Raw genomic sequence first — 144179 nt, 5'->3', positions numbered from 1 at the left:
CTCCTCTAATCTCTAGCATCAACAAGGCATTTTCGTCCACAGGACTGCCGCATACTGGATGTTTTTCCCTTTTCACACCATTCTTTGTAAACCCTAGAAATGGTTGTGCGTGAAAATCCCAGTAACTGAGCAGATTGTGAAATACTCAGACCGGCCCGTCTGGCACCAACAACCATGCCACCTTCAAAATTGCTTAAATCACCTTTCTTTCCCATTCTGACATTCAGTTTGGAGTTCAGGAGATTGTCTTGACCAGGACCACACCCCTAAATGCATTGAAGCAACTGCCATGCGATTGGTTGATTAGATAATTGCATTAATGAGAAATTGAACAGGTGTTCCTAATAATACTTTAGGTGAGTGTATATATTGCATTTTTAGGAGGGAATATCATAAAGACTTGCAATTCTAATCAACCATCCAGTACATTCTAGAAACCATCTTGCAACTGGCTAGAAACCACACACACACACACACGCACGCACGCATGCACCCACACACACACACACACACACACACACACACACACACACACACACACACACACACACACACACACACACACACACACACACACACACACACACACACACACACACACACACACACAGAAACACACACACACACACACACACACACACACACACACACACACACACACACACACACACACACACACACACACACACACACACACACACACACACACACACACACACACACACACACACACACACACACACACACACACACACACACAGATATACATTTATACACTTTGTGGTTTTTAAACATATTCCTATGAGGTTGCTAGGTTCTGGATGGTTTCTAGCGAATTGCAAGATGGTTTCTAAAATTTACTGGATGGTTGATTAGAGTTGCAAGTCTTTATGATATTCCCTCCTAAAAATGCTATAAGTCTATACCATTAATTTTTGTCTACTTCGTGAAAATTTGAAGTCTTATTGATTCTGATTTAGTTGAATTTCTGTATGAATTTTGAACGAGTGGTTTTCTACAGCTTGGTCTACCACTTAACCTAACTATCCTGAATGAATGACCTGGTTTCAAGAACCTCTCTAGCATCTGGACTTTTCTAAAGGACACAGGACTGCATTGGTCTGGAGGTGGTAGTGCTTTATCTGGTATTCTGGAGACATGTCAGACTTCTGTCCTCAGCAGCTCCTTAGCAGCACTCATACTATTTTTACTGTGTTTAACTGGCTAATTTTAAGAAGTTCAAGAAGTTTTTGTAGAAAGGAACAAAAATGTATGAATGAAGTTTATTCTGACCCTAGTGAAAAAAAGTATTCTTTATTGTATTTCAAATATATTCTCTTTTCCGATAGTATATTAGAAATATACTTACAAAAAATGTACCATTTCTAAATATATAAAAAATATATTAGCATCATATTTCACAATACAACTTTTAACACACTTTAAAATAATTGTATTTTAGTATATTTTCTAAAAATATATTTTAGAAAAATATACTTTAAATGAAAGTTCAGTGTACTTTTGTAAAGTGTACTTATTTGAACATTACTTTAAAATGTATTTTTTATATATTTTAAACTTATGCTCAAAATTGTCATTGTTAACAATGCACTAAAAGCACATTTTAAAAATACATAATTAATATCATTAAGCCGTATAAAAAGTTATAAATACTGTTTAAGGTTATTTATTCATGCTTAACTGTTCAAGCTTAAGCATTAATACATAAGTGATACTAAATTATTATTATTATATAAATAAATTATTATATGGACTAAAAGCCCATTTTTAAATATATGCAGTGTATGCTATAAGCCCTACTTTAGTTGTGATTTAAGTGTAAATATGTTTAATAAGTTTACACTGGCAAAGAAGAATCCAACAGCACACTTAAAATACAACGCAAGAAAATATGAGTTAAATAGTTGTTTCTTCTCGGAATTCAAATGTCTCTTCATTGATCTGTGACCAATCAGATTGTGTTGCTCAATGCCTGCAGCCAACCAGAGGCAGAGCTGCTGACAGTACTCGTCTGTATGACGCTCACTCGCGGGAGGTTTGCAGCCTTGCAGGTGAAGTACAATGTTGCGTTACATTAATTATTTAATAAAACACTAAGAGCGGAAAGCACATTGCTCATTCTTCGGACCAGTTCAATTACGTCACATCGCTGCCTGACCTTGATGGTGACGATAAACTGTTTTGGAATAAAATGGCCAAACGTTACGTGATTCCGAAAAGCACCGGAAAAAGTCCTTCTGTTTGGAGGTAAGTAATAGGCCTATGTAATGTCACTAAACGTGAATAAAAAGTTGAATGAACATGCACCTGACCTTATCTCGTATATTCTGTTAACAGATTGCGTTCTTCACGAGTGTTTGCTGTCAACTGTCAACTGTCCCTGTGTAAGTCATCAGACGCAAGTGTAATGAGCAGCTCACCAGAAAATTGAATATACTGTGTAATTTATATGTATAGAGATGGTCAGTGGAATTAGTTCAATTATATGTTTTCCAACATCTTCCAGTGTTAATTTAATGAAAAACATAGTACGTTAATTTTGTTTAGCTTTGCTGAAACCATGTGAAACCATTTATAAAAATCGTTGGGCTTGTTTAATGAAATGTCTCTTCATTATTTATGTGTTAGATTTGATTAATTTATTGTAATGTCCTTGAAAACAAATGCATTCAACATTGGGAAAGTAAGTCAGTAAGTAATTCATTAAAACGTAAGGTAGCACATTAAAATACTGTATTGTGTGACATTATGTAATTCAAAGTATATTGTACAATGTATAGCTAAGTAATAACACATTGTATTGTTTTTGACTACGAATTGTATATTTTTAGTCATTTGAATGAGTCAAGGTAAATAAAATATATATTATATTCATAGTATATTGTTTGTGTGTTCTGAATATACTAGTAATTAATTTGTAATTCATTAAAACACAAATAAAGTATGCTATAACACAAAGTGTACTTATAATACAAATAAAGTGTACTATAACATGAATAAAGTATACTTATAATACAAATAAAATATACTTAACACAAATAAAATAAACTTATAATACAAATAAAGCACATTTAATATCACTAAAGCATGTAATTAGTCATTATACTTAAAGTGTACTAAGTATACTTAAAGTTGTTCCAATTTAGCACACAAAAGTATACTAAATACACTTAAAGTTGTGCTTTAACACAATTTAATTACAACTTAAATATACTTAGTACAAAATTAGTTGTGTCAAAATAGCACACTTTAAGTTAACTAGTCATTAACACACTTCAAGTATACTGAAAATGAGTCTGGCCGCAAGTATACTTAGTATACTTTTTTTTCACTAGGGGATGCCTACACGAGATTCCACAGACTACTTTGTCAGACAGTGAGTCAGCACTTCCCATCCAATTGAAGTAAACCAGAGAGATAGTTTTCTCATTGATTTACTGGCATGTGTGCACACACATGCAGACAGCCATTATTGTTCCAACTGTGTTTTCTTGAAATGCTCAAACACGGTTGATAAAAGTAACTAAACTGGCAGATTAAGCTTTCCAGCATTCAATCTAAAATATAGATAATTAAAATTTAAAAACTTTTTTCCAGTTAACTGAAGGCCTGATGATCATCTGTAATGATTAAGTTGTTTCTTCATTAATTTGGAGAGATACTGAAATTATTAATATATAAAAATATTACAAACTCCAATATTTTTAATCATGATTAATCAGAAAAATAAAAAAGTGATTAATTATTTTTTAATCGATAACAGCATTAATTCATAGTAAACTTTTTTTAAATAAGTGAATGAGAGCAACATCTCGGTTACGTATCTAACCCTCATTCCCTGAAAGAGATGCCATGTTGGGAGACACGTTTGCATGCAATAATCGCACCAGCTGCTCATGCCACGCAGCGCGGGTATAAATGAGCTGCAGGTGATTGCATCAAACCAGTTTTTTTTTGCTGAGGAGCTGAGTAGGTGAAGTGGCACCCTAGCGGGGCACAGAGGACATGGTGATTGGATGTGGCGTCTCCATTGCCTCCTTCAGGAAATGATGGTTAAATATGTAACTGAGACATTCCCATTCATTCAGTCATTCTCAACACCATTTTGGAGGACAAATAGGAATCTCTACCAAAGTGCCATGGCCTCTGCCCTGTGTGAGCCTCCTGAGCTCTCTTACTTGATGAGACAGGGCTTACCTGATGAGTCCATTACTGCTGTTCCACCTGACCCAATCATTGACTATTGGTTAAGACTGGAAAAGTGTGTCTTCTAGTAGGAAGGAATACTGGCGGAATCCACATCGTACCCCGAAGAAGTCAAGTGGGTTATAACTGCTGAGCCATTTGCTCACAATATAAAATGGTGGCTCTGGCCCTACTGAAAGACGGGTTCTCCAAGGAAAAGACACAGGCTTCCATTTAGGAGCAACCGTAGAAGAATTTATGGGATCCCGGCAGGGTCACTTATACATACCCTGCCTAATACTGATTCTCAATGATTCAGTAGGAATAGGCCTGACGCCAGAAGCTCCGCCACATCCGGCACCAAGGGGGACTGTAATTTCTACCCGTTTGAGGTGAGAACACATGAGGATACCGGCTCTACACAAAGGCTATAAAATCTAGCAAATGTTTTGGGTGTCGCCCAGCCCGCAGCACCCAGGAGGATGCAACACTTCTAGTCTAGTGGCTTCCAGCAAACTTACCTTCCATGGGGTCTTGATAAGCAGATATTGCTGCAGCATAAACTTTGAGGGGGGAGGGAGACAGCCTTTGCTCCTGCCCCTTCTGCAAGAAGGAAAGCACAGATGCAATCAAACATCTTCGGGGGACTTCTTGGTGAAAAGAACACCACTCAATTCCACTTCAAGGCATTTGCCTGTCTCATAGATGATGCTTGTGGCAAAATAATGGTGTTAACTACCTCTTGGGCTAAGTCATATAGAACCTCTGCCTCCCGTCCAGGGACACATGGAGTTTCCAGAGGCCTGGATGCCATAGGGTGCCCCGTCTCTGAGTAAGAAGGTCCTTCTTCAGAGGAATCTGTCAGGGAGGGGCTGTCATGAGGAACATCAGTTCTGGGAACTAGGTCTGTTTGGGCCAGTACAGTGGGTAACACTTTATTTTGATAGTCCATTTGTTGAGACTCTACTAATTATTAGGAGCCATTCAGTATCTTGTCAACAGTACAGGGCAACTAGCAAGACAAGTTCCTTGTCCTCCATGACTTTGCATTTGGTCTTTGAAGTAAGCTCAGTGGGAAACACATATTTGTGCAGGTCCAGGGGACAGCTGTGTGCCAGTGCAACCATGCTGAGTGTCCCCTCGGGCAGCAAATAAAACAACTTACAGTGGGAAGTTTCTGGAAAGAAAAGTGACCTCAGATGCTTCTGACTCCAGAGAAGGAGATGGCGGGCGAGTTGTGACATGCAACAGAAGCGCAGACCACCTTGCCGGTTGATGTACGCAACGGTCACAGTGTTGTCCATGCAGACCAATACATCTTTGCCCTGAAGCGGCTTTTTGAGACCCAACTGGCTGAGGTGTCTGAGCACCAGGTCCCTGTGTTCGCAGAACTGATCTCTGCACTGTGCTAAATTAAGTCTTTGAGATAGTTGAGGATGTGAACACCCTGTTCCCTCATGGGAACAAGGTGCCCCTCTCTGACCTTTGAAAAGACATGGGGAGACAGGGACAGCCCGAAGGCTAGGACTTTGTACTGAAATACTTGTCCCTCAAACACAAAGTTTAGAATGGCCTGCGTCGAGGGAGAATAAGACATGGACATATGTGTCCTTCAAGTCAATCGCTGCAAACCAATCTTAGAGATGGATGCATTTGAAAATGCATTGCTGCATGAGCATCTTGAACGGTAGCTTGTGAAGGCTCAGATTCAAAACTCGCAGGTCCAAGATTGGTCATAACCCACCATTTTTTGGGAGTACAATGAAGTATGGGCTGTAAAACCACGTCTTCAAATCACCTGGACGTTTCATCCTTCGTCACTAGGAATGATTGAGACAGACTGGGGAGCGCTAGCCAGGCTTGTAGAGACTGTAAAAGCAGGGTCAAAGGTACCACAGGGTTTACCCACAATAGTCCCACAGGTGTGCAGAGGGTACGTGAGAAGGGTTGATTGCATCCTCGAACCATCCACTGCTGTGTGGTCCGGCGTTAGACACAGAGATAGAGTAAGTCAACTTTGATCATGGTTAGTCAACATGCACAGCTTAACCCTGGCTCAGAACAGCCACTGGTCTGCACACAGCCACCCCACACGTTTTATGCAGTTTTGGCCCCTTTGGCGTTCCATTATTTTACCAACAAAGTAGTTCTATAAAATTGGCACCAAGTTTTCCATGCACATTCGGGAAAGATCCCGGGAAAGCATGGCTGTGTCATCTGCTAATTGAGAAAATTTTAACTCTATCTCTAAAAGTCTAATACCACGAAATGTATCTCTTTAATATCATATGTGTGGCCATGGTTTGTGTTACAAATAAAAAACAGTGAAATGGGATAGCATTGTCGTATACCTCTACTGATTTTAAACCTGGATGGCGTTCCATAACATAACAGCTGTTACAGTCGTTGTATTGTGTTTAAAAAAAATCAACAAATAAAATAAAACTATTATCTGTAATAAAAGTGTTGTAGTTGTCTGGCTATCACCAGACCAAGCTCAGACTTTGAGTTTGTTAATACAGTAAAATACTTTATTTAAAGAAATCTTTTGGTCATTCTCTTGGTTAAATGTTGTTTCTTTCTTGAATGTTGTTTCTCTCTCTCTCTCTCTCTCTCTCTCTCTCTCTCTCTCTCTCTCTCTCTCTCTCTCTCTCTCTCTCTCTCTCTCTCTCTCTCTCTCTCTCTCTCTCTCTCTCTCTCTCTCTCTCTCTCTCTCTCTCTATGTTTTTGAAATTATTTAGAAAAGCCCAACCAGGGACAGGAGTTGAGAATAAGCAGCTGCAAACTCTATATGCTGTACATCATTTGCAGTACTTGTATTGTAGCTATATCTGTATGCATTGTCCATGTTAAATAAATAAATAAAAATAAACACATTTTAATAGAACACTGTCATATTTAATATAATCTAAGAATGACTGTGCAGTACTTAATTTGTTATCATAGGAATACTCTTTCTCATAAAATTCAGCCACATAGCCACAATCTCAGATTCCATCTTCTTTTGTACCGTTCTACCTTGTTAAACCTGGAATCATGATGTTTGTATTAATCTTTGCATATGCGCTGTGTAAACATGGCTTTTACCTCCTACATGGCTTTTATACCTACATATAGCATGACCTTTCGGACTTTATTACATAATTGGTGGCGCACCACAGAACAGCTAAAGACTAAAGATCAGCAATTCAGGTTAAAAAGTATATACTTTGTTTGTTTTTTTGTGTGTGTGAAAAATGGCAGATTGTTTCACTATAAGACCCTATTCCTTGTCTGGGGTCATGCAGAGCCCTTTGAAACTACATTGATTTGGACCTTCAACCCGCTGGTTGCCATAGAGAAGAAAAATCCTGAAATGTTTCCTCAAAAAACGTAATTTCTTTTTGACTGAAGACAAAAAGACATCTTAGATGAGATGGGGGTGAGTAAATTATCAGCAAATTTTCATTGTGAAGTGAACAAATCTTTTAATGGTGCAAACCCCACGCACAGTTCCATCATTGCTCTCAACTTTCCGTCACTGGATAATTCCTTTCAGTTTTCCCACTGGTAAGCCACTTTGGCTTATAAATCATTTAGATACAATATTTTCATGCACGCTGAGAGATATACGATTAAAAAAAGAATGTTACATGTCATTATCTCTTGGAATGGCGACACTGACTTGAGTTGCTGCCAGATCAGAATAATTTCTCTCCTCATTTCCAGCGATGTCCTGTGACATAACATCTTGAATCCTTCATGATTGTTAGTGGCTTCAACATGTTTCACATATGTGAAACATTTTGAAGCCACTGACAATCATATATTGTCATATGATTTAAGATGTTATTTTGTCATTGAGCCATCATTTTAAAGAACTTATTCTCAGTTGTTATGCTTGTGGAGCTCAACTGATCAGTTTTATCACTATAATAATAATTATTATTACACTCTAGAAAAGTGCTGGGTTGGGTTGTTTTTAACAACTTTTTAGAGTGTAATAATAATTATAATTATAGTGATAAGTTCTGTATATAAGTTCTATATAGTGATAAGTTCTATATAAGTTCTGGGGTTGTCCATTTTCAACCCAAGCACTTTAAGAGTGTATTATTATTATTATTATTATTATTATTATTATTATTATTATTATTATTATTATTATTATTATTATTATTATTATTATTATTATTATTGTTATTATTATTATTATTATTATTACTGCAGCAAGATAGTATTATATTATTAGGATATCTTAAGAACGTTTAACTTTAGACAGGGCCATTAAATTACATCTTATATTTAATATGTCATTCAAATGCAAGTTTAGGTTTTCAAATACATTTTTATTATTTAAAGAATGGGAGTGGATTTTCAAGAAAAGGTTCTATCGGCGCTACGTATTTGGAACCCCTTAAAAGGTTCTATATAAAAGTATAGTTGAGTATACTCCAAAGACCCTTTTTTGCTAAAAAGCTTCTATAATGACAAGAAAGAACCCTTTTGGCACTTAAAAGGGGTTCTATAGAACACTGCAAAAAAAAAAAAAAATGCATCTCTTATCAAAGAAAAAAAAAATCATTTCTTATCTTAGCAAAAACCCTTAATTTTGAGTTCTTTTTTCCCAAAATAAGACAATTACTTTTGCATGTCTAGTAAATACTTCTTGTTTTAAGAATGGTTAGATGTTTGGACTAGAAACAAGACAAAACTACTAAGTAAGAAAAGCATTTTTTGCAGTGAACCTTTTAGGGGTTCCAACTACGTAGCGCCGATAGAACCTTTTAAGGTTCTATATAGAGCCTTTTCTTCTAAGAGTGGACCTTACTTGTCATAGTATTTGCAGGGACCACCTTTTCAGTGTTTTTGTGTGTTTTAAATGATTTTCGATAAATAAACTGTCCCTAAACACTATTTCAGTGACATTACAATCAACAGTAAGTAAATCAATTTGTTAGCTTCTAAATGCGAATCAGATTATGGACATCTAAACTTGCAAAAAATTATAAAGTATGCCAATTTGCTCTGTTGGTACTTAATGTGGTTTAGACTTATACTATTAAAATCATTAGCGGAGCTTCTAATAGGCTTTCTCTTAAGCTCCCCCTTTTGTCAAACTACAGCTTCACTTGAGTGGAACATGTTGAGAATGAGAATGTCGAGAGTTAATTACACCATTGACTAGCTGCTCATGTGTGGTGACCGTGTTCTGTATCATTAAGCAGCTATTCATCAGAGAAACACCTTGAATTAGTGACTGACATGATGTTTAACCTGATCAGTGTTCTCACCTTCATAAATCACTCTCACAGGACGAGCCCTCAGCAGACCTCTTGCTCTGGAGTCAGCATCTGTTAAAGCTTTAACTTGGGAACATCAGAGTTTATTGACAGTTTTATTGCCCATGTATGGTAGTCTTTGGTTTATTGAATATTTTCCATGGGCTGATGTGAATATTTTTTAAATGAGCAAAAGCATTGCAACTTCTGATATGAACTGGAAGCTCTCATTCCAATATATCTTTCTGATCAAACTGCCATTTGATAGAACACAAGTTGCAAAAAGTCCTACTGGGGTATGAAGTCTGTCTTTGTGCTCTTTTGGATGTGGGATAGTTCAACTTGTAAAAAAACACCTCCTAATGCGGCCAAGGCACTTTATTTATTCATGGATATAACATTTTTAAAACATAAACATAGATCCGTACACCAACATGTTGTGGCTAATACACTTTCATTAGGGAATAACACATAACACACTCAGTCTTTTTACACTGCAATTCATCACATACCGACCTGATTAGTTGATAGATATTTTTAAAAGGGGGGAAATGTAAATCTTTTAACAATATCATGAGAATCTATAAATTCAAAACACATTTAACCCTTAAATGCATGAATGTTTAACCAATCATTATTACATATCCAGGTCGCCAGGTCTTTAGCGACCTGTATAGTATCTATATAACACAGATGGATCCCTACCTGTCGTGATAATATACAACTCTCCTGATATTATGGTAACAATTATAGAAAAATAAAATAAAGCATATTTTGCTTCCTTTTGGAGCTTGGAAGGGTTTGTTTTGAGATTTGAAAGAAAAAAGTCCTCACAAGGTCAAAAATGACTGGTATTACAAAATATTTCTATGTTTACCAGAAACACGCACGGATGTGTGCGTGCATGCACGCACGCACACGCACACGCACACGCACACGCACACGCACACGCACATGCACGCACACACCCACGCACACACCCACACAGACACAAAGTGTATTTTCTATCCCCTTACACTGTCCTCCTAAACCTACCCATCACGGGAAACATTCTGCCTTTTTACTTTCCCAAAAAACTCACCCTGTAGGATTTATAAGCCTTTTGAAACGTGGGAATATGGGTAATGTCCCCATATTTTACCCTCTCCTTGTTATACCGATGTCATATCCATGTCATTATACACATTTGTGCCCTGATATTTCACAAAAACATGCGCGTGCACACTGCTAATGCCTGGATACTACAATGCACACAAATGTATCAAATCAAACATGAGGTGGCACAAATCTTTTTTTCTTCTCATTCCCCCCCCCGTTTCCCTCACCCTCATTTCTACATTGAAGAAGCGCAGATATCAAGTGGGTAATTTATTTTGCTCAGTGGGGAAAAACGTTCTGACAGGGCCAAATGCTGTCCAAAAATTACTAAACCCTCTGAAATTAAGCAAGAATGAGATGCTGGGTGGTGCAGGATAAAAGTAGTTAAAGTGACATTTATCTTATGAGACTGGCCTGGGAAAGTCTATTACTCTTTTAGTGCCTTTAACATAAGTGGTCATTTGACCAAAATCATACACTTTGGTTTAAAACTGGCTAGAAGCAAAAGTGGGAGGAAACATCCCATTAGTGAAAACCATTTACAAACAGAGGCTTGAGAGCATTACACCAAAGGCGCAGTGCTGAATCCCTGTAGCTCAATGTTTTAAATGCTTGAAATGAGGTTCAGTTATACTGACAATTAACTATGATAAAGGTTTATTGGCATATGGTTCCATGAAGAACCTTAACATCAGTGGAAACTTGTAGAGTACATTTTCTCACACTTATAAGAACCTTTTCAGAACTGTTTACTGAAAGGATCTTTAGGGAAAACAAAATGTCCAATATGTGTGGCACATTCAGGCCTGGCTATGACATTTAGTTCAAAATCATCAATTTTCATAATTGGTCCCTGATAAGGGACTTAATCACTGAGAGCTGATTGCGTTAATTTGACAGCACTTACTGATATGTTCCTCCCAAAGTTAATGTAAGCGCCAGATCCATGACACTTGATTTTTTTGTTCTTTGTTCACACTTGTACTTGGACGTGACCAATAGGCCTTTCTCAATGCTGAAAGTCACTGAGGTCCCCTGCTATTCTAATGGTAGAGTACGTTTGGATGATTAATAGCCTCTTTATTTGAGCTGTAATGTTGTCTGAGATGCTGCACTATTTGCTTTGAAAAACTATATGATCCCTCATTCCATGGTGGCAGCACATTATTTCTTTAATTTGTCTACGTGTCTGTCATTATGACAGGGTCATCTTACCTGGTGCAGATGTTACTGTTACTAATGAGTAGCCAGGTTCATTTTATGAGGTTAAAGTTGAAAATGCTGGGTCAGGTTTAATCTAGAGAAGGAGAGAATCATCTGTTCTGCTGCCTCAATGTCACCTTGTCTTGTAGGGAGAAAGGTGCTCTCACTTTAAAAGAAACATTACCGACCATTCATGACCAAAAATGCCTGCTGTCAATGTTCCTGTCACACATACCTGCAACTCTCCATTTAACTCTTCACATGTGCACTATAATAAGGATAATATAATATTCTGTGGAGCACCCAAAGCCATAGTTTTCATAGACTGATGTTTGACCATGTCTTGGTCTTTTGATTTATTATTATGCATTGCTTGGGATCTGCAGGCATAATTTAGGATTTCTTAATTGTACGCATAATTTGATTGGTGTTTGTTGTCAAGGTCCTACATTTAGATACAAAGTTTTGAGCAGCTGCACTCAATGCAACACAATTTGGGATGAAAAAATTGTATTCAAAATAATCTGTTATGCAGTACACACACATTTAGCACTTTCATATTAAACAGCAGTTTACAGAATCACAAGTGTGAATATAATGCTTTAGGCCAGGGTGCAATCAACAACACAAATTGTTGAGACTACTAAATACTATTTTGCCACAGGTCTGTTTGTGTGTGTGTGTGTGTGTGTGTGTGTGTGTGTGTGTGTGTTCATTTTTCTACCTGAATGCACACAGAAACAAGCTTATAAATCATACAGAAGATGTACAAATGTAAAAATGCAGAACGTTTTGTTTGATGGGTAGGTTTTGTGGTAGGGTTAGTGTAAGGGATATAATATACAGTTTGTACAGTATATAACACAGATGTGACCCGGCAGCAAATGAATAGACACAGACGACCTACATACAAACAAGGCTAATTATTTAAATACACATACCTAAACTAAATGAGAACTAATCCGAAAACATGACAACTAACAATTAGGACTGTGTGTATGAGTTCTTTCAAATTTATTTATTATTTTTAAATGGATATAGATAATAAGATCATGAACCTCCCAGCAGGTCTACAGTTCTGCATTGTATCCTAGATAATAATTACAATACAATGATTTTCTCATGGCAGAGATTTGACAAATAAGAAGGAAAGTAAAGTATTATTTTAGTTTTATTTATACTTTTTTATTAATTTTAATTATGCATAGAATATATATATATATATACACCGATCAGGCATAATATTATGACAGGTGAAGTGAATATTACTGATTATAGCGGGTGGGATATATTAGGCTGCAAGTGAACATTTTGTCCTCAAAGCTTATGTGTTAGAAGCAGAAAAAATGGGCTAGCAAATTGTGTTGGTTAGACAACTGGGTCAGAGCATCTCCAAAACTGCAGCTCTGTGGGGAGTTCCCGGTCTGCAGTGGTCAGTATCTATCAAAAGTGCTCCAAGGAAGGAACAGTGGTGAACCATCAACATGGTCATGGGCGGCCAAGGCTCAATGTTGCACGTGTGGAGCGAAGGTTGGCTTGTGTGGTCCAATCAAACAGACGAGCTACTGTAGATCAGAATGCTCAAGAATAGAAAGACCGTTCAGGGTTCCCATGCTGACCCCTGTCCACCTCCGAAAGCGCAAATAGTGGGCATGTGAACATCAGAACTGGACCATGTTACCGACCATGTACACCCTTTCATGGAAACGGTATTCTCTGGTGGCAGTGGCCTCTTTCAGCAGGATAATGCACCTGCCACAATGCAAAAAATGTCAGTAATGGTTTGAGGAGCACAACAACGAGATTGAGGTAGTGATTTGGTCTCCAAATTCCCCAGATCTCAATCCAATCGAGCATCTGTGGGAGTATTTCTTCCTCATTAACTAGAAACGTACTAAACTGCACTTCTCTGAATATGCAACAGACCCTTTCCCAGACCAGCAGAAGAATTACTTAAACTTTACAACTAACAACTTATTGTTTTCCCAACATTTGGATTGTCAGAAATTATAGTTGCTCAACTGAGGATAAGTTAGAACATCTGTTGTTACAGATAGTGTAAATATATTCACGTAGGATCCCATGCAGAGAGGGATTTGGTTGCGTTCCAAAATCTTTGTTCTTTGAGAGCTGTTTAATTTCATTTACTGGTGGTCACTGATTTTTCCAAAAAGGGCGAGCCTCCTTATTGGCTTTTGCACACTATTCTTGATTATAAACTCCAACAACCTCACACACAGATGTGAACAAAAAGGCAAACACTCTGCCATACTTTCTGATTATGTTAATTAACCAAGTATTACTATAACACACAAGAAATCATGCAATTGTATGGCTTGAGAGAGAGAGAGAGAGAGAGAGAGAGAGAGAGAGAGAGAGAGAGAGAGAGAGAGAGAGGAAGGAAGGAGAACTGAACAGCTGGCCTTGGAATGGACACCTGGGCTCTCTGTAGCTCTGCTCTGATTGGCCAGATGAAAGATAGCGCAGGTTTAGTGACAGATCTGCCCACGTGCAGATGTTGTAGATCTTGTGTACTGCGACTCTTTGTGAACAGCTGGGAGCTGTCTGATGCCCACCTCAGAAACTTTCATCAGCGTGCTCCCGGAGACAGGTCTTCACAATTAAGGAGTTGAATGATGCGAGTACAACTCAAGACTGTATGTGTGCAATTTTAAATTGACACAACCTGAATACATCATATTTTACTCACAAATGACTGAACTTAAATTGCCCAATAGTTTAAAACCAGCTACTGTTGATGATACAGACATTTAGTGCAGGACATCTTTGTCATAGGGTGTTGTATTTAAATTGGATTGGTCCAAGGAGTACTTCCTTAGGATTTGGACCATACTGAGCACATCTTACATATACAAGTGAAATGGTTGTACATCTCTTAAACAAAATTGATAACATGTATTGCCTATTTATATTATTACTAAAGATAACCATTTTCCATGCAGAGGTCAGAATAAATGACAGGCTAAAGAATGATTCTTCAAAGAGTGAAAATCAAGCGAATTGAGTGAATAAATCAAACCACATGTGACTAATAATACTGGAAGTGGTATGAAACTCATGAGTTCCTATATAGTTTATGTCTGTTTTAGCTGTCTTCTTGATCTATGGGAAAATTATTAGAAAAGTATTAGATCAGGATTAGATCAAGCATCAGGATGTAAAGATTATTAAAAGGACATTAAAGGGAGTTCATGCATAAGTCATGCATAAATTAAATCATGAAGTCATGATAATTCATGTGCACTTACCGTAAAGTGTTACCAAAATATCTGTTGTAAATCGTATTGTCACCCGCATGTCACTTCACAGCTGTAGAACTTTCTTCCATAGAGTGTACGGACGCACGCACACTGTAAAAAAAAAAGGCAAATTTTGAACTTTTGCAGTACAATCGACTTGGATCTTTAAGTTATTTCAACTTAAAATATGTTAAACTGGCTTTAAAAAATGAGTTACATCTTGTATAACTAATAAAAACAAGTTTAACATTTCTTAACTTATTTTGATGAGTTAAAACAATGTAAAAACATATGTTGTCATAACTTATTGAACATATCATTTTTTACAGTGCACACACAAAAACATATTATGTGTTTTAATATAGTAAAAATACAGTGAATGTAGTGATAGTCAATGCTGTTTCACTCTGACAATTCAAAACACTTAAACATTTATTTTGCGTTCTGCAGACTAAGGAGTCATGCAGGTTTGAACAACATATCATATAGTCACTCTCATGTCATGTAAAACCTGTACAACTTCCTTTCATCATAACACACATGCACGCACACACGCACACACACACACACACGTTTGTTTATTCCACAGGCGTAATGGTTTTTATACCGTACAAACTGTATTTTCTATCCACCTACACTGCCCCTGCCTCTAAACCTACCCATCACAGGAAACATTCTGCATTTTTACTTTCTCAAAAAAACTCATCCTGTATGATTTATAAGCCCTTAGAAAAGTGGGGACATGGGGAAATGTCCTCATAAGTTACCCTCTCCTGTAATACCTGTGTCATACCCATGTCATTATACACATCTGTGTCCTGATATGTCCCAAAAACAAGCACGCACGCACACACATAGTTCCCTTTGTCAGAAAAGAGAAAAGAAGACAACAAAACAGGTGGTGAACTTAACCTCACATTAATATTTTATGCATATGCCCTTTGAAGTTGATATATGTAATGTGCGGTTCGCGGTTTTCTCACAGGTGTTTAAAATGACTTTTCTACACATGAAAGAAACCTCCAAAAAGTCTCTTTGCTCGCTTCCCCTTGAGAAACTTAAAGTCCAAATAAGGTAATCCAGTCAGGTAAACACTGTTAAAGGCATTCGTTTTAAATGTTTGACTTAATATCCTCTTTGTGTTGCATGGCATCTAATTCAGTGCTCGTCCTGGTATGTGTGCGTCCATGGGTTTGTTCGTGTGGGCCTGTGTGTTTATAAGAGTTTGTAATGTGCATGTTTCAGAATGACTGAACCTCCTCACCTGGCCTAATCACACACACGCACAGCACTGGCTAATGTTCTCTGACAACATCAACAGTAAGAGATCTGTGTGTGGACTCACCAGGTGTTACAACCCAAGAGGAAGAGGATGAAGAAGTCTGTCCACCTGGCTGAGAGGAACAGTGTCTCAAACACCTGTGTTGGATCTTTCAGTAATAGTTTAATGGCTTCATTTGTACAGCTGATAATTGCTGCACTACATCACATAGTTGTTGGACAGGGGTCCAATAACTTTTAAACTCAAGAGACAATCCAGCCCCTTTGTGTCCTGTCCATTCTTTAACATGTGCACCTGGTGCACAGTGGCTGTTACACTGATATAAAAAGGGTATTTCCTTTAGACAAGGTTTGTTATCTCTGCTAAGTGAAGGCCTTTAAGCAAGATGCTGTACTTCAGCTTGACAAAGGCTGACATAAAAATAGCCTGTTTATAAGCTCGTTGCTGATAGGGTTAAGTTTGTGTCTGAGAGTGTGTGTGGCATAGAGGGAAAATGTGTGAGTGTGACTGTGTGAGTGAATGGTGACTGCACTGACAGGGCCACCCATTTAGTCTCAGCAAGTGGCCCACCAGAGGAGGGGGAAACAAAAATACAACCCCCATGTGCACCTTTGCCTTTTGTGATCTGCCCTTACCCAACCCCAATCATGAAATTACACTACGCAGTCTAATTATTACTCTGTTACACTGACACAGTTCCCAGAATATATGAGAACACAGCAGTTCTTGGTATCAGCTATCAAGTGGTGCAGAAATTGGCAATTATGTTTCAATCAAGTAAAATAAAAAAAAAAAAAAAAAATAATAAAAAATAATATATATATATATATATATATATATATATATATATATATATATATATATATATATATATATATATATATATATATATATATATATATATATATATATATATATATATATATATATATATAATATATTATCCATATGTAGGCCTTTTGTACACAAATGTTTATTAGCTCTTATAACTTCCTTCGAGTTAGCAAAATTAATGATTCCATTGCTTGGACACATTTTATTAAACTTTATTTTGATGGCCTCCTCACTGTAAAAAAAAAAAAAATTGTTGGTTTAACTTAAAAAAGTAAGTAACCTGGTTGCCTTAAAATTTTGAGTTTAATTTTGAAATTATAAATTTGAGTTGATACAATGAAGGAAATTTGTTTAATAAATAGAAACTCAAAATATTTTTGAATCTGAACCACATAAAAAATGTGATAAATCATGAAAATAGCACTATTTGGGACGTTTCACTGCGTCATCAGAAATAAAACACACACACAATTACCCAATATGCTTACAAAATCTTTTAATAATATTTTAATAAAGGTTGTCTCAAAAAATGTTCATTGTATTAACTCAAAATTGTAATTTCAATTAACTCAAAGTTTTAAGGCAACCAGGTAACTTTTTTTCTAAATAATTTTTTACAGTGTACATGTCAACTAACTATCAAATATATTACATGTCAGTAACAGTATTTATTTATTTATTTATTTATTTATTTATTTATTTATTTATTTATTTATTTATTTATTTATTTATTTATTTATTTATTTATTTATTTATTTATTTATTTATTTATTTATTGAAAATGGAATTATTTCTGAATAAGAAATACGTTCTAAATAAGAGCTGCTTCTTGATTCCCAGCTAAGCTCCTGATCAAGTGACTACAGTAAGAAAGACCACCCTTAGTGTGACACCAACAATTTGTGTGGGTGTGAGAGAAAGGCGGAGAGATGGAAAGAGAAAACAATGAAGTCTGAGAGAAAAATACAGGTTGTATGGTTCTGCATATTTGTCTACAGTTGATGTTGTATCATACCCTTAAGATGTAAATGATGAACAACTGATATACTGTAAGCTGCTAAATAAAACATTTTGGCTTGAATAAACAAAACACTTGTGAATACATTTATCTGATATGTCAGTGCAAAGTCTTGTATTTTCTTCACTAATCACCCTTGATAGCCTGTAGACGTGTGCTAAATTTTCCCAGCATTAATTACGCCCATGCATGGTCAGAGTCAGAAAGTAAGAAAACACTAGAAAGGATTTAAAGGATTTCATCTGAAGTTTGTCCTTAATTTACAAAGAAAACACAAAGTGGTCTTGAATGGGACTTTGAGGATGTTTGTTTAAAGGCTGTCTCTCCTACTGTTGTTCTGAAGGGTGAGTAAACAGCCAATCATGTGGCCAGTGACAGAAGCCTCTGCTGTATCAACAGCGTCACTGTGAGCAGCAGCTGATGGAGGACAACACCAACAATGAATGTTGAATGAATGACGGTTGTAGCACTGCAGAAGCTCTGAATGGTCTTTCTCACATGTCTAAGATGCACAAGCTCTGACTGAGACTGAGAATGGATAGTGTCAGTGCTATAAGGTTCATTTGAGTGCTTGTCAAAGTGACTTAAAGGGTTAGTTCACCCAAAAATTAACATTCTATCATTAATTACTTACCCTTATGTCGTTCGACACCCATAGGACCTTTGTTCATCTTCAGAGCATTTTTGTTGAAATCCGATGGCTCAGAAAGGCCTTCATTGACACCAATGCCATTTCCTCTCTCAAGACCCATAAAGGCACTAAAGACGTTGTTACAAAGCCCATCTCACTACAGTGATTCTACAATCCTTTTATGAAACAACAAGTATAGTTTCGAACCATTATGAATCAGTGTATCAATTCATGATTTGGATCGCCAAAGTCACATGATTTCAGCAGTTTGGCGGTCGGACATGCAATCCGAATCATGAATCAATACTTTGATTTATAACCGTTTGAAGCTTTGTTTTGAAATCGGCCCATCACTATATAAGTCATTATTTTTATTTTTTTTGCACACAAAAACGTTTCTTGTCGCTTCATAAAATGATTGTAGAACCACTGTAGTGAGATAGACTTTGTAATGACGTCTTTTGTGCCTTTTAAGGGTCTTGAGAGAGGAAATGTGAATGTTGTCAATGAGACCTTACCTCTGAGCATAAACCGTAAAGTCTGAGCCATCGGATTTGAACAGAAATATCTTCATTTGTGTTCCGAAGATGAACAGAGTTCTTACGGGTGTCGAACGGGATGAGGGTGAGTAATTAATTACAGAATTTTCATTTTTGGGTGATCTAACACTTTAAGTGTGCAAAGGTGTTGTGCAAAACAAAAATCCCATGTTTAATATTTTCAGCATTTAATAATTCTCTCATCATGGCTAGAAGCAATGGCTTATAATTTAATATAGAATGCATACATGATGTAAATAACAAGGTAAATAAACACAGTTGCACACAGACACAATTAAACACACACATTCAATGTTTTTTCATTTTAAGGGGACTTTCCACAGACAAAATGATTTTTATACTGTACAAACTGTATATTCTATCCCCCTAAACTTACCCATCACATAAAACATTTAGCAGTTTTACATTTTCAAAAAAACATCACTTGGTATGATTTATAAGCAGTTTTCCTCAATGGGCCCTACCAAATGTCTCCATAACGTAACAATTTTTACATTTTAGTATCTTTTGGGGTACATTTGGTCCTCTCAGTGTTGGTTAAACAAACACACACACACTCATCTCCTTCTTCACAGACCTTTTTGGTCCCGGAAGCCATGAGACGCTAGTGAGAGATAGTGTTCTCCTGGCGGATCGGGACATTTTCCACTCTTTATCTGCCTGACGCCTCTGCAAGGTGGGTTCCTGAGGGGGCACACTTTCCTTTTGATACTCTTCTTCTGGTAAAAACACCCCCACCCTCCCATCCACCCACTCCACACATACATTAAAATCTGTTTGTTTATCTCAGGCAGATATCGCTCTATTTTCAGAATGGGGAGCAAGCTCCGTGCTTCCTTTGCAGATTTGGGACGCCAGTTTCGTACTTTGTGCAACTGCGTCATATTCTTTGACAATGTTTTTCTTTCTCTGTGTGAACATTAGACATTTCCCATTGTGAGATTTACTTTATATTGGCTATTTAAGGATTGTGTAATATATATATATCTGCCAACACACTAACATCAGTGACCTACAATCTCCCATCTGTGCTGGGGAGTGGGTATTTTAAAATCATGAATCAATGACTGTGATAATGACACATTGTCCCTCTCTGCTTGCAAAGGAGACTCTTGGACGCGGTAACAATCGGAAACTGTTGATGAGGCATGCCATTTTTCTCTTGCACCCACTGTGTGTTATGGTAACATTTTTCCTGTTCTGAATTTCTTTTCTTTCACACCTACAGTTGAGCAGTCCTTTCTCAGCCGGTCTAAAGGCCACGGGCCTCCCCAAACTGCACTCTGATAAAGACTGATTTATGCCACTGCTTGAAGGGGAGCAGCGTGGGCAAACATCCTGAGCTATAGCTCAGAACTCTTCTCTTTCCCACTCCAATAGACTAAATTGAGAAAGAAGTTTTCAGTATTACTAAACAGTGAGGATTTTAAAATGATAATTATTATTGAATTGAAATTAAAGGAAGTGTAAGATTGTGGACAAAACTGGTACTGCATTCACTTTCAAATGACTATAGAGCAGTGTATCTCCCCCCCCCCCCCCGACTCGAGGTTGCCAGATTGGCTGCAGGATCCAGTAGTATCTGCAGCTGTGGTAACTAAAGCAGAGCTGGCAACCCAGATGCTGAAATACTACTGACTTTGTGATTGGTAGATAGATGGAGGGCGGAGCTTCAGGCCAAAACATCAACATGACAACATCAAAATCAGTTGAGGGCTGCAACAACAGCTTTTAAATGACAATATCCTGACCAGACTACTGTTGTCAACGATATAAGTATTTGAAATGAACATGATTTATTAATGTCTAGTGACATATCAGGGCCATTTTATGATTAATTGAAATACATTTCTTACAGTTCCTTTAAATTATTGGGACCAAAGTCATGTTCAAAAGTAGGTTGTACGTATAATTCGCCATAAAGTGCGTATCATACGTACTTGAAAAACCGTGTACCATATGCACGCCAAAACTCATTTTGGCATATACATTCCACGAGATTGCACACTAGTACTATTCAGGCTTGATAGAACCTTATAATTCCATTATCGTCATGTAGTCATTAAGATTTTTCTTTTGAAAGAAATTAGCCTAACACTTTTTTTCAGCAAGGATGCATTAAAATGATCAAAAGTGACATTTAGCTAACACTTTAGATTGGGTACACATATTCACTATTAACTAGTTGCTTATTAGCATGCATATCACCAGTATATTAGTTGTTTATTACTTCTTATAAAACACATAGTAATGTCTATTTTTTGCATGACAATATTCTAGATCCCTTAACCCTACCTCATATCCAAACATAGCCACTATAACTACCTTATCAATAAGCAGTTATTTAGGTGTTTTTTGAGGGCAAACTGCTTGGTAATAGTGAATATGTGTGCCATATAGAATGACCGACATTTATAACATTGCAAAATATTTAAATTTCAAATAAATGCTGTTTTGATATTTTTTTCATCAAAGAATCCTGAAAAAAAGTCACATTTTTCATGAAAATACTTGTTTTAAGCAGCAGTCAGTCACCTTTATTTACATAGAGATTTGTACAGTACAGATTGAAGGAGAAGGAGCTTTACAGTGATAAGAGAAAAAATAATGAGCAACTCTAAAAAGAAGGAAAAGCTGAAGTCAATCTGGATATAAAACAGCTGATAATAATAGGAATGCAGCCTTGCTGAGCATAAGACACTACCTCCAAGAATATTAATAAATCTTACATTTTTAATGTGGTCTCAGACTTTGGGAAGTCGAGATCATATAACTTTGCATTCGCTTTTATGTTTGTAATGCACAATGTCAGTTATTGTTCAGTTCTTAATACTTGTTTTATATGGCTCTTTAGAACAACCCCTTACAGATGAATTATCTCTGGTTGATAAATCCAGCACATTTTCTATATGGTGTGTAGAGCAGATATGTATACAGTAGCTTTTTGTAATTCATCACAGGTATGTATTTGCTGTAAATAATTAATTAGAGTCATTTACAAATCTTCAAGCTACATAATCAAAACATAAAAAAAAAAAAATCATGAGCTCATCGGTTTGGGAGTTTCCTCACCCTCTAACAGCTCAGAGAATGAATTGTCTTTCCATCTACCCACAACCAGCTGGCCTGGCAATTTTCTTTGATTATGACCTTTAACTGATGTGTGTCGCATCCCAGAAATTCAAAAGATTTAAAATGGGATTAAAGCTGGAAGTTTAAGGTTAGGGGAAAAATACATAATACTTGTATTACCATCTGAGATTTGGCTTTTAGCTAAACCAAATTACACCTATCAGGCAGACATTCCTAATATTGTGTTGGTTCAGCTGGATCTCACGAAAATGCGTATACATAGTATGAGTGTGCAATGTCGTGGAATGTATATGCCAAAACTCATTTTGGCGTGTCTATTCCACGCTGTTTTTCGCATGCATTTGATAAGCACTTTATGGCGTATTATATGTATGAACCCCCCACCCAACCACCCTAATCCTACCCAAGAGCGTGTCATATACATGCATAAAGTGTGTATCATATGCACGCAAAAAAAAGCGTATCATATGCACGCAAAAATGAGTTTTGGCGTATATATTCCACGACATTGCACACTCGTACTATTTATACTTATTTACATGTGATCGGGTTGGTTGGTTCCACTTTTGCTGCCAAAACAGGCCTGACCCATCGAGGCATTGACCCCAGAAGGTGTGTTGTGGTGTCTGGCACCAATATGTTAGCAGCAGATCTTTTAAGTCCAGTAAGTCACGAGGTGGGGCCTCCATGGATCTGACTTGTTTGTTCAGCACATCCCAAGATGCTCGATTGAATAAAGATCTGGGGAATTTGGGTGCCAGATTAGCACCTCAAACTTGTTGTTGTGCTCCTCAAACCATTCCTGAACCATTTTTGCTTTGTGGCAGAGCACGTTATCCTGCTGAAAGAGGCCACAGCCACATGGTCTGCAACAATGCTTAGGTAGGTGGTATGTGTCAAAGTTACATCCACATGGATGGCAGGACCCAAGTTTTCCCAGCAGAACATTGCCCAAAGCTTCACACTGCCTCCGCCGACTTGCCTTCCCGTAGTGCATCCTGTTGCCATGAGTTCCCCAGCTAAGCAACATACATGCACCTAGCCATCCACGTGATGTAAAAGACCCTGACTGGTCCCCATACGCAACAAACTGTGATGCACTGTGTATTCTGACACCGTTCTATCAGAAATGAAAGCTTTAGCATAAGTTCTGCTGGGAAGACTCAATTACTACGTCACTTAATGCCTTCACTCTAATCCAATGATATTCTCATGCTCACGGTATAAAGGCTCTGTACTTACACATGTTTGAGTTTGCAGATACTGAAGTGACGATTACCCCCATCCTCCCCACCACCACCAGGATTGCCCTGTCCATACCCTGCCGGGGGGTCGGCTGCGCCCCTGCCCTCGTCTTCAGGCAGGAATTGCAGATCCGAGACCCTCGGATTATGCTCTTCGGACGGGGCCTACGCCAAAATGACTCTGTACACTATCAGCTTGCTGAGCTGTTAATAAATGCACTATTGTTAATATATTTCTCCACGAGTCTTTCTGGTAGAACCAGCATTAACTTCTTGAGCAATTTGATCTACAGTAGCTCGTCTGTTTGATTGGAGCACAAGGGCCAGCCTTCGCTCCACACGTGCATCAATGAGCCTTGTTCGTCCATGACTCTGTCCCCGGGTTCACCACTGTTCCTTTCTTGAACCACATTTGATGGATACTTACCACTTCAGACTGGGAACTCCCCACAAGAGCTGCAGCTTTGGAGATTTTTTGACCCATCACAATTTGATTGCCCATATTTCCTGCTTCTAACACATCAACTTTGAGGACAAAAGGTTCACTTGCTGCCTAATGCATCCCACCCACTAACAGGTTCCGGGATGAAGAGATAATCAGTGTTATTTATTTCACCTATCAGTGCTCATAATATTATATCTGATTGGTGTATGTACTGTACATGCATACTGAGACAGAGATACAAACACAAACACACGTCATGCAAACACAAACTAATAACACCCTTGTGACTATAAGCTGTTGGATAACAATGACAGTTTATACATTTGATTATCATACACTTGTCCCCTTAACATGCTGCAGAAATGGTGCAATGTTGATAACAGAGTAAGGTCAAAAACTATGACATAAGCTTGCACGTAATGAGTACGCTTGTTATTGCAAATTGAAAAATCAAAAACAGTTGGAACCTAGTAATGTCTGTGTTTGAAGGTGCAACACTAGCCAGTTTTAATTAATGATGTTGCTAACTGCAGGCTACTTTAGCAAACCTAAAATAGAATATTTTGAGAAGAGATTTAAAAGTTACTAATGTATTTGCTTCCCTGATGTCAGACAAGAGAGTATTCCAAAGCTTAGGAGCATAGGAAGAAAATGTTCTATCACACCTAGATCAAAGCCATTTCTTGGTTACTGCTGCTATCTTCATCATCGTTGAGGGAGAGGAGGTTCTCCACTTCATTCACCATTCTCAATTCATCCAGCCCTTCGCCGAGCCCGCGGATATTGAGCCAGAGCCTGCAGCCTTGTCCATCCCAGAGACAAAGCCTTCTGGCCAGTCTGATCAAGTGTTTGAGCCAGTTCCTACATCTGTACCAGTGGGAGTTTCATGAAGGTGGTCACCACCATCCTCCAGCATTGGAACTCAGTTAACCTCATTTTGGAGTGATTGATTTTCTGATGATTTCCTGTGCCCAAGCCTTTCCTCTTCCATTGGCTCTGCACAGCTTCAAGTTTTCTTCACCTTTTCCTTTATCTCCAGCTGCCCCACCCAGTTTAAAATTTTCTTTGTTGCTGCTGGTTCTTCCCAGCCTCAAGTCTTCTTCATCTTGTGTCCACCGGTCTTCTTCTTCATTGCTTCTTCTTCATTGTCCAGTGGCAATTCTACTTGATAACTGATGGTTCTGCCCAGCCACTCACTCCCTATTCTTCCAAGCAGAGCCGAACAGCCCCATACGCTCACTACGCAAGCCGAGTAGGGCCCCCGCAATTTACTCAAGGCCCAGCCTCCCCCTCGTGTCAAAGCGCATCAATCAATGTTAAACACTTGATGATAAAATTAAGCAGAATTATCCTTCTGGCCATGAAAAGAGGGAAAAAACACCATGAGAGTGAATTGCAGGAACAGCAATCAGTTAAACTTGTGTTCTCTCCTCTCCAAGTTTGATGTCAGCATAACAGTACCCTAAAGTTAAGTTGATGTGCATCTCTTCTGTTGTCTTGCTAGGCAGGCTATGTATCTCTTGGTCTGTCTAGCTAGCTAATGCCAGCCGCTTTCAGGGCTGTGTTCTGTGTCTTTGTGCCTGAAAATTAAAAATAGGCCTATTTTTTTATTTTTTTATTTTTTTTGATAAACGGCAACAGTGTTTGTTTACTTGCAGCTCGGAAAAGATCAGCATCGCGCATGAACATGCATTCATATTCACGTGCACGAAACGAAACGTGTATTTTTCAGCAGAAATATCTGTGTGGATACCAGACCGACAGAACAATATATGGGCAGGATGGTCATCCTCCTCATCATAAGTGCACATAGGCTACATTCTTTTAAAACAAGACAATGGTTATAGTCAATGTTTAGTTAAAACTCTTAACTACTGCACAAATTATGCAAGTTGGAAAGCAATGTATTGACAATTTGACATTGATTGACTATTGCTTTATAAGCTATATGGAATTTAAAATGTTGATATTAATTAGCTGGACATAACAACAACAATAACAACAATAAATCAAATATTGCTTTAACATGCATAATATAAAACACAGTAGCATCCTATGGCAAGCCATTTTAGCTTTTATTTATTCAAAATTTATGCATTTTTTATGTCAATAAATAAATGTTCACTGTTTACATTGTGAATTCTTGATATAAGGTATGGATTTTTTACTAGTAACAATGTCTTTTTGATATCAGGGATTACATGTTCACTTGTACAAAAAGTGAATTCTTGACATCAACAATGTGAATATCAACAATGATGTCCTCACTCACAGAGATTCTTGATATCTAAATCACTAGTTTGTTAAACATTACAAGAGCCAAGCCATACTATAAATAGTATTTTATTTTTGTAAATGTATAAAAGGAAATCTGGGGGAGACAGTTTGAATGGGTCTGATGCTGCTTATAAATTGTTTTATCTATAATTTGCAGGTGCTATGCTTAAGTTTGTACATAGAGTCAGTACCCAGATGATCCACATCCAGCCTCAGCCAGTACTAGCACAGACCCAGTACAGCCAGATTCACCAACAGTAAAGTCGTCTTCTTCAGCAAGTACTATCTTAAGTTTATATAGAAAATATTTTTTAATAAATATTGTTCGTTGAACCTCATTCTTTGACTGTTTTGTTCAAAGGAGGAAGGATTGTATTGGGAGCACTGAGGTGTCAGGTGTAACTGCATGGCAATTGCAAATGGTTTAAATAGCTTACGGGTCAGGTAGGAGGGCTCCTTAGCAGAATTTTGCTTAGGGCCCCAGGGAGTTCAGGAATGGCTCTGCTTCCAAGTAAGCTTTTTATCGGTTACACCACCGCTAGTCCCATCCCTCTCCTCCGCTCCTTCTTTTACACCTCCCAAACTTATGTTCTATAGGCAATAGGGCTGCTAACTGCTTCATTAAATCAGCAATGACTTAAATACACCCAGACGGAAATGTAGTATATGTACATGTCCCTATATCCAAATAGTGATGTTATATATGTTTACATTATTATACATTATTAGCACATATATACATCCTCATGATATAAGATGATATAGATTTATACCATGAATGAAATACCCACCGAAGAAATATTATATATATACAGTACATATTTTAAAATGATTTACATGATTACTTTTTATATGGTATTGTATGTTAATACCATATATGTAAATTTAAGTTTATTTAAACAACATATCTGCACATATTCGGTATGCTTTTACATTGATTTATATAGTTGTTGTACTACGTTGTAGTACGTATGTAAAAGTATAATATATTAAAGATATTTTTATATAATGAATTTCCATATGTTACTTGTCAGTATGTTAAGATCATATATATATATATATATATATATATATATATATATATATATATATATATATATATATATATATATATATATATATATATATATATATATATATATAGTATCTATTTTTAATACTTTATATTTGTAAAAAGTTTATTTAAACATATGCAAACATGTTGTATGCTCATAGAATTCTCTTATTCATTTTGGACGGTCTTCACTGTCAAATTGTTTTTAATTTAGTTTGAAATTGGATCACACGAGGAACTGCAATATGGTTGACGGCAAATGTTCATAACTTGTATTAAAATATGTGTAGGCTAACAAATATATGAAGGCATGTTTAATAAAGTATATTTGTATAATTTGTATAATATACATAATGCAAAAGAATATGAGACAGATATTATGGACATGTATTTTACACAAGTAGCATAAAAAATATTTCATTTTTTAAAATTTAATTTGTTTTATACATAAAATCTATACTAAGACTCTATGACATTTATCAGTGGCATGTCAGTAATTTGTCACATATATAATTTGAACATGTATAATATATGGAATAGAGTCAATATATGGAATTGTTCTCATTTCAGATTTTTCTTATAGCTGTGCATAAATGTACATTTATGTTTTTACTCTATATGAACACATTAGGATATTTCATATACTGTATGAGACATATACTGTATGTCAAAGTATTATACATACATAAACATATATCATGTATGGGATAAATTTACAGATAAATATCTAAATATACAGCATTGTTCCAGTTTTTAAAAGGTTTGAATATGCTTTTACTTTATTTGAGCATATATTGCATATATTAATATTTCATATCTGCACATATGTTACATTTCTGTATGGGCATTTAAGGCAACACACAGACACGTCTGTTTTATCATGAATTAACATTAACTGAAATGTTTATTTTATTTTAAAAGGTTGCTATAAGACTGCACAGACTTCATCAAAATGTGACTGCCATTTGTCTAAGAGATCACTGTAGTTTCTGCCAACATGTTGAGCAATGGTCAAACAAGAGTCTAATTTGTTACCATGGTGATCAAAGCAAAATTCAAGGTGGTGCATCTGTTTTGAATAAGTCAGTTCAAGAGTTTGAGTATGGGAGAGCTTGAGATGGCTTATAATCTAAATCAACTTTGAGAACAAAGTTAACATGAGGCTGTATTATACGAGAATGCATATTGATTTGTAGAAAGAACAGTTTTGTAATATGAAATGTTTTTATTGGCTCACAGCTTTGTGACACGACTTAATGAAGACCCTTGGGATACAAGGGAAGGGTTTGGGATTCATGTCCAGCAGGGAACTCTGACACTGCCAGCCCTGTTTCCAAACACATTGAGCTTGCTTGTGGTTTCTTGTGCAGTTCTTGCGACCTGCTTGACAGTGGTTTTAATCTTTTGCTGTCATCTTCATCTTCAAGTGTTGACAGTTTTATTCATGTTATGGTGTTAGGCGTTCTTGTAGCTCCATTAGTAGAGGGTGGCACCGAGCAATACTTCAGCAGAAAGTGTTTACTGTGGATGCACTTTAATGCATTTTGGACAAAGGCATGGACAGTTACATCATGATAACAGCTTTTCACTACTATTGCGTTTGCATACTGTATACAGTATGGGTTAGGGTAAGCAAATTCGTGTATGTGTCAACATGCATATGTGTTGGCGCTAGTTATTCTCTTGAGAAGCAATGTTAGGTCAGTGCATCCTCCCAGGCCAGCCTTGTTTGAGGAGAGTAGGCAGGGAGTCATAAACACATCTCACTCTGTTTAAACAAGATGACTTAGAGTCTCCTATTACTCGGATGAGTGCTCTCTCTCTCTCTCTCTCTCTCTCTCTCTCTCTCTCTCTCTCTCTCTCTCTCTCTCTCTCTCTCTCTCTCTCTCTCTCTCTCTCTCTCTCTCTCTCTCTCTCTCTCTCTCTCTCTCCCTCTCTCTCTCTTTCGCCTGTTGTTACTGCTTCAGAACAAAGAATGATTCACGAATAAAGCTTTGAAACTATAATTTGGGAACATTTAAGCAGAATATAATTGATAACAATGCCCATCACAGTCTAGAGGGTGTGTGAGTCATACCTAAACCTTGTCCTGACGGAAACATACCTTGTAAAAGAACATTAGTTCCTCTGATGTTCTGTAGTGGATCCTTTGGGGACATCTTGATACATCCTTTTTATGAGATTCTGCATTTGTTATTTAGAGAACTGAGAACAGGGTCCTGGACTAAAGTGACTTAAAGACACATATTTATATAGCTGGGTGGTCTCCCCTTCCAGGAGAAGATTGTTAAAATAATGGTTTATTGTGTCTTGATGTATTTGTAAGGAGCACACTGTAATGTGTGCGCTTTTGTTGCTTACAAGTATTGGGTGTCACTCGCATACTCCATTGTCTTATGTATCTGGGGTGAGGTTTCGGATTATTTTTCTGATTCTGCTTATTCTTTGGTACGTCGTGGCCTAATGATTAGAGTCAGACTGGTAACCTGAAGGTTGCGAGTTCGATTCTCAGTACCAGCAGGAAATGAATGAGGTGCCCTTGAGCAAGTCATCTAACCCCAATTAAGCCATCGTGCAAATCAGCTGTCCACTGCTCTTGGTGTGTGTGTGTGTCCACAGATTGCAGTGTGTGTGTATTCACTACTAACTACTCTTAATGTGTGTGAACTTATTTATGTTAAAGGTAGTGTATGTAAGATTGTGGCCACAGCTGGTACTGCAAACACTTTCAAATGACTGTAGAGCGGTGTATACCCCCTCCCCCTCTCACCTGACTCGAGGTTGCCAGATATGCTGCAGGATCCAGCAGGAACGTTTGTAGATCTGCAGCTGTGGTAACTAAAGCAGATCTGGCAACCCAGATTCCGAAATACTACTGACTTTGTGATTGGTAGATAGGTGGAGGGCGGAGCTTCAGGCCAAAACATCAACATGACAACATCAACATCAGTTGAGGGCCTCAACAACAGCTTTTAAATGACAATATCCTGGCCGGTTCTGTTGTCTGTGATATAAGTGTTTGAAATTAACAAGATGTCTTAATGTCTAGTGACATATGAGGGCCATTTTATGATTAATTGAAATACATTTCATACATACAGTTCCTTTAAATGCAGAGGATAAATTCAGAGTATGGGTTACCATACTTGGCCTTCACATGTCACTTACACTTTATTGGGAGTATTTCAGCACAATTTCCAATTTGCAGTTGCCTACAATACCTTTCAAAAGTTTGGGGTCAGTAAAATTTTTGTTTGTTTTAGAAAGTGTCATATGCTGGCAAAGGCTGCATTTTATTTAATCAAAAATAAAGTAAAAACCATATGATTGTAAAATAATATTACAATGGGAAATAGCTGTTTTTAGCAGTCATTACTTCAGAATTCAGTGTCACGCGATCCTTCAGAAATCATTCTAATATGCTGTTTTGGTGCTCAAGAAACATTTCCTATTATCAATGAAGAAAACAGCTACTTCATATTTATTTTGTGGTTTTCTTTTTCATAATTATTTGATGAAAAGAAAGTTCAAAAGAACAGCATTTGAATCAGAATCAATGTTATGCATCCTTGCTGAATAAATATATTAAAAAAAGAAAAAAAAAGAAATCTCACTGGCTCTAAACATTTGAACTGTGGTGTATATGTTGTACCATTATAAATCACTTTAAAAGCGCCTTTTCCAAACATCACAGAACTCTTTCTTTTTTAGCCGACTGTTGCACACCTGATCACTACCCACTAATGTACTATAGTCAGTATATCAGGCTAATGTCATAGCACATTAGAATCACACAGCTGTGAATGAGTGGAGAGAAGAGAGAAACAAGGAAGAGCCAAGCAGAAGAAGAACTCAGCTGTTAAGTCTGTTTGGCCATTTTGACCATGGGCCAAAAAATGAGAAGTATTTAATGATGATGTGAAGCAGGGATGTGTTAATGGACCTATGCTTTCAGAAGATTTAGGATTTCACCATCTCACACTTAGAGTAAAGGGTGGCTTCAAAAGTGATGAAGAATATTGCTGAGTGGCATTCCATTGTAAAAAAAGTAGTTAAATTAACATAATCTTAATTAAAATGCTATAACATTACAACGATTAAATTGACATCATATTTAGTCTATTTTTATCACACCAGAAGTACCAGAGCAACATATCAGCTTAAAATGGAGGGTCTTCAAATATTCTCTCTCTATATATAACTAATCTTCAAAGACTTCAAAGAGTATGTCTTCAGTCCTTACTGTGATGAATCTCTTCTGTATGTGTTGAAATGAGACAGTGAAGTGACTAAGAAATGTCTCCCACCCTGTGCTTACATGCTGACTTCATTTCCCATAAGCAGCCTTAGACCATGAGGTAGCCTATTTTTTAGAGGCCCCGGTTCTCTCGCCTAATGTCACTTGCAGCACCCATCATGAAATGACAGAAACCAACATATTGTCAACTCACTCCTAACTCAGAAAATTCTAGTTTTACATTTTTGATCAACCATACTGAACCTCTACAGCATCTGGCTTGAGAATGGTGTTTGCGCATGTGTCTGAGGCTGCATGGGGTCTTCTGTTTACATGGCGAGGGAATGGAAATATGTTTCTAAGCTGTCACATTTTAAAGGACAGGATTACATGGATCAGTGAGAGAGACAAACAAACAGAGAAAACTAAGCTTGATTTAATGGAGTCAATCATCTCAGAACAAGGTTCATTTGTCTATTGTGGGTGTGTGAGGGAGTGAGGAATAAGACATGATATTAGCTTATTTTCCCACAACTTTTTTTTACCATTGAATCATGATGCATTTTATGGCAGCATGTTTGAGTTTCTAAACACTTCAGATTTAGTTTGTAGTCATGTTTTGTTTGTTTTGAAAAAAAAATTGTATTTGCCCAATGTTTGATTCAATTGTTGCATATTGTAAGGTACTGTTTCATTAAAATAATTACACACTATTTTTATGGTCCACTTCAGACATTCTACTATCTGTGCAACTACCTGTTATCTAACTATTCATTAGAATATTAGTATACTGTAGACTGTATTAGACTGTTAGGTTAGGAGTTAGAGTTTGGGTTAGTAGAATAAGTTAAAACTTAGTTGCGCACATATTTATTTACAGTGGTGTAAAGCATTTGAGTAAATGTAATTAGTTAATGTACTTAAGGGGGGGGGGGGGAATGCTGTTTCATGCATACTGAGCTTTTTACACTGTTAAAGACTTGAATTCCCATCCTAAACATAGACAAAGTTTCAAAAACTAATGTTGGACGTTTGATGGAGTATTTCTGTGTGAAAAATACTCCTTCCGGTTTCTCACAAGTTTCGGAGAGTTTTTTTCGAGTATGGCTTGACTTGACGTTAATAGAGCGGAAGGTCCTTGTATGGGCCGTACGGGCTCTTCTCCCGGTAGGGTGCGCGCGCACGTGACTAGAGCGAGAGAGGAAATGCACGCCCATAAACACTCGCTCAGGTGCAGATCCAGTCGTCCGTGAACACTTCTGTCGTTATAGTCCTCGCCGCGCTCCACTTTATTCCTATGGGTGACATCAAGCGACTTCAACGCTACAGCACAGCATTCTGGGAAGGCAGCACTGCATTTGAACCGATTTGAACGCAGAAATGACGGGAAGCTTCACAACATCGCTTCAGTCGCGTCGCAAAGTGGATTTCCACGGTCACTGCTGTCACAGGACTCCACCAAATCATACCAAAGAAGTGTGTTTTTGACGGAGCGGTCCCAGCGATAAAGGTTCGGTCCTGCTTTGGAAGCAGTCGGTGAGTAAAACTGCTTCAAATGTCTGTGCTGTTGGGTCGTCGCGTGAGTAAACATCAGTAAAGGACATGATCGCGTGCTTCGTCATTCAAATGCGCTAACGGTTACTCCATTGTTATTCTATGTATAACGTTACACTAGTCTGACGTGCAAAACCGTTTTGCTTGCTACTGCTAATGTTTAGTCGCATACAATAGTCCATAAACCGAATCATGTCCTCATAAACTGCGAGTAAACACACACAAATGTTGACAGGCCACTAAATACAGTACATACCACAGAGACGGACGTCCTGCTGTTGCTGTTTCTCCTGTTCAATTTATTTCAGCCTCTGAATTTGATTCTGGATCATATATTATGATCTATTAGCTGAGATCGATAGCCATGGGTTTCTCCACGCTTGAGGACGTCACCGCTTTGCGCATTCGTCATTCTTTAGCTCCGCCCACACGATACGCCTCCAGGCGCTCGTTTTTTTCCGGAAAGACTCGGTACAGCCTATATTTCTTTTATAAATATAATAAAACTAAAGACTTTTCGGAGATATGAAGGATGCAATACTACTCTATAGGTACTCAAGATTGACATGAGATTGACTGAAACTGAGTGTTTCACCCCCCCCTTTAAGTATCTTTTTGGTTACTTTGTAGTTGTACTAAGTATTAAATATATTAGCAACTTTTACTCTTGACTTGACTACATTTATGAAAAGTAAATTTACTTTTTACTCCAATATATTTATGGTGAATAATCCAATTACACATTACATTTTGCATAGCACCTAACTTTTTCTGCAGCAGTTGGTTTCTGCTATAAAGAAGTGATATCTCCATCTAAGGGCATTGCAGGTACTTTATCTTGTGTGTTTTGCCTTTACTCACCCGAACGTGTCAACAAGGCTACCTTATGCGACTGAGAGTAGACAGTTGAGAATTGCAAGTTGTTTGATTTATGAGATGAGGTCATGACTGCAGCTGGTGAAGAGGCTGAAACCAGCACATCCACATCCATTAACATAAATATTATTTTATGTATCTGCTATATAAGACTAGCATGACATGGTCATACTCAATTCTAGTCAGAATATGAGTCTGAAACTGCTCCATTGGGCTGTGATTATGGGGCATGTTTCAACCGAACCAGGAAAGACGTCAATTGGATAGACCTACAACCAATCAGAGCAACGAAGCGACGCATTACGCTAGTTGTCAAATGTCTGCAGGTTGAAGCGACTATTATGTGATATATAGACCCATGAGTGCGAATTTTAGCAGGCAACCTTGCCATTTTACCCCCAAAACACATTTTTTTTTTCGCGGAGAATCCCCCGAGAAGCTGTTGTTTTGGGCTAGTAGTTGACGGATTTTGTTGTAAAAACTTGGCAACCCTATCTGCATGCACGCTGGAATAAACTATCTTTGCCGGTGTTGTACATTTTTTTAAATAATTTAATGATACACAGTACATACCCAACATCATTTCAGAGAGAAATAGTGAAGGTGAATGCATATACAAACAAGCTCTCCGTTTAGGATTTGAACAAATATAATCCAAGCCCCTTCGATGATGTGCATGATTATGTTATTGTTGATCATCTGTCCGTCGTCGTCTAAAGCCCGCCCTGATGATTTCATTGGTCCGAACAGTTTCTGTTCAGGGATAATTACTCCTCTATGGAGCAAGGCCAGACCGAACCACCTGACCTAAAAATATTGTGGGCGGGGCTAAATTCGGCTGGCATCCAGGCTAATATAAGACCTTTTTGAAAGATATTGGTTTACCTATGGCCTTTTTTTGTGAATTTGAGCTTAACAGAGACTTATGAGTTTGTAGATGCTTACTTTTTGGGTTGTATATGCTGTTGTGTCGAGCTGTTCAGTTTTTTTTTATATTTTTATTTTAGAAAATAAACATGATTTCTAATCCTACTAATCAATAGTTTCTTATTTTGACTGGCATGTTTCTAGGTGTTGAGGACTAGTGCATTTTGTGCCTACATTCAGTACGAGTGAAATACTTATAAATCAACACATTCTCACACCCAACTCGTCACATATGGACGCTTGACCCGGACCCCTTGTCGTCACTTTTCAACGAACTGGGCGTACCTTTATCGTAAATTTTCGATATAATTAAGTATTCATTTCAATGAGAAACCTTTGGCGTCATACACAGACGCACTGGGAATGGGATTATCGTCATTGTGAAATTTATTTTTTGATTTATTTATTGAAATTATTTATTGGTTTATAATTTTGCCATTATGACATGTTGGAGTGTGCTTCTCAATTAAATCAGCAAGCATAATTTCATTTACATTTATTTTATTTACGCTATTTAGACACTTTTAACATGATTTCATTTACATTTTTTTTATTTACGCTATTTAGACACATTTTAACAGCATGTAAACCAACCCCACCCCATCCCTAAACCTTCCCATTTTGTGTAAACATGATATAAAGCACAGGATATAACATACGACTGCATCCACGAGTTATTCAAAAAAGTTAAATAATCCAAGTTTTCCGAGGCCAAACGATTAATTTGCATGAAGAAAATCCCCAAAAGCGACCAGCATCTCCATCCGTCGAAGATCACGAACTCATCAAATTTCAAATATTGCCGCCCGTACTTCAGATTTCATAGTAAAATTGCATTGGCTCTCATATGTCTTGTGACCAATTGCGTCATTACGTCAGCATTGATAGTAAAATGTCATTGGCTCTCGTGTGTCTTGTGACCGATCGCTTCATGCTCAGGAGTCTTTTGAATTATTTGAATGAGATATAATGAGTTCGTTCACGGGGCAGCGGGATGCCGGGATGCCCCATCTTAACAATATAAAATGTGTTTTATATTGTTAAGATGGGGTAGGTTTAGGGTAGAAGTTGGGTTAGTTGCTCCAAAATATAAAAGTAGCCTTTAAATATTAATAAAATCATGTCTGCTTTTACAAACGTAAAGAATTAAATGCGTCTGTGTATGACGCCAAAGGTTTCTCATTGAAATGAATGGAGCACCCAGCACGTCGAAAATTGACGATAAAGGTACGCCCAGTTCGTTGAAAAGTGACGACAAGGGGTCCTGGTCAAGCGTCCATATGTGACGAGTTGTATAAATAGTACGAGTGTGCAATGTCGTGGAATGTATACGCCAAAACTCATTTTGGCTTGCATATGCTACGCTGTTTTTCGCGTGCATATGATACGCACTTTATGGTGTATTATACGTATGAACCCCCCACCCAACCACCCCACCACCCTAATCCTACCCAAGAGCGTGTCATATACACGCCATAAAGTGCGTATCACCACTGCATCACACCAAAATGAGTTTTGGCGTATACATTCCACAACATTGCAGACTCTCACTATTTATACTCATTTACATGTGATCGGGTTGTTTCGCTGCAAGATATCGGTACTTTTACTCAAGTACGGTTTTAAGGTACTTTTTACACCTGCCTAAAGTGTTAACATATTTCTTTTGTCTTCTGATTTGCAAACTTTCTCTGGAAACTTTTACTCAGATGTACAGTATTTATTTCACTCTGAGAGTAAAGTCTGTTGACTAGTCAATATCTATAGAGCATGTTTTTGGATTTTTCAAATCTTAATCAGAATACAGCCTCTCTGAAAACACACTCTGAGGAAAAACCTTTCATAGTAGGGTAAAAGATGGACCCCTCCTATTGTTGTTTCTGATGACTTCTTGGAAATAACACATTAAATTGGCCACTGAGTCTTCAATAAATCAGCAACGAGGACACATGATTTTAATTACATTCAAAAGGCAACATGTCTTATTTTGGGAGGGGTGCTGTTAAATGATCATTGTCTAATTTTAATTGTCTTTCCTATGGACTGTGGTGGTTGCTTTAGGACTGCATGGGTATCCCCGGATATTTCCAAATATCAAAAAGTGCGCTAATGTCAATGACGCATATTTAGTGTATTTTGCATTGAGCTGAAATAGTGATGTTCATTGTGGACAGCACTTGTAATTTAAAAGCACCACTGTAATGCTTGGATATAGGCAAACAATTAATGTCTTTTGTGGTTTGTAAGGCATTTGAGCTTGGTCAGTTATTGTTATAGAAGCAGCTGTGGCGCAATAGGCCTACTGCAGACATGCGTATAAAACATAAAATAGAAACAAACTCATATTTTACCATAATAAGTGACAAGCACACTCATTGCTTACCCACAAAATCACTTTTCGTGGAGAATCACCATTTGTTAATGCAAATATCCAAGCAGCCAATCATATGGCAGCAACTCAATTTAGAAATGGATGCAATGCAATGTTGTCACGTCACAGACAAGGGAAAATGGTGCGAGGACTCAAGTGCAGAAAATAATATATTTATTTATAACAAATAAAACAAACTCAAAACAAAACCCACGAGGGGGAAAAACACATAATAGAATAATAACATATAAACTTAAACAAACCAACAGAATCACGGGGAGGACGGAGGACGGAAGACGCAGACATTACACAAGGATCCAACACAGACTGACAAACACAAGGAGCTTAAAAAGGGAAGAAATCAAGAGGGAACAGGTGGGAGAAATCAACACTAATCAGATAACAAGGGGGAGGGATCAGACAATGACAGGAGCACATGCAAGACATGACAAAACCCACATGTGCACACAAGACAGGACAGGCATGTGACATTACCCCCTCCTTAAGGAGCGGCTACCAGACGCTCCACTAGGGACGGGCGGGACAGACCAGGGCGGGACGGGAGGGACAGACCAGGGCGGGACGGGAGGGACAGACCAGGGGGGCACGGGAGGGACAGACCAGGGGGGCACGGGAGGGACAGACCAGGGGGGCACGGGAGGGACAGACCAGGGGGGCACGGGAGGGACAGACCAGGGCGGCACGGGAGGGACAGACCAGGGCGGCACGGGAGGGACAGACCAGGGCGGCACGGGAGGGACAGACCAGGGCGGGACAGGGGAAACAAACAAGGAAGGAACAGACAAGGGAGGGGTCAACAAGGGAAACATGGGGAAAACAAAAAGTTCAGGAGGCCATGGTGGCACACAAAGTTCGAATGACCAGGGCGGCCCGCCGAAGTCGGGAGGCCCACAGAGTTCAGGTGGCCGGGGCGGCCCGCAGAGTTCAGGCGGCCAGGGCGGCATGGGTAGAGCAGGGCGCCAGGGAGGCGCGGTGAGAGCAGGACTCCTGGGTGGTGCGGTCAGTGCAGGGAGCGCCAGGGAGGTGCGGTGAGAGCAGGACGCCTCAGAGTCGCACGGAGAGCAGGACGCCTCAGCGGCGCACGGAGAGCAGGACGCCTCAGCGGCGCACGGAGAGCAGGACGCCTCAGCGGCGCACGGAGAGCAGGACGCCTCAGCGGCGCACGGAGAGCAGGACGCCTCAGCGGCGCACGGAGAGCAGGACGCCTCAGCGGCGCACGGAGAGCAGGACGCCTCAGCGGCGCACGGAGAGCAGGACGCCTCAGCGGCGCACGGAGAGCAGGACGCCTCAGCGGCGAACGGAGAGCAGGACGCCTCAGCGGCGCACGGAGAGCAGGACGCCTCAGGGGCGCACGGAGAGCAGGACGCCTCAGCGGCGCACGGAGAGCAGGACGCCTCAGCGGCGCACGGAGAGCAGGACGCCTCAGCGGCGCACGGAGAGCAGGACGCCTCAGCGGCGCACGGAGAGCAGGACGCCTCAGCGGCGCACGGAGAGCAGGACGCCTCAGCGGCGCACGGAGAGCAGGACGCCTCAGCGGCGGACGGAGAGCAGGACGCCTCAGCGGCGCACGGAGAGCAGGACTGCTCAGGGGCGCAGGGAGAGCAGGACTGCTCAGGGGCGCAGGGAGAGCAGGACTGCTCAGGGGCGCAGGGAGAGCAGGACTGCTCAGGGGCGCAGGGAGAGCAGGGCGCCTCAGCGGCGCAGGCAGGGCGTTGGGGAAACTTCTCCAGTCCAGCAGTATCCACCGGCACTGGGACCACCGGAATACGATCTGCTGGCATTGGGACCACCGGAACATGATCTGCCGGAACTGGGACCACCGGAACACGATCCACCGGCACAGGGACCACCGGAACACGATCCACCGGAACTGAGACCACCGGCACACGATCCACCGGAACTGGGACCACCGGAACTGCCTCCGGGGCTTCGGATAAAGCCCTGTGCTCCTTCCACGCATGCAGGACTGCCACCACAAAGCATCCCATCACAGCCCTCCAGGCCGTTTCCGGACTCGGGACCACCGGAACGGAGTCCACCGGCACAGGGACCACCGGAACACGATCCACCAGCACAGGGACCACCGGAACACGATCCACCGGCACAGGGACCACCGGAACACGATCCACCGGCACAGGGACCACCGGAACACGATCCACCGGCACAGGGACCACCGGAACACGATCCACCGGCACAGGGACCACCGGAACACGATCCACCGGCACAGGGACCACCGGAACACGATCCACCGGCACAGGGACCACCGGAGCACGATCCACCGGCACAGGGACCACCGGAGCACGATCCACCGGCACAGGGACCACCGGAACATGATCCACCGGCACAGGGACCACCGGCGCACGATCCACCGGAACTGGGACCACCGGAGTGGTGGATGACACCCTGTGCTTTTCCCAAGCATGCAGGACTGCCACCACAAACCCTCCCATTACGGCCCTCCAGGCCATGTCTGGACTCGGGATTCCCGGACTCGGGACCCCCGGAACTGGCACCGAGGGAGAACTTCTCTGCTGAGTCCTCATAGTATGGTTGGATCCTTCTGTCACGTCACAGACAAGGGAAAATGGTGCGAGGACTCAAGTGCAGAAAATAATATATTTATTTATAACAAATAAAACAAACTCAAAACAAAACCCACGAGGGGGAAAAACACATAATAGAATAATAACATATAAACTTAAACAAACCAACAGAATCACGGGGAGGACGGAGGACGGAAGACGCAGACATTACACAAGGATCCAACACAGACTGACAAACACAAGGAGCTTAAAAAGGGAAGAAATCAAGAGGGAACAGGTGGGAGAAATCAACACTAATCAGATAACAAGGGGGAGGGATCAGACAATGACAGGAGCACATGCAAGACATGACAAAACCCACATGTGCACACAAGACAGGACAGGCATGTGACAAATGTAGAGACTGCTGCGGGAATCTCTTGAGTGAGAACAAGAGAAGTTTAAAGCTTTACACACTGTGTAACTTTTTTTAGTTTAATCTTATTATTCTCTCATTAATGTATATTTACTTCTTTCAAGTAATAAAGTATTCTCGTAAGTTTATAATATGCCATTGAAAATACATACGGGTGAGGGGTTCGGATGCTGGTCGCCATGTTGCTCCTCCATCTTGAAAGTACATTAGCCAAAGAGGGACATACCCATAAATTCAAGCTTCGCCTTTTGCGTTTTTAACACTCGATGGCACAGAAGAGGGGAATTGCCATGTTAATCTTGGACTAAATCGGCTACCGCAGGAGTTAAAACGAAATCAGAATTGAGAGGAACAGAAACTATTATTCACTAGATGGTCGTGTACCTTTACACCGCTAGATGGGGGAAAATATCACACAGTGTAGCTTTAACGTTTTGATTCTCTTGATAAGAGAATTTATTAATTTGATTCTTAATTTGATTAAGAATTGATTCTTTGATAAGCCTGCACTCGATGCATCCTCAATATCAAGAACACATCTGAGTACTTTATGCATTCTCTGTACATTCGATCTTGACTATTGGAACTGGACTTTGATATTTGATGATGACGTAGTACGAGAACACAGCGAAGCAAGATCGCTTAAGAATGCATATTGAGAAATGGCCATGGTCAGGACGGTCTCCTGGAGTTCAAACTGAGCATCAGAATGGGGAAGATTCTTTGGGATTCTAGTGGGATTTTCACCCATAACCATCTCTAGGGTTTACAGAGAATACAGAAAGTTATGTGGGTGGAAATGTCTTGTTGATGCCAGAGGTCAGAGTAGACTGGCCAGACTGGTTCAATCTGATAGAAAGGCAACTGTAAGAAAAGAAAAAAAACACACACACATTCAGATAGGGTCCAAATTTGCTTAAACATAAGCATGGACCTATCCTGTCTTGTATTGATGGTATAGGCTGTAATGGCGGATATTTTCTTAGCACACTGTGGCGTTAATGATGCTCAATTGGTGCTAGGGGGCCTAGCACCAATTGAGCATTATTAACGTCACAGTATTGTTGCTGACCATGTCTATCCCTTTACGACCATATGTACCTATCTTCTGATGGGTACTTCCAGCAGGATAACACACCACACCACAAAGCTCAAGTCATCTCAAACTGGTTTCTTGAACATGACACTGAGTTACTACTCAGATGGCCTCCACATTCACCAGACCTCAATCCAATAGAGTGACCTTGGGATATGGAGGAACAGGAGATTCACATAATCGATGGCCAACAAATCTGCCGAAACTCATGTAAATATGGAACAAAATCTCTGAGGAATATTTCTGGCATTTCTATGCCATGAAGAATTAAGGCAGTTCTGAAGGCAAAAGGGGGGCAAACCTGGTACTAGCAAGGTACTAGCAAGGTGAAATTCATATACTATTCAACTATTATTACTTTAATATTTTATTTAGCCTGGTTTCTCCCAAGGTTTATTTTTCTTGGTTCCTTGCCACTGTCGCCTTTGGCTTGGCTTGCTCAGTTGGGGACACTAAAATTATGATCCAAATTATTCAACTAAATATACAAATAAAATTAATCAATTAGGTCTTAATTCTGTAAATTATAATACTGATCAGGCAACATTGTCGCTATATGATAAATTAAAATAAGCTGATAACATCACTGTTTTCTCTAGAACGACTGTACAGCCAAATCAAATTTTGTTGCAATATTGCCCTGTTTAACACTGTGAAGCTGCTTTGAAACAATTCTCATTGTAAAAACACCATATAAATAAAGTTGATTGATTGATTGATTGATATTTTATATTATTGTAATGTTCTGTACAAAGAGAAACGAGACCAAAAAGAAAAAAAATAAGCAAAACCTGAATAAGACTTATCTGTTATTTGTCATATTTTCTGAAGAAATTTCTGAGTCATATTAGGAATCAAGGTGGAACTTAATGTCCTGAAAACCCTTTCAGTGTCCTGGAAATTAGCTCCATGAGCTCAGTAAAACATCTTCATGTGAAATACTTGATGTAATGCTCAAAGTACATACACATAGCCCTGACAAAATACAACAAATGGACCTCTGTGCAGGTCATGAAAGAAAACATGTTTACCATGTTCTCACATTTTCAGAATCATTCATGCACATGTATTTCAGTCTACTGACAGCATGGAGTTGTCTCAGACTTTCCCAAAATGACTGCTCACTATAGGGAAAAAATGACTTTTCAACAGGTTCTCCTCCTAAAGTCCATCCATCAGTTAGACTGTGCTTTTATCTTAATTGTCTGAATGGTGCATTTCCCATAGACTGTTGCTCCACACAGTTGCTCCAAAACCAGTGAGTTATCGCTTTCCTTAGCCAAATTTAAGCAAAATGTAATTTGTTGTCACCTCTGCTTTTGTAGAATAATAGATCAACTGCTTCTCTAGAAGGGTGTCAAAGCCTGAATTGGAGGTCACAGGAAGAATGGTGTCAGTGGAGTCACTAGGGTTATCTCAGGTCACCTTCTCCTAAATCACAAAATGATACTCCTCAAAGTGCAAGCTGCTGTAAATTAAATGAGGACACTTTTGCTAAACTTTACTTCACCCATTAGTACTTATAAATAACACTTCAAATAAATATATATATATATATATATATATATATATATATATATATATATATATATATATATATATATATATATATATATATATATATATATATATATATATATATATATGTTCTTAGATTTCTATGGAAATATGTTCTTATTTAAAATGTATTTGACAAAATTGTGGCTAGAAATCATTTGAAACAACATTTATTAAACTTACATTACTGTTATAGACTGTGATTTATGTCTTGCCAATGGGGTTAATTATTTCTATAGCTCAATACCTTACTCTTCTGAGTCCACCCATAACAAAGAAAACCTCTTAATTACCTGTTAATTACTTTACAGCCACATTGACAGAAGCAAGCAGGACATTCCTAAGTGCGAGCTGTAAGACAGACGTGACCAGACAGAGACAGTGAATACAGATTCACAAGTACTTGTCAATGTAAGGGCCAAGTTACTGTAAAGAAACACTGTGTTGGTTTGTGATGATCACTGTGGTCTACAAACAAAGTTATAGAAGATAAATGCAATGAGTTTGCGCTTGACAGCAGTCGAGTGGTACTAGTTCTAAATACTGGGTGCTGCGTCTGTAGTGAAAATAAATCCACTTTCTGAAGCTATTGGTTTTTTTTTCGGTTAAAGGACAACTCCGGTGAGAAATGAACCTAGGGGTAATTAACAGAGGGTTACAGAGTAGATCGTTCTCTGGGATGTGTTTTCATGGAAATCGAATGTAAAGAGTTTTATCTTTAAAAACAGATTTAAACGATCTACTCGGTAACCATCTGTTAATTACCCCTAGGTTAATTTCTCACCGGAGATGTCCTTTAAATATATTAAAATAGCTCTGATTACTCTCAGTGCAAATTATACTAAAACTTAATCGATGGGATTCATTGGTGCCTCTTGCATTTGCATGGTTTTCAATGTAAATTGTTTCAGCTTCTTTTTAAATAATGTAACACTTTGACTATTTTTGAGAGACTCTCTCTCTCTCTCTCTCTCTCTCTCTCTCTCTCTCTCTCTCTCTCTCTCTCTCTCTCTCTCTCTCTCTCTCTCTCTCTCTCTCTCTCTCTCAAGCTAAATGTAGAATTTTTAATACATCTTGTGGGCTTGTGTTTTTGGTATTGATCCAAAATAGCACTACTACCATTAAAGTATTGTTGTAATTTTGGCATTTAAGAATACTGCCCAGCCAAAAAAATAATCCATTGTTTGGAGTCAATGATTGGATCATTATTGCAGTGATTATTATGTTTATAGCATGTTATATTTTTGGCTAACGTGCTTTTTTTTTAAAAACCCAAACCAGATTTGACCATCAATTAATGCACCTCTTGATGGGTGTTGTAATGTTATTTCCATCATGAGGTGCACACATTTTTGGTCAAGATCTATTGACACTGTAAGGGTCAAGCACTCTGTAAAGTCTCCTCCAGCACATCCCAAAGTATTAAAATGAATTTAAGGTCTGGATTATTCTTCATGCTTCCTCCCAACCATTCTTTCACAATTTGAGCCTGATGAATCTTAACATTTGTCATCCTGGAAAATGGCCAATAATGCATCTTCCTACGAGGTTGCAAGCTACACAATTCATCAAGTCACAATTCACAAGTTCATAAACTGTTGCCAAACATATAAAATGCTAGAAACACAATAACCACAATAATAATGATCCAATCATTTACTTTTTAGCATTTGCCATTTTAATCTAAACAGCATTTTTTTTTTTTTTTTTTTGGCAGGGCATTGTATGCATTAAACAATAAATGTTAACCTCATTTAGAGTGGCATTCAAACATTTTTAATTTAAAGCAGGCTCAATGAAACTTTACCTCAGCTGGATATCTGCTATGTATATCATACAAATTTAAATTTCGGTATGCAGCCTTTTGGTAAGTTGAGACCATTTACACCAAAAACAATAACTCTAATGATAAGTCAGAAAGCTCTCGGATTGCATCAAAAATATCTTCATTTGTGTTCTGAAGATAAACGAAAGTCTTGCGGGTTTGGAACGACATGAGGCTGAGTAATTAATGACAGAAATGTCCTTTTTGTTGGAACTAAACCCTTTAAGATCGAATGTGTGTAGTAGATATGAAAAAGTCAAAGCTCACTGTCTATATAATAAATACTGTTTGGTCATTAAGGTTTGGTTCACCCTTCTAACGCATTGAACGCTAACAATAACTAACACTCATTCTGGCCTATATACTTTATTTTAAACTCAATATCCTTCCTGCTTTAATGATTTACCACTGTTGTGGTTACATGTGATTTAGTTCCTGCTTTTCCCAGACAGGATGGTAAAAATGGACCATCTAGTCTTCTTCATCTCTCAACTTTCTATTCCCCTTAATGCGTTCAGGAAATTGTGAGTAGAGTTAACAGAGCGTTACTGACAGACCTGTTCACAATACAGAGTCAAATCTGGAACAACGGCCACACTCCATGAACCTGGAGGAGAATGTTTAAGACAGCATCAACATGGTTGTTGTTTGTAATTATAGCAGTTACATTATTGTTTTTTCAAAGACCATGTTTCCCTAACAAAAGTCATGTGATTATGCGGCATGTCTGGACACAAACAGGTGAGGGTTGTCAGGGAAAGTGACAGAACACTTTTTGCTTGCTGTAACATGCATTTTGTGCCTCGTCATACTTCTAATCAAATGTAGCTCGTATGTATGGGTCGGTGAGGGTTACAAAGGTTTCTTTAAACGTATCCAGTGAATGAAAAGACAATTTTTTAGCTGTGGCCCTTTGATTTATCATCTGGTTTGAGCTAATATTCCACACCTTGATGAGAATCAATCATATGTCATGGGTGATATGACATTTAGTAAAAAAACTAAACTGTCCTTTGTGTCTTCGAAATAATGGCAAACTGGGAGATGCCAGTGTATAAAAGTTAACTTACTGTAGATCATATAACACCACACACTTACCTTTCTGACCTAATATAGCTGTTCTTATACAGCTTCATTGAATCTCTGATTACTTGGGAAGGCATGTAAGTCCATAACATTTTTAAGATAGTAGTGCTTTTGGGAAATGTGCTGTAGATGTTAGGTGACTATAGGTTAAAGGTGATGAGTAGACATCCAGTTTGATCTTTCAACAGGACATACAGAGATTCTTTCTGATTTAGGCTACAACAGGATGGCCATTTCTAGTCATTTGGTGTAATTGGTCAAAAGTCAAAAGTGAGTAATGGTTAAAGCACTAACCTGTGTGGCGTGAGGCTATGGGTGAAGAGGTATTCCAGATGAAAATGAGATCTGTTATCTTGGAAGTAAAGCAGAAAAGCACTGACCCGGAAATGCACCTCTTGACCAGTTTAGAGATTTGCTGTTTGTGGCAGGAATTATGAAAGTGCTATCTGAAAAACAAAAACAAACCTTGAATAGCATGTATATCTAAATGGTGCTGCATAGTCCACTGCTTTCGTTTTTATTTTTTTTATTTTTTTGTGTAACACTGTACAAAATAGAAGAGGCAAGTGTTGCACATGGTCTATATCAGGAATTGGGTTTGAGAACAATTATGCAAATTAATTTTATCTAAGAGTGGTTTTGTATGTTGGTTTCAAATACCTTATAAAAAACAATCTTGAACTATGTGTGTGACTTTATTGATGAGAATATTATTATATGCTATAGCCTCTCTGTTTGCTAAACACGTGAGTACAAAATCAATGCGAAGTAATGAAGGTGGATTTAAAGCTAAGGTTCAGCCGTGTTCTCGGGACAATGCTGCAGTTTTATAAATGCAATACTTTGAATTACAAATCTAAACAAAACAACAAAGTCCACATCAAAGTGATTTATATGAAGCTGTCATTTAGTGAAGCGTGAACCTTCCTCAAAGTTCAGCGAGTCACTTTATAACCTCTTAAATCCAGTTGGTCCTTCTTATCCCCCGCAGTGCTGTAGCGCGGTCTCTCCCCCGTGTGGAGGGGCAGCCGTTGATCTGATCCGCCAAACTGTTGAGATCAAATTTACGGGAACAATTCATGAATCATGACTGCTAGCCTGCTAATAAAGCGTGTTAACATGAAAATAAATGAGGACTTGGATGAACAATCACCTGGTTTTAATTGGCACAGTACAGGCAAGACTTTATCATATTCGACTCATTTGAAAACGGAGGTAATTTATTTGAACTGAATTAGTTTCTTTTTAAAACGGGAATTTCTTTCTTTCTTTCTTTCTTTCTTTCTTTCTTTCTTTCTTTCTTTCTTTCTTTCTTTCTTTCTTTCTTTCTTTCTTTCTTTCTTTCTTTCTTTCTTTCTTTCTTTCTTTCAATTTGTATAGCGCTTTTCACAACAAAGCTTTTTCAAAGCAGCTTCACAAAAAATGCATGCATTACAATTTAAAAAGATTTGTTATTAGAGGAAACAAGCTGTATTTCAGAAAAGTAGGCCTACATAGGCTACAAAGGACACAGCTAGCTAACAATATATTAGTCAATGTAAAAATAAATAAAAATAAGGCACAATGGGCTCAGTAAAAAGTTCATACATGTTGTCAACAATGATTTGGGTAGCCTATGAAACTGAGCAGAAAAAGAAAAAAGAGCATCTTTTACCAAGAGCCACACCAAGAGACGGTACACAAGTAATTTTACTGTTATTTAAAATAAACGAATAGCCTACAATGATGCTATTTGAGGCAAACGTTTTATTTGCTATCAGTAAATAAATGCACTAAAGGGATCTGCATGCGGAGCGAATATAGGGCAAAGTGGCACTTTCTTTTCGTTTGTATTTAGCTGAAAATGTTCTGTTCTTTTAGTGTGCGTGTGTGTGTGTGTGTGTGTGTGTGTGTGTGTGTGCGCGCGCCCGCCCGCCCTTAGGGCACCTGTGACGCGCGTAATCACTTTCCCCGCACCTCTGCGTGGTGTCCACTCACTTTTTCGGGTGGGCAGTGAGTCCCTCCTCTAAATCCATGACGAACTTATTTAGGGTGCAACATGGATGTGAATTTGTTAGCGTTCACATTTTGTGTCCGGACCAAGAAGCAGCATACGGTCCAAGGAGGAGATTTAAACTGCATGACACAAGGACCCGTATAAAGATTTCATGTGGACTCACTGTGAACTGGGATTAAGTAACATTTATTTTTGTTTGGAATTATAAATTTCAGGAAAGGTACAGTAGCCTATTTCATTCATTTTTTGTATTTATTTACTCTGTATTGATTTATGATGTCAGAGTTTGTGTCGTCAGTCGGAGTGATTTGCAGTTAATTGCTGCATGCAGTCGATGTATGGATGATATGTTAAATTTGAATATGAATCAGAAACTTATGTACATAGTCGTCATCGAATGTTTTAAACTTTCTAATGATTATTATCATCCTATTTTGTCAAATTATTATTATTATTATTTTTTATTTATTTTTATTTTACAAATTGCAAGTGTATGGATATTCTACAATATTGGAACAAACGTCGCACCGGAGTAGGCTATCCAAATTTCCCATGACCTCATTCAGTTTAGAATGCAAGAGTAGAATTATCCAAAGAGAAGCATGTGAACTGAAATATTAGTATCACAGACTCGCTAACAGCCTTTCTCATCTCTGATGCTGACCGAGACTACATCATTGGGCGTGACTATAATAGGTTCCAGCTCCGTTACGCCAGGGCCAAGACGTTAATCTCTATTTACAGATATTCGAGTATTTGACTATTAGACATTAACTGTAGACCATCTAATCTAATTATTACAGAGTTAGGAGCCTCCAGCTGCTGTTACAGGAGCGGGCAGCAAGAGTCCTCTGAACTCAGACGAGTTTTTGGATGACATTAAAAATTGCATTTATTTATTTATTATTATTAAAAAATATATAATAATAATAATAATAAGAAAAAAAACTATTTAGCATGTCTAGTAAAGATTATTTTAATACAATGCCAGTAGAGAAATCGTTTTTCCATATTGTAGTAAAGACTTTTTTTCTATCCATTTTTGTCACAATTTCTGTAATTTCCACTCGATGTTCTCAGTAATGAAATAAAGTGTGATGACTTCATGCACGTTTTTGATTTTATCCTTAAACGTTAGGCGGCAATTAGCCTAAACTTACCTGTGCTAATTTACCAGCAGCAGATAGGACCCCCCCCCCACCCCCCTCCCGCTGTATGAGATAAAACGAAAATATACACGAAATCAATACCTAGATGTAGGCTAATGATATGTGTCAGTACAACAAAGACGCCTCTTAATTTCCACGTGCATCGTCTTATAACTTAGTTATATTTTGTTTATAGGTCTAATATGAATGGCTGTTTTACGTCAATTTTAATTTACATACGGTCAGTGGGTAGTCTCGACCCCCCCCCCCCCCCCCCAACCCCCCATTTGTAGTGGTGCGGTGGCAAAAGTTTGTCCCTAACCTCCCGCAGGGGATTAAAGCAACTGCATACTCAATTCCGCCACCCACCCCGAGAGGAAACACTCTCTATGACCACCACATCGTCTCAGTCAGATGAGTAAAGCCGTTCAGCATATGTGAGTCCTAATAGATAGCAAATGTCTCAGTAGTCCTTCAGCTCAGTTTACAGCTATTGATTTGAGTGATTTATCAATGATTCTTCTCTTCAACTCCTAGACAGGAAGATGTTGCTAAATATAAGACACATATTGTGGTTGATCTGCATATACCAAACAACGACTGAACCTGGTAAGCTTTTCATGTTATTTATTATTATTATTATTTTTTTTAAGATTTCAAAAGTATTCATCTGGTAATATCTACATGATTTATGTAAAACTGGCGTGTGCATGTGTCTAGAATAATATAGGCATGATTTTCTATTCTGTGCTGTTTTTAGGGGCGAATTTGATTTTGTTTCTTGCTTGAATTTGATCATGGTAAAATCCATTTAAATGCATGAGGCAAAACTTAAAGGCATAGTTCACCTATTCACCCCCAAATTGTTCCAAACTGGTTTCCTTTCTCCGTTGAACACAAAAGATGATTTTATAGAATGTCGGTAGCCAAACAGTTGATGGTAGCCAGTGACTTCCATATTTTTTTCCTACCATGGAAGTCACTAGGTGCCTTCAACTGTCAGATTACCCACGTTCTTTAAAATATCTTATTTTGTGTTCAGCAGAAGAAAGACACTCATTCAGGTTTGGAACAACTTGAGGGTGAGTAAATGATGACAGAATTTTCATTTTTGGGTGAACTATCCCTTTAACCTTGCATTCCCACAAACTGTTGTCCCTTAGCTGCCACTAATAGTTTACTTCCAGGCACCTATACCTTTTAATTAGGAACTTCTTGTAGTCTGGTGCAAACAGATGGCTTGACTTTATCACTCTGAGAGGCCATGCTCACACACGGTGGTGTGCTACCCTCAGGGGTAATCCCACCTGTCCAAAAGCATTTCTCACATCGTTGGTCTGAGCGTATAGTGATTTTCTGACAGTTATGATCCTTTCAACGTCCGCCGTTCAATGTTATCTGTCCTTCTACAGGAAAATTGTTCCTGGTATACTCACCCTTAGGCTTCACAGAGGCAGTAAAATAATTCTCAGCCCAATTACCATAAACACTATGAGGCATGATTTCCTGTGCTTTGCGATGGATGCAGCTGTGTGTATACGTCTCATGCCTTTCATTCTCTCAGTCTCCAGCACATTATTGGTGATGCGTCCTGTCAGCGGATTGTTGTCCGGGAAAGTGACCCTTCCATGTTACTTCTCCATCATCCCCACTGTTGGACCTAGTAGCAGAAATGCCTCAGGAAGAGATTACCTGCGCATCAAATGGACCAAAATCGAGGGGGGTGTGGAGTCGACTGTACTTGTCACCCAAAACGGCGTCATTAAGATTGGTTCGGGGTACAGGAGCCGCGTATCTGTGCAGAGTCACCCGGAAGACATTGGCGATGCTTCTCTAACTATGGTGAAGCTTCGGGCAAGTGATGCTGGAACATACCGCTGTGAAGTAATGTTTGGGATTGAGGACACGCAAGACTCAGTCAGTTTAAATGTCGATGGTAAGATTTTTTAACACCTTTGTCTTCTTGCTTTCAGATTCGTCTCGTCTTTTTAGGGACAACATTGTCCCAACAAGCACATATGCTGCCAATATGGGAAATTCCTTACAGCTAATTGATCAATGACAGTCATAAAGTAAATTATAGATAAATAAAAGTTCAGTCTGTTAAGTGGAGCTGTTAATGGGAGAAAAGCCGCAAGCACAGATTATCTAAATTGTTGAGGGATTTTAAGGTTGTTTTGGACCCTCCCATATTACAGTTACAGTGTAAAAAGTCAAATGCACTCCAATAAACTTTGCCTCTCTTAATGTCTTCCCTCTGCTTGGATAAGCTGTGATGCTGGGAGACGTCTTGTATGGGATGATTTATGCACAGGCCATGTGAAAGGATGGGATGGGTCAGCCCTGAACTTCTTTGGCTCTAGAATTGCAGCACCACCCTGCTCTCAGCAGAGACACACTGCCATTTTAATTAGATCCATTACTCATTTAATTTAAGTTTTTTCAAAGCGACAATTATGGGGATGGATGGAATGTCCCCTCGTTCAAATGAATGTCCCAACACTGCTTGCTTTATTAATTTGTTTATAAGCAACTTTCAGACATATTCAGGACTAAAGCAGTTTGTATTAGTCTTCATATTTATAGGGGTGACTGGCAAGAATGGCAGTAATACAATATGCCCCTATTTAATGAAACTGTTAATGGATGGAAGGCCCAATTGTTAGGATATGTTCATTTATGCTTGTTTGATTTGTTCTTTTGAACAGGCGTGGTGTTTCACTACAGGTCAAAGTTTAGCAGATACATTATGAACTATGCACAAGCTGTGCAGACCTGCAGCGATGTTGGAGCCACCATTGCTACAGCAGAACAGCTGAGAGCTGCTTATGAGGACGGATTGGACCAGTGCGATGCCGGCTGGATTGCAGATCAAACAGTGAGGTTAGAAGCAACACACACACACGCACACACACACACATTTGTTTTTGTGACATATGGGGACATTCAATAGGCATTATGGTTTTTATACTGTACAAACCATATTTTCTATCCCCTTGTACTGCCCCTGCCCCTAAACCTACCCATCAGAGGAAACAGTCTGCATTTTTACTCTCTAAAAAAAAAAAATCCTGTATGATTTATAAGCATTTTGAAAAGTGGGGACATGGCCAATGTCCTCATATTTCACCCTCTCCTTGTAATACCCATGTCATACCCATGTCATTATACACATTTGTGTCCTCATATGTCACACACACACACACACACACACACACACACACACACACACACACACACACACACACACACACACACACACACACACACACACACACACACACACACACACACACACACACACACACACACACACACACACACACACCTCTACTGGCAATCTCAGTAATAAGTTCTAAACAATATGTCAACATGTTGATATAAAAAGGAAATCGCAAAAGCTAAACAAATGATAATTTTGTACATTTTTTTAGTTGTGAGAAACATCTCTCTCTGTGTGGATTGTTTCTATCTGTAGATATCCAATCACTAGACCAAGGCCTGGCTGCTTTGGAAATCTGCCTGGAAAACCTGGTGTCAGGTCATATGGCAAACGCAGGCCCACAGAAACCTTTGACGTGTACTGCTATGTGGATAACCTCGGGGGTAAGGGTTTAGTATTTTTGTTGTTTATTACAACTTATTTATTTTCGAATAATAAAATGAAATAAAAATTGTTGACAAGGCCATCAGTCCTGTGGTAATGTGAAAGAGCTGTAGTTTATCTGTTATATTTGCTCTATGCTGACATATTTAATGTGGTTTTTAAACTGCGGTTATGACCAAAAAATTTATATCAACCATATTGGCAATGATCATCTGTGGTATTAAACATTGACTTGGAAGCTGGAAGCTTTCAATATTTTTGCTGCCACAGAAGAGAAGTTTAAGTTCTCTGAGCAAATCTGAGTATTTTTTTTCAATTCTAAGTTTAATGTGAGCATAAACTTGTATTGCCGAATATACATCAGCTTATCAGCACATTCTGTCAGCAGTTTTATTTGATAGTTGATAGTTTACATTATAGTTATTTTTTAAAAAAAATGACATGTATCTTGAAAGTAAGTTTTAGTCGAGAAAATGTTGTTTGCAGAGGATTCAAGTTCTTTCAAAACCAAACATAACAACAAAAAAAAAGTTACAAGAGAAGTAATATTCTAAATTCTAAGTGCTATATCCAGCAGTGGTGTGACAAATAAACAAGAAACAGCAAATGGAAAATGGATTCATGAAATGAACACCCTGTTGTATGTTGTGGTGTTTAATATGTCTCATTCCCCCACGAAAGAAGATTTGGGAACGTCTTTACAGTTCTGCTGTAAATTACTTAGACGTCATGAAAACCTCAGTTCTAGCTTTTGTCAGCAACACCCAAGGCTGTACAAAAACAACTCCCCCATGGTTTTATTTTCACAGCATTTGCTAATGGGAAATATGTTTTTTTCTTTTCTGCTTAATTAATTATTATTTAGGGTATTCCCCCTCGTCCCAGATCCAAGATATGTGTTTTGATTCAATGACTGGCACTTATGTTTTCTTATGTGTTAGCAATACTTTAACAATTATCAGTATTGCTTCTTAACATCAAAATCCAGCAAATTTCATTCATAATAATACTAAATGCTTCTTGTGTGTTTTTACTTCAGGTAATGTTTACTTTGCACCCACAATGCGTAAGATGACCTTTGCTGAGGCCAAGGCGGAGTGTGAAAGCATGAATGCAGAGCTGGCCTCACCTGGTCAACTCCACGCTGCCTGGAGACAGGGCCTAGACCGGTGCGATTATGGATGGCTGTCCGATGGCAGTGCCCGCTACCCTGTCTCCGTACCCAGAAGTCAGTGTGGTGGTGGTCTGCTGGGTGTCCGCACCATGTACCGCTACCGAAACCAAACAGGCTTCCCGGATCCCAGTATGAGGCTTGGAGCGTACTGTTTCAAAGGTAAAGACTTTTCACTGAGCTCATGAAGTGTTTATGGTGTAATAAACGAACACCTGAATGGTTGCGAGAGCAGCCACTTTACCAGCTGCTTTGACGTCAGTTCTCCCAGCATGCGTATTATGAAGCCCTCACCCCATTACACACGTAAACTTGAGTTCCAGACTTACTGTAAATGCCTCTTAAGGGCAGTAAATCAAAGCAGAATATTAGTTTGAGTGCACCAATTTTTGTTAATTGAAGTTCTTTTAAGTTGAGACGCCGGGTATGGAAAAGTTTACACGAGAGTGGCTCATTCTCCAGTAATTCACTGACCTCACTCTGCTGCATTCTGGGTTGCCGCCCGTTTCTAGGGAAACTAAAATGGGCTTGGTTAACAAGAAGGTTTAAACATTCAGAAGTCCATTATGCTACTGTAGTGCTTCGTGGCTAAAATGGCAGATGCTTGTCAGACTTTGCTTTGTGGTGTTGTAGGTACTGAGACTTCAGAAAGACTTGATGTTCTCAATGGCTTATAGATGACCTCACAAGAACAATATTATGCAACCAGGGGCATCATTCTCAAAAGATAAACAGCACAGAGACATGTCAAAGTCAAGTTAGTGTACTAGTATAACCGCTCTGTGCAGCTATTTCCTATGCCAGGCATATTAACTAGGGATCATATATATATCATGGTACGACCAATATTAGTTTTTTTAGGAGCCAATACTGGATATTTAAATCATATTACAATTTAAATTTCTTTTTTTCACATTTCAATGACTTTTCTCGTCATCTAACGAAAACCTGAAGTTAATAGCAATACAAAAAAAAAAAACACTAATAATTTAATAAAACTAGTAAATGTAAATTTCAAAAGGAATATCCATTTTTCATATTGTGCATTATAATGTTTTCAGGCCATTTCAAGTTTGACTTTGATGTGACATAAAGTGGTGAAATTTAAATGGCTGAGCTGTTTACTTACTTTTAAATTAAATTCTCCATTAACACCATCATTTTGTTCATTCAGACCCTATGTGAGCCGGGACCACAAAACCTGTCATTAGTCGCATTGGTATATTTTTAGTAATAGCCAACTATATATTGTATGGGCCAAAATGATCAATTTTTTTCATAAAGATCATGTTCCATGAAGATATTTTGTACATTTCTTAATGTAAATGTATAAAAAAAATGTTATTCGTAGTAATATGCATTGCTAAGGACTTGATTTGGACAACTTTGAAGGTGATTTTCTAAATATTTACATTTTTTTGCCCCCTCAGATTCCAGTTTTTCAAATAATTGTATCTTGGCCATGCAAATATTATCCTATCCTAAAAAAAACATTAACAAACGGAAAGCCTATTAATGAATTGACCCCTCATTTAACCCCTATGACTGGTTTTATGGTCCAGGGTCACATTCGTCAATGCGCACAAAAACAAAAGGTGGGATTTATTGCGTGAACCAGTCATATCCAATCATAACCAATCATGTCCAATCATAGCACGATGGAGGCATTGCCTCCTCTACGTGACTTTCCCCATTCATTCTCATTTACCCCCCACTAAACCCACCATACGCTTTAGAGACTCTGTTAAGTCAATGGGGCACATGGGGGACGCAGATTCCCACTGTAACTTTACCTGCTTGTGTCGCTGTTGGACAGTGTTACTTCAGAAAACCAAGTGATTTTTACACTTTAATGTCACAGTTTATAATTTTTGCGTTGTTTTATATTTCCACCGATTTCTTTTTAAGAGGCACTGCCTCCCTGGCATTGTCTCTGGAAGATAAGGATACCTTTCTTAGAGTGGCCATTCATTTTTATGAGCCATTAGAACATTTATTGGATAATACCAAGCTTATAGCCATCAACAAACAGGAAAAAGTGCTTAGGTGTTACCTACCTCTTTCCGCTGTCAGACTTTCTGTTCTTCCTGTCATTTGCACCAGCTCTTATTTGAACAGACATGCAGATAAAGGAGAGCGCTACTACAAGAGCTCTAAAATCAGTGGGTCTCGCTAACCTCTGACCTGGGAGGGGGTTTATCTTTTCAACTGAGGCTAATTTAGACAACCTACCCCCTGCCAGGCAGGGCACTCACCCAGAATGACATCAACTGACTGCTGTGATAAGTAATGGACCTGGGGTTCAACCTAAATCTCGACACTGTGACCTCTGAGTTTGTTTGGTCTGTTTCAGATCTGTCATGCCTCTCTGATCCATGTGGCATTGAGTGCTGTTCAAGTGTTTTCTCTTACTTGATGAGTTTGGTTCTCATGTTCCTTTTCCACGTGATGACTAATGTTTGATATAGTGACAGATGTGCATGAAATCACATGAGCTAATCAGGCTGGATTAACATGACAAATGTTATGATGTTTTTGCCCCTCACCACACCTTGCAACATCCCACAAACCATCAGACAATGCATCACATGAATGACAGGCATTTTTCTTAAAGGAAAAACTATCTCATGGCTGACATCAGATTGAATAGAAAGAGCCTGGAGATAATAGAGAACAGCTGGAGCCTTGGCTGCTAGCCTGTTGTATTTGAAGATGAAGCTTTTTTTGTGAACACAGGGGCAATTAAGGGCTAAACAGTCATTAAGAGCATGTAAGCTGTTTGTGTGAATGAAATTCAATTTGCTAAATATTTGTGAGGTTGTAGGAACCATTCGGACACCATTCAGATAAAAGAAATCCACCGAATAGTTTAAAGACAAGTTAATCTGAGTTAATCTGCATTAAGCATTGCATACAATTAAATGTTTAAAGAGCTGCCGGCACCTAGAAAGCTTTGTAAAAATGAATCATGTTTTCCCTTTTTATTAAGTAAAGGTAAAAATCACTTTCGGATTGCAACAATTTAAATTGAACTTTAACAGCGTTTCAAACATTGTTAGGAATATAGGTTTCTTGGGGGACTCTGAGAACAATATAATCAAATTATGCCTTATTTCGGCAATACTGAGATGATGTTCCATAATAATGTTATTATATTAATCATACAATAAGCATAATGTCCCAAGAGGTGTACTGACTGTGCAAGCTGCTGTGAAAAATGAAAGATTCAAATAGCATAGATCTATCTGAAGAAAATCATAAATCCTAAATTTAGATATAGTGGTGAAAAAGCTGACAACTAATTTACACGTTTCACAATTTACACACAGACACACACACACACACACACACACACACACACACACACACACACACACACACACACACACACACACACACACACACACACACACACGCACACGCACACACACACAAAATAAAGAAATGTTTTAAAAATGTGTTGTTTCTATAACCAAAAATTTAAAATAAAAACAGTAATAAATTTAAAAAAAAACTGATAAAATAGTAACAGTAAACAGTAACATATAAAAAAATGTTAAAAATGTAACATATTCATTTCAGTTTTTTATTTTAAAATGTGATTTATTCCTGTAATGGCCAAGCTGATATTTTTACAGTCTTCAGTCATCCTTCTAATATTTCTAATATGCTGATTTGGTGCTCATGCTCATTTATTATTATTTTTTATCAATGGTAAACAATTATTTTCTTAATATTGTTGTGGGAACTGTAATACATGTTTTTTTTTGGGATGCAGCATTTATTTTAAATCGTTTTTTTGAACCAATCTGAAAGCCGTACTGTAATTTTTTATTAACTTAATGCATCCTTCATGAATAAAAAGATGCATTTCTTTCCAAAGAAATTTGAAAGGTAGAGTATTCTGATTGTTAGACATAGACATTTTGATTGTGTATTTTGAAGTATTTTAATTAAATGCTGTATTCTACTCATGTTTAAAGGGTTAGTTCACCCAAAAATTACCATTAATTACTCACCCTCATGCCGTTCCAGACCCGTAAGACCTCTGTTCATCTTCGGAACACAAATGCAGATATTTTTGTTGAAATCTGATGGCTCAGAAAGGCCTCCGTTGGCCACAATTACATTTCCTCTCTCAAGACCCATTAAATGTACTAAAGACATCGTTACAAAGTCTATCTCACTACAGTGGTTCTACAATGATTTTATGAAATGATGAGAATAGTTTTTGTGCGCATTAAAACAAAACAAAAAAAACAAAATAATGACTTATATAGTGATGGCCAATTTTAAAACACTTCTCCCTGAAGCCTCAGAGCATTATGAATCTACGTATCGATTAATGATTCGGATCATGTGTCACTGCTTAAATCGGGTGACTCTTTGACGCTGATTTCATACACTGATTCATCAAGCATCCGAAGCTTCGCAAAGCAGTGTTTTGAAATTGGCCATCACTATATGTTGATATTTTTATTTATTTTTTGCGCACAAAAACTATTCTCGTCGCATCATTAAATGATGGTAGAATCAGTGTAGTGAGATGGACTTGGTAACGACGTCGTTAGTGCCTTTTATGGGTCTTTAGAGAGGAAATGACATTGTGGCCAATGGAGGCCTTTCTGAGCCATCGGATTTCAACTAAAATATTTTCACTTGTGTTCCGAAGATATACAAATGTCTTACGGGTGTCGAATGACATAATGACATAATTTTCATTTTTGGGTGAACTAATCCTTAAAGTAAGATGTATGTAACAGAAAATACCAAAATATTGGGTAAATATTGTGACTTTTTTTTCTGCCTACAGGCGCCTCTATGCTTTTATTCAACCAGTCTTCCTGGGTGGATGTCACAATCCAGAGTGGTACAACTATAGAGCCCACCACTGCATTCTTCGCCACAGAGACCACCATAGGCCAGACTTCTGAGGCCAGTCCCTCTCATGCATCACAGGCCACTTCTGATAATGACCTATCTCCTACCTTCCCTTCTATGTTTTCTACAAGCATGACACCACCGAAGACAAGCCACTTCCCTGACAGACTAGAATCTGCCAGCACACCATATGCAGCAGCAGTCAGTGTGAAATCTGAGAAGAGCTCCCCCACGACAAAAGTTCCAGATTTTGATATTAGTAATTTTGGCGCTGAGAAGGCTGATGATGAAACCAAAGTTCGTGGAGATGTGGTCCGTGAAGAACTTACTACTGGAGCCCCCACAGCCACAGAAGAACCAGAGGATAAGAGTATCATTGAAGTGAGGACCGTCCTACCTGATATTTTACTTTCAGCCTTACTAAGCACAAAACCAATGTTTGCGGTCGGGAAAACGGAGGAATCTATCCTGGTTGACATTACAACAGACAAAGATTTAGAATCAGAGGCCTCTGTAGTAACATTAGTAAATACAGTAGAATCTGGATACAAAACAGAATCGTCCTCACTTAGCAAGTCCATCACAGAAAGTGATCATGATAAATTCCCAACCCAGATTCTGACTCACTTAGCTAGTGAGACCAGTAATGGTAAAGACGAAGATGAATCACATGCTTCCACACAGTCCACCTTCTCATTGGCAACAGAGTCCACTTTTCTTGAGAGTGCCAAGTCTACTGTTTTCTCTGAGTATGAAGATGAGACTGGTGTCGGTGTTGTTATGGTGGAACCTCCACCTCTGTCTACACAGAGATCCACAAGCTCACTTACACCTAGTTCAGCCACAGTTGCTACTGGAGCAGAGATAACAGCATCTTCACTTACTGACCATGGAACATCGCATGAAGAAAGTGCTTCAGGCCCTTCAGTGGCACCCAAGGAGACAGAGGTCACACACACCACCACCGATTCTGAGGACCTAGGTATGATATCTTTGCTTTTGTTTTCACATTCTTTCTGAAGGTGGCTTGAAACTTTTAATAAAATAAAGATCTGAAAGGTAGGGCTGCTACATTATATTTTAAAAATGTTATTATTTTTACAGAACTATCTTAAAAATATATGAGCATTGAAACATGAAAAGAATAACATGTTCTCATCCGCAGCGATTTTCATTTATTATCAGTTCATTGTTCATTGTTGGTTTATTGTCCCAAAAATTATAGTGCATTTTTGCATCACAGAAAGAATAATGGTCAGAATAATTTACCACTATAAAGTAATTGTGGTTCAATTGCAATATGCCACAAAACTGTTAAAGGACTGTTTACACTAAGAACAATAACAATAAAAATAACTTTGATGTCCACACCAACGGATGATAACATTCTATGTATTATATGCACATGATGTACTTATGCTGCCTGGTGCTTTAAATGCAAAACAAATGTTAAAGTCAGGTAGATTTTTGATTGGCTGTCAATGCTTTAATCATTCATCAACTGAAAAAAAGAAAGAAAAAAAGGTTCCAACTATACCATTCCTCATGTCATTATCTCTATAGCTGGGTTGTGGACGTCCCTGTTCTTATAGAATTAATGATTATTATATATCTTTCTCATTTTTGTTATATCATCCTTGGTGTGAATGGTGCTTAACAGTGCTGTCCAGGGTCCTAAAATGTTGTGCTCTTTACATCAAAAATGTTTATAGAGAGGCATTTAGCCGCACTCAAAATCCCTAATTCTGTCAAGCTCTGAGAACTTGGCAATTCCTTAGCACTTTCAAATTCTGGATGGATTTTGGGTGGATACCACAGTATCACACAGCAAAGGTTTAGTCCTGTGTTCTTTATATTGCATTCAGGAGTGTTCTGATTTTTGACACTGTTAGTCAGAGAAAAAGAAGAAGAAGAAAGTAAATCAAAACCAAATATGTGATCAAACAAAAAGCATACATATTTATAAAGACAGACATATATTAATGCTGGGATGCAATTATGACTATAGTAACCATTACCCAAGGTCTGATCTGGCAGGTCTCATTTGGCATGTTTTCAGTATAAATGATGTGGATCCATTTAGTTTAGAGAGCTGTTTATTAGGGGATGCCCTGGCAAATCTGCTCTTCCAGTGATTTTTGTCAGTTACTGCAGGCTTGGCAGAATGAGGCTTTGGACCTTTACCAGTGTAAACAGTTCTGTTAGTGCACTGATGTCTGGACACTACAACATGGCTGATGTCATCTCTAGAGCACAGTCTCATCTGTATAGAGACGGCTGAGTAAGTGGTAGTAGAGAGAATGTGAGCATTGCATCTTTCTTTTGGCTTACTTGTTTGCTTGTAAGAAATAAGCAAGACCAAAAGAAAGCAAGGGTGTAATAATTATATATTACACATTTTATGTCAAAATGTTATGGCACAAAGAATAAACTAATGAGTTCATGACATTACCCAGGATGCTTAAGCTAGTGAGGTAATGATTTAGATACAAAAGCACATTTGTGCCTGCCTTCAGCCCTATGCACTGCTCCCCTTTTTGAGCATACTCCAGCTTGTTTTAACAGATGCATAAAATGATGCTGGGAACTTTGAGTTTAAACATTCCCCTGTGTCTGAAAGTTGGGCTATAGGCAAAAAAATTCTTTAAAAAAATTATTCTGTATTATGTCTGTCCAGACTCCTGTTGGCTTAACCAGGTGTCTGCAAACGTTAACCTTTGTCCCTGCAGGTGTTCCTAATATCAGCTACTAATCTGGAGAAGTTTGGTTTCTGGGAAACATTAGTCCTTTTCCAACCTTGAAATATACATCAGTAGCTGTGTGGGATGTTTAACTGATATGACCAATGTTCCTGTAAGATGAAATGGTAGATCTGGTAGACATGTAGGGTTTTAGTTTATGGTACCTGGTCATGTTTACGAAACTGGTAGTCTGTCTTTCTCTGGGCTCTGATGACACAGTCACTATAAAGAAGCATTGTGGAGAGGATCAGTTGTTGTGAGGTCTATTAGTGTGCATGCAATGAAAAGCCCAATTGTGTTGTTGGTTGTGAGGATCCAGTACATAACTATTAGCAGTTTACTAAACAAAATTGCCATTAATTTAATCCACTGTTTCTTTTTTTCAACAGTTAATCCAAGTCCGATTCCTGTTGGAGTACAACATCCTCACATTCCTGAGTTACCCAATGATGATCTTTCTGTTGATCGGGAAACTGTTGCGGCAAGTGGGGATTTATTGTCCTCTCTAGCCATTTCCACGACTCCAACAGTCAGCTTCATAAATGGCAAGCTTGAGGTGACACTTCATCCTAAAGATGTGGCAGAAGAAGTTAGAGGAGATATGTTTGGAAGTAATTCCCTTGAAAACAACTTTAGCGAACAAAAGGAAATAATATTTGACTTTGATAGTTCATTAGTGGAGGCTGGCAAAACACCTCATGAATCCTTGGTGTCAGGATCTTCAATGGTGTCCGCTTTGTTTTCCACAACCCTTGATCCAGAAAGAGATTTTGGTCTAAGAGAAATAGTAGTAGAATCCACTCCACCATCTCCTCCCATAGCAATTAGCGAAGAGGAGATGCTCATATCTGAAGGAACTGTCATTCCAAGCATTTTAACCACCACAACGAAAAAACAACCTTTTGTAAAAGCAGTACACCTCACAGGACCAACAGATATTCCTTTGGATGACACTACTAAGTCATCTATATCTCATTCGGTGCACAGTACTAGCTCAATAGCAGAAGACAAAGCCAAAGATACAGCTGCTACAACACAGGTAATGGGAATAACAACTCAGAAAGATGATTTGACTAAAACGACAACACCCACAGTTGTTTCTGCCTTAGAGTCTACTTCTGGACATATGAACCATTTGGACACAGATGAAGCAGGCAGAGGTGTTCAAACATCTGAAGTGTTCACTTTGACACTGCCAACTCAAGTACATAATACAACAAGTAAATTGGACATAACATTTACACTTGGACCATCATCGAGTGAGACTGTTAAAATACAGAAAGAAGTAGCTTCACAATCCATAATACCGGATTCAAGCTTGCAATCAACAGAGTCTGAAGCATCAGGAGATGACACCTCTGATATGTTTAGCAGAGATTTCACAACCAGTTCCACACTTCATTCTACAACAAAATCAGATGGAGATCTTACTAAAACACCATCTAACAAAACAGACACAATCTCGGTGTCCATCTCATCAGATGCTGCAGGAACACAAGATCAGACAACTGAGGCACATAGTAGAGGACCTGTTTCCTCTATTGACTCTATTTCAACAAGCACAATACACACACTTACATCACTGAGCACTGAGTACTCAACAGGACGAACAGTCACAAGTCAAGATGCTACTTCACCTACAGCAACAACCACAGTGACTGTTATGGAGTACAAAGAGCTGTCTGCAAAACCATCTGAGTCCACCATCATTGATGTTTCAGAGACTCTGTACTCCTCTGCTCAGACTGAACATTTAGACACAACATCTGGAAAAACTTTTACATCCTCAGAGATGACAACTGCAAAAGATGTTTTGTCACCGTCACATTTTTTTTCAAGCTTGCCATCAACAGAGTCTAAAGGATCAGAAGACACCTCAGATATGTTTAGCAAAGATTTCTTAACCAGTTCCACACTACGTACTACAACAAAGTCGGATGAAGATCTAGCTAAAACACCATCTGACACAACAGACACAATTTCAGTGTCCACCTCATCAGATGCTGTAGGAACACAAGATCAGACAACTGAGGCACATAGTAGAGAACCTGTTTCCTCTTTTGACTCTACTTTATCAAGCACAGTACATACACTAACATCACTGAGCACTGAGTACTCAACAGCAGAAAGAGTCACAGGTCAAGATGTTACTTTACATACAGCAACAACCACAGTGACTGTTATGGAGGACAAAGAGCTGTCTGCAAAACCATCTGAGTCCACCAGCATTGATGTTTCAGAGACTATTTTCTTCTCTGCTCGGACTGAACATTTAGACAAAATATCTGAAAGTACTGTCACATTGACCTCAGACATGACAACTACCAAAGATGTGCTGTCATCGTCAAGTATTTTTTCAAGCTTGTTATCAACCGAGTCTGGAGGATCAGGAGATGACACCTCTGATATGTTTAGCAGAGATTTCTCAACCAGTTCCACACTTCATACTACAACAAAATCAGATAGAGATCTTACTAAAACACCATCTGACACAACAGAAACAATCACTATGTCCACCTCATCAGATGCCGTAGGAACACAAGATCAGACAACTGAGGCACATAGTAGAGAACCTGCTTCCTCTCTTGACTCTACTTCATCAAGCACATTAAATACACTAACATCACTGAGCACTGAGTACTCAACAGGACGAACAGTCACAAGTCAAGATGTTACTTCACATAGAGCAAGAACCACAGTGATTGAGGACAAAGAGCTGTCTGCAAAACCATCTGAGTCTACCATCTTTGACAAGACTCTGTTCTCCTCTGCTCAGACTGAATATTTAGAGAAAACATCTGAAAACACTGTTACAACCTCAAAGATGACAACTGCCAAAGATGTTCTGTCACCATCAAGTTTTTTTTCAAGCTTGCCATCAACAGAGTCTAAAGGATCAGATGACACCTCAGATATGTTTAGCAAAGATTTCTCAACAAGTTCCACACTACGTACTACAACAAAGTTGGATGGAGATCTTCCTAAAACACCATCTGACACAACAGACACAATTTTAGTGTCCACCTCATCAGATGCTGTAGGAAAACAAGATCAGACAACTGAGGCACATAGTAGAGAACCTGTTTCCTCTCTTGACTCTACTTTATCAAGCACAGTACATACACCAACATCACTGAGCACTGAGTACTCAACAGGAGAAAGAGTCACAGGTCAAGATGTTACTTTACATACAGCAACAACCACAGTGACTGTTATGGAGGACAAAGAGCTGTCTGCAAAACCATCTGAGTCCACCAGCATTGATGTTTCAGAGACTCTGTTCTTCTCTGCTCGGACTGAACAATTAGACAAAACATCTGGAAAAACTTTTACAACCTCAGATATGACAACTACCAAAGATGTGCTGTCATCGTCAAGTATTTTTTCAAGCTTGTTTTCAACCGAGTCTGGAAGATCAGATGACGACACCTCTGATATGTTTAGCAAAGACTTCTCAACCAGTTCCACACTTCATACTACAATAAAATCAGATGAAGATCTTGCTAAAACACCATTCGACACAACACAAACAATCTCAGTGTCCACCTCATCAGATGCTGTAGGAACACAATATCAGACAACTGAGGCACATAGTAGAGAACCTGCTTTCTCTCTTGACTCTACTTCATCAAGTACATTAAATACACTAACATCACTGAGCACTGAGCACTCAACAGGACGAACAGTGACAAATCAAGATGTTACTTTACATACAGCAACAACCACAGTGACTGTTATGGAGGACAAAGAGCTGTCTGCAAAACCATCTGAGTCTACCATCTTTGATGAGATTTTGTTCTCCTCTGCTCAGACTGAATATTTAGACAAAACATCTGAAAACACTGTTACAACCTCAAAGATGACAACTGCCAAAGATGTTCTGTCATCATCAAGTTTTTTTTCAAGTTTGCCATCAACAGAGTCTGAAGGATCAGGAGATGACACCTTAGATATGTTAAGCAAAGATTTCACAACCAGTTCCGCACTTCATACTACAACAAAATCAGATGGAGATCTCACTAAAACACCATTTGACACAACAGATACAATCTCTGTGTCCACCTCATCAGATGCCATAGGAACACAAGATCAGACAACTGAGGCACATAGTAGAGAACCTGTTTCTTTTCTTGATTCTACTTCATCAAGTACAATAAACACACTAACATCACTGAGCACTGAGTACTCAACAGGACGAACAGTGACAAGTCAAGATGTTACTTCACATACAGCAACAACCACAGTGACTGTTATGGAGGACAAAGAGCTGTCTGCAAAACCATCTGAGTCCACCATCATTGATGTTTCAGAGACTCTGTTCTCTTCTGTTCAGGCTGAACCTATAGATGAGAAATTATCTGAAAGCACTGTCACAATACCCTTAGAGATGATAACTTCCGAATATGTGCTGTCACTAAGCTCTTCATTGTACACCACAAACAAATCAGACAAAGAAATCACCAAAACCACAGGAACAATCTCATTGTCCAGCTCATCAGATGCAGCGGCTATAAGAGATCAGACAACTGAGACTTATAGTAGAGAACCTGTTTATATTCTTGACTCTACTGTAACTAGTACTACACATACATTTACATCATTGAACACTGGCGTCTCAACAGGACAAACAATCACAAGTCAAGATGTCACATCACATAGAGCAAGAACCACAGTGACGGAGGACAAAGAGCTGTCTGCAAAACCATCTGAGTCTACCATCTTTGATGAGACTTTGTTCTCCTCTGCTCAGACTGAACATTTAGACAAAACATCTGAAAAAACTGTTACAACCTCAGAGATGACAACTGCCAAAGATGTTCTGTCAACGTCAAGTTTTTTTCCAAGCTTGCCATCCACAGAGTCTGAAGCATCAGGAGATGACACCTCGGATATTTTTAGCAAAGATTTTTCAACCAGTTCCACATTACGTACTACAACAAAGTCAGATGGAGATCTTACTAAAACACCATCTGACACAACAGAAACAATCTCAGTGTCCACCTCATCAGATGCTGTAGGTACACAAGATCAGACAACTGAGGCACATAGTAGAAAACCTGTTTCCTCTCTTGACTCTACTTCACCAAGCACAATAACTACACTAACATCACTGAGCACTGAGTACTCAACAGGACGGACAATCACAAGTCAAGATGTTACTTCACATACAGCAAAAACCACAATGACTGTTATGGAGGATAAAGAGCTGTCTGCAAAACCGTCTGAGTCTAATATCATTGACAAAACTCTGTTCTCCTCTGCTCAGACTGAACACTTGGACAATGTATTATCTGAAAGTACTGTCACATTGACCTTAGATATGACAACTACCAAAGATGTGCTGTCATCGTCAAGTATTATTTCAAGCTCGTTATCAACCGAATCTGGAGGATCAGGAGATGACACCTCTGATATGTTCAGCAAAGACTTCTCAACCAGTTCCGCACTTCATACTACAACAAAAACAGATGGAGATCTTACTAAAACACCATCTGACACAACAGATACAATCTCTGTGTCCACCTCATCAGATGCCGTAGGTACACAAGATCAGACAAATGAGGCACAAAGTAGAGAACCTGCTTCTTCTCTTGACTCTATTTCATCAAGTACAATACACACACTAACATCACTGAGCACTGAGTACTCAACAGGAAGAACAGTGACAAGTCAAGATGTTACTTCACACACAGCAACAACCCAAGTGACTGTTATGGAGGACAAAGAGCTGTCTGCAAAACCATCTAAGTCCACCATCATTGATGTTTCAGAGACTCTGTTCTCCTCTGCTCAGACTGAACATTTAGACAAAACATCTGAAAAAACGGTTACAACCTCAGAGATGACAACTGCCAAATATTTGCTGTCACCGTCAAGTTTTTTTTCAATCTTGCCATCAACAGAGTCTAAAGCATCAGATGACGACACCTCTGATATGTTTAGCAAAGACTTCTCAACCAGTTCCACACTTCATACTACAATAAAATCAGATGAAGATCTTGCTAAAACACCATTCGACACAACACAAACAATCTCAGTGTCCACCTCATCAGATGCTGTAGGAACACAATATCAGACAACTGAGCCACATAGTAGAGAACCTGCTTTCTCTCTTGACTCTACTTCATCAAGTACATTAAATACACTAACATCACTGAGCACTGAGCACTCAACAGGACGAACAGTGACAAGTCAAGATGTTACTTTACATACAGCAACAACCACAGTGACTGTTATGGAGGACAAAGAGCTGTCTGCAAAACCATCTGAGTCTACAATCTTTGATGAGACTTTGTTCTCCTCTGCTCAGACTGAATATTTAGACAAAACATCTGAAAACACTGTTACAACCTCAAAGATGACAACTGCCAAAGATGTTCTGTCATCATCAAGTTTTTTTTCAAGTTTGCCATCAACAGAGTCTGAAGGATCAGGAGATGACACCTTAGATATGTTAAGCAAAGATTTCACAACCAGTTCCGCACTTCATACTACAACAAAATCAGATGGAGATCTCACTAAAACACCATCTGACACAACAGATACAATCTCTGTGTCCACCTCATCAGATGCCATAGGAACACAAGATCAGACAACTGAGGCACATAGTAGAGAACCTGTTTCTTTTCTTGATTCTACTTCATCAAGTACAATAAACCCACTAACATCACTGAGCACTGAGTACTCAACAGGACAATCAGTCACAGGTCACGATGTTACTTCACATACAGCAACAACCACAGTGACTGTTATGGAGGACAAAGAGCTGTCTGCAAAACCATCTGAGTCCACCAGCATTGATGTTTCAGAGACTCTGTTCTTCTCTGCTCGGACTGAACATTTAGACAAAACATCTGAAAGTACTGTCACATTGACCTCAGATATGACAACTACCAAAGATGTGCTGTCATCATCAAGTATTTTTTCAAGCTTGTTATCAACCGAATCTGGAGGATCAGGAGATGACACCTCTGATATGTTTAGCAAAGACTTCTCAACCAGTTCCACACTTCATACTACAACAAAATCAGATGAAGATCTTGCTAAAACACCATTTGACACAACAGATACAATCTCAGTGTCCACCTCATCAGATGCTGTAGGAACACAATATCAGACAACTGAGGCACATAGTAGAGAACCTGCTTACTCTCTTGACTCTACTTCATCAAGCACATTAAATACACTAACATCACTGAGCACTGAGCACTTAACAGGACGAACAGTGACAAGTCAAAATGTTACATCTCACACAGCAAAAACCACAGTGACTGTTATGGAGGACAAAGAGATGTCAGCAAAACCATCTGAGTCTTCCATCTTTGACGAGACTCTGTTCTCCTCTGCTCAGACTGAATATTTAGACAAAACATCTGAAAACACTGTTACAACCTCAAAGATGACAACTGCCAAAGATGTTCTGTCATCATCAAGTTTTTTTTCAAGCTTGCCATCAACAGAGTCTAAAGGATCAGATGACACCTCAGATATGTTTAGCAAAGATTTCTCAACCCGTTCCACACTACATACTACAACAAAGTCAGATGGAGATCTTCCTAAAACACCATCTGACACAACAGACACAATTTCAGTGTCCACCTCATCAGATGCTGTAGGAACACAAGATCAAACAACTGAGGCACATAGTAGAGAACCTGTTTCCTCTCTTGACTCTACTTTATCAAGCACAGTACATACACTAACATCACTGAGCACTGAGTACTCAACAGGACAATCAGTCACAGGTCATGATGTTACTTCACATACAGCAACAACCACAGTGACTGTTATGGAGGACAAAGAGCTGTCTGCAAAACCATCTGAGTCCACCAGCATTGATGTTTCAGAGACTCTGTTCTTCTCTGCTCAGACTGAACATTTAGACAAAACATCTGAAAGTACTATCACATTGACCTCAGATATGACAACTACCAAAGATGTGCTGTCATCGTCAAGTATTTTTTCAAGCTTGTTATCAACCGAGTCTGGAGGATCAGGAGATGACACCTCTGATATGTTTAGCAAAGACTTCTCAACCAGCTCCACACTTCATACTACAACAAAATCTGATGAAGATCTTGCTAAAACACCATCTGACACAACAGATACAATCTCTGTGTCCACCTCACCAGATGCCGTAAGTACACAAGATCAGACAACTGAGGCACATAGTAGAGAACCTGTTTCCTCTCTTGACTCTACTTTATCAAGCACAGTACATACACTAACATCACTGAGCACTGAGTACTCAACAGGACAATCAGTCACAGGTCATGATGTTACTTCACATACAGCAACAACCACAGTGACTGTTATGGAGGACAAAGAGCTGTCTGCAAAACCATCTGAGTCCACCGTCATTGATGTTTCAGAGACTCTGTTCTCCTCTGCTCAGACTGAACATTTAGACAAAACATCTGAAAAAATGGTTACAACCTCAGAGATGACAACTGCCAAATATTTGCTGTCACCGTCAAGTTTTTTTTCAAGCTTGCCATCAACAGAGTCTGAAGCATCAGGAGATGACACCTCTGATATGTTTAGCAAAGATGTCTCAACCAGGTCCACACTACATACTACAACAAAGTCAGATGGAGTTCTTACTAATACACAACCTGACACAACAGAAACAATCTCATTGTTCACCTCATCAGATGCTGTAGGTACACAAGATCAGTCAACTGATGCACATAGTAGAGAATCTGTTTCCTCTCTTGACTCTATTTCACCAAGCACAGTACATACACTAACATCACTGAGCACTGAGTACTCAACAGGACGAACAGTGACAAGTCAAGATGTTACTTCACACACAGCAACAACCACAGTAACTGTTATGGAGGACAAAGAGCTGTCTGCAAAACCATCTGAGTCCACCATCATAGATGTTTCAGATACTCTGTTCTCTTCTGTTCAGGCTGAACCTATAGATGAGAAATTATCTGAAAGCACCGTCACAATACCCTCAGAGATGACAACTGCCAAATATGTGCTGTTACCAAGCTCTTCATTGTACACCACAAACAAATCAGACAAAGAATTCACCAAACCCACAGGAACAATCTCATTGTCCAGCTCATTAGATGCAGGGGCTACAAGAGATCAGACAACTGAGACTTATAGTAGAGCAACTGTTTCTAGTCTTGACTCTACTGTAACTAGTACTATACATGCATTTACATCATTGAACACTGGGGTCTCAACAGGACGAACAGTCACAAGTCAAGATGTTTCATCACATAGAGCAAGAACCACAGTGATGGAGGACAAAGAGCTGTCAGCAAAACCATCTGAGTCTTCCATCTTTGACGAGACTCTGTTCTCCTCTGCTCAGACTGAATATTTAGACAAAACATCTGAAAACACTGTTACAACCTCAAAGATGACAACTGCCAAAGATGTTCTGTCATCATCAAGTTTTTTTTCAAGCTTGCCATCAACAGAGTCTAAAGGATCAGATGACACCTCAGATATGTTTAGCAAAGATTTCTCAACCCGTTCCACACTACATACTACAACAAAGTCAGATGGAGATCTTCCTAAAACACCATCTGAAACAACAGACACAATTTCAGTGTCCACCTCATCAGATGCTGTAGGAACACAAGATCAGACAACTGAGGCACATAGTAGAGAACCTGTTTCCTCTCTTGACTCTACTTTATCAAGCACAGTACATACACTAACATCACTGAGCACTGAGTACTCAACAGGACAATCAGTCACAGGTCATGATGTTACTTCACATACAGCAACAACCACAGTGACTGTTATGGAGGACAAAGAGCTGTCTGCAAAACCATCTGAGTCCACCAGCATTAATGTTTCAGAGACTCTGTTCTTCTCTGCTCAGACTGAACATTTAGACAAAACATCTGAAAGTACTATCACATTGACCTCAGATATGACAACTACCAAAGATGTGCTGTCATCGTCAAGTATTTTTTCAAGCTTGTTATCAACCGAGTCTGGAGGATCAGGAGATGACACCTCTGATATGTTTAGCAAAGACTTCTCAACCAGCTCCACACTTCATACTACAACAAAATCTGATGAAGATCTTGCTAAAACACCATCTGACCCAACAGATACAATCTCTGTGTCCACCTCACCAGATGCCGTAAGTACACAAGATCAGACAACTGAGGCACATAGTAGAGAACCTGTTTCCTCTCTTGACTCTACTTTATCAAGCACAGTACATACACTAACATCACTGAGCACTGAGTACTCAACAGGACAATCAGTCACAGGTCATGATGTTACTTCACATACAGCAACAACCACAGTGACTGTTATGGAGGACAAAGAGCTGTCTGCAAAACCATCTGAGTCCACCGTCATTGATGTTTCAGAGACTCTGTTCTCCTCTGCTCAGACTGAACATTTAGACAAAACATCTGAAAAAATGGTTACAACCTCAGAGATGACAACTGCCAAATATTTGCTGTCACCGTCAAGTTTTTTTTCAAGCTTGCCATCAACAGAGTCTGAAGCATCAGGAGATGACACCTCTGATATGTTTAGCAAAGATGTCTCAACCAGGTCCACACTACATACTACAACAAAGTCAGATGGAGTTCTTACTAAAACACAACCTGACACAACAGAAACAATCTCATTGTTCACCTCATCAGATGCTGTAGGTACACAAGATCAGTCAACTGATGCACATAGTAGAGAATCTGTTTCCTCTCTTGACTCTATTTCACCAAGCACAGTACATACACTAACATCACTGAGCACTGAGTACTCAACAGGACGAACAGTGACAAGTCAAGATGTTACTTCACACACAGCAACAACCACAGTAACTGTTATGGAGGACAAAGAGCTGTCTGCAAAACCATCTGAGTCCACCATCATAGATGTTTCAGATACTCTGTTCTCTTCTGTTCAGGCTGAACCTATAGATGAGAAATTATCTGAAAGCACCGTCACAATACCCTCAGAGATGACAACTGCCAAATATGTGCTGTTACCAAGCTCTTCATTGTACACCACAAACAAATCAGACAAAGAATTCACCAAACCCACAGGAACAATCTCATTGTCCAGCTCATTAGATGCAGGGGCTACAAGAGATCAGACAACTGAGACTTATAGTAGAGCAACTGTTTCTAGTCTTGACTCTACTGTAACTAGTACTATACATGCATTTACATCATTGAACTCTGGGGTCTCAACAGGACGAACAGTCACAAGTCAAGATGTTTCATCACATAGAGCAAGAACCACAGTGATGGAGGACAAAGAGCTGTCAGCAAAACCATCTGAGTCTTCCATCTTTGACGAGACTCTGTTCTCCTCTGCTCAGACTGAATATTTAGACAAAACATCTGAAAACACTGTTACAACCTCAAAGATGACAACTGTCAAAGATGTTCTGTCATCATCAAGTTTTTTTTCAAGCTTGCCATCAACAGAGTCTAAAGGATCAGATGACACCTCAGATATGTTTAGCAAAGATTTCTCAACCCGTTCCACTCTACATACTACAACAAAGTCAGATGGAGATCTTCCTAAATCACCATCTGACACAACAGACACAATTTCAGTGTCCACCTCATCAGATGCTGTAGGAACACAAGATCAGACAACTGAGGCACATAGTAGAGAACCTGTTTCCTCTCTTGACTCTACTTTATCAAGCACAGTACATACACTAACATCACTGAGCACTGAGTACTCAACAGGACAATCAGTCACAGGTCATGATGTTACTTCACATACAGCAACAACCACAGTGACTGTTATGGAGGACAAAGAGCTGTCTGCAAAACCATCTGAGTCCACCAGCATTAATGTTTCAGAGACTCTGTTCTTCTCTGCTCAGACTGAACATTTAGACAAAACATCTGAAAGTACTATCACATTGACCTCAGATATGACAACTACCAAAGATGTGCTGTCATCGTCAAGTATTTTTTCAAGCTTGTTATCAACCGAGTCTGGAGGATCAGGAGATGACACCTCTGATATGTTTAGCAAAGACTTCTCAACCAGCTCCACACTTCATACTACAACAAAATCTGATGAAGATCTTGCTAAAACACCATCTGACACAACAGATACAATCTCTGTGTCCACCTCATCAGATGCCGTAAGTACACAAGATCAGACAACTGAGGCACATAGTAGAGAACCTGTTTCCTCTCTTGACTCTACTTTATCAAGCACAGTACATACACTAACATCACTGAGCACTGAGTACTCAACAGGACAATCAGTCACAGGTCATGATGTTACTTCACATACAGCAACAACCACAGTGACTGTTATGGAGGACAAAGAGCTGTCTGCAAAACCATCTGAGTCCACCGTCATTGATGTTTCAGAGACTCTGTTCTCCTCTGCTCAGACTGAACATTTAGACAAAACATCTGAAAAAATGGTTACAACCTCAGAGATGACAACTGCCAAATATTTGCTGTCACCGTCAAGTTTTTTTTCAAGCTTGCCATCAACAGAGTCTGAAGCATCAGGAGATGACACCTCTGATATGTTTAGCAAAGATTTCTCAACCAGGTCCACACTACATACTACAACAAAGTCAGATGGAGTTCTTACTAAAACACAACCTGACACAACAGAAACAATCTCATTGTTCACCTCATCAGATGCTGTAGGTACACAAGATCAGTCAACTGATGCAGATAGTAGAGAATCTGTTTCCTCTCTTGACTCTATTTCACCAAGCACAGTACATACACTAACATCACTGAGCACTGAGTACTCAACAGGACGAACAGTGACAAGTCAAGATGTTACTTCACACACAGCAACAACCACAGTAACTGTTATGGAGGACAAAGAGCTGTCTGCAAAACCATCTGAGTCCACCATCATAGATGTTTCAGATACTCTGTTCTCTTCTGTTCAGGCTGAACCTATAGATGAGAAATTATCTGAAAGTACCGTCACAATACCCTCAGAGATGACAACTGCCAAATATGTGCTGTTACCAAGCTCTTCATTGTACACCACAAACAAATCAGACAAAGAATTCACCAAACCCACAGGAACAATCTCATTGTCCAGCTCATTAGATGCAGGGGCTACAAGAGATCAGACAACTGAGACTTATAGTAGAGCAACTGTTTCTAGTCTTGACTCTACTGTAACTAGTACTATACATGCATTTACATCATTGAACTCTGGGGTCTCAACAGGACGAACAGTCACAAGTCAAGATGTTTCATCACATAGAGCAAGAACCACAGTGATGGAGGACAAAGAGCTGTCAGCAAAACCATCTGAGTCTTCCATCTTTGACGAGACTCTGTTCTCCTCTGCTCAGACTGAATATTTAGACAAAACATCTGAAAACACTGTTACAACCTCAAAGATGACAACTGTCAAAGATGTTCTGTCATCATCAAGTTTTTTTTCAAGCTTGCCATCAACAGAGTCTAAAGGATCAGATGACACCTCAGATATGTTTAGCAAAGATTTCTCAACCCGTTCCACACTACATACTACAACAAAGTCAGATGGAGATCTTCCTAAAACACCATCTGACACAACAGACACAATTTCAGTGTCCACCTCATCAGATGCTGTAGGAACACAAGATCAGACAACTGAGGCACATAGTAGAGAACCTGTTTCCTCTCTTGACTCTACTTTATCAAGCACAGTACATACACTAACATCACTGAGCACTGAGTACTCAACAGGACAATCAGTCACAGGTCATGATGTTACTTCACATACAGCAACAACCACAGTGACTGTTATGGAGGACAAAGAGCTGTCTGCAAAACCATCTGAGTCCACCAGCATTAATGTTTCAGAGACTCTGTTCTTCTCTGCTCAGACTGAACATTTAGACAAAACATCTGAAAGTACTATCACATTGACCTCAGATATGACAACTACCAAAGATGTGCTGTCATCGTCAAGTATTTTTTCAAGCTTGTTATCAACCGAGTCTGGAGGATCAGGAGATGACACCTCTGATATGTTTAGCAAAGACTTCTCAACCAGCTCCACACTTCATACTACAACAAAATCTGATGAAGATCTTGCTAAAACACCATCTGACACAACAGATACAATCTCTGTGTCCACCTCATCAGATGCCGTAAGTACACAAGATCAGACAACTGAGGCACATAGTAGAGAACCTGTTTCCTCTCTTGACTCTACTTTATCAAGCACAGTACATACACTAACATCACTGAGCACTGAGTACTCAACAGGACAATCAGTCACAGGTCATGATGTTACTTCACATACAGCAACAACGACAGTGACTGTTATGGAGGACAAAGAGCTGTCTGCAAAACCATCTGAGTCCACCGTCATTGATGTTTCAGAGACTCTGTTCTCCTCTGCTCAGACTGAACATTTAGACAAAACATCTGAAAAAATGGTTACAACCTCAGAGATGACAACTGCCAAATATTTGCTGTCACCGTCAAGTTTTTTTTCAAGCTTGCCATCAACAGAGTCTGAAGCATCAGGAGATGACACCTCTGATATGTTTAGCAAAGATTTCTCAACCAGGTCCACACTACATACTACAACAAAGTCAGATGGAGTTCTTACTAAAACACAACCTGACACAACAGAAACAATCTCATTGTTCACCTCATCAGATGCTGTAGGTACACAAGATCAGTCAACTGATGCACATAGTAGAGAATCTGTTTCCTCTCTTGACTCTATTTCACCAAGCACAGTACATACACTAACATCACTGAGCACTGAGTACTCAACAGGACGAACAGTGACAAGTCAAGATGTTACTTCACACACAGCAACAACCACAGTAACTGTTATGGAGGACAAAGAGCTGTCTGCAAAACCATCTGAGTCCACCATCATAGATGTTTCAGATACTCTGTTCTCTTCTGTTCAGGCTGAACCTATAGATGAGAAATTATCTGAAAGCACCGTCACAATACCCTCAGAGATGACAACTGCCAAATATGTGCTGTTACCAAGCTCTTCATTGTACACCACAAACAAATCAGACAAAGAATTCACCAAACCCACAGGAACAATCTCATTGTCCAGCTCATTAGATGCAGGGGCTACAAGAGATCAGACAACTGAGACTTATAGTAGAGCAACTGTTTCTAGTCTTGACTCTACTGTAACTAGTACTATACATGCATTTACATCATTGAACACTGGGGTCTCAACAGGACAAACAGTCACAAGTCAAGATGTTTCATCACATAGAGCAAGAACCACAGTGATGGAGGACAAAGAGCTGTCAGCAAAACCATCTGAGTCTACCATCTTTGACGAGACTCTGTTCTCCTCTGCTCAGACTGAATATTTAGACAAAACATCTGAAAAAACTGTTACAACCTCAAAGATGACAACTGCCAAAGATGTTCTGTCATCATCAAGTTTTTTTTCAAGTTTGCCATCAACAGAGTCTGAAGGATCAGGAGATGACACCTCTGATATGTTTAGCAAAGACTTCTCAACCAGTTCCACACTACCTATTACAACAACGTCAGATGGAGATCTTACTAAAACACCAGCTAACAACACAGAAACAATCTCAGAGTCCACCTCATCAGATGCTGTAGGAACACAAGATCAGACAACTGAGGCACATAGTAAAGAACCTGTTTCCTCTCTTGACTCTACTTTATCAAGCACAATACATACACTAATATCACTGAGCACTGAGTACTCAACAGGAGAAAGAGTCACAGGTCAAGATATTACTTTACATTCAGCAACAGCCACAGTGACTGTTATGGAGGACAAAGAGCTGTCTGCAAAACCATCTGAGTCCACCAGCATTGATGTTTCAGAGACTCTGTTCTTCTCTGCTCGGAGTGAACATTTAGACAAAACATCTGAAAGTACTGTCACATTGACCTCAGATATGACAACTACCAAAGATGCGCTGTCATCATCAAGTATTTTTTCAAGCTTGTTATCAACCGAATCGGGAGAATCAGGAGATGACTCCTCTGATATGTTTGGCAAAGACTTCTCAACCAGTTCCAAAATTCATACTACAACAAAATCAGATAATGATCTTGCTAAAACACCATCCGACACAACAGAAACAATCTCAGTGTCCACCTCATCAGATGCTGTAGGAACACAATATCAGACAACTGAGGCACATAGTAGAGAACCTACTTCCGCTCTTGACTCTACTTCATCAAGCACATTAAATACACTAACATCACTGAGCACTGAGCACTCAACAGGACAAACAGTGACAAGTCAAAATGTTACATCTCACACTGCAACAACCCATGTTCCTGATATGGAGGACAAAGAGCTATCTGGAAAAGCATCTGAGTCCACCATCATTGATGTTTCAGAGCCTCTGCTCTCCTCTACCCAGGCTGAACATATAGATGAGAAATTACCTGAAAGCACTGTCGCAATGTCCTCGGAGATGACAACTGCCAAATATGTGCTGTCACCAAGCTCCTCATTGTACACCACAAACAAATCAGACAAAAATCTCACCAAAACCACAGGAACAATCTTATTCTCCAGCTCATTAGATGCAGCGGCTACAAGAGGTCAGACAACTGAGACATATAGTAGACATCCTGATTCCACTCTTGACTCTCTTGTAACTAGTACTGTAAATACATTTACAACATTGAACACCGGGGTCTCAATAGGACGAACAGACACAAGTCAAGATGTTACTTCACATACAGCAACAACCACAGTGACTGTTATGGAGGACAAAGAGCTGTCTGCAAAAACATTTGAGTCTACTATCTTTGACGAGACTCTGTTCTCCTCTGCTCAGACTGAACATTTAGACAAAACATCTGAAAAAACTGTTACAACCTCAGAGATGACAACTGCCAAAGATGTTCTGTCAACGTCAAGTTTTTTTCCAAGCTTGCCATCCACAGAGTCTGAAGCATCAGGAGATGACACCTCGGATATTTTTAGCAAAGATTTTTCAACCAGTTCCACATTACGTACTACAACAAAGTCAGATGCAGATCTTACTAAAACACCATCTGACACAACAGAAACAATCTCAGTGTCCACCTCATCAGATGCTGTAGGTACACAAGATCAGACAACTGAGGCACATAGTAGAAAACCTGTTTCCTCTCTTGACTCTACTTCACCAAGCACAATAACTACACTAACATCACTGAGCACTGAGTACTCAACAGGACGGACAATCACAAGTCAAGATGTTACTTCACATACAGCAAAAACCACAATGACTGTTATGGAGGATAAAGAGCTGTCTGCAAAACCGTCTGAGTCTAATATCATTGACAAAACTCTGTTCTCCTCTGCTCAGACTGAACACTTGGACAATGTATTATCTGAAAGTACTGTCACATTGACCTTAGATATGACAACTACCAAAGATGTGCTGTCATCGTCAAGTATTATTTCAAGCTCGTTATCAACCGAATCTGGAGGATCAGGAGATGACACCTCTGATATGTTCAGCAAAGACTTCTCAACCAGTTCCACACTTCATACTGCAACAAAATCGGATGAAGATCTTGCTAAAACACCATCCGACACAACAGAAAAAATCTCAGTGCCCACCTCATCAGATGCTGTAGGAACACAATATAAGACAACTGAGGCACATAGTACAGAACCTGCTTCCTCTCTTGACGCTACTTCATCAAGCACATTAAACACACTAACATCACTGAGCACTGAGCAATCAACAGGACGAACAGTCACAAGTCAAGATGTTACTTCACATACATCAACAACCAAAGTGACTCATATGGAGGACAACGTTTTTTCTGCAAAACCATCTGAGTCCAACATCAGTGATGTTTCAGAGACTCTGTTCTCCTCTGCTAAGACTGGACATAGTATTTTCACAAGTACAATGCAACCAAAGAGGACAACATCTAAAGATTTTCTGTCTTTGTCAAGTTTAACTTTTGCTTTGCCATCTTCAGAGTATGATGGTTCAGGAGATGACACCTCTCATATGTTCAGTAAAGTTTTCACAACAAGTTCATCGCTTCATATTACAATTTCATCAGATGATGAAACCAACAGCACCACAACTCCTGCTAAAATGCAAACAGAACAATCTGCTTTTTCCACAATACCTTCTATTGACATGAGAAATGCAAGCTCAGCGTGGACTTCAACTCATGGAGAGATCCCAGAAACAGAATCCCTTTCCACATTTCCCTCTACCATCTCAGAGGAAACAGTTCACCAAGAGGTTTCAAGTGATGAAGACAGAATTTCCCAGACAACTAAATCATATGATCATTATTTTGTAGCCACTGATGAAGCAGAAATTCTTGAGACTGACCAAACATCAGAACCAGTGAGATCTGAAAGTTCTTCACATTCCACTTTATCCACAACAAAGTTATTTTCTAGCACAGTCGAAACAGTGGTTACAGACTCATCTTCTGAACAAGGCAGTGGAGACCTGCCTGAAAATGAAGTGGTTGAAGATGGTGGTTCTGGTGAAATATCGTCTGCTGTTGTAGAATCAATTCCTCCTCAAGTTACACCATCAGAGGACAAGACAACTGCTGGTGGTTTTGAGTCAATTGCTGCTTCTGGAAGCCAAGAGGTCATGACATCTCATAGAGATATTGTCTCCTCAGCAACTGAATTTGAATCAAGTTATACAACAAAACAGCCTGTTAGTACAAGATTTACAGAGTCTGTTGTTGCCAACGACACAGCCCCAGTGTCTTCCAGACCTTCTCATACTGTTACAGAATCACAGTTGACTGAACATACCACAGAATCAAGTCATACTGCAATTGGATCAAGTAAACTTAGCCACACTTCAGTGGCAACAGTTGAATCTGGCCACACTGTACCTTTAGCTATCCAAACAATTCCTGGTTCTTTTAATCAAGACCAAACATCAGCAGTCACTGAAAGTTATGAAGCAACTTCAGCTTCTCTCAGGACAAGAACAATGCTTACGCCATCTTCTAGCAAAAGCCTTAGCAAGCACACAACAATCTCATCTGTAGATTCAGAGGAAGACACAACAGATGATGAAGGATCAGGGGAGTCCCCTGTCATGCATGTTTCATCAGCAGGCATGAAAATTCAGACGGGTTCTCCTACAGTTCATATAACCAATACAAGCTTTATAGAGCTTTACAGAGATATCACTGTAACACAAAGTTTGAGCTCCATTACATCTACTTTTGTAGACAAAGAGGGCTCTGGTGTTGTTGAAGATGACCAGGAAACCACTCAACAAGAGGGTTCTGATGAGGAGGATGGAGTGAGTCCAACAGCTGAAATGTATGAAAATTATACTGTGGCCACAGATAAGGTGGAAATCAGTGAGGCTAACCGCATATCAGAGCCAGTGAGTTTTTCAGGTTCCACCCATTCCACATCATTCACAACTAAATCAACATTAATTTCTAACACGGTCCAAACAGCACTGAGATCATTTACTGATGGTAGTGAAATCACAGCTGAAAGTGAAGTGGATGAAGTTACTGGATCTGGTGGTGAAATATCCCCTGAAGCTCTTGACTCACAATCACAGAGAACTGAAGCTACACCTGTTGCAGTAGTGTCACAAAAGAGTACCTTACCACCAAGTACTCCAGAAATCAACTTCAATGTGTTTTCATTATCAACCACAGAGGATGACAAGGATTTATCCTCACTGGGAGAACCTACTGATGAGATTACCAAAACACCAGCAACTAGGTCATATGAGGACATATCTGTAAGAACTGAAGAGGCAGAAGTATATGAAACTGAGGATAAAACAGGTTTCTCAAATGTTGCATCTGTCACAGGCAGTACAGATTTTATGCATCAGTCAACTTTATCCTCACTTCCCTCATTCCTGAGCTCCACCCAGTCAACTTTAACATTTACAACTTCACTTTCAGAGGATGGCAGTGGGGAAGACTCAACAGATGGGGATGGAGCAGAAGATGATGGATCAGGTGATGACACAACTCCTGTGACATCATCACCTTTGCTCTCAAAAATGACAGAAACAACCATTAGCATGACACCATTTAGCTCAGTCAGCAGAGGACAAGACAGTACAGACAAAGTTGTTTCATACAGAACCACAGCACCTCAAATGCAGATGGTGTTCTCAAGCACAAATGCTGATGCTTTTACACTGGTCTCAGAGACAGCACAGACAGAGCAGGGATCTTCTGGTGGTTCTGTCTCAGAGTCAACAACCGCTAGCTTTACTGTTCCTGAAACACATTCTGGTGTGGTAACCAGTCACACTGCATTGCCTTCTTTAGTGACATCTCAAGATCCTGTGTCCACCCCTTTTCCATCTGTCTTCTCTAAGGTCAATGCTGATAACCAAGTCTCTCCATCAAGCCCAGTCTTAATATTCACAGAGGAGGTGGAAGATGAAGACAAACTGTTTTCAGCTGTAACAGAAAGTATGAGAGATCATAGCATCAAACCAGATGTTATCACTAAGGATGAAATTATCCTTGATGTAGATACTATGTCTGTTTTAGAGCAGTCTTCACCTTTTGCCCCTGCAATTGTTACAGAAGAAGCAGGTGGAGTAACCCCAATTGTCATGATTGCACATTCCTCAAGCATTATGACTGAGGAACCAGAGGGATCTGGAATGGATGGCACAGAGTTACCTCAGTTTAATGTGTCATTTGAAACCTCCACAGATGAGTTAATAGTTCAACAAACAACATCAATCCCAGACATCCTGCAAAGCAGTTCAACATACATAGATGAGGAAACACAAGCAACACAAACAGACAATCCTGAGGCTACTGATGCTGATGTAAATGAACACACAATAGATACTAAGACCTCCACAGAATTTAAACAAGTTACAAGAGAAACACTGACTGATGACTTATCCGGATACTCTGTGTCTACTAAAGATTATAATGTAAACACATCTACTTTAACTCCCAAATCATCTCAAATGGCTACAGACAGAGTTATAGAAACAACTTCAGCTGAAGAGGACCATTCTGAGGATGTTCTAAACATTCAGATCCTATCGACGCAGGCTTCCAAGACAAAAAAGGAAACAATGTCAGCAACAGCCCTAGAAAGAAAGACAACACCTCTACCCCCTCATACAATATCTTCAGAGGTGGAAGCTTCAAGTGAACTAACAGAACAATATGAAGCAGTTCAAACAACTGTGAACTCCAGTCTCCGTTTCACTTCATCCATTGCTGTTACAAGTAGTTCTCTATATGTTGATTCTGTTTCACCTGAAGAATCAATTTACTTTACTGGAAATGATGCAACATCTGCCTCATCAATTTCTGAAGTGCATGTTTCTACACAACATTCAGATGAGATCACAGACTCTTCAGTTTCAGATTTAAAAAGCACTGCATCCACCCATACTGAATCAGATCAAATGTCTGTGACAGATTCAGTAACAGTACTTATGGCTTTAGAAAGTGTTAGCATGGCTGAACCTGCCAAGACCACTGCAAGTATATACACTGGAACAGCAGTAACAGATGATGATGATTTAACGGCTGACACAGATGAAACAGATATCACAAGTGTTGATAACATTGTAAGTAGTCCTGCTTCTGATAAGGTAATTCAGGAGAGTGAATTAACAAGCACATATATAATATCTGGTATTTCAGAGGAAACCACAAGTTCATTATTTTCTTTAACAGATGATGGCTCAGGTGATCAAACTACCGAAATGTTTATATTACCGTCTGATTCAACAGACTCCCCTTTAACAGCTGCAGTTGATTCAGTTTCATCTTTGCAGACTGATATTGAGTTTCAATTAGCAACAACCCCCTTGCCTGAAGCAATTACAGTAACTGATGGGGAATCATATCAGCAAGCTTTGTCTGAGATGACAGAGACACATAAACCCAACACAGACATCATGACTAATGAAGATATGCCTTTGTCATCAACAACCATTGCAACACCCCTTATATCTGCATCAAATATTAATATGACTATGGACAAATTAACATTAGTGGGGTCTCCTTCATCAACATCCATACCAGGTCTGAGTGACACAACAGAAACTCTGCTTTCCTCTGAGGAAGAGAAAGACAGCACAATAGATTATGACACAAAAACTGAACCTTACAAAGTTGAGTCCATACCAGATTTCATGAACGAAACAGACATTGAGAATGAGACTGGCTTAGACATTAGCTCAGAAGATGTGACAAACATTGATGACATTACCAAACCAGTAGGGGAGAAGAGATTTACCACCTCACAGCCTAATTTTGAAACAAGCATTGAGACAACCTCAAAGCCTGATGTTGAGACTGATTTTGAGAACATATCACAGACTGGTTTTGAGACAAGCTTTGAGACCACCTCACAGCTTGATGTTGAGACAAGTTTTGAGTCAACTTCACAGTCTGAAGTTGAAACTAGCTTTGCAACCCTTTCAGAATCAAAAACTGACATTGGTATTGAGACCGCCACAAAACCTGAGGAGGATAGTGCAACAAGTATTAATGGAAACACACAAGAAGACGTTTTGAATACAGAGACCACCTCTCATCTTGACACTGAAAAAAGCTTTGAGATAACCTTGCAACCTGATATTGAGAGTGTCTCAAGAACTGAAAGGGATGCTTCAGTCACCAGCTCACCAACTATTGGAACTAGTAGTTCAGAGAGAAGCATGTCTGGAGAGGTAAACACCATATCATCGATTAAGCATCTCACCACAATAAGACTTTTTAATATCACAGATGAACCAAGATCTGCTTCTATAAGTGAAGAAAAATCCTTGGAAGAACGAAGAGTTGAACATACAACCCAAACCGAACAAAATGACACAGAATTCAGGACCACCACTCAACCTCAATATGACGGTTCTGTCACTTCCAGTAGCTTGAAAAGCAGCTCAGCTGATGATACAGTTATCACAGACATCCCAATATCGCAAGAGTTTCAGAAAGTGATTCTGTCCACTGCAACAACCACACCTTTACTTCTAACACCTGAGACTGATGTAAAGATTGTCAGTAAGGAAACTGCCTCAAGAAAACAAGAGGCAGCTGGTCAGATTGAGGAAGCTGTAACTCTTGCAACTGAGATTCCTATTCAAGTAACAGAGGATCAGATGACATCATCAGTGCCTACAGCTCAGAGTGAGACTGCAACACCGTTTGCTTCTTATGAAGGTCTTTCTGAGGCCACTTTGGTTGAAAGCAATTCTCCAAGTTTGGAGAATAAAAGCAATGCAGCAGACCTTGCATACACAATGATTGGGCAAACAGTAGATATTCCAGGTAGGATGTAAACACTTTTAAAAACAAATGTAAAAGAATTCATATGTGCTACTGTGTGCTATTTTTTATATCTATACAAATATACTTGTTTTTCATGTACACAATGACATGACATGCCCATATCCTCCCTCTCTTACTACAGATGTTGACTCCTGTTCTAATGATGATTGCTTGAATGGCGGTTCTTGTGTAAAATTAGGCGTTGCAAAAATTTGCATCTGTCCACCTGGATACAGTGGCGAACACTGTGAAATGGGTATGCTGTGTTCATTTTTATTAAGTGCACTATAGAACATTGAGCTCTCTGTTGCCCTCTGTGGACAAAACATGCAATTGGAGGTTACTTGCAACCTTGTTTATTTTGCATAATTTTTGTTTCAGCAATGATTCATACTGCGTGTATGAATCTGATAGCTTGAGCAAATAAGTTGCGTATTTGTCATTATATTGCGGATCTTCTTTACTCTGTCTATGGACATGAGATAAATAGGTCAAGGCAAATTGTATAAACCAGAAATTTCACACCAAATACAACACTGACAGCTCAAAATAAAATATTTATTGTTGTGAATCAGGTTTAGACAGCTTTCAAACAGTTTCCAACAAATTTCAAACCCTTGATTTTTTTTAACGTATTCACTCAATAATGGGATTTTGTTTATTTTTACACACACACACACACACACACACACACACACACACACACACACACACACACACACACACACACACACACACACACACACACACACACACACACACACACACACAAACACACACACACACACACACACACGCACGTAAGAAATGCACTTCAATTAATCATAAAATGGCCCTAATATGTCATATATGTTGTCATATATGATATATGTTTCGGCATCTGGGTTGCCAGCTCTGCTTTAGTTACCACAGCTGCAGATCTACAAACGTTCCTGCTGGATCTTGCAGCCTATCTGGCAACCTCAAGTCAGGGGGGAGGGGGAGAGGAGATACACCGCTCTACAGTCGTTTTAAAGTGTCTGCAGTACCAGTTTTGGCCACAATATTACATAGATTTCCTTTAAAAAAAAAAAAAATGGTAGTGCACCTTTACCTTGTCATTTGGCTTTTTGAACGTATCTTTATGCACTTCAGTATTTACTCACATTATTATTTTATTTATTTTTTAGACATTGATGAATGTCATATAAACCCCTGTCTGAATGGAGGAACATGCATTGATGGCCTAAACTCATTCACCTGTGTGTGTCTTCCGAGTTATGCAGGAGCACTGTGTGAGCAAGGTAAGATTATATTCATCATATAATCACTATTTCGATTTCTTTACATATGAATTTGTAGAGCGGTAATCACTGTAGTCACAATACTAGATCTTTCAACATACTGATATTGTGTGGCGCTAACCACTGAAGTGTATGTGGAGATGTAACAAGTGAACCTATACACTTTCATATGAGGTCGTTGTTAGATTACACATATGTCTGACTCACAGTTTGGTAGATTCTGATAGCTGATTTTCATTTTATGTAAGAAACTGGGTGTACTCCAAAACCGTTTAATGTTAGCAGACCAGACTGATGTTGTACTTTCCACTATTTAAGAGGATACCATTTCTCACAACTCATTTGAGCACAGCTGTTAAGACCATTTCCCTTTTACATTTTACACGAGTGAGATTACCTTCTTGAGAGTTTTATCCTCTTCAAACTATTATAAGTGCTTGTATACATTAAAATGCTTCTTACACTAAAATAATATCAAAATCTCATATCTGACTTTTGTCAGAACATAAATGTCTAAAACTCTAAAACTGATGTCATTAACGCATTACCATCTTAAGTATGATGAGCAAGCTTTTTACCTTAAACTAGAGATAGCATCATCATTACAGATAGGAAGAAGTGTCTCTTACAGAGAAACTGTCTGCTGTTACTACTCAGTGATTCAGCAGTGACTCGTAGTCTCGTAGTCTCGTAGATTGAATGTTGTTCAGTTTCAGGGGCTGTTCACACAGAACAATATTTGTTGTGCTTTTCCATTGTATTTCTATGTAAATGTGCTAGGCTGACATGTTTGACCACTGAGCTCACGTATGGCATCTATTGCAATGTCTTGCACAGACTTTTCTAAAAACATGTCTCTAGACAACGCGCGCCTTATGTTCCTCTGACCTGTGTCTTTCATTTTAAACTGTAAAAAATAATTATCTGTGATGGCCCAGTTTAAGTGCGCAGACATCTGTTTACAGAGAAAGCGGTAATACAGAAAATTGCTGAATGCAATCTCTGCACAATTAAAGGCACACTCTTTACATTTTAGCGGCATCTAGTGGTGAGGTTGCGATTTGCAGCCGCCCATTGCTCACCCCTCCCTTTCAAAGCACATAGAGGAGCTACGGTGCCCGGCACAGGTCAAAGATTTCGTCGTCTAAGACAGCAGAGAGTAGCTAGCGCTCTATAGAGCAGTTTGTCCATTTAGGGCTACTGTAGAAACATGGTGGCAACTTTTGACCCGTAGTGTATACAGTAGGGGTTGAACGACCCCTTTAAAAGTCGGCATTTATGTGATGAAAGTCGAGTCGACGTCAACTAGTCGCTGATGACGTCATTAATGAACAAAGCCTGATCCTCAAGCTGAGACACGAACATGGATTTACTTGTGCACAGGACAGCTATGGCATATAATATAGCCCTGCCCATAAAGGTTATTAGTCCTACATAACAGCTTGTGTATCAGTTCTTTTGTCTTATGGTCGTTATATTTCTCACAGATTTCTGCTCATTCTGACTAAGATACAGATAATGTATCTGCAGATAATGTAAATGCAGTCCATTTAATGTAGCACAATAAAGATTACATATGAATGCATTAGTGAGTGATTGTGTGTGAATTAATTCTACCCAGCGTCTCTCTAATAATAGTGAAGCTGTGAGTTTTAGTTATCAAGAAATATATGCTAGAACTTTTCAGTTTCTAAGGTATTTTATTGATAAATTACACGATCTCCGTGTGATGTGCGATCCCAGCAAGCAATTTTGCGTCTAAAAGACGTCTAATAACTGTCTAAACACACCCCAGACGTCTAGGCTAAAACAAGGCTAAATTTGGGCTGTCAGTGAAAATCTAATAGACGTCTATCATAGCCCAAGATTAGACGTCTACTGAATGGCTACATCTATACGTCTAATAGACAGCAAATATGGGTCTAGGCTAAAACAAGGCTAAATTTGGGCTGTCAGTGAAAATCTAATAGACGTCTATCATAGCCCAAGGATAGACTTGTCATCAAATAGACGGCTAACACATGACTAATCTATACATTTAATAGACAACAAAATGGCTAAAGGATTCTTTTCACTCAAATATAACGGGTTCTAAAAAATAACAATCCATCCAAACACATTAAATATAAAGGTTTTATTTAGAAAAAGAACATTAACAACCTAGACAACTTAAGATAATACTAAAAGATCAAAACATAAAAATGACCAAATAAAATGTTAAAAATAAAATTAAAAATAAAATTAGGATAAGAAATATGGAATATTAACAACGTAATATAATAAAAAAAATATATATATAAACTCTGTTGCCGCTGGGAAGTCGGTCATCATGGCATCTGCCAAATAAGAAACAAAACACTGCACAAGAAAAGCAATGTTGACATCATAATTGTTTACTTTATTTACAGTAATTGTGATGAAGTCATTCTCTTTAGCTCGGATGCGCACTAGAGCTGGGCAATAAAAGGTTAAGATACATGTATGTGACATGTTTAAAGATAGTCATCATTTACTCACCCTCAAGTTGTTCCAAACCTGTATGGGTTTCTTTCTTCTGTTGAACACACACAAAAATATATATTTTGAAGAATGTTGGTAACCAGATATTTGATGGTTGATCATTTGATCAGATGGTTTCACTGTAGGAAAATGAATACAATGGAAGTCAATGGGGCCCATAAAGCTTTTGATTACCCAGGTTCTTCAAAATATCTTCTTTTGTGTTCAACAGACGAAAAGAAACAACTTGAAGGCGAGTAAATGACAGAATTTAAATTTTTGGGTTTAAAGATATTTTAGCCATTATGTTGCATTAGAACAATGAGGCACATGATTGGGAAAGCATTGAATGGTTTAAGGCCAAAGTACATTTCTGATCATCTGTCGCATTATGAACCATCCTCTCAGGTCATCTGGGTCAGGTCTGCTTTCTGTCCCCCGAGTCAAAACTAAACATGGAGAAACAGAATTCAGTTTTTATACATAACATCTCTTCAACAAACTCAAAGAAAAACCTGCAGTCCTGTGGCAACTCTTCATTTATTTTAAATCAGGGTTTAATGTTTGCCACTGCCTTTTATTAACTGGAAAGGAATAATGATACATTTCTTACACTGCACTGTAAGTTTTACTCTCCTGTTATCATGTTTTTTATTATTATAGAACAATGTCTTCTTATATTGACTTTTTAAATTCCCCAATGTTGCTTTTATGTTTTATGTAAAGCACTTTTGGCTTGGTAAAATATGCAATTCAATTTTGCCTTGCCAATTCAAAGACTCATATTTTCATATAATGATCTAAAGAGTAAAAGGATATTTGTGGCTTTCATAACAAATTATTATAGGTTGCACGTTTCTTGTTTATCCCCTTGAAGGTGTACATGTAGCATGCTAACCACATGGCTTCATTCTACAATGTTACTAAGCTAAAATCTCACCGTTCATACACGATAACAAATAATGTATATAATGAGCATATGTCAAAACGAAAACACAGATACTTACAAGGCCAAATCATGTCCTTTAACGTTTACTGTTGCCCGTTGTTGTTCTCCGTTCTCCTCTTCTTGTGTAAAAAAAAAATCCACTCCAACCGACAGAAATGTTTTTCGCGATATCTGCCGTTGCCAGTAGTACAGGCGACAGTTGCCACCTAGCGGTTGACAGTTGTAAATCTTTTTTTTTTTTTTTTTTTTTTTTCAAATATATCTAGCTTACGATTTTCTTTGACTGTCTTACATTTTAAGTGAATGTTATGCGGGACAGCAAAGCTAAAACGAATTCAAATGTTTACAAATGGGTGGGCTAAAAGAAGACTACACATAGCCCGTCCAATTCAGAGCTAAATCGTGGCTACAGATAGACCGTGACATTAAATGACACATCTTGCAGATATTATTGACATTGCGAACATGATGTAATATTAACCATATCATGTGCTACATTGCCAAAAACTACAATTAATCAGTTTTGTCTTTTGACTAAAAGTGGGCTACGAATAGCCGGTCTGTATAGGAGCTAAACCGTGGCTACACATAGCCTATGCACATATCATGTTAAAGAAATGATACCAAACACCTTGTAATCACTGTTAACTTTGCTTACATGATGAAATATCATACATCTCACAAGATGTTTGGACAAAAATTGGATGTAACCAAATTCAAGATTCTTTTGGCTAAAAGTGGTCTACTCATAGCCGGACTATATCAGGTCTATAGTTAACCTAGACGGTGAAATGACGGCTATTGCTTGCTGGGATCGGTTATGTATGTGCGTTGCAGTGCAGCATGCATTAGTTTAGCGCGATGATTAACTTACATGTACAATAAGAGTGCTTTCTCCCTAACATTTTTGAGCATCCAGATAGTATAATCAAACAGGTCTTGTGGAGAGCTCTCAGAGTATGCATTTATTTGTCATTTTTAACTGTGGAAAAAGCCTGCATGTCAGGTAATTGCTTATCGTGTTGCGCCCTCTATAGGCCAGCGACTAGTCGACGTCAAGCTTAAAGCGTCATGGCAGAGCCGACAAGTCGACTAGTCGGTGCAACCCCTAGTATATAATAATAATAATAATAATAATAATAATACATTTTATTTATAATGCACTTTATGTTAAACAAAATCTCAAAGTGCTACAGAATTAAAAACAACCAACAACAATAAATAAATAAGTAAATTAATAAAATAAAATAAATAAAAACTGAAAAAAATAAAAACATAAAAAAATAAAAATAAAGAAGTAACAAGTCAATTAAAAGCTCTGCTACAAGGTGGGTTGGGGGTGGGGGGTGGGGGGGGGGTAGCAGAGGACCTTTATATAGGTAGATATGGCTAATTGTAAGCTAATACAAACATACATTTCATTATGTAAGGTCTTTATACACCACTGAAAACATAGTTATGTATATAATTTTGCATTTCTGTCAATAGATCCTCATAATTATTACACACTGCACCTTTACGTAATTATGTCGTTCAAGTCATAAGCCAATGATGGTTTGCCCGATCTCACAAAAATGCTTATGAGTGTGCAATTTCGTGGAATGTGAGTTTTGGTGCACATGCTACGCACTTTATGGCATATGCACGAACCACCCAGCCCACCACACCCATCCCAAGAGTGTCATATACACACCATAAAGTGCGTATTATATGCACACCAAAAACTGCATAGTATATGCATGCCAAAACTCATTTTGGCATATACATTCCACGAGATTGCTCAATCGTACTATTGATACACATTCACATGTGATCGTGTTGTTGTCACATATATTTTCACTTATATGTTATAAATGATATAATGGTTAATACATTATTAATGAAAGTTTTAATGCTTTTATTCTTTGGAAAGGTTTATTCTTTGTTGTATGTGTTGTAGTGACATATCAGGATCTCACATTTTCCCCTGTATGTTAATTAGCTGAAAGTTTAGATATTCCCCCAATTAGTGGTTCTGTCAGGGCAAGTCTGCTGTAATGTAATCACAGTGATTTCAAACAAGCAATCGAAGCTTTCAGCCTGATGTAGAGCAGCCCAGGGCTGGTCCACAAACAGTCAGTAAGTGTGTTTACATGCACTTCAAAAGTTTGGTTTTATTTGGGCTAAAACAATAATTTGTCTTTTCTAAATATCATGTGAACGCTTTAGTCTGACTGAAGTTGTACCAGAAGAGACTGTAGCTCAAAAAACAGCTCTATCTTGATTGTAACGGCATACTAACTGTTATTGATATGACTTACTTTTTTTGCAAATTAAATGCAAACAAATGCTGACCTAGCATTTACAGTTGCTATTTGTTTTACACAATATCTTTCTTAAACAACGCCTCAGAGCAAAGCATCCAATCTTCTCCACAGCACTGCAGACATTCTTATGCAAAAAATGAATTGGCTTTCTGATATGATAGACACATGGGACTTAATCTTTTTCTAAGAGATCTTGTTGCAGTGGCATGTAATTTATAATGAGGATGAAAGGGAGTTATAACATATTCCGTCAGGTCCAGTGTGAGTGGGAAATCATTCTCGCTTGTAAAGACTGAGTGCCACTGAACAAAAAGAGGTTTGATTTATTGTACTGATAAGAACAGTGTAAGCCCAAAGGTAAGGACTAATAAAAATAAATTGACAGTAGACAATACTAAGCACCTTTTTTCACTGAAACAACAGGATTATCTCAGCCTAAAGTCGAGCTCAACAGTAATGCATGCATGCTTTTCCACAGACACTGAAACATGCAACTACGGCTGGCACAAGTTCCAGGGCCACTGCTACAAATACTTTCCTCATCGCCGTAACTGGGACACAGCAGAGCATGAATGTCGTCTCCAGGGGGCACACCTTGCTAGTGTTTTGTCCCATGAAGAGCAACAGTACATCAACCGTGAGTATACACAAAACAAGTTATGGACATTCTGTCTAATATAATCAGCTCTATTTTACCTCCTTCAGCTATGTTTCCATGCAAACTAACAATGGTTATGTATGAGGAAGGATACTTTGCTAGTGAATTTAAGGATAATTTGCTAGTGAGTTTCTCTCTCTCCTCTTGTAGGCCTCGGACATGACTACCAGTGGATTGGTCTGAATGATAAGATGTTTGACAGTGATTTCCGGTGGACAGATGGTAGTGTTGTGGTAAGAACATTCTTCAAAACTCACTTATTAGTTTTAAAAATATGTTTTGAAAGTATTTTTTTTAATAATATTTATTTATAACTTTAGGGTTAGGGTTTTGGTTTGGTTTAGGGTTAGTTGCATGCAATTATGCATAATTTATAGTTATTACTGTAGTAACTGCATCCAGCATATGTAACAAATACACTGTAAAATAAATAGTTACCCAGAAGACATATGCAACCAGCTCTCTGGTTCTAGAGGTGTTCCTCCATTGAACATGAAAGTGGCTAATTACAGTCATTTAGTCCTGACTGGGCTCTCACTTCAAAGATAATGGCAGCATTTTGTGGGGAAGGGACAAAAAACACCAGAGGGCAGGAGATAGGAGTTATCATCTGTGGAAGTTCTCTCAGGACTGGAGGATAAAAATAAAATGAGTGGAGAGGAAGCTTACAGGTGTGGACAGGTAATGAAGGTGTGAAGGATGAGCAGCACCTGGAACAGGCTGCCCTAGAGATAATCCAGACCTACAATGTGAGCGGATGACATTTCGATGCAGTTGGTATCAGTGAGGTGCTAAACATATCCGCTGGCGTTTGCTAGCACTCTTATTCTATTCTGTTTACAGAAGAGTTACTCTTTTAAGCGTTTGTTTCTTCGTGCATTTAAGTATGTGCCATTGGAGTTTTCCAGATGGTCAAAAACTGCATTACGTCAAGTTCCAAGCAGGAAGCGCACATTCCTTTTGTAAGAGGATAATAACAGGACAAGTTAAGGAAATCGTGTTTGAAGATGGTAGGCCTAATATTCACAGGCTTGCTGAAAGATCGTAGCTCCAAACTTTCTCGATCAGATACAATTACGCTATTTTTCATATTTGTAAAAACGTTGCATTTTTCATTGAAGATGAACATTAGAGACCCTAGATATTGAAGAGTCACTATACATTGAAATATGTATATTGTCCACAGCGCATTCATCCACATCTGAGAAAGATGAATTATGACGTCATACCTGCACCATGTGTTGTGTGCAGGGGGGAAATAGAGAAAGAGGATGCAAAGAAATACAGCAAATAAAGTTTGTCCATGATAGAAAAATACTCTTACTGTGACTGCTGGCTGGTTTAAAACAACCTCTGTAACATTCAGGATCAGTTAGATGTCTGGTTGTTAGTTGTTCAAGGGCAAATGTGTACATAGCCTACAGCTGATGCTGGTATGACCTTGATTAATCCTTCCTTTGATACTTGTCCTTTCTGTTTAGTAGACCTATTAATCTTGTGGCAACTAGATCAAATCCTTCTTAGAAGATAAGTAGTTTTGCTTGTGTTTTGTGAGGTTTCATTCTATCTTCCAAACGCATTCGTCTCTCTCTCTGCAGCTCCGTATTGCAGCTGAATGTGTGTACTCAGCGCCCTCTACTGATGTGGCTTTGTCATTGCCATTTTAATGACTTTCTGTGTTCCAGTATGAACATAATCTGCTTAAAAGCCTTTGCTTGCTTTCACACTGTTCATTGACTTTACTGTAACGATATATTGCTGCGTTTGAGCCAGATTGTATTTGAAGTGGTGCAGCTGTAACAGTCAAATCATTTTTTTTAACATGACAGTGAACGTCATATAATTATTACAATCTGAATTGTTGTCTCTATCACATAGCAATTCTCATCTCTTTCTGATATGCTTACCCTACAGCAATATGAAAACTGGAGACCGAACCAGCCAGACAGTTTCTTCTCCTCAGGGGAAGATTGTGTGGTAATGATCTGGCACGAGGACGGCCAGTGGAATGATGTTCCCTGCAACTACCATCTTACCTTCACCTGCAAGAAAGGCACAGGTGAGGTTTCAAAAGCTAATCATAAATAACAGGGCATGCAGAGGTAAATGTTTATATTCAGTCTAAAATCCATCAGTGCTATTTCAACAAAACTATATTTATAACCAGGGAATGGGTGAAGCTTTAGATGATTGCTGTACCCCAAGGTACAGTACCAGTCAAAAGTTTGGAAACATGTTTGTACTGTTTTGGTTTTTGTACTGTTTTCTGTTTTTGAAAGAAGTCTCCAATGCTCATCAACACTCTCAGAAAAAAAAAGGTACAGTGCTGTCACTGGGGCATGGTACTAAGGTACAAAAGTTAAAAGGTACATCTTTGTACCTTACTTACCCTTTAAAGGTACATATCAATACTTTAAGAGTGTGTATTAGTATCTTTAAGGTACATATTAATTCCTTAAAGGTACATCTATTAGTACCTTTTCAGTTTTCCACTTTAGAATACCGCCCCAGTGACAGTAATTTACCATTTTTTCTGATAGTGAAGCCTGCATTATTTGATCAAAAACACAGAAAAAAAAACCCTGTAGTATTATGAAAGATTATTATAATTTAAAATAATAGTTTTCTATTTAAATTATTTGAAAAGTTTTTTTTTTTTTTTTATCAGCCTGTCAAAAAAGTGAACTTTCATCATTCTAATATGTGTTATGGTTGCTGATGTCAGACAATGAGAGATTCAAGACTATTTATTAACAGAGAACTCAGAAACTTCAACAACGCTAGACTAAACTTCACACTACAGTAACACAAACATAAGAACCGACTAGGGGCCTGTACCATGAAGCTGGTTTTGCTGGCTAGCCAGATTTGTTTAAGCTTAGTTTGTGCCAATCCTGGGTTTTAGGTACCATTAAAGTGGTTTGGCTTTTAGCAGTGTTCATCACCATAGTAACTTACGCTCCACAGCTAACCTGCTCTGGGGCAGGTTATGTTCTGGATAAGAAAGCTCAAACTGAAACCGGACCAATCAGCTGTGAGTAAAGTGACACGTCTCTGTTTCTACTCCAAATTAAAGGTCACTACATAGCAAATGTTTTTTTTAAAGACTAAAGCGTCTGGCTTTTAACAGTGCTTATTTATAAAAAAATTATAATTTTAAATGATTTAGATAATTTATGTAATTATTATACCCATAATCAATTACACATTTATAATTTTAGTTTAATCAATCATTAATAGGCACTTTGTTAAAATTAATATAAATAGCCTACATAAAGGCATATAAATAAGCTTTAAATCAATAAATAAAACTTTAAAAAAAGAAGCTTGCTGAGCTTAAATGATCAATTTCCTCTATGTCAACTAAACTAACTAACATAACTTTTACTTGCATACTATTTTTTCTTTAAGTTGTCCTCTTTCATAGACAGCTTTTCTTCTTGCTGTGTTTTTTTATTTTAATTCTTAATATTTTTCAATCATGTAATATTCTACAGAAGAGAGAAATTAATCTCACTGCTTGTCTCGCGAGAAGTGCATCTCAGTTCCACAGCGTGTGATTGGCTGTTCACTACTGATGTCACAGCTACACAGCTACACAACTCCTGAACTCAGGATCAAAGCCTGAGTCGACAGAGAAAGCTGATGATCAGCATCAGCATCAAAGCCTTAATACAATGGTTTGGTTTTGTCAACTCAAAACTAATCCTGTAACCCTGAGTTTGTTAAACTACCATAATGGTGCAGGCCCCAGGAGTGCAGGGAGTGAGTGCAAACATAAAGGAGTGCTAATGACAAAGACCAGGTGCAGGGAATCCGGGGAGAGCGGGAGGGATGATGAGGAAGTGCGATCAGTTGCGGGACAGGGAGGATCATGGGAAATGGAGTCCGGGAACAGGAGTGACATCTAACATTACCTCCCCCTCCCGGTAGGTGCGACCTCGCGCCTAAGATCTAACAACGGGGAGGGGGGGTGGGTGCCCTGGAGACCTCCACTCAGGTTCGGGGGAGGTGCAGACGAGTATGGAGGTCTTCAGGGCAAGACTAGGACTTTTTTGGGGGGGGGGCTATAGGTCTGTGGGTGGGGAGCATAGGGGTGAGCGCCTGGAGTGGGGTACTCTGGAGGCGGCTCTGGGAAGCCGGGAGAAGCCATGCTGAGGGCTGGAGCAGGCTCGGGAAGGGCTGGAGCGGGCCCTTGAGGGTCTGTGAGGGGCTTGGCCCAAAAGTCAATAAGCCAGCCCTCCTCTGGCTCAGGTGTGGTGGCGGCCATCGGGATTGGAGGCGCAGGCTTCCTGCAGGCCCTCCTCGGCCTCCTTGGCCTCTTGGTAGTCCGGACCTCATCGGACGGTCCACTGGGGGATGAGTGGAGGCACCCGGCTGCTGACAAACTGGCCTGGCCGCGGATGTTGTTGACGGGTCTGGATGAGGCAAACCCACACACTCTTCGATTTCGTAAGGGGAACCATTGAGGAACAAAATTAAATTGATGGAATACAAACAGGGTGCGTCAAGAAATCGAATGGTGTCTTCATCCAGACCCATCAAGAACACTGCGTTAAGCGGGGCATCGGGGCAGTTCACCAGATACGCCAGCTCGGAGAATCCCTCCACGTACCTCTCCAGCGGCCGGCCGTCCTGCCGGAGGCCCCACAACCGATCCACTGCTGCTGAGGATGATGCAGGCGACATGGGAATCCCAGAAAAAAGGAAGATGCCCATTATAGTATCGGATGTCTTGTCGGTTAGGTCGGTTCTTCTGTTATGGATGCTGACCTCAGACAATGAGTGAGCCAAGACATCCAAACTAAACGGGTATATTTATTAACAGAGAACTCAGAACAGAAACATCAACAGCGCTAGACTTAACTTCACACTACAGTAACACAAACATAAGAACCATACGACCAGGAGTGCAGGGAGTGAGTCCAAACATAAAGTGCTAATGACAAAGACCAGGTGCAGGGTATCCGGGGAGAGCGGGAGAGATGATGAGGAAGTGCGATCAGGTGCGGGACAGGGAGGATCATGGGAAATGGAGTCCGGGAACAGGAGTGACATGTAACAATATGCTGATTTGATACTCATTATCAATGTTGGAAACAGTTGTGCTGCTTAATATTCTTTTTGGAACCTTTTTTCAGGAATCATTGATGAATAAAAAGTTAAAAAGAACAGCTTTTATTAAAAATAATTCAACTGAATAAATCACTTATATTAATTTAACACACCCTTACTGAATGAAGGTATTAATTTCTTTCAAAAAAAAAAAAAGATAGAAAAAAGGACTGACCCCACACTTTTGAATTATGTAGTTAATCAATATTGAAGAGTGCCAGTTTTTCTCCTCCAAAAATCAGCATGATTAAAAAATTTGATATTAAGTTTCTACAACAGTTTAATAAACAATAATTTAATTACAACTACAAATTGTTGCAGAATAATGTAATATAAGAATGAATAATGGCCTAAAGAACCTTTGTGACAACAGTCATTATAGAACCATTTTAGCATAAAAGCTTCTTTGGAGTTGAGTAAAGAACCCCATGGTCCTATATAGAACCCCAATTATCCCTTTAGTCTATATTTACACAATATATTTATTTGAAATAAACTATATTTCAAAGTTTATTAAAACAGAAAGCCATTAAATGCAGGCTTGATGAGCAAAACAGACTTCTTTCAAAAACAGTAATGTTTCCCAACTTTTGACCGATACTGTATATCTGTGTTGTCAGAAAACTCTAAAATAACTGCTCTCATCTTACAGTCATGCCTTTTGTGGTTTAATGCAGCTAATGTTGTAAAGATTAAAGCCTTTAAAGTTTTAGTACTCCATTAATGGTTACTCTGTTGTCAATAGTGTCCTGCAGTCAGCCTCCTCTTGTCCATAACGCCCGCACATTCGGCCAGCTGCGCCCACGCTATGAGATCAACTCCCTGATCAGGTACCATTGCAATAACGGCTTCATCCAGAGACATGTTCCCACCATTCGCTGCAGAGGAGACGGATCGTGGGATTTGCCTAGGATTTCCTGCATGAGTCGTAAGTATTCGGCTACATTTATCTGATCAAAAATATAGTTAAAAAAATGAGTATTGTGAAATATTATTAAAGATTTCGATAACAGTTTACAATAAGGTCTCATTTGTGACCAAAACCAGTCATATGGGTCACAGTTTTTATTTATTCAGAGGACAATATTTGGCCGAGATACAACTATTTGAAATTCTGGAATCTAAGGCCCCATTTACACTGCATGGTTCAAGTGACCCAATTCCGATTTTTTCCTCTCATGTGGCACAGATCGGATATGACATGTGAACGTGTAAGCAGTAAAAAAACGCACGAATTCCTCAGATCGGATTCAGGCCTCACTCATATGTGGTAATAAATTCGATATGATTCGGATGGGTGCATTTGCGTCTGCCATGTAAGCGGTCAAATCGGATATTCCCCAGTAAATGCGAGTCGTATGTAATTGAAAAAAGGACGGAGGCGAATGAGGTCAACACAGGTGGACACAAACTGCGATCCAGTGTTGCCAAGTCTGCGGTTTTCATGCAGAATTGGACTACTTTAACACAGTTTTGAGTTGCAATTGGGTGGGTTTGGTGTGAAAATCTGGCAACCCCGTCAAGGGCTCTATTTCTCCGCCTTAAGAGAGAAATGTTTTGCCGACTTTAAAGATGTGTGGAACAGTGCAGACAGCAAAACATTGTGCAAACATTTTGTCTGCGTCCATTGCATATCGCGCTGTTTTACTTCCTTTAACCGGTTAAGAACGTCTTGGGCTGTTTTGCCAGTGTACAGTGTAAATGCAAATATCGGATACGGGTCGCTTTTGAAAAGATGATGTAAGTGGGTCGTCAAAAAAATCGGATATAGTCACCAAATCGGAATTGTGCCTGCAGTGTAAATGCAGCCTTAGGGTCCAGAAAAATCTAAATATTGAGAAAATCACCTTTAAAGTTGTCCAAATGAAGTACTTAGCAATGCATATTACTACTTTTAATTAATGTTTTATATATTTACATTAGGACATTTACAAAATATCTTTATGGAACATGATCTTTACTTAAAGGGTTAGTTCACCCAAAAATGAAATGTATGTCATTAAAGGGGGGGTGAAACACTCAGTTTCAGTCAGTGTCATGTCAATCTTGAGTACCTATAGAGTAGCATTGCATCCTGCATATCTCCGAAAAGTCTTTATTTTTTTAATAATTATATAAGAAAGATGCGCTGTTCCGAGTCTTTCCGAAAAAAGCCGAGCGGGTGGGGGCGTGTCGTGTGAGCGGAGCTAAATAATGACGTGTGCTCGCTGCTGCTATTGTGTTGAGTCGAGTGCATCGTAAAGCTGTGTCATCCCTAACAGCGGGAAAAAAACTTTATTCAAAATAAAAATATGGCTTTTAATCAGATACAGCCATACATCTATGATCCGGAATCAGACCCAGAGGCTGCAGTTGAACAGGAGCAGCAGCAAAAACGACTAGAGCAGGACGTCTCTATGTGGTACAAGTTATACACTAACTATATAATATGCTTAGCGGCTTGTGTTATTTACATATTTATACTTGAATTATATCGTCGTATTTTTGTCTTTGAAGGTGTACATGTGGGAAGTGCAGTTGTGCACGTGTGTTTGTGTGTTTACGCGTGGTTTGTGTAGACAGTAAGCGGACTAAAAAAAACACAGACATTTGAAGCAGTCTCACTCACCGCCTGCGGTTCTAACGTTGGGACTGCTCCATCCTTCAGCATTAGGCGATCGGGAAAATCCGGCGTCGAGTGGGGCCTTGTTTATGAAACAGTCGGCACCGAAATGCAGCGAACAGATATAAACATTCGCGCAACTCAGTTGCTGATCCGGAAAAGCAAATTACATCCACTGTTGCCTTAACGCGGGGTTTTTGGGGAACCTGTGCAGGACTGTCTTGGTCTGGCAACCAAAAACGCACTTTTTTGGTGACATTGTTATGTGCACATCACCTGTCCAGCATCCTACAAGCCAGCGCTTTGATGGGCGTAGCCTGTTACTTTCGCTCTCTCCCTCTCTCTCTCTCACGCGCTTCCGGTAGAATTGTCCGTAAGGCCCATACAAGGAAATTCCGCCCCCATTAACGTCAAAGGGGACGCATGATCTCAAAAAACTTGCCGAAACTTATGACTAACCGGAAGTAGTATTTTTGACAAAGAAATACTCCCATCAAACATCCACCTTAACTTTTGAAACTTTGTCTATGTTTAGTATGGGATTCCAAGTCTTTAACAGTGTAAAAAGATCAGTATGCATGAAACAGCATTTCACCCCCCCTTTAATGACTCACCCTAATGTTGTTTCAAACCCGTAAGACCTCCGTTCATCTTCAGAACACAGTTTAAGATATTTTATATTTAGTCCGACAGCGTATCTAAGTGTATGCACACTATACTGTCCATGTCCAGAAAGGGAATAAAAACATCATCAGTAGTCCATATGTGACATCAGTTAGTTCATTAGAATCTCTTGAAGCATCAAAAATACATTTTGCTCCAAAAATAACAAAAACTAAGACTTTATTTACCATGGTCTTCTCTTCCACATCTGTTTTCAAACCGCAAACAAAGATTTGAACGGTTATGATTCAGCAGAATGATTCATGATTCGGATCGCCAATGTCACGTGATTTCAGCAGTTTGGCAGTTTGACACGCGATCCAAATCATGAATCAATACGCTTAAATATGTAAATCTTTTGTAGCAGTGTAAAAGTCTACTGTTTATTTTGATCAATTGAAAGTAGCCTTGCAGAATGTATTTTCTTTTCTTCTTTATTATATATATATATATATATATATATATATATATATATATATATATATATATATTTATTTATTTATTTATTTATTTATTTATTTATTTTATTTTTAATTTCTTAAAAAAAGAAAGAAAACTAATTTAATGTATTTGTATATACTTACCAGCCTCCAACTTTCAAATGATACATACAAGACGGCGACAGACATACAGAGAAGTTTCTCATCCTTGGAGGAGATCTGCAGAAAATTCTGTTGATGTACCACGACGACACCATCGCCACGGTGTAACACACAGCAGGACACAGCAATAGTTGTTATGGTGACAACCATATTGTAACGGGCCTTTTAATGTATTTTGATAACATGTGACGGACCTGCCTGCTGGCTGAAAGAAAAAAAAAATCAAAGAAAAGATTATGAAAATGACCAGAAAAAGGTCAACATAGAGTGGAATATCACTGGAATGAAACAGTGTTTTTTTTTTTTTTTTTTTAAAGAGAGATTGCTTTTAAAAACTATATAAAGGACAGATTCAGCTGGGCTCTGAAAACACAAAAAAAGATTATCTGACCTGGCCTCCATCTGTTCTGCTTCTTTTTGGGAATACGCAGTGCCTTCATAAATCATAGCACACAATCCAGATAGTGAGCTATAATAACGCAACCAGGATAATATTATAAAGTTCATGACATTTTAGCCTTCAAACATAATGGTACATTTCGCATCATTTATTCAAAACACTAAAAATTGCTGTATGATTCCTTTCAGTCATCATTTAAGTTTACAAGAACCACGGTTGTATGCAGACATCCTGCTGCTTACTGAACAAATGAGAAATCATACATATGAATGTGAAAGAATATATTTATATAGAGAGAGTGAGCAATGGCTCACATTGAGTTAGTGTTTGTTGTGATTGAAAAAGGTCAATAATATCATGAAAAAAAAAAGAAAAAAAATATGCAGTGGATGGTTTTGATATCTGAAAGTCAACACAATATGTTTAATACTTTGACTTTAAGGTATTTAATATTGAAAAGCCATGTAGATTTTAGATTATTTATATTCCTATGTTTGTCTCTTTCAAGTGTTTACAGTGCAAATCCTGTTCCGCATACATTTAATCCCACCATTTTTACATCTATCAACCAAAGAAACTGACTGTATACGTATTTCACATCATTTCAACTTTTTTTTTTCTTTTCTTGGACAAAACTACTTTAAAAAGAATGTACTTTGTGAGATGCTTAAACACTTGAACAAATGTCTTTTTTAACAAGATGCCTATAATTTATTTCTTGAGCTGCTCCTTGTCTTCTCATTGTTGTAATAAAATACAACCCACTGAGGATTTAACTTGGCCAAACTGCACATTGACAGAATTCAGTATATTTCGTGTAAAGGACAGTGTGTCAATAGCTGGCATTGATGTGACTAATAGACGACATTTGCAACTCACAGAATTTAGATGGATTTCGTTATGACATTTGGGGTGTATCAATGGACCAAAATAAGAGGATTCATCGTAACAGCTTTAATGGCAGTTTGTTATTGAACTGTGCATCCATTTGTTTATTCCCAAGCATTATTTCTTTGTGATATCTTTTGTGTGTTTACTTGTTGTTGTTTTTTTAAGTGCACATATCTTTATATTTATAGTATAACTTGTTTATTGTCAAATGTGATTGTCTAGAATGTTTGTGAAATGCAAAAATTGTAAGGAACGGTTTTTATGCCTTTTATGTAAACAAAGTTTATTATATTCTACTTGTGTTCCTGGTCTTTTTCCATTCTGATATGAGTTTTGTCAAAAGGGAAGGGCTTAAAGGGTTATTTCAGCCAAAAATGAAAATTCTGTCATTAATTACTCATCCTAATGTCGTTCCAAACCTGTAAGACCTTCGTTCAGCTTCGGAACACAAATGAAGATGTTTTTGATGAAATCCGAGAGCTCTCTGACCCCTCCATACAGCTCTTTTTAAGGGCCAGAAAGGTAGGAAAGACATTGTTAAAACCGTTCATGTGATTCCAGCGGTTCAAGCCAGTTTTATGAAGTGTCAAGAATACTTTTTGTGTGCAAAAACAAACAAAATTACGACTTCATTCAACAATTTCATTTTAGCCGGTGTCTCCGCAGTTTACGCTGTAACGTTATATACAGTTCAACTACTGCGTCATCGCAGGTAAACTGCGAAAGACACAGACTCAGACTAGAACGAAATTGTTATAAATTTAATAAAGTCGTTATTTTGTGTGTTTTTGCAAACTTCAATAAAACGTTTGTACTACCTTTCTTGGCCTTGAAAGTGTTCAGAAATTGCTGTCTATAGAGGGGTCATAGCTGGATTTAATCAAAAATATCTTAATTTGTGTTTCGAAGATGAAGGAAGTTTTTACGGGTTTGGAACAACATTAGGGTAAGTAATGACAGAATATTCTTTTTTTTAATGAACTATCCCTTTAAGGGCAGACACAGTTAATAATTCTCAAACATTAACTGAGGCGACTGGCATGGTAAGTTGATTTATTTTAAAATTTAGATAAATTTAGTATATAATATTAATATTTATAACAAAATACTAAAATACCCTGAATTAATTAAAAGAATTAAAATACCCTGTGAAATGTTTTAAGACATTGCACTTCATGTTTTTAAGTATTGCTAAAGTCTCATCGGCAGTGTCTAATGTTGACCACCAGATGGTATCAGTTCACTAACACAAAGACTCTTGAGCATCTGAATAGGTCAAACAGATAGCTAAATGATGTAAATTATGTTTTGTTAAGCTGAGTTTCACTGAAACATGAATGATACCAAGCCATTACAGTAAAACCCTTTAAGAAAACACTTCCAAATTGTCTAGGGAGATATTTATTCAAATGTTTGGTATCACTTCATAATAAAGTATGGCACTTTTAATGAAAAGTTAAACATTAGTAAATAGTCAATTCATCATTTATAAAGCATTGTCTGTAAATTAATAGACTTTAGTACGCACTTTATAAATACAGCTGTAAATGCTTTATTCTTGATTTATAATCATATCTATAATGTGTTTAATACATTTATTTTAATACTTTATTAATGATCAATTTATCATTTCTAAATTTCATTATTTTTAAACCAATTGTCAGTGGTTCATAAGGTGTAATTGCATGATTAATAAACTATTTAAACGTACATTTAGTAGTTGTCAGTGAACTATTTTTGTGAGCTCATCTAAAGTGAGTATGCCTCTTGAAGCTTTTACAAAGGAGATTTAACAGCTCAGTTCTCTTCTAAACAGAAAAAGGAAACAAACACAACGGAGAGGAAACATAAATACAGCAAACATAAATATTTATTTAAAGATGCAAAAAAATCAATTACAACTGTACACTTAATATAGCATGCAAAATAAACCTCTGCAATATCATATAAAAAGAAATAAGTAACTAAAGAAGCAACAAATTGAACAAAGAACAAAATAAGAAAGCAAGTGAATAAAAAAAGCAACAAAATGTATTACTTTGTGCTGTGTTTGTTTCCTTTTTCCATCTTGAAGAGAACTGTGTGGTTAAATCTCCTTTGTGAAAGCTTTACAAGCCATAAATATTCCTCACTTAAGACGAACGCAAAAGAAAAAAAAATCGGTAACACTTTATTTTAAGGTTCAGCTATTAACTAATAACTAGTTGCTTATTAGCATGCATATTACTAGGATATTGGCTGTTTATTAGTACTTATAGAGCACATATTAATGCCTTATTGTGCATGACCTTATTCTACATCCCTTAATCCTACCCTATACCTAAACTTACATGCTACAAAAACTACCTTACTAACTATTAATAAGCAGTAAATTAGGAGTTTATTGCAAAAAATCGTTGTTAATAGTGAATATATGTTCCCCATACTAAAGTGTTACCAAAAAAATCTTAACTGACCTGAATTAATAATGACTTGCAGTAGGAATACATCTTAATAATGCATTTATTAATGCACTGAGTAACTATTATGTCTAAATAATAAGATGTATACATAAACAATTTATTAATCATTTACTTACACTTTCTAAATGATATGAACCACTGACAACTGGGTTGCATTTAAAGCATTTAAAGCTGTATTTATAAACTGCTTACAATGCTTTATAAATGATGAATTGATTATTTATTATTGCTAACTAAGAATATACAGTTATTATAAAGTGTTACCAAATGTTTAAAAAAATGTATAATACATACAGTATATCACTATTAGGTTTAATGTGATGAGGTATGCTTCTTCTGCTATAGGGCACCTGTGTGAATTCATTTCATATACTAAAAATGTTGCAAAAAAGTTCTCTAAACGTTAAATGTAAGTTTAACAAGAGGACAACATACATCTAGCGCAATTTGTTGGCATGTCCCATTTGGTTTGATACTGTGTTTTCTATTGTAATAACATTCAGGCATTGCACTTAGGATCTGTTGTCAAGTTGTATACCTTTGTGGGTTATAAATATGCTGCATTTGTGTAAGTCGCAATGTAATGTAGAAAGAAAAACAGACTTTTGATATGCCTTGTGTGTTCGAGGTCCCATTGCTATATTTTAATCTGACATTAATGTATTTCCCTGCAGGTACCGCGGTGTCATTGTTCGCTAATACTCATGGTTTTCTAATTTATGTCTTGGAAGACGCAGCCATTTTCCATTGCAGAAATAATTAATTTATTCATGTTAAACAACTGAATTTAATTTGCATGTAAAAAAAAAAGTCTGAATTAGTCACCGAGTATTGTATAATCAGCTAGCTTTCTCTGCAAATGCTTTCCAGACTTATCATAGAGATTCTCATAGATCTAAAGTTGAGATAGAGCTACTCTGAATATAGTATTTAATAAATATCTTCATATTATAGGCCGCCTACGCACGCACACACACACGCACACACAGGGAGAGATTTCATTATCTGAAGTCGTCCACACTATGCCTGTCTTATAGAATCAAACTTAATGATTCAGACAGCAGACCAAATCTGTAACTTTGAGAACGCTCTGCTCCTAAAAGCAGTGGAATATGTGATACTGTGCAGTCAGTATTTCATGGTATTTTAATGGTTTTTGTTGGGAAATTTAATCAATGCCTAGCCAAGCTGGCATTCACACGGCAACACACATAGCATATGCAGCATCTGGACCCTCATCATCCATGGTTATTGAGTTACAACACAGTTTAGTGGAGAATAAAACAAAAGCCATTTCAATTTTTATGGGTTTTTATTTTTCACTTAAAATTGATTTGATTCATAAACCGTACACTGCACGTCAGATAAAAAAAAAGGATGATGATGATGAAGAAAAAAATATATATTTTGTGCATAGACAAAATCAAACACAAAGTAATGTATGTGCACTGTGGCTTCTGCAGGTCAAAGCTGAGTTATAGGTGGAGAATCTTTTCCCCTTCAAAAAACAAACAACATCTATCAATACAAAGTGACAAGTAATAGATGTTATGTTCATCAGTAAACACAGATCTCATTATCTGAAGTCATCCACACTATGCCTGTCATAACATTCATTTAGAATCTATTACAATCAAACCTAGGCATGATGTTGCATGTGGCTTTTAGTGTTGTTTCTCTTCATTTTTACAGAGAACAAATACATTGAGATTTATATCTACACTTAAGCAACTAAGGCTCAAGCTAGTCTTGAAATGTTACAAATATACTACTGGGTTCTAAATGATTCTCTCAGAGTAAATTCTGTGTCTAGTTCTCTGTCATATAGCAAAGTTCAATGCACCATCAGCAGTTTGTCAAATTCCGTCAGTCTCTGATGAAATACTTGTCAAATTCTATGCAGGGACGAACACATTTTTTAAACAAAAATCTTCACCAAGGCCACCGTTCAACACTGGGAAATAGCTTCTCTCATGATTAAAAATATCAAAAATAGAGGTGAGAAAGTACATCACAATATTGCAAACAAAGGATAGACATGAATAATGAAACAGTGGAATTATTTATGAATATAAAGCCTAAACACTACAGGCCAAACACATTCATTTGATATTTCAAACAGATAAAATAAGGTCACAGTTCAGAGCATTGGATAATACACCAACACGAGTAAAAAACAAAAAACAAAAAACAAAAATTATATATATATATTTATAGTTTTAGGGAAATTAGAATTTGAGTAAGATCACAAAAGTGTTCCAGGAAAACAAAGGGGTCAGGTCCATTTACCATTGCTTGTCTTTTTGGGAAAGTTTCAAAAACTCTCTGTCAAGTGTATACTATTTAAATATTTTATTGCAATGTCACGATTCAGATTTTTGAAAAACTCACACTTTCTACTTACTAAAGGGTTGATTTAAACTTTCCTTCTGGCTGAATATATTTTCTGAATGCAATTTGTGTTTGTTTTTCATACATATGGTGTACAAATCTATATAAAATGTAAATGATAGATAAAATAACTGTTTACGATAATATTGTGATGTGAATGTTGCAGTATGGTTGTCTCAGGGTGAACGCGATTTCACCAATGTTCCTGGATCAACGTCTTTGCTGGCCCTAGAATAACATTCCATTCAACCAATTAGAACAAGTTTACTATTTAACTCAAATTTAGGCTTACAGACAGGGATAGGTGCTTCTACATCAGCATTATTCACTTATCATTTCCCTCTGGTTTTAGAGATAACTTATAGGTGGGGTTTGATTTTCAGGCAAGAATGTTATTCCGGGATCAACAAAATATACTGATTCAGGAACATGTCTTGGTAAAATCACGGTGACCGTTGTCACAGTTATGGCTAGTTCATGCAAAAAAAGTCCTTAATAAGTTTGGAGGAGGAAACCGGTGTATTTCTGCTCTTTGGTTGGTGACAGGTGACGTGACATGAAGCGTTTCAAGCGTTTAGAGGTTTGAAGCAATAGACACCGTAGAGCTTCTGCTTTTTGTCGGGGAAGCCAACAAAGCGAACCGCAGCCTCCGTGGGGCTGCAGTTCTTCCTAGGCCTGGAGATGGGGTAACGAACACTACCGTCGGCCAGCCAACCAGCATCACAGCGGTCGTATCCATGCAGCTTCCAGGCGGCATATATGTGGCCCACCTTTGCGATCTCAGCTCCATCTCTCTTGCATGCATCGACAGCCTCGTCATAGTTCAGCTTCTTGGGCTGGATCAGGTAGTAGAAGCGGCCTGTGATGTAAAACGAATAGTTTTAGGGTTGTGGACAAAGACACTGCTAAAGGTTATATGCCATTTTATACTACAATTGATGAATTCAACTCACCTTTAAGGCTGGCTGTGAAGCAGAACACATCAAAGCGGCTGTTGGACTTGTCCCTCCGGCCATAGCTTCTCAGTCCGGCTGAGGTCCTCGCGCCTCCACAGGGCTCTCTGGGTTTGGTGATGGGATACTGTACGGTTCCGTCGCTGAGCCAGCCGGCATTGCACCAATCCAGACCACTTCTCCATTCCTCGTAGAGCTGCTCGAAAGAGGCAACCACAGCGTCCTGCTCCAGACACGCAGCCTCAGCATTCTGGAAGTTGAAGTTGTACCGCCCCAAATGAGGGGAGTATGGGAAAACAACCCCTGTGAATGAAAGTGAATCCTCCCCTAAGGAAAAGTTTGACTCAGTTTAACATCAGGTTGATTTGATGAATGCATTTTATGACCGCCCCAATGAACGAATAAGAGCAATATTAGTAAAAGCCTTAGTTTTAGAGCTCCCTGCTTAGTTGAAAATGACATTGTGCAGTGTTAGAAAAAAAAGCAAGAGAAAATTGCTTGCAGGTTTTAGGCTTTTCAATCTTATACTCCATTGTTCCAAGGTAACAATGACTAGTTGTGCCAGCCTGCTTCATTATGCTCATGCAGCTCACTTTTCTGTGTAAAGATCCCCATTGTTTCTCTGGAGCCAAGTCTGCAATGGTGGTCTTGGCCACGAACAAGAACTACAGGATATTACTGTAGAATGAGCAAATGATAAGTGGCAAAAAGAAAAGTTAAAAAAGAAGCATAAAAGAGTCTTCACATTTCAAGTGCTAATGTGCAGCTCTGTGCTAATGTAGATGACTGTTTACTAAAAGTTTACTCAAGTTTGCTGCGCACGTCCTGAAAAGTAAAGCCAAAAGAGTTGGATTGGCTGACTGCAGTATAGGTCATAAACCCAACCTCTCTGAATGGGACACAAGCTTCAAATAAATGTTTTCCTAAGATTGCTGTCATATTTAGGTAGTTCTTTCCATGCTGATGTAAGTTTAGGTGTTCTTTTCCCCAAAACGGTTGGTAATAAGTTATTTGATGTTATGAAAATGGGGTGTAACATCATGATTTAGTCTGTGGGAGCGAGAGTATGGGACCTTGATAACACAGGACCTTGATAACCTCACAGCTCCAAATGGCATAATCGGCAATGACTGTGTATGGGATATTTTGGGTTCATTTTTTTTTTGTGGAAGGAATTGGAGACACGTCGTCCATTTTTTTTAGCAGTCTGATATATACCGATACAGACACATATATGAAAAATCTCTGCTTTTCTATGTCCAGTTAACTATTGATTGTTAAATTTCAACTTTGGTTGAAAAGAGTCTGCTAAATGAATAAATTACTTGAGTTACATGATTACTTATGTGACAGCATGAAAACCTTAAGTTACCTTGCAATTCAAGGTCCACTTCGACAGTCTTGTCATTCATGCCATTGATGATCTCACACCTGTATGTGCCATAGTCTTTCAGATCTAGGTTCGTAATAACCAAGGTAGCATCTCTGTCATCCGCCTCCAACAGGTAAACTCGGTCCTGGAAATTTCCGTAGGTCTTCTTGTGGAACCCCATGGACATCAACACGTCGGTCTCTGTAGAGTCATCCTCAAGTTTGGTCCACTTGATTCTGTTTCCGAACAAATTGGACAGACCATCCAGTTTGCAGGGCAGAGTGATATTGTCACCTCTGTTGGCGTAGACCTTGATCCTTGAGTCACTATCTAAAATGAAACAAATAGAGGTTTCTTTCACAATGGTGTCTGTGTACTGAAACCGCACAGTAGGTCTAGTATATTTGTTTTACATGTTTGCAAAGACAGGATGAATTCATTTATGCTAGATTTCCTACCATTCTTTTGTTGGTTTGATTTTATTGCTAGCCATATATTTTGACTTAAGGTTTTAAAGAAGCCTGCAGTCTTCATAAAACAGAAACAAATGCAGTGCCACACAAGTCTCTGCCAACGAAATACTCAAATTTAATGGAATCAGATGGTGCCCTGGCACACAAACTCGGCAACCACATACATCATTCTACTATTTTATGTCAATAAATACACGGTCCCCTCATAAACTGTTTGCACGCTGATGCTGTGTCTATATCTCTGGTAGCTGTTGCTATGTCTGCTTGTGGTTAGGGGCATAATTGTCTCATTCAGTTCCTCAAGATGTTTCCTGGTCTCTGCTTGAGTCTTGGAGGCCCTAATCCATCACAGCTCCATGATGGAAGATTTGATTGATATCGAGGAAACTAAAACCAACCCAAGAGTTCTCCATGCCAGCTACACACCACCATCAAAGTGTCGATTGCACAGCAGGCATGATTAGATTTAACTAAAGGCACCGTTCAGTCTCTCTTTTCTTATCCCATGGTTTAAATTCTCTACAGATGTGCTTTGCCAAAGCATCCAACCAATATTATCAAGTAAAATTAAATCCTTGTTTATCCACACCATCAACTAATTCATGTAAGGGTGGGCTGGGCGACCTGTCAATCGAAGAAAAAAATAAGTTTCTTTAAAGGCTTGTTTATACTTTGGCCTGGCTCCGCTGCACGAGCCTCTGCTGACTGCGCGTGCTCCTCCCCAAACGGTTGAGGCGTTTATACTTGACGCGCTCGCCATTGTGCTTGAATTATTTGAAACGACAGAGGGCGTCTCGGAGTAATTGTTCTATATAACCAACAGGAAAACGTGTTGAGAAGAAGTGGGCTAAAGTACACAGGGGATGATATTTATTTAAGTACATTTCACCAAAAACCACACTACAAAAGAATCGTGTAAAAATCAGTAAACCTTGGCTTGATATTATTATTGACATGAGGACAAAATGTGCACTAAATGAACGATCTCTTAAATATTTCCTAATTTCACTAAACTTAAGTGTCATGATTTATTTATTTATTTGATTAAACATGGATCTTTATTGTAGGCTCATTTTGTAAATATAAGCACCTCATTTGTATGTGCAAACTGGGTGCCGGTGTGATGAGACGTCATGCTCGGCTAGATTCGCCGAGAACTCGTTCATCTTCGGATGCGGAGCTGTGAAGTTACAAAAAATGCGCTGCACACCACCAGGCGAAATGGGGTCTTGCGGACCTAACTGTGCGTTCACACCGCCGGCGGCGAGAGCGGCAAGCTGGCCGGAAGTCATTCATTTTCAATGGGAGCCGGGCGGCGAGCTCCGGCGAGAGTGGCGCGGCGCGGTGCAGCGCGTCTTGGACGATTTGGGCGTCGAGGAGAGTTGAAATCAGCTCAACTTTATGGTAATGAGCTATGACGCGGTTCGGCGGCAACAGGCGGCAACCAGTCAGAATGTAGAAGTGCTCCGCTTGAGAGAAATCCAGATAACGCAGGCCTGTAAACTTTGGTTCTGACCACATTAGTTCCCAAGCAATTTGTAGGAGAGGTTGATCATTGCTGTGCGGGTTTCTCTATCATTTATGACAAGATCATTCATAGTTATGTGTAATTTGTTAAGAAGTCACGCAACACTATTTTATTGGCGCTAGAACGCTCGTTGTTCAGCGGGTGTGCAATTAATTCTTACTTTCACATTTAAACGATTTCATGAAGTTAATTTATACCCTACTTGTGGTCAGTATATCCATCAACATGCTTGTTTGATTTGCGGCCTCTTTAAATAGAGTTTAAAAAAAGAAAAAACATTCGATCTACGTCAGAGCGGCAGCGCGTCCACGGAGCTTTCTACAGCGTCGTTGACAGAGCGGCAAGAGCGAATTTTGATGCTCTCGCCGGTGGCGGTGTGAACGCACGGTAACGCGCATGGCCGCCCCCTCCGCGTCGACGTCATTTTTGCTGCGCGCACCCTCGCGCTCATGCGGACGCGTCGAGTATAAACAAGGCTAACCACTTTACTTAAATCCCTTATGTGTATACATTATACAAGTATTTTTTTTCTGCAGTAATTATGCGTTGTAATGCACCTTAGAATACATTGTATGGTCTCATGAATAATTGTAACCACAGATATAATAATACTTATCTATTTATTGAACATACCTAAGTACAATACATTCAAACACATGACACAAATTTCAAAATCTGCAAATATTATAATGCATTTTAACTTTGGTTACAATTATTTATGAAAATATAAAATGTATAAGATTAACTTTAAATCAATAAGACCATTGATTTTTAATGTTCAGGGTGTGGCTCGCTTTAAACTGAGTTAAGCATCCATGAACCACAACTCTCTCTGTGGAAATTAATGATGTTTAAATAATAATAAAAAATAATGAATCACTTTATTCAGGATAATAAATTGTGACAGCCAAGACATATATAATGTTACAAAAGATTTCAATTTAAAAGAATCCAGAAAAAAAAAGATTTCAAAATATTAAGCAGCCCAATATAAAAATTGCATATTCTCAAAACTAATAACATTTCAGTATTTTTCAATCAAGAAAGTTTTTCATCTGACAGGTTGAGGTAATTATATGTTCAATAAGTTATGACAACGTGATTTTACATTGCTTTAACTCATCAAAATAAGTTAAGAAATGTTAACTTTTTTTTATAAGTTATACAAGATGCAAAACATTTTTTAAAGCCAGTTTAACAAAATCTAAGTTGAAATAACTTAAACATACAAGTCGACTATACTTTTGTGTGGACTTTTTGTTTTGTTTTACAGTGACAGCATATTCCACCACATTATCTCAATGGCCGTGACTTCCCCAGAGCAATTCTTAATAGCAGCCTCAGTCTCGTGTGCTCCTGACCAGCATGTTCTACAAATAACCTTTACACTCAGACAAAGTGTATCTGCAGGAAAACCTTTCCCATATTGCTCAAAACACATATGGGACTCATTAGCAAGACTTTATGTCTTCTGCATCAAACCATTTACTTTACCTTAGTCCTTTATTACCGCTCACTCGACTAAGCTGAAACCTTCCTAACTATAGTAACATGTGCTCAGGATTAATGAACATTTACTTAACATCCATGCGGTTCATGCGAATCAGAAGCCACGTTAAACTATACTGTTCTCAACCTTTAATTATACAGCACTTCATTCTCAGTATGACCAACTGATGAGAGATTCTCCGCTTTCCATAAGTAATTAAAACTGAGCCAAGTCTTTGCACTCATTAACACATCTGATTCCTTTTTACACTTCATTGTGAGTCTAGCACTCTCCCACTCTCACTTTCTTTAATAAACTTTCAGTTAGGAGACAGTGTGCCAAAGTGGCACGTCAAAGAAGGAACAGATGACTAATCTCTCATCAAATGGTTAAGCACACCCTCCAGTAATGACAGAAGCTACCGACATTTTATAACTAAACTTTTTTGGATAGAGGCCCCACACATGCAATAGCTCACTTTGTTGGCAGAATATCTGTACACCACTTCTGGTGTGATTTTGCACCAGTTTTGCACAACTCTCAAATATCATCTTAAACCTTAATGTTCTCTATACACCCAACTCCCACTAGTTCCCATGAAACCCCATCCCCCATCCCCCCCACCCTTTATTCCAGCTCTTGTAAGCAAACAGAAGGAAAGTGTTTACTCTTGAATGGCAGAATGAAAGTGCTGTGGTGGTTTAAATATTTAAGTGCCTCTTTCCCACCCACCAAGAACTCAGATATTTGGTGTAAGAAAAGTATGGATAAATATTATTATTTTTTTATTTTTTTCCTTCAGGGAAAAATGTAAAACAAACTTAGATATTCATGACAGCATGAATCATAATAATACAATGATCAAAATGATTATAATAATAAAGTATTAACAACAGAGGTGGGCAGTATAGTGGAGTATTATTACTCTGCTTAAATATATTTTTCAAGTGTCTACTTTACCAGAGTGGTTTTCTTTGGAAGACTTTTACTTCAGAGCATTCCAAAGCATGATGTCATTTTTTTTTTTTACTGCACTATGTTCAATATTGAATATCATTTAATGCTTAATTACATTAAAATGTAGTACTGTATACTTTTACTTAAGTAATTCAAAGTTTTAATTGAGTACAAGTAAGAAAGTATTACATTTTAATGTAAATTAAAGGTAAAGAAAAAACTTTATGAAATGCAGTGCAGTAAAAAGTATGACATTATATATTATGCTTTAGAAGGTTGGGAAGTAAAAGAAAAAGACTGATCAAATACATGAAATGTACAATGTACAAATGTAAAAGTGGAAAACACTAGTGTCTGCCTCTGATTAACAATAAAAACAACAAATAAAAACAATATATATATATATATATATATATATATATATATATATATATATATATATATATATATATATATATATATATATATATATATATCAATGTGTAGAGTAAATTAAAGTAAGCAATCTGACTGAAAAAAATCTGTATGAAAATAGGGTTATATAACCAAGTCATCAGAGACATTTGTAAGATGAAAAATAAACAGATACAACAATCATTCAACATGGCCATTTAATACATGTGTCTGGGCACCACTGGCATCTTGTACACATCTGCTGCATAAACTGTGGGGTTGGAGCCCTTAACGATGCAAAAGGATGCTCTGTGTGGGGTACACAACCCGAAATGCATAAAAGCCCACTGATTAGAGCTTCACATCTGTGTATACAAGTGTCATGTGGAATCACTTCCTCACAGCCAGACAGTCTTGATGGCTAAACTTCACTTCCTACACTTTGCTGAGCAAGCAGAGGTCAGTATGGGGTATGAACATGAATTATTGCAGACAGCTGGACGGCACTCCCTCTGTCATAACCATCCTACTTGTGCGTTGACATTTAGAGTGTGTCTCTCTCTCCCCCTGTTTGCATGTGTTATAGTCAGTTAATCTGAAAGTCCTTCCTTCATTATCTCCCATTTTCTCTCACCCGTCACACATAAAGCCTTTTTCACACACACCCCTACTCAGCCATGCCTGACTAATGGCTGCATTGTCTCGAACAGAGCCTCTGTGAATCAGGCCTGTCTTAAGCAGTCGCTAAGATTCCAAAACCATAAGAAACTTTCACTCCTTCCTCCAGTCCCAACATTTTTTCCCTCAACCCGAGCCCACCCCAATCCACACACAACCATGAATTTACAGACCATTACCTCAGAAGGAAAAGAACTGCATTCAGCGAGGGACTCTTTACATTTTCAGAGGCTGTTAATCTTACTGTAGCTCCTGTCAGATACATACATTCAGTGGCCTCAGTGTAAGATCAATGGATTTGGCAACGGTCAGCATAGAGCTGGGAATATAAAGGTCCACTGTGTGGCTTTTCAGCCACCAATATGCTACCTGCATCACTAGCTGTCAAGAGCTATCTTGCATTTACCCTCAAGAAAGGGTAATAGACCTGATCAACCCAGCCACTTTTCACAGTCAATTCAGTATGGCTTACATCCCCCACTAACTGTCAACATCTGTAAAACAACTGATAAATTACCTGCAGCAGATGTTTTAGAGCTTATGAAAGTCTGCGGTGAGCTACATCTTTGTGTGTGTGTGTGTGTGTGTATGTGCATGTATACAGTGGGAGGAGTCTGTTAAAGATATACTGCAATATGAATCTGGTTCATTGTGTCTGCATTGTTTAAATGATATCATCAAGGAAATTATGTTCATCCATGGTATATTATATATATATAATTCCCCATTCTTATTAGCATCTTTAAATAGCTGATAAATAACCCACTCTATAATTCATACTCTGCAGTTTTCAAGCATTTATCGTACCATATGATCATATTCTCATATGCATATAGACACATAAAAAGATGCATGCTGAACCGTAAATTAATTAATTAATTTATTCATGCAAAAAGGGTTCAAAAGTGGTTCTTACCTTGTGCTTCAACATGTAGACTGCTTGCAAAGAGAAACAATGCCAAGGAAAACAGAGCAATCATCTTGTCTTTTTTTCTCTGCCTAAAGGCCTCTTGACTAGAAAAGCAAGTGAACAAAAAAATCGAAACAGGGGAAAAGAAATAAATGCAATCAGGGTATAAAATCGGAGAGGACAGAAAAATACGTTCTTCCTGTTGTTGTCGATGAAGAGGTGTAGGTGTTGGTAGTTGTGCCACAAGAAAGATTGGGCTCCTAAGAGGTCCATACAAAAGGCTTATATTGAAGCCCTGGCCAATTGTGGCCACTCCCCCTCCCCTTAAGAGAGAAATGAAGCCCATCACCCTACATTGTGTGTGTGTGTGTGTGTGTGTGTGTGGACTCCCTCATTTAAGAACAGCTTCCTTTTCTGCCATGCATGGCTTTCTATTTAGATTTAAGGGGAGACGTGTGGACTAAAATGTGTTGTTTGTGCTGGCTACAGTATGGTTAGCAAGATTTATATAAAGACTATCATGTAACAACGTCTTTAAAATTAAAAGAAAGAAAGAAAAAAAGACTGGGGATATTTTTTAAGCCTAATGAAAGACATTGTGACAACACATTAATTTAAATACCTAGTTCTCCAAATGTTGATAGATTAACTTTTATACTGGCACCTTGTCTAATATTACATACAGGAGTAAAATAAGCTTAATATTTTCTTTTTGAATATGTAGTCTAAGGTCTTCACAGTAAATCTGTCTAACAGTGAGCACTGGAAACAATGGACTCCCCTCTAAGATTATATTAATTCAAAACACACTGAACACCATTCATATGCTCTCCAAATGCTGAATTACACAACCTCTCCACCTGCTTGTAATACATGACTAGTGAAATTATTTTTCATTTGCTTTTATCTGCTGTTATGAAGTTTTACATCAAAGCTTCCCACGGATTTATCATCAGCTAAGAAATCCAACAAACATTGACCTTCCCTACACTCAGAAAAAAGGTACAGTGGAGGTACAATTTTGTTCCTTTGGGAACAAAACATGTAACTGTACCTTTAAAGGTACACAATTGGGTTCAATTATACCATTGTTTTCCTCAGTTTGTTCCTGGAGTCGCGATCCAGCAGAGTATGGTTCCAACCCTGAAATACATCTATAGAAGCTCTTATTGAGAATGAACAGGTTTAGAATTTGATGTTTTATTGAAAAAGTTTGGTCACCATTATGGTGATCAGTGTTTCTTTGGTTGTGGTTTTTTAGAAAGGTTGGAACCAAACTCTGGAAGACATGAAATTTCTAGGACTGAACTTGCCAGATTAGAGGTACAAAAATCCCCCCAGTGATGGCCACTTGTACCTTAAAAGGTACAATTTTGTACTCTTTTTTTTTTGACAGTGTATCCACTCGGTTCCTCTCGAAGCCTCTTCTTCTCCCAACACAACTCCTTTTTCAGATCACTTAATGGAAGCTTGTACTGATAAGACAGGGTCGTAGTAAAGATATGAGCCACTTCACCTAAGCAAAAGTATGTCTGGACTCTAAAAAGACCTCATTATCACAGGAGAGATATAGGATGGAGATGAGGAAGGAGAATGTGTGGTCCATCAAGGATGTTTCCTTAGTGCTCTCAATGGAGTGTTGGTGAAAGGGTTATCCCTGTTCAATGCAAATTATGTCTCATCACAGTTATTTCAGCTGTGATTTACAGATTTGCCAAGGTGAGAAAGACACCCTTCATCCCCACAGGGCCTCGTCTTGTAGACTAAAGCTCCATCGACTCATATGTTCCCCACCCTGAAAAAAAGCACACAGAAGACCTTTTTGCCAAATCCATCACAGTGACTGATTTGCACACACAAACACACACACACAAAACCTATGGAAAATGAGGAAGGGTCTCTGGGTTGCACCATGACTGACTGGAAATCTCACCTCAGCATGGATGACTCATTTCATTTACATTTCATGGGTAGCGAATGGTAATAATGTGGGTCTAAAACATTATTAATGTTTGATTACCCCAGATGATGTCATGAGTTGCTTATTTCTTTCCAAACACTTAAACACAAAAGGACCAATTTGCTGAAATAACCATGGCACTTATGAAAGCTAGATTGGGCAATTTGACTGTTTGCTCCTGAAGCCATTTTAATTTGAGTTAAAAGTGTGAAAGTGGTAGTTTTGAGTTATTAAGGTAAAACAGGTTTTTCCACTTCTGAAATCTGAAATGGTAAAAAGAGCTTTAAAAGATACTGCGGATTTTTAAAGGTGGTATGAAAGTCAGTGAACAAAGGAAACTAGGATAAAAGTTTATTTTTTTTATTTTTATCATATTAAAGACAAAAAGTGAGGAGCTTATCCAAATTCTTAAGTCTGGCCTAGATACTTCTGCTATATTAGATTATAAACCCAAAGTATTATTTGGAGTCAAAGACTAAAGAGTTGAAATCATGTCTTGTTGTATGTGGCTAAAGGCCATAGTGCACATCTGGAACATTTATGGTAGACTACATGTAGCCATACAGTTCATTTGGGTTTATTCAGCAGACTCACAGTCTTCACCAACAACTTTTTTTTTTTTTTTTTTAGATGTGAAATGCCCCTAATTCTGCCTAGTGATGGCAACATAATAAAAACACAATCTTTTACAGCAACACCTACCAAACAAGCGTCCCAGTGTTAAACAGATGACGCATAGAGGTACTCACCTCATATTAAAGGAAAAGTTCACCTAAAAATCATTTACTAACCCTCATTGCCTGTCTGCCTGCCTGCCTGTCTTTTTATGGTACATGAGAAGATTGAGAAGAAAGTAGTAGAATTTCCAAGTTGCTCTTTTTCTTATATTGAAAGTGAATGGCCATGGCTATTAAGAAAGTTTTTATGACATTTAGCAAATACTTTTTATTTTTATATTTTATTTTATTTATATTACTCAAACAAATCGTCACATCATATGACTTGAATGAATACATTTGATGATTTTTTTTTCATCAGGCTTTCCCTGTTCCCAATCCACTTTCTATGGGAGAAACTGATATTATTATATTATTTATTTATTAATTTAAAAAAAAAAAGGGGGGGGGGGTAATTAATTACAGTTCAGTCTCATATGTGGATACATCAATGTCTAATAAATGTTAATAAAAGTCTAAATTAAATCTGTTCATCATATATATAAACTGTAGCCTGACAAACCAGACCCACATCAAACTGTTTGGTCTGGAAACTCACCATAGACAGGGCTCAATCCCAGGGGCGGGATAAACGGTTGTCTTTCAAACTCCTTCTGCACGCGATTGGATAGCGCTACCAACAACCAGAGCAACGAAGGTCAAGCAGAGCTAGTTGACAGATTAAACTTTCACCGTATCCGGTCGGTAAAACTCCGAACACATCTTCCCTTCTTAAGAATGACTTCAGTGCTGTTCTTTGTTCTTTTCTCAGAGAAAAGCTTAACTCCAAGTCTTCTAGAGTCGCGGTCAAAGCTGATTGGAAAGACCTGCCTTTCACCAGTTTCTGTGTTTACTAGAAGCACGCAAGAAGCACGCTCAACCCGGTCGTTATTATGTTAAGCCCCGCCCACCGACTCTATACACAATGTGATTGGCCCGACCAGAGTTTGGCTTTTACAGCTCAGCAGTGTATTGAGAGTTGCTAGACGACACTCGTAGCAGATTAGATTTGCTGTCGCTAGGGTGCGTCTAGATTTCTAGGCTATATAAACTCTCTTAAAAAGACTGTGATAAAACTGCTCGATTCATACTGACGATCTCTTCATGGACTTTTTGAGTTTTGGTGGAAGGACTTTTCATAGAGGGTCAGAATTCTCCCATGCAGGTTTCTTAAAAAAATATCTTGTGTTTTCAAGACGAACGAAAGTCTTATTTGTTTGGAAAAGCATGTGTGTAAGTAAATGGTGACAGGATTACAATTTTTTGGGTGAACTTTCAGTAACAGGACACACAGAAGGCAAAACATCAATGTAAAGCCCCGAATGACAAACCTTGTCTGAAAAATAACGTCTGAAGGCTTACACCCCTCTAATGCTATTTGTTTCAGAAATGATTAATGAATAATAATTACACAACAGAAAACTGTAAGTGATCTATTATTTTAAAATCGTCAAACTGATCCCTTGTCCCTTAGAAACATTGGTGTCCTTATAGTTAAATTGCCTCCGTGCAGAGATTAATCTTGATAAGCAATGGCGAGAGATCCCGATTTGATATGCTGCTCAGTGCTTTGCAGTGGGAAGGCTCCCAAAACAAACAAGGCACTCAAATGTGTGTGTGTGTGTGTGTGTGTGTGTGTGTGTGTGTGTGTTGGCTGAGCCGACAGTGGAGGGAAAATTATGTAGCTTTCCCATGTAACATATAGGGTTCCTGTTGCACCAGAACAGTTATTAAATGACTCATCTCCATGTGTTTCTGACTCAGTGAGTGAGTAAGAATGGAAGGGAGTGTAACCAAACGTATGCGTAGATGCAGTGGTACTGTGCATAATAAAGCAATAAACATCTATGAGATAAATCTCTTCTGCCCCACCCAGGACCCTTCCACCAAACTTTTACCATTTCAGAGCCAAGTGTCTGAGGTGCTGAGCGTATTAACAGCTGGCCAGCAGTTTCCCTATCATGCAGATGCTCTGTGCTTTCTGCATTTGGCAGGGTGGTACTGTTCCCATCACCGTCATGCTGTTTTCTGGCTGCTCAGCCGAGACAACTAAAACATGAACAATCAAGATGCTGCTTATGTAAACCCATTGCAATAGCAGGTTTGATAACATTCATAGAAGGTGGAACTACTAACACAATGTGCATTAATGCCATGAATTGCTTTATGAATGAAATAAGATGCTGTGGTAGACGTTTTCATGCAGCACTATATGTCCTTTCAATGGCTATGTGGAACTGTGACCAGTGACCCTTGAAATCTGAGCTCATATGTGTTACACACACGTCATAGTTTGGACGATAATTAGAAACACAGGCGCTGCTCTCATGGGTAAGTTGTGTGACGTGCGAGCACACCTCGAAGGACCATACTGGCGCATGATAGACAAAAGCCCTATTATAGTTTTTATTGCTCCAGATTTCCCTGTGACTTCAAAACACAAATAATGAGATATCGAGACTGATTACCATTAAAATGGTTCTCAATAGTGAATTGTATCATTAGTAAAAGCTCTCTAGAGAAGTAAGAAAGCCGCACAGAAGGTGCTGAGTAATCGTGGGAGTGTGGGATGATGCAGTACTCTTGTCAGCATTTAAAGATCATCAGATCAGAAGAGATTAAGGTATTATCTTTTGTGATGTCAATGTGAATTCACTGCATCCCCATAAGCATTTCATTAGTTGTGCTTTTACATGGCACAATTGTGTGGATATACCATCTGTGTTCAATGGCTGGCATACAAAGTGGTGATGGCATCAGGGCTTTAATCACTTTCATTTACTTGTCACTGTGTGAGCCCAAAGCCATCCTCAGGGTGGCCTAGACACAGTTTGGCTGGATAATAGAAATGTGATCCTACAGCTGTAAAACCGCTGGGGCATTTGGGGTTATTGAACAATTGCATTGTGCCACACAGACTTCTTTGGTAAAAATAAAAAGTACACAAAGAAAGGGGAAAAATGTCTTAATCTGGAGGAAGTTCAAGTTTGGATTGCTCCCTTTTTTCTTTTACCAAAGAAGTCTGTGCTTGATGGCACAATTCAATTGTTTAATAACCCCAAATGGTTTTACAGCTGTAGAATCACGTTTCAGAGTATATATTCTGAATATATAAATCTTACAAAGCCACTGTTACAAAGTGTATTTTTTCAAGATGAACATTTAATAAACCGAAGAAACTAATAAACTATATATATCATCTTGATTTTTTTTTAAATATTGTATATAACTTATATACTATAAGTTATGTTTATTTTTTTAAATAATATTAATAAAAAAATATTTCACAGCAAAAAGTCAGAAGGCATGTAATAGTTTTGGAGTAACAGGTTTATCTACAAACTTTTGAACATTTATACAGCAAATATGATATAGCAGGCTTTATATGGTTAATATAGCATATTATAGCATTAAAGGGTTGAAAATTGAAAATCAATCCATGATTTACTTATATGACATTTTTCTTTCAGACAAACACAATCTTACACTCCTAGAAGAAAATGTTCTATATAAAACCTTAAAAGGTTCTGTCGGCGCTACATAGTTGGAACCCCTAAAAGGTTCACTACAAAAAATGCTTTTCTTACTTAGTATTTTTGTCTTGTTTCTAGTCCAAACATCTAAACATTCTTAAAACAAGAAGTATTTACTAGACAAGCAAAAGTAATTGTCTTATTTTGGGGGAAAATAGTATTAATATAGTTTTTGCTAAGATAAGAAATGCATTTTTTTTCTTTGATAAGAAATGCATTTTTTTGCAGTGTTCTATATAGAACTCTTTTTAAGTGCCAAAAGGGTTCTTTCTTGTCATTATAGAACCCTGTTAGCATAAAAGGGTCTTTGGAATATACTCAACTATACTTCTATATAGAACCTTTTAAGGGTTCCAAATACGTAGCGCCGATAGAACCTTTTCTTCTAAGAGTGATTAAACAAATTTCTGGCTTTTCCAAGCTTTATAATACATAGTACGTGGCTGTTTCTGTTTTGAAGTCCATAAAAGTGCATCCGTCCATTATAAAAGTGCTCCACACGGCCCCAGGCTTAATAAAGGCTTTCTGAGAAAAATATCCTTAAAAGCTGTAATCTCTATTTCCGCTAACTGTCGTATGCACGCTCAAGAGAGACTGGCGTTACAGCGTATAACGTGGGATGCAGATGTAGCAAAAATTCCCGGAGACAAATGCAGAAGCGCAGAGGAAAGAGCAAAACAAACTTGGCTCTCGCAAGAACAAGAATATTCTCACCAGAGAGTCATACGTCATACGATGGAACGGCAGTCTCTTGTGAAAGCACGTACCACACTTAGTGGAAATCAGAGAGTACAGTTTGTAAAGTTTTAAATTATATTTTTCTTACACAAATCCATCGATTTGCTTCAGAAAGCCTTTATTTACCCCTCCGGAGCCATGTGGATTACTTTTATATTGGACAGATGCAATTTGATGGACTTCAAAACAAAAACAACCATTCACTGCAATAATAAAGCTTGGAAGAGCCAGAACATTTTTCAATATAACTCCGATTTTGTTTGTCTGAAAGAAGAATGTCATATACACCTATAGGATGACTTGAGGGTGATTAAATTATGTGCTGGATTAACCAGGACATTTATTAATATAACTCTGATTTTTGTATTTGTCAGAATGGCTTGAGGGGGAGTAAATCATGGGCTAATTTTAATTTCTGTCTATCTACTATCTAAAAAAAACTTTCCCTTTAATAACGATTTTGTAAAATACAGCGAACACTGTCTATCACTCCCTCTCCAGCCTGGCTCTCCATCTAGTCTCCAGGAGCCTGTGACAGCGTGGAGGCTGCACTTTTTTACTCCATTACTTGCTGTATAACTGTTAAAGCCCAGAATATGCTCTCATACATTTCATAACCCTTTATACCTTTAAATCATGCATTCATGTGATGCTCAGAATTTGGCATTCATCTTCTGGCAGTACTCTCTGCCGATTCTTACTAAATGCTTTGAGCTTACGCTAACAGCTCATGCATAACTCTATATTTCTGTGCATGACTTTATTGAACATATTTGTTGTACTTATGCAAGTGTTGGTGTTGAGAGTAAAGGTTGGCATGCACGGTTTGGTGCGAGTGAAACAGTGAGATCATTGCCAGGCTTATGCTGTAAAGTGAGGCCAATAAAACAGAGAGTGCAACTGAGAGGTAACCATCCAGAAACATGCTGTGGCAATTGTCTGTTCTTGCCTGTCACTTTAGTGAAGAGTCACTAAATTGTGTTCTTTGTGGGTTTTGGTGCCACATAAAGACTAGGTGAAATCAATACAGCCTCTGCCTCTGAATGAAAAACAGATGGGTCAAGCTAGATTTTGGAACACGTATTCTAGAGTAACACTGAACTATTATGAAAGAGTAACACTCTTTCCATCATCCATCATCCACTTAGTTGAGCAGCTTGATCATTTAAACAACAGCATATTAAGTTCAAGGCTTTGGCTACAGGAAATTATACTTATTTATACCTTTAAACCCGACTATTACAGTTTTCTCAATAGCTTTGGCACATTTTTCTAAACAGTTTTAAAATTCTCTAAACTGTAAGGGCAAATGCCACTATTGTTTGCTTAAACTCTATCACATCTGCAAGATGTAGTTTGGTCACACTTTATATTAGGTGTCTTTATCTTTTTTGTGTGCATAAAACAAGAAAAACAAACAAACAAACAAACAAACAAACAAACAAACAAACAAACAAACAAACAAACAAACAAACAAACAAACAAACAAACAAACAAACAAACAAACAAACAAACAAACAAACAAACAAACAAACAAACAAACAAGTAGAGTGTACCTGTGTTCATTTTGTATTGCAAAACAATACAAAATTGCTGCTATTGAGGTGGAAATGGATAAGGTTAGGGACATATTTGGTGGTATGGGTAGGTTTAAGGGGTAAGGGAATGTCAACAATCTAATTATAGGTTTAATTAAAGCTGTAATTGCATGCAGATATTTTTTTTAAATATACATACAATGTATAAACATGTATGTGGTGTGACAGGCAGCGGGGCGAGGGACCGCGTGAACGGGCCGGTGATTAGAGTTGACGAGTGCCAGCTGCATGGCACACCGGTCTCGTCTCGCGGCCATGTGACGGGAGCGTAAAAGGAGGAGCAAGGGCTGCGGAAGACGAGAGAGGACCAGGCCTGGACTTTATGTTGAGTTTTGTTTATGGTTTATTATGTTTATGTGGGCAGTCGTCCGTGAGGGGCTGCCCACGTTTTATTTAGTGGGTATTTGCGGGCAGTCGTCCGTGAGGGGCTGCCCGCGGTTTTACTTTCGTTTTGTTTATTTATTTTGAATAAAGTTGTTGAACGTTAGCCGGTTCTCGCCTCCTTCCTTCCCATCTATGAACTGTGTTACAATGTATGTAAACAAGTGCATTAAATGTTAGCACAAAGTAGTTAAATATATTTTTATGGACAAGGACCACGCCACAACTATGAATGTTGGAGAATTATTTATTGAAGAAATTAGGGATGAATAGGGAGAGGATGAAGAGGAAAGGAGAAAGGAATGATAGTCTGATCTGGTGTTTGGCGGCCATGAGACTGGGTGGGGGCATCATCTCAGTTCAATGTAGGCAGAGCGATTAGGACCCCCCCCCCAATACAACCTGGAAGAGATGAGAACAAGGGGATGGTAAAGTTGTTTGAATGGATGAGAAAGGGTGGGAAGGGAGGGTTTGAGAAAATGAGACAAACGGTACTGTAAGGGGTGGAGCGATATAAGAAGGTTTTGAGAAGTCAGGTGATTGGTTGAGGCATGGTCTCGGTCCATTTATATAAAATAGGACTGAGCATTTTTATTGATGTGCTACATGGAAACTGAAAATCCACAGTTGCTATTTATTTTCACACACTCTATTCCCATAACAGCATCACCACCACCACACATTCTTACATATCTTCCTATTGCTCGTCCATGACAAGCAGCTGTGAATTTACATGTAACACATTTCTACAAAAATAAACTGCTGTTGTAGTTTAGGTTATGTTTAACGTTCAGTGTCCGATGAAGACAAAGAATATGCAAAAAGGTTCTGAAACCGTAGTTTAATTAAACTTAAAGGGGTACTTCAGCGCTGGGAAGATGAATCTGTATTTAAACTGGGTCATTAACGTAGTAGAAATGTGAAATTATTTTTGAATTTGGTGGTTTCTGGACTGAGAAAAGACAGAAAATGTATTTTTGTCTCATGGGGATCAACGACTACAATTCCCAGTAAGCTTCCCTGCCCTGTGAAGCCACTCCCAAAGCCTCCAACTACTGAATTACTGTGACTGGATCACTTTCTCCAGTGTGACCTTTTTCACAAAATCAGCCCAGTTAGAGAACAGACACTACAATTGAAAACTAAATGTGTCTGTTCAATATAATGTGATTTAGCTGCTGAGGGAGTGTCACAGCACAAACGCAGCAGGAGTAAGATTACATTCATCGTGATGAATGAGCTCTCGTGATGAGAGCTGAGGTAAATGCGTCCGCGCTCGCAGCATATACATTCACAGCGCGTGTTCAGTCTAGCGCGTTTCAGTTCATGCCTTTGGAGGGAATTAAATTAATTCATAGGAATTAATTTGAGAAGTTGAAACGCTCACTTTGCTCCGCCGGCCGCTCCGTTTATATGAGAGCCTGCAGCTGCGAGCTGAGCTGTGAGTGCGATCTCCCATCCACCATGTGCGAGTTGAAAATGTGAGGAAATAGCTCCCTTTGCTGGCTGTAAATTGCTCCGATGACACAAATTGACAATATTTACGTAATCGGAATAATTTTTTCTATAAATAAAATTCATAAATCTGTCATCTCAGGGGGATATGAGGGGCGGGGGGGGGGGGGGGGTATCAAATATACACCAGGGTTTCTTCTTTTCACAGGAAAAGAACAACCAAACTGTTTCACAAAACAACACCAGACAAATGCACAGAAAGGGGATGAGGAGCTAAAATACACAATGATAATGAACTAAAAGATTGACAGCTGTGATCTGTAAATAGCCATGGTAACCCAGCGGGAACAAAGGAACACAGGAAACATAAGTAAGCAGAAGTTAAAACAAAACCAAAACAGAACTGAACAGAGTGACTTTATGATTTTCTCCATGTTAATGCGTGGTAGTGATTGTACGCTATATACAACTCTATATAGCTTCTAAACTTGATTGGTTGATTTGTAAGATTGTGATTCCTATTTCAGTATGATGGTGGGCATTCCAAATATTCCATGTCAAATGTATTTATGAAATATGTACATGCATGTCTTACAGATTTTGATATGCATGATGGCTCACATGATGAATGCATGTTTAGAAGTTAAAGAGTTTGATGAATGATGAATGCATGTTTAGAAGTTAAAGAGTTTGAAAATGTCACTGAGAATCAACTCATCAGTTCCCATACGAGGGAACTTGACGCTGTATTGACGTGATTGGAATGCTCCTTGCGTGAATGGCGCCTGAAGCGTGTGTGAAAACATGCCTATGATGTCATAAGGCACACACACAAATATAAAAGGGCACCTGCCTAAGACGTCATCAGCTTTGTTGTCTTCAGGATCTGCTTGTCTAAGTGTGTACGTGTGAATATATTGCCTGTGAATGTAATCTCGAGAGCACAGTGCTGTCAGCTCTTGAGGGAGCTTTATATTTTTCTTTGATAACTCTGTTCCCGCTTGATTGTTTTCTTGAGGAATCAGAATCGAACAAAGCACCTCGCGCTTTGGACCCAATATTGGAGACCATGGATATGGGAGTTTCCATTTTTCATGCTTTCCCAGTTAGATCAATAGTGTTCATGGTGAGGCTGCTTCCACCTGAATGAGATCATTGTGTGACATCTAGTTCCGGGGGAATAGATGCAGAGAAAGTTGAGGCAGATGTTATAAAATGAATCACCTCCTCCCCTGCCCGTATATAATTCTGTGAGCCTTTTATTTCTTCCGTACTACCAAAATGAAATGTCGAAATCATGGAATTGTGTATATTGCTCTCACACAGTCAAACGGCTTGTGTGGTGGTTTGAGGGCAGGGATACACAAGAATGTGCTGGGTTGAGAATTGCTTGCGAACTATCGCTCCCCACGCTGTATTCTCTTTAAAGGCTCCTGCCTTGCCAATACAAGTTAGTCGGCTATTACAGAAGCTGAATGCTGAATGCTTGCTTGTGCAACATGTTTCGATCAGCTGAGAGCAGAAAAGACAAATGTTATTTGCTTCTCCGGCTGTACCAAAGTATACATTGTTAACAGTTTATGGCAAAGCAAGTGAGGTAGAAGGTAAGATATTATTTCCAGAGGCAGTCCTAACAGTGTGCACTGGCTGGTATAGGTAAGGAAAGATGGGCAGTTCTGCTTCTTGCATCTCACTTCCTCACATGACACTTCTCCTTAATACATATGGAGATAGAAGTGTATGCTCTTTTCATGTTCACATATGTAGAGTTGCCAGACATGGCTGAAAGGAGATGAGCTTCATTAGTTATTATCTACCGAATGTTACACATTCGGAAGTAGTAGCAATATATTCTTCCATGTTTATAGTTTTTGCTGTGGCTGGCATTAGTGAGAAAAGATGGGTAATTCCACTTCCCAATTTCTCACATGCTGCATATCCTTTAAACATGGAGATAGAAAGCAATACAACTTATGATGATCCAGGAAAGCCTTAACACAGCTAAATAATAAGAAGACAGACATGTTTTGACAATAAATCTGAAGACAATAAACACATGACTGTGACAATATATGTTTTTTTCTGTGTTCTTTAAGCCATCTCATAGCCTGACAAGCCATTCACCATTTGCCAGGCCTCAATCAGTGGGGTAAGATAAACAGTTGTCTTTCAAATTCCCTCTGCACACAACAGGATAGCACTGCAACCAACCAAAGCAATGAAGAAGGTGAAGCGGAGCAAGTTGATAGATTAATAACACATCTTTCATTCTTTCAGTGCCATTTCCTTGTTCTTTTCTCAAGAAAAGCTTAACTCCAAGTATTCCACAGTCACGGCCAAAGCCGGTTTGAAAGTCCCCTGTTCGCTAGCTTCTTTCACTGAAAAAAAGGTGTGTTGGATTTACAGGATTTAATCATGTACATCGGTTCCACATGAATCAATTAAGTTAAACAAACATAATTTGTTCACATAACTTAAACCTGTTCATTGTTAAGTAACCCAATTGATTAGTCTCAAAATGATTTTAATATATCTTCCTAACAACAGTGCTTTGCACAGGGGGGCTAGAGACCTGTCTGCCTCTTTAATCAAATCACAAGCTTATTTTGTTTTAGTATATATTTTTTTGTGGTCACTTGACTGATTAATGACTGATTAAGACTGTACTAACTAGCTTTCATTCTGTTAGTCAGCAATAGCACATAATGATAATCAAATGCTCTTTAATGACATTAAGCCTAAGCAATCACTCCGCTCTTCTCCACTATGGTAAACCAGTATAAATTGAAAGGTTCTAATTATTCCAACATAATGAAACATTTAACACTATAAAACAATATAAAGTATCCCCCTTATCTAGTTTTCCCCCAAAACCCCCACATAAAATAACAACAATTTTACTCTTCTCGTCAAGTCCCAAGCAAAGCATGCTGGGAACTACAGTTTCAGCAAAAATCATGTTCGAGTACTTGATTGGTTCACATTAACCCCAAATAATGTAATTTAGTAGATTGCACATTTAAGAGAATTACATTAATTGAAAGCAAATAAATCACATTTAGAAGATAAACACAATTTTGTTGCGTGGTTCGCAAATAATATGATTACGTAAATTGGACAATGTGTGTTTTCCATTTTTTTCAGTGTTGTTTTCAAGTAGCACATGGCAACTCTGTTGTCATTATGTTAGGCTAATAAGCCTAAATCAATTGATAAACTGTAATGTTCCCATAGTGTTCGTTGAAAGGGAACGTCTAGGTTATGAATATAACCCTGATTTAGGCACGCCTCCTTCTGACAACAATCAAATGATGTTTTAGGCTCCTGGTGACATCACAGGGTTGCCATCTGCCAATCAATTGACGTGTTTTCACACATGCTTCCGAGACCGGCCATGCAAAGGCCATTCCCATAGCATTAACATCAACAAGATGCAGCATCTCATTCTCTCTCATGTAGAGTTATATTTATAACCTAGGCCATTTTGATCATTATTGTCTAAATTGTAGACAATTGTTCTTGCTTTTTTGCACACATGTACAAACAAACATGCAATTTGCTTAAATAAATAACAAGATTAAATCTGATGTGAACAAGTATCTGCACTTAAATGTTTAAAAAAAAAAAAAGTCTCATTCAAGAAATAAGCCAAAGCAATTGAGAAAAAAAATCATAAATAAATTATCCATGCTGGAAGTGCCTACTTATATAACTGTGACTAGGCCTACACCTGGATGTGTACTTGAATTTCCTATTCAAGTACACATCCCTTTATGAATCTTGGTAACTGCTCTTCAGGAGGATAACTATTTTCATCATTATAGATGTGCAGTGTATATTGTAGTTTGGAGGTGGTGGTCTTGTCTTTGCAATGGGCTGTGTTCCCATTGCTTGACACATCCAAGAGAAACTGGGGCACATTTCCTGAGCAGATCACTTAAAAATCGTAATGCCCACATATTGGTTTCTGCATTGAGTTGAGTTTTCTTTGCCAACTAAAACATTTAATCTTAAACATGACTGTAAAAATCATCACATTTTATTTCACTTTGTTTTACTATTAATAATATTTTAAGAAAATAGTAAGTCTGGCATTAGTGAAAAATCATTTTGCATTATGTGAAAACAAAACAAAAAATCTACATGTAGTCAAATTTTCACTCACATATTTATATGGGACTTTGACTTGTATTGACGATTTGAGCGAAATATAAATTTAATATAAAAGTTGAATTGGAGCTCTGTGGCACGGCAGGATTTTTAACAATTACATGAGTTGCCCCGGCCGAATGCTGCCGCCGGTGTGTGTACACTCATTGAAAACAATGCTCAAATTTTAAAGTCATGGGGTCACACACCAGACGCGAAGTTCAGCGCCGCGCCTTTAAAATATTGAGCACCCCCATATTGCCAAAATGGTATGATCCTCGTTTCATAACACCCGGGAAGATTCGACAGTGAGATCGGTGGTCGAATTCGGCTCCCACATCAAGATGTTTGGTCTGGAAACTCACCATTGAACGCCCAAGCTGTCTGCAGGTTCCTAGAGCACACACATAGAGTTACACACTTTCAAAAATGAATTTATAAAAAAATAATAATCAAAAAGCACCCTAATTTTTTGGGGGGGTTATAACAGCTTAGACAACATATACTTACATGTTTATCACTTTTACCAATGTTTTATGTAAATTCAAATGGTTTCCTTTAAAATGACACCAACATTTTGAACTTAGACATGTGTGTATGGGAAGCTTTTCAATTTGGGTAGGCCAAATCCAGGCGGAAATGGTACCAGAGTAATTTAGTGAAAAAACATTACTTTGTGTAATTGATTGGCCTGACCAGAGTTTGGTTTTTACAGCTCAGAACTGTTTTGAGAGTTGAGATTAGATTTGCAATAGTAGACACAGATATCCCAAATACATTTAGAGATACATCCACAAGTTGTTTTTATAAATCATGTGATGTGATTTTTTATTAAGTTTTCAACTTAGATGGAAGCATAGTCTGTGATCAGGTGACTGCACATTGCCTGATTTGTACATCATTGCACCAAGTTGCAATGTCAAGGCTGTAAATAGCCAACAGTTATAGCTCGCTAACACCAGCATGTCACATCATGTCATGTCTATCCTCTGCATGGTTGTGCCTTGTCAGAACACTAAAAGCTGATCAAAATCTTTGACCTGTCCTGAGAATGGCACTTTTGGTGACACAAACAGACACACCTTTCATTCATTAGTGAATGAAATCTGTTCTCCGTGTTCCGTTTCATTTTCTTATCCCGCCAAAGTTTAAACACAGTTTAAACACAAGACCACAATTACTGGTATACATTACATTCACCAGTGTTCTTCTGGATCCCCTTAAAAAGATCAAAAATGGCCCTTTAAGCCATAAGAACAGCTGCTGGTATGGCGCCAGGAGCTCACAAAGCAGAAAATGATGTCTAACCGGCAACAGACTTGGTTCCTTGACGTTTGAAATAAAGAACATGATGAGCAAGATAAACAAGACAATGCTCACACAGGTGCCAAGGAGAACAGGAATAAAAGTCTGGAAATTGATTTAGATTGTGGTTTCACACTAGATGATGCTCTCACTATCAGAAAAAGTAAATTTACGGCCAATTGCGTTGGTTGAAAGATAAATGATGACCAGCGATGTCAGGTTTAGGAGTGTCTGCACGAATTATTAGCAAGGTTTGCTAGATTGGACACAGAGCAAAGACATGGGAGAAATCAACTGTGGTGAAGAAAGGAGTCACTGTTCTGCTTGGCTTATGCTACGTTGAGTGAAGAAAATGGACAGTGGATGAATGAGAAATTGGGTGGACCTAATGGTTGATCCAGGACCGCTGATCCCCAGCCAACATGTACAGTCCCACTTTTTTTTGTTGCATAAATGCAGTCATAACACTTTAAAATATCTGTTTATGTACTGAGCCTAAGCCCAGTGTCTGCCAAAGACATGGGCGGTGGTCTGCATCACCACCTGCTTTCCTCAGTTAAACATCCAAACCTGTAAATGATATCCAGACTGACCATTGTTCTCCTTTTGTTTCATATTGTTATGTCATTTAATTACAAATTAAAATTAAATTGAAAGCAGTGGATAAATGTGAATCATCTGAACAAAAAATCATTAGGCTCGTTTGTGTGAAAAGAAAAAAACGCGTGGTCTTATTTGCAACATCTCAACAATATAAGAAACCTGAGAAACCAAAATCACAAAAAGATGGTGAAGGACAAAACAGACATCAGTGAAGAGACCCAGCTGAAAGCGAAACACCGTTGTGAATCCCTGGCTAGTTTGGAAATACTTTGGATATAGAAAAAAAAAATATATATATATATAATAAATTACAGTGTAGTTTTCCTGGAGGATATCCAATTTTGCACAAAAAAAAAAAAAAAAAAAAATGTGGATGCAAATTGGCTGCAAAAGGAGGAAACACATAGAACATGTTTGGGAACACCATCCCTCTGTGGAGATAAAAGTATGTTTATAACTTAAGGCCGAATGATTTCTGTGATGCAGAGAGAATCCCGGAATCTAGTCATGAAAACATACATGGTTACTCACATAAATGATGTTTGACAAAAAAATCTAAGTTCAGGAGGAGCACATTCAAATAATCTATCTAATCATGATGTCATTCCAACCAGCTGTCAGCAATCAGTAATCAACACGTCTACCAATCAGCTCAAGTGGAGGATCACATAAATACCCAGTCAACTCACCAAAGTTTATTGACAGGTTTTCAGCATCCCTCCACCACCATGTCTTCCTCACACTCACCTGTTTACTTTCCTAACCAGAGCTATGAGGGCAGTTCTCTGGGTTCAGGCAAAATACCGAGCTCAGAGCCCTCTCCTCAGGCAGCACACCAAATACACATACTATTTATTCTATCTGACTGTGAATTCGTAAAACCCATGGTTCCCTGAGAGAGGGAACGAGTATTGCGTATGGGAAAAGCTTTTTCTCGAGAATATAAAGCAAAAAGTCAAGGTTGCCAACTTTTAAGTTCAGGTTGGAGTGAGATTTAAAAAAAAAAAAATTCATATATATCAATTCATATGTAGTATATAGCTTACAGTACATGATAAGGAAAATGAGTTTGTCTTAGCACTATTTTAAGCACTATTTTAAATGTTTCTTGGGTCAAATTATATGTGCTTGAATTCATTAATATTCACTTGTGTGTACTTATATGTATCACTATTCATTAAAAATATTAGGATGCTAAGTTCTAATATGATGCATAAGTTATTAACATGTTAAAATTTCACATTTATCATATCCTATCTAAATATTTATTTAAATGCAAGACTGTTTTTGAGCAACTAGATTAGATACATGCATATTTATTAAAGAGCTATAAGGCACCTACTGGGTAATGGCATTACAAATGAACATTATTATTTTTTAGCCACAAAATGACTCTAATTTACCTCTTTGAATTGGAATTCTCTATTTTAACCTTAATTACTACACAAATTGTAATATAAATAATACAAATATTAGAAGAAATATATTTTAAGTGGTCATTAATTGACAATGATTATTGCACAAATAGTATTTAGTACCAAAACTTTTCAAAATATTTGATAAATATTATTGAACTAAAGTATAGAACACTTATTAAATTGAAAATTAGTAACGGTGTATGATCACATTTGACCATCAATGAGTATTAGTGTGACCAATTAGTAAGGAATACCTGAGGGCTAATTCTAAACAAGAATAAAATTAATATTAAAAATGTTGAACATCCCTCTCCATAATAAAACAATCCTGTGAATATGGCTGACTTAATAATCAATGCACAAACTGTACTGTTTAACAAAACTTGCTGCAAACACCTGTATAGTGAAACTGTTGTATAGCCATTCAAATGCATTAAGCCACATAACTGTATGCTTCGCCGGGAGAAGATAGCCTACCGCAACTCCGCTTTTCAACGCCTCTGGCTTTAACATTAGCGCCAAAACGCTATTTATTGTTTGCCTTTTGCATTAAAACTTAATAATATTAATAAAAAATCTATAGGCCTAGCTATGTTTAATATCAAAAGCAGGTTTGGCAATTTGCCGTGAGATGAAGTTGGGCAGTGTGAGAGCGTGACACAGAGCCCGAAAGCGTGTGTCACACCAAATGCGTGAGAGTTGGCAACCCTGTAATAAAGTATCTATTTAAAACGCAGTGCGGCTGGACAGCAGATCCGACAGTGCAAGCTACACACTGATTGGCTGTGCTGCGGCAACTGCAGGAACCTATGGCGAGGCGGCAGAGAGCGAGCCAATAAGGGTCACTGAAAAATTTGCTCGCTCTCTCAGCCATGTCCATAGGTTCCTGCAGTTGCCAGAGCACAGCCATTCAGCGCATAGCTCGCATTTGCTGTGCAGCCACACTGCGTTTAAATAGATACTTTATAGAATAAAGTTTTGCTTCACATTCTCGAGAAAGGAGCTTTTCTAGAGAAAGGGAGCTTTTTTAAACAAACATCCCCCACTGTACTACAGGTGTGGCATCCATTTGGCCAACAGGCCCTCAACATCTCTTCGTCTTTAGGAATCCCAAATGGCCCCACTGATAAGAGAGAGCGGGGTAGAAAACAGTAAAACAAATGTCTTTGTTCAAATCAAAATATCAAATATCTTTGATTATTTTGAATTCTCTCAAACCTATCAAAATAAACCAAAAGTTTGGTTGAACTAGAAGAAAGGATGACAGAAATATATAACTATTGTAGGTCTACTGTTGTAGGTCATAATAATAATAATAATAATAATAATAATAATAATAATAATAATAATAATAATAATTTAAACATTATTTAAGAATATATGTTAAATTTAAATTAAGTTTTTTAGCACTTTGCTCAAAAATTAAAAATAAATGTTTGTCAGATTTTACTTGATTGCCACCATTTTTTGATTATATATTTGTATTAAATGATACAAAAGAAAAAGTTCATACAACTCTGTTAATCATAAATATTTTAATAAATTAATGAAAAAAACTGTTAATCTAATTCATAATCATTTATTGAATTTAGTTGATTTTACATGTTTTGCTGAAATTTCAATAAACAAATGCTTTCAAGTTTGTTATAACAAAGCATTTGTTCAATGAAAAAGAACAGTTTTCATTCAATTAACAGACATTTTAACTGATGATAAATAATAATAACCATAATTTATAATAACCAAATAATACAGTTTATTTATTATTTTTTTAAAATCATTTTAAATATTTTTTAGGGCCGGGACTCGATTAAAAAAATTAATCTAATTAATTAGAGGCTTTGTAATTAATTAATCGAAATTAATCGCATTTTAATTGCATATAAATATTTGACCTGGAACAATGAGAAGTAGCCCAATTTTTCACATGGATTTTTAGCATACCATTGAATAATGACTGAATACATAAGCTTAATCAACAAAATATTGTTTATTTATTTCAGTCCAGCAGACCAGTGCAATGTTTGCCATTAAGTGTAGCAAAAGCATATTTGTGATATTTGAGGCTCGATGTGCTGCGGTGATACGCAGATTCCTTGTTGTATAGCAGGGGTGTCCAATCCTGCTCCTGGAGGGCCACTGTTCTGCTGAGTTTAGCTCTAACCCCAATTAAACACACCTGTACCAGCTCATTAAGGTCTTATTAGGCATACTAGAAACTTTAGCAGTGTATTGAGGCAAGCTGGAGCTAAACTCTGCAGGACGTCAGTGGCCCTCTAGGACCGACTTTGGATACCCCTGTTGTATAGCTTGCACACAACCATGCTCTTGTCGACGCTTCCATCATTTCGTTTTTTAAAACTAAATTTCCCATCCACGGGGCCAAGCAAAGCGTTCTCATCAGCTTCTTCGTTCATGTTCACTATGGTTTGTTGTTGTCATAGTTGTTGTCGTGACTCATGAGCGCTAGTTGGTGTTCCAGTATAATCGGTCCGTCAAAACTCATTCATTGAAAAACGTTCCGCGGGGCAAAAATAAGTGCGATTAAATGTTTTTTTTTTTTTTGCGTAATTAATTAACGCGTTAAAGTCCCGTAGTTAATTAATCTTAATTAACGCGTTAAAGTCCCGGCCCTAATATTTTTTAATGCTTTGAAACTGATGTTTTCTGAGAATCGTGATATTGTGAAAATCTCACTCTATTACAACCCTACACAGAAGAGTCCTCCACCCCTCCTGTTACAAAAAACTCAGTAACTTTTACTCTAAATTAAGTACATTTTAATACATTTGAGTACATTTTAAATTAAATACTTTTTTTTTCTTGAGTAGATTTTCAGACCGGTAATTTTACTTGTACTTGTTTACTTGTAATAGTACTTTTTTTTTTTTTTTTTAGAATATTTGGACCCACTTTATATTAGGTGGCCTTAACTACTATGTACTAACATTGTAATTAATCATTTGATACAATGGACTTATTGTGTACATACATGTGTTATGTATGTAATTAATTTCTGTAGTTACATTTGTAATTACACAGTTATCACTTCCCTTACACCTAACCCTACCCTTAAACTGACCCACATCACCACACCTGTCCCTAACTCTACCCGTATCCACCTCAATATCAGCAGAAGTGTTCTGCAATACAATTTGAACACAGTAAGTACATTGTACTTATTTTTTGATGTAAGTACATAGTACTTAAAGGTGCACTATGGAGCTTTCCGTCCACTGGAGGGCGCCTATTCAAAACAAATCGTAGTTTGATGACGCAACGTGTGAGCGCAGCATCTTGGGAGATGTGGTCTTCTCATCACAGCCGGTGGAAAATAGGACTCGGGCAGAAATCACGTTCATGCATGCGGTTATTAACGTTACTGTAGTCTAAAGCAGAGCAGGATAGTGTGTTATGGACCTGAGCACAGCTGCTGGAGCGATTGTTAAACAAATACCCGCCTCGCGAATACCGGGACTTTTATTATGACGGGACAGGAGACATTCGCCGGGCGCCTGCACAGATCCGCTCTTCTGGTTATGATTTTGAGGTAATGGAGCTCTGTTTATCATATTAGATACATTTAAGTGTGTTCAAAACGTTGTTATGACTTTACTCCGTGCGTTCACTTGTTCACACTGCTAAGAGTAAAGCGCTCCTGCGAAATAAAAGCCGAAACCGAGGGTAACGCAGATATGACGCAATTGACAGGCGACTCCCTCAAATGCAATGTTGAAACGTCCCTGTCCTTAGTTAAAATAGCAATTTTCTCACAATTTACAAATAGTTGGAAACTTCTGGGATATTGTAGGTACTCAATTGAACAAAATATATAACACCTAGTGGTTTTTGGATATTTTACTGCAAAAATACTACATAGTTCACCTTTAAGGCCACCTAATATAAAGTGGGGCCGAATATTTTATAACTCTTTCTATTTTTATTACTCTTTTTATTTAATAAATATATATATACACACGCACGCACGCACGCATGCACGCACACACACACACACAGTGCATCTGGAAAGTATTCACAGCACTTCACTTTTTCCACATTTCGTAATGCTACAGCGTTCTTCCAAATTGGATTAAATACATTATTCCCCCCCCCCTCATTTCTACAAACAATACATCATAATGACAATGTGAAAGAAGTTTCAAGTCTTTGCAAATTTATTAAAAATAAAAAACGCCAAAAATCACGTACATAAGTATTCACAGCTTTTGCCATGACACTCAAAATTGAGCACAGGTGCTCCTGTTTCCACTGATCATTCTTGAGATGTTTCACCAACTTGATTGGAGTCCACTTGTGGTAAACATATTTGATTGGACATGATTTAGAAAGGCACACACCTATCTTTATAAGATCCCACAGTAAACAGTGCATGTCAGAGCACAAAAAAGCTCATAAAGTCTAAGGAATTGTCTGTAGACCTCTGAGACAGGACTCTATCGAGGCACAGATCTGGGGAAGGGTACAGAAACATTTCTGCAGCATTGAAGGTCTCAATGAGCACAGTGATCTTCACTCATCAGTGATCACTCAGATTCGCTGGGAAACCCCAGCTCTAGGAAGAGTCCTGGTGGTTCCAAACTTCTTCCATTTATGAAGGTCATCATCCATAAATGGAAAAAGTTTGGAACCACCAGGACTCTTCCTAGAGCTGGCTGCCTAGCGAACCTGAGTGATCGGGGGAAGATGGGCCTTAGTCAGGGAGGTGAGCAAAACCCTGATGGTCACTCCAGCATTTCTATGTGGAGAGAGGAGAACCTTCCAGAAGAACAACCATCTCTGCAGCACTCCACCAATCAGGCTTGTATGGTAGAGTGGCCATATGGAAGCCACTCCTCAGTGAAAGGCTGCCTGGAGTTTGCCAAAAGGCACCCAAAGGACTCTCAGACCATGATAAATAAAATTTGCTGGTCTGATGAAACAAAGATGGAACTCTTTGGCCTGAATGGCAAGCGTCATGTCTGGAAGAAACCAGGCACTGCTCATTACCTGGCCAATACCATCCATACAGTTAATCATGGTGATGGCAGCATCATGGTGAGGGGATGTTTTTCAGCAGCAGGAACTAGAAGACTAGTCAGGATCGAGAAAGAATGCAACAATGTACAGAGACATCATTGATGACAACCTACTGTAGAGCGCTCTGAAACGTCCAACAGAACGGGATCTTTTAGCAGGACAATGACCCTAAGCACACAGCCAAGATAACAAAGGAGTGGCTACAGGACAACTCTGTGAATGTCCTTGTGTGGCCCAGCCAGAGCCAAGAATTGAACCCGATTGAATATCTCTGGAGAGATCTGAAAATGGCTGTACAGCGACACTCTCCACCCAACCTGATGGAGCATGAAAGGTCCTGCAAAGAAAAATGGGAGAAACTGGCCAAAAAAATATGTGCCAAGCTTGTAGCATCATACTCAAAAAGGCTGTAATTGGTGTCAAAGGTGCTTCAACAAAGTATTGAGCAAAGGCTGTGAATACTTGTTATTTATTTTAAATTTAAAGGGATAGTTCATTCAAAAATTTTATTTATTCACCCTCAAGCTGATCCAAACCTCTATGAGTTTATTTGTTCTGCTGAACACAAAATAAGATATTTTGAAGAATGTAACAAAGCAGATAAAGCAACCATTCACTACCATAGTCGGGAAAAAAATACCTTGGTCAATGGTTGCTCTATCTGCTTGGTAAAATAACAAATACATCTAAATTCCTAGTAATTGTCACTTTTTTCTTCAATATCTCCATACCAGATGTCCTCTATTTGAACATCATCACTGTTGTCCCCTAGTGAGTAACCCATAAACGAAGCAGAACAAATTGAGAAATTAAAACCCTTAATACATATTGTCTCCATATGAGGAAAAAAACACACTAACCACAATAAAAGGTATCATACCAGATTTAAAAAATAAACAGAGATGCTACCCATGACAAATAGGGCTGACACTTTAAAAGCTGTAAAAAAACCTTCAAAGAAGCACCAAAGCCAAATGCTGAATCAAAGCCAAACACTGTACTGAAACCAATAAAGGACATACTGTAATAGCTATGTTTAGCCAGACATGGAGTTATTTGTAAAGATATTATATTGGTGAATCCACAAAAAAAAAAAAATTACCAACAAATTAAAATAAAATAAAAATTAGGAACAGGAACAGGAAGTCTTCACAAATACTGTTTGTAGTTAATTCTCTTTTTTCCCTTTTTGAAGTCAATTTGCCCCAGGTTGTGTGCCATTACAAACTCAGTCTCACTAAATCAGTGGCCTGATAATTACACACAGACTTCAGACTTCAGACTTCACTAAGATGTGGCTTGTATTCTAGGAAACCTTTAGGCAACATAGGGGCTCACTGAATATCACCAAACTCCTCTAAAAGCTTAAGCTTAAAAACCATGATGGCACCAGTGCAAACACAGACAACCGTTTCCTTATAGAGTAAACAAACAAACAAACAAACAAACAAACAAACAAACAAACAAACAAACAAACAAATAAATAAATAAATAAATAAATAAATAAATAAATAAATAAATAAATAAATAAATAAATAAATAAATAAATAAATAAATAAATAAATAAATAAAAATAATGTGTGTTGGAGAAAACATGTATTGGTTTAAATAAAACCATTCCCATAATGGCAGTTCTATGCTTGACTCCGCTCATTACAATTTTATAGCCAGACTGGATCTTTTCCTGGCAACTGAAGGGTATGCATTAGTATAGTAGACCTTTTCCTGGCAACTTAATGACATGAGCTGAGGTCTTTCATGTGCTGATGAGTTTTAGATAATTGTTTTAGATGGTCAACAAAATATTCACCCACTGATGCAGATGCTTGTGATTTTATAACCATTCAAACCCATTTTTTGGCAGCTCTTAAGACATAATAGCTACTAACAGGTAGGTCCTCTGGTCTACTAGGTTGGTGCACTTTTCTTCTCCATTTATCCACATTGCTAGGATTAGTCATTCAGAAGCATGGCTTTCTCTATCACTGCTATAGGCTGTTGAAACACAACTACCTCCTATACCGCTCGTTCTCCTCTGGCCGACGAACAAACATGGTGTGATTATGATTCAGGCTGAATCAAAAGACATAAATCTGACTGTGAATCAGCAGCATTCAAATATTTCATCCAGTTCCTTTGCTTGAAGATCAAATTAATCATGCCAGTATGGAGATACAGTCGTGGTCAAAATTGTTGGAACATCTGGTAAATATGATCAAATATGGCAGTAAAAAATAAATCTGCATTGTTTATCCTTTTGATCTTTTATTAAAAAATCACAAAAATCTAACCTTTAATTAAAGTAAAAGAATTTAAAATGGGGGGTAAATCACATTATGAAATAAATGCTTTTCTCCAAAACACGTTGGCCACTATTGTTGGTACCCTTTTATTAAATACTTTTGCAACATCCTTTTCCCAAGATAACAGCTCTGAGTCTTCTTCTATAATGCCTGATGAGTTTGGAGAACACCTGAATAGATATCAGAGACCATTTCTCCATACTGAACCTCTCCAGATCCTTCAGATTCCCAGATCCATGCTGGCGCTTCTTCTCTTCAGTTCAGCCACATATCTTCTGTAGGGTTCAGGTCAGGAAACTGGGATGGTCATGGGAGATGCTTTATTTTGTGCTCAGTGACAAGTGTGTGTTGATTTTGATGTTTGTTTTGGATCGTTGTCCTGATGGGAGATCCAACCACCGCCCATTACAAGATTTCTAGCAGAATCCATCAGGTTTTGATTTTTTATCTTTTGATATTTGCTAGAATCCATGATACCATGTATCTGAAAAAGATGTCCAGGACCTCCAGCAAAAAATTAGGCCCACAACATTAAAGATCCAGTGGTATTTTTAGCCGTGGGCATGGGGTACTTTTTTATCCCTGTTTGCACCAAACCCATCTGTTAGATTTGCTGCCAAAAAGCTATTTTATAGTTCCATCTGACCACAGAACCAGGTCCCTTTTGACTTTCCAGTTGTGTCTGACAACTGAATATGCTGGAGTTTGTTTCTGGATGAGCAAGGAGGATTTTTCTTGAATCCCTCCCAAACAACATGTGGTGATGTAGGGGTTGTTTGATTATTATTTTTTTTTAAAGGATTTCTGACCCCAAGACTCAACTAATCTCTGCGATTCTCCATCTGTGATCCTTGGAGAGTCTTTGTGCACTCAGACGTTCCTCCTCGCCGTGCATTAGGGCAATATACACACACGTCCTCTTTCAGGCAGATTTGTAACATATTTAGTTAAATGGAGCTTCTTAATTATTGCCCTGATGGTGGGAAGGGGGATTTTCAATGCTTTAGCTATTTTCCTACAGCCGTTTTCTATTTTGTGAAGCTCAACAATCTTCTGCTGCACATCAGAACTATATTCTTTGGTTTCACTCATTGTGATGAATGATTAAGGCAATTAGGCTTTTATGCCTCCTTATATTTATACTCCTGTGAAACAAGACATCATAGCTGGACAATTTTATGTCCCTTGTCACCCTGGTGTGCTACAAAATTTAAATATTAATGTAAATATACTTCATTTTACTCATTTAATATTCTAGGGGTACCAACAATTGTAGCCAACGAATTTTAGAGAAAAGCTTTTATTTCATAATGTGATTAACCCCCAATTTTTAATTATTTTACTTAAATGAAAGGTTGGATTTTTGTGAATTTTTAAATAAAAGATCAAAAGGATAAACAATGCAGATTATTTTTTTACAGCCATATTTGATCATATTTTCCAGGGGTACCAACAATTTTGACCATGACTGTAGGTCATAGGTCTTTGCTGAGAAACTGTGCCGGTGGCTGTCATGTCGATTTGCTGGATTGTCTAGTTGACAGGATCTCTGCTGACATTCAGACCTGCGTTGTGGTCGTGTCTAGGTGCAGGTCCACCATCTAAATCTGGATACTGACGAATATGGCTGTACAGAATATCAGCATATATGTCATTATTGCGGTGTAACAAGTACATTGGGTATTATGGGAAGTGTTCCCAGTTCCGGTTGAGCTAATTTATGCAGCCTAACAATCCTTTAACATATTTTAATTATTAAAATGTGACATGTTATATGCCAGGTTAAATATATGTGTTTTTGGATATATTTAAACCATGTCTTCTTCCCAAACAAGGCTAGGAAGATTTGAGTTATTAAATATTAAAAGGATTTACGACCTACAGTGGATTTTGATATTAGGTAATCAACTGGCCAGAATTTTGGGATCGCAATAGACACAAAGGACTATAATGCATTAAGAGCTTCCTCAAATAATGTGGAGCTCAGTCATTTAGTACTTTGTAATTAATCAGCAAGATTTTAAAACTTATGTGTGCAATGTTTTATAGGGAAACAATGCAGTGTTGACAGAACCGGAGCTAATATGGTCATACTTCCTGGGTCTAGTAAGGACTCTAGCTGCAGCATTTTGGACCAGCTGCAGTTTGTTTATTAAGCATGCAGGGCAACCACCCAATAGAACATTATGATAATCTAGCCTTGAGGTCTTGGAAACATTAACTAACTTTTCTACATTTTTCATTAAGAGCATATGTCATAATTTAGATTTTGAAGATTGAAAAATGTGGTTTTGCAGATGTTGGAAATGTGGCTTGAAAGACTGGTATCAAACTGATGATGAAGACTTGAAAGAGCAGCCATCAAGTGTTATACAGTATACATGTTATAACGTGCAGAGTTTTTTTGGCCCAATAATTAAAACCTCAGTTTTTTTTCTTTCTTTTTTTAAGAATTAACTAGGAAATTTCTAGATATCAATTTTTTTTAAAAATATCAGCTATATGTATTCTGTTAATTTTGTGAATTAGTATGTTTCACCAGGGCACAAAGAAATATAGAGCAGAGTATTATCAGCGTAGCAGTGAAAACTAACGCTACACTGTCAGAAAAAAAGGTACATTTCTGTCACTGGGGCGGTACAAAATGCACAACCTAAGGTACAAAACCGAAAAGGTACTAATATGTATCT

At 38.4% G+C, this 144179-nt stretch overlaps 2 protein-coding genes across 3 annotated transcripts; one reads left to right on the top strand and one right to left on the bottom strand.

Annotated features, from left to right (window-relative positions):
* The first annotated feature begins 50702 nt into the window (after window positions 1-50702).
* On the top strand, window positions 50703-101661 carry vcana (versican a). The gene is made up of 11 exons (XM_067440065.1): window positions 50703-51054; window positions 51827-52001; window positions 52597-52724; window positions 53765-54058; window positions 84862-84975; window positions 85889-86002; window positions 92235-92393; window positions 92565-92647; window positions 94329-94473; window positions 98275-98457; window positions 101382-101661. The coding sequence occupies exons 1-11, from the start codon at window positions 50703-50705 to the stop codon at window positions 101525-101527; spliced, it is 1893 nt and encodes a 630-aa protein (XP_067296166.1). The 3' UTR covers window positions 101528-101661.
* Window positions 101662-106460: 4799 nt separating this feature from the next.
* On the bottom strand, window positions 106461-116576 carry hapln1a (hyaluronan and proteoglycan link protein 1a). Of its 2 annotated transcripts, none has more exons than XM_067438245.1 (4): window positions 116300-116576; window positions 109866-110195; window positions 108494-108820; window positions 106461-108399 (listed from the first exon to the last, which is right to left on the bottom strand). In XM_067438245.1, the coding sequence occupies exons 1-4, from the start codon at window positions 116361-116363 to the stop codon at window positions 108107-108109; spliced, it is 1014 nt and encodes a 337-aa protein (XP_067294346.1). In that variant the 5' UTR covers window positions 116364-116576; the 3' UTR covers window positions 106461-108106. The 2 variants fall into 2 exon arrangements, with proteins under 2 accessions (XP_067294346.1, XP_067294347.1); XM_067438246.1 differs by having other exon boundaries at window positions 108494-108796; window positions 116300-116574.
* Window positions 116577-144179: the final 27603 nt, after the last annotated feature.

Source organism: Pseudorasbora parva, chromosome 3, assembly GCF_024679245.1.
Source record: "Pseudorasbora parva isolate DD20220531a chromosome 3, ASM2467924v1, whole genome shotgun sequence".
Lineage (NCBI taxonomy): Eukaryota > Metazoa > Chordata > Actinopteri > Cypriniformes > Gobionidae > Pseudorasbora > Pseudorasbora parva.
This window is presented reverse-complemented; position numbering and strand designations above follow the sequence as displayed.

Coding starts and splice junctions, on each gene's coding strand:
- vcana (XM_067440065.1), top strand. CDS start 50,703: ATGCGTCCTGTCAGCGGATTGTTGTCCGGGAAAGTGACCCTTCCATGT. Junction 52,725..53,764: donor CTATGTGGATAACCTCGGGG/GTAAGGGTTTAG, acceptor TTTTTACTTCAG/GTAATGTTTACTTTGCACCC. Junction 94,474..98,274: donor CACCTGCAAGAAAGGCACAG/GTGAGGTTTCAA, acceptor TGTTGTCAATAG/TGTCCTGCAGTCAGCCTCCT.
- hapln1a (XM_067438245.1), bottom strand. CDS start 116,363: ATGATTGCTCTGTTTTCCTTGGCATTGTTTCTCTTTGCAAGCAGTCTA. Junction 110,196..116,299: donor TCTACATGTTGAAGCACAAG/GTAAGAACCACT, acceptor GTTTCATTTTAG/ATAGTGACTCAAGGATCAAG. Junction 108,400..108,493: donor CTTCACAGCCAGCCTTAAAG/GTGAGTTGAATT, acceptor TTTACATCACAG/GCCGCTTCTACTACCTGATC.